This window comes from Rhinolophus hipposideros (assembly GCF_964194185.1).
Source record: "Rhinolophus hipposideros genome assembly, chromosome: 21".
Taxonomy (NCBI): domain Eukaryota; kingdom Metazoa; phylum Chordata; class Mammalia; order Chiroptera; family Rhinolophidae; genus Rhinolophus; species Rhinolophus hipposideros.
The window spans coordinates 3,786,377-3,930,555 of NC_138067.1; the positions used below are offsets into that span (position 1 = coordinate 3,786,377).

Genomic DNA, 144,179 nt, shown 5'->3' on the forward strand with positions numbered 1-144,179 from the left:
CCAGCCCCCTCCCCCAGACAGGTGGACGCTGCCCCTGCCGCAGGGCCGCAGCTCTGGGCAGCCGAGGCGGCCTGCTCCTCCCAGGCCTTGAGCTGGGCACCAGAGCATGTGGCGCCAACTCTGGGACACTCCTGGTTCTAATCCACCCAGGATCTTCAGGTGCCAATTCTCTGCCTTGGGGGAAACAACTTCAGGGCTTTGGATGTGGCTGGCAGGCGAGTGCCCAGCTGTAAGGGCCCACGCGGCAGGCACCTGTCCCCCGAGCCGGCCAGTCTCTAGTCCTTCCCTTGCCTCGGACCCTCCAGAGGGGAGCTGAGGGTGCTGGGGAAGAAGACAGTCTTGCAGGACAAGGTGGCCGCGGAATTTCAGAGCCCCGTTTGTGAGTGTTTAGCTCCCTGAAATCTAAAAACCTCTTCCTTCTTGGGCGGGTGGAGGAAAGGAGACTGCTGGGTGGGTGGGCAGCAGGGCTGAGAGAGGCCTGAACTGGACCCTCTGCTGCCCCCAGGACCTGCCACTAACCTCTCAGTGAGGGCTGCTCTTAGCGCTGCGCTGTGCACACTTTCCAGGCCTGCGCCACCCCTCCCACCCCTGTGAGGAGTGAGACGGTTATGTTAGGCCCATTTTTATAATGGAGGAAACTCAGGGTCAGAAAGGTGGTTTGCCATCTGCCCAGAGCCAGGGCCCAAAGCTGGTACGAACAGAGCTTGGCCTCCATGCAGGTTTTCCAATCGTTCCACGAGAACCCAAAGCATCGAGCCGTTGACAAGCTGGTTCCTGTAAGAGAAGTCATACTGTGGGTGTGTTCGTTTTAAATTTTTTCATGGAGTCATGTATGTACTCATTCATTCATCACCAATATTTATTAAGTACTTGCTGTGAGCTCAGCTCTTGGCTGAAGTTTGGGGGGATTCAAAGGTGAGGCAGCCCTCGGGGCTCCATGGCACAGCCCCCCAACACCAGCCCCAACCCCAAGAGAGAGAGCCCTGCGGCACTGCCTAGACCTGTGGCCTCAAAGGGAAGCTGGGCATAGCCAGGCTCACTTCAATGCACCCCTCTTTTCTCCGAGATCCTGGCTCTTTCAGCCCTACCTGTCTTTATATAACAACAACGAAAAAAACTTTAAATAAGCTTTTATTTTGGAATAATTTTTTAATTACAGAAAGTTGCAAAATAGTATATAGAGTTCTGATGTATCCTTCCTTGATATTTCGGTCTTAACTAACCTTGTCACGTTGGTCACAACCAGTCAGTCCGCGTTGATGCAGTGTTATTCAGCGGCCTACAGACTTTACTCAGATGTCGCCAGGTTTCTCCAGATGTCCTTTTTCTGTCCTGCTGTCTACCCCGGGGTAATGTGGTCTGCACCAGTCTTTATTGCTTGTTTTCCAAACCTTGACAGTTTTGAAGAGTCCTGGTTCGGCATTTTGTAGCATGGCTGTCAATTTGGGTTTGTAAGCTGTTTTCTCGTGATTAGACTACATTACATCAGTTTGGAGGGAAGAACAGCACAGATGCAAAGTGCCCCCAATTACATCACGTCAGGGGTACATGTTAGGGACTGAGTGCTTGTGTCCCCCATATTCATGTATTAAAGCGCTCACCCCACAGTGTGACGGAGGTGAGGCCTTTGGAAGGTAATTAGGTTCAGACGATAGGATCAGTGGCCCTATAAGGTTAGATGCCAGCGAGCTTGCTTCCTCTCTCTCTCTTTGTCTTCTGAGAACAGCAAGCTGGCGGTCGTCTGCAAGAGGGCTCTTACCTAGAACCGAATCCTCCCATCACCTTGGTCTTGGACTTCCAGCCCCCAAAACTGTGAGAAATAAATGTCTGTTGTTTAAGCCACAGTCAAGTATTTTGTTACAGCAGCTGAACTAAGACAGTACATGATGACACGAGACTTGTTACCGTGATGCAAACTTTGATTACATCAGGTAACCTCTGTCCGAGTTCCACTACAAAGTTCCTGTTTTCCCTTTCTGTGCCACACGCTCTGGAAGTGGGTCTCTAAGAACAGCCCACATTCGTGGAGAATTAAGCTGACCGCCTGGAGGGACCAGTATCTACTTAGGTAATTTGAAATTCTGTATAGAAGACTTGTCCCTCACACAGATTTTTACGTTTTTTTTCATTAAACCGGCATTTCTACTTGTTCTCAGTGCAAGAGTTGGTTTAATAGAAGCTAGTTTTTGTTGTGGCTGGAAACAGAAGTGTGCTGCGTTTACTTTTCAGAACTAGGTATGTTTAGAGAAAGTTATTAACAGTGATTATCTCTGGCACTTGTGGCAAATACATGGCTGTGTGTACGTGGGAGTCTCCCTTTCTGCAGTCTGATGTCATCTGCATATTTTATAATAAGCATGGATTTTATTTTACAATTGGTCAAATCAGTGATCCTTTATCTATTTTGTAAAAATAACAAAACCAAACGGGGGACTTTGTCTTCTCTCCAATAACCTATGACTTCCTCTCAGTGAAGGGAAAAACTGAGTTCACTGTCTGAACCACTGAGCCCCGAACCAGAACTTTTCCTATAAAATACGCTGTTTGGATGTTTGGGGCACTCTTGGGGCAGCACGCATGATGCCAAAATACCAGGGTCTGGAGTTCAAATTCTGAACCCACCTCTTACTGGCTTGTGACCTTGAACAATACATATCTCTCTGTGTCTCTGTTTTCTTGTGGGAAAACGGAGGTAACCATGATATTTACCTCTGGGGTTGCTGTGAGCAATAATGAAACAACGAATATGTGACACTTGCTCCATTTGGGTTAACTATGGTGGTTACTAGGGGCCACGTGTAGGCTCAGAGGGGTCAGCCTTGAGCTCAGCCCTTCGGGACCCTTCTCCTTACTGTATCTCCTGCTTATTGTCATGGGTCTTTCAGATCTAAGGATATCTATCATTTCGGTTGCTAAACAATAGTAACGATTCTGCATATCAGCTAAGCATTGTAAAATATGTAAGTAAAATGATGGAGGCAGGAACAGGTCCAGGCCCAGAAGGCTTGCTTTTCACTCTTTGTTCTATAACAGTGTTTTTTTCTGTTTTTCATCAAATAGACAAGTCAGCCAGCAGTCTTGTCTCCCTATGACGTCTCACAGCCTGGAGTCGGTCTGACTCCCCATGAGCCTGGAGCCAAGCCCAGCCCCTGGAGGGGGTGAGCCTGTGGCGACTGAGGGAGCTGATGTGTCTGAAATCAGCAGGTGGGGGGGGGCAGATGATGACCCACATGCATGGGAGCGCCGGGCGTCAGGGGACCGACCCGATACCACATTTGCTGTGGAAAAGCACCACACACCCTTTGTGACGTTCCCTGCCTTAGTTCACTGGGAGCTCATTCTGTTCCAACTGTGGACACCAATCCTGTGTTGTTTGGACGTGATAGATGTTCCAGCTCCAATAAGGACCTCAGTGACTGCGAATAAATGAAATGTGTTTGTGTTTCCAAGTCGTGGGTTGAAATTTTATAATTTTCTGTTTCCCCAGCAGTGTCTCATTAGCACAGAGCACCTGCTTCTTTGTTTGCTGGATTCTGGGCCCAGGCTTTCGTCAAAATGAACAAGATTTCAGGCCACAAAAGGAAAGGAAAACTGACTGTTGGGAGTCAAGAAACCTGGGTCTCTCCCTGCCTGTGATGACTACAGGCCTTGTACTAGGACTTCTGTGTGCATGACCTCGTGCCCCCCTCCCCCAAATCGGCGGAGATCACCGTTAGTTTGTCAGTCCTTGGCTTGGCTGCTCAGTGATTGGATCCAGCCTTAGTACGTACCCAATTGGTGTCCCCTCCTGAAGGCATGAGTTTGCTTTTCCTCTTAAGACTTTACAGAAAGTAAACACAGCAATCGTCAGTATCTGTCCCTTAAATATGAGATTTTAAACCAAAAGATTGCTTGTTGCATGTAAACTCTGTGCTGCCAACAGAATGGGTCCCGCCCGAGTCTCACTTGGCCCCATCGCTCTTCTCGTCCCCGCCCCGCCCCTCCCCTCCCCTCCCTTCTCTCTCCGTATCCAGGTTTCCCTGGTGGGTGAGCTGCTTTTACTCACTTCGGACACCAGATGGGTGGTGTCTTCTCCAATGCCGCTGCTCCAGTTGTGTGTCCTACAGTTCAGTTCAATTCTGACACTACCTACCCGGAGGGAGCCTCAGGTCCCACAAGTTAAGGGCTCAGTCCCACAAGACTGTCCCCACTTCAGATGCCAGTTGCAAGCCCCAGGTTGTCACTGGTACTTAGGACCAACTGACTACAAATTCGGGTTTGATGATTCACTAGACCAGTGACAGACCAGGAAAGCACTTCACTTATGGTCCCCAGTTTGTCATAAAGGGTTTCACTCACAAACAGCCAGCTGGGAGAGATGCCTAGGGCGAGGTATGGGGTGGGGGTATCACCCTCTTGGCACTTTGATGTGTCTACCAACCGGGAAGCTCTAAGAACTTGATCCTTTAGCGTTTTTACGGAGGCTTCATTACACAGGCACGATTGATTAAATCACTGGCCATGGCGGGCTGACTCCATCTCCAGCCCCTCACCCCTTTCCAGAGGCCTGGGGTGAGGCCATGCCCACACCCCCACCTACTGTCATCTCACTAGCACACAAAAGGTGCTCATCACTCGATTTTCCAAGGGTTTTAGGGAGCTGTGTACCAGACACCAGGGACAAAGGCCAAATAGTTACTATTGTTATATAACAGCTGGTTTCCTCCCGTCAGCCAGAAAGGGTGGCAGAGGCTGAGGCTCTGACCGAGATGAGCCTCGGGTCCTTGATCCTATCTGCTGCCTTATGCTTCTTTACTTGCCTCCGTCTTCTAGTTTCTCCAAAAAGCCCCCTGGCTACGTATTGGTCAGTCCAAGTCTGAGAGTAATTTCTCCCGTAACTGCAGCGAGCATGAAGTGCACGGCAGTCAAGTTTGGCGGAATCCGACGGCAGGAAGAATCTATGACTACAGCTTGGCTTCTACAACTTGGGGTGAAACCAAAAGTTGGCACAAGGAGTAGGTGATTAAAATAAAAGTTTCAAGTAGAAGCCACAAGTGGACAGGGGAACAACACATCTCTGTCCTTCGTCTTTAGTGAAAATATTCCCCCAATTTTCTTTAGATTAAGAGCAAGACCCCCTTCCTCATGATAAAGGCCGTGGACATGCCATCCTGGGTGCTTACGCTGGCAGACAGCAAGCCTGCATATACATTAAGAGTTTAAACCAGTCCTTGCAGACTGTCTTGAGCACCGTTTGTTAACCACACTAATTGCTTAACTACAGTCCAATCAAAAACTACTCAGGACTGGGAGAAGCTTCAGAACTTCTGAATGTCTAATCAAACAACTTGCACAAAAGCCTCATAGGGTGCTGGAGATGCAATGGTTGTGTCCCCCCCCCACAAAGCTTCTATGTTGAAACTAGTCCCCATGTGATGGCGTTTGGGAGGTGGTTAGGTCGTGAGAGCAGAGCCCATGAATGGGATTGGTGGCCTTAACAAAGGGACCCCAGACAGCTCCTTTGCCCCTTCGTCGTGTGAGAACACAGAGACACCATCCATGAACCAGGAAGGGGGCCTCACCAGACGCTTAATCCACCAACACCCGGATCTCAGATGTCCAGCTTCCAGAACTGTGAGAAATACATTTCTGGTGCTTAGAAGCCTCCCAGTCTATGGTATTTCTGTGAAAGCAGCGCAAGCAGACTAAGTGTCACACTAATGTATTTCACCCTGTGGACTAACTCGGAATAACTGTATGGAATAACTCGATTTTCTCATTAACCCTAAACGGTAGGCCCTTGTATTACCACCATTTGACAGTTGAGGAAACTAAAGCCCAGAGGTGTTAAGTGACTTGCCTGAGATCACACAGCTAGATTGTGAAGGAGTTGATCTCGCCCAGGTAGCCACGGACAGGTGAAGACAGATTGTCCCTGGTGAACTGAGCACACGGGAATCGAGGCAAAGCCTGGGCACGTCTGCCACCACGTCCCCAGGCCTCAACCTCGGGACCGCGGGGCCAAGATGCGGCAGCTGGTGTGCAACTAGTCCCGGGGTCCCACTGACTCTGTGTTGGCCAAGCAGGGGCGTTGCTCTCCAATGAGCCCCCTGCCAGAGCTGTGGCATTGCTTGGACTCCAAGGCTGGGGGAATCACTTTGGGTTGGAGGTCTGGAGGGTTTTTAAGCTACTAGATGTACACACCCAGGTAACACGATTACGGGATTGGCCGGTTTCCCTCAGGCTCATCCCCTCTGTCCTTCCTAACGTTCGCACACCGCAAGGTTGGCCATTGCCAGCACTCTTGCTGGGTCCTTATCATTTTTACCATTTTTATACATTTCAGCTGGTTTGCAACTAGCCACTCAGAAGCCACAGTGTTTCACACAGCAACCCCCTTTGGACGTGGCCGTGGGAATCAAAACCATTCACACAAAGTGCTAGGAAAGTCCGTGGTTTTGAGAACTAAAGCCGCACCGAAGCCTTCTGCTGTCCTCCATGTCTGCGATTTTCATGTTCCAGGACATTGGCCAAGCGCGTTGTCAAAAATCAGCCAAACAGCACGAAGGTTGTAGACAGCATGAAGTTGTTTACCTTTCCTTCTTTGGGGCTTCACCACTGGCTTATTCTTTTTGTTTCATTTTGTTTGTTTTAGAACAAGTAGCAGGTTGTGAGAAAACAAAGTAGCAGGTCCCAATGCAACTCTTATCTTGAAGATACCAGATCTAGGCTACTTGGGTGACAAATAAAATAGTATCTTTTTCAGAACTGAAAACAAGTGTTCAAACAAAGCTGGTACAGCAATGTTCACAGCAGCACTACTCATTCTGCCAAAGGTGGAGACAACTCCACATGTCCATCAACAGACGGGTAAACCAAGTCTGCTGCACACATATGATGGAATATTATTCAGCCTTAAAAAGAAACGAAATGCTGTTACAAAATGGACGAACCTTGAAAACATTATGCTAAGTTAAAAAAAGGCCACGTACTGTGTGATCCCATGAATATGAAATATCCAGAATTGGGGGAGGGGAGAAGAGGAAGCGAAGAGGAAGCGACTTCATTTGCATCCGGTTTCCTTTTGGGGTGATGAAAGTGTTCTAGAAGCATGTGGTGGTGATGATTGTACAACACTGTGAATGTACCCAATGTCACTAATAGTAAAATTTATGTTGTGTGTATTTTGCCACAATTAAAAAAAAACAAAAACAAAAAACACCTTTCCTCGAAAGTGAAAGAAAAAAATCTTTTTCAGAGATTTTTGGGTACTACTAGCTCAACTTAACATTTACGTTAAATTCCCCCCAAAAGGAAATGAGCCAATTGAGATGTTGGTCACACAGGTGCATGCATGTGTCAAAATTCCTTGAACTATTTAACACCTGTGCATTTCCCTGTATGTAAGTTTTACGTTAATTAAAATGAGACACTAGAAAACAACAGAAAATACAAGTACACTACATAACGCGGAGAGAACCTGTTCAGCAGCCCGGAGGTGGCAGCCTCGCTGATGTCACAGCGGTGGGGAGCCTGCTTCCTGGTCACAGGGAGTCTGAGCACAGTCTCACCAAGGTTCTTTGGCTGTAGAACGGTCACCGACAAACGTCCCCTGCACACAAACGCATTTACAACGTTACATGGTTAGCCAGCCCACGGCTATCCGCTTTGCTATGTTCCTACAGCACCACTGCCTGCTACAGAAAATCATGTTCTTATAGCTGACAAACGCATCGATGGATATTTTTCTCACATTTAAAATAAACGCATCCTGTAAAAAGACGGTTCTCAGATACAAAGATTTCACAGCACTCACCAAATAGTTAGTGAACGTAGGGTGCATAGGATTATAACACGAGCACTCAATACTATTCCCTACTGTGTTCCCCACTTCACATGAATGAGATTCCTCTGTTGTTTTCTCATCGTTAACAAAGATTGTGAAAGCTTCCAGTTCCCAGGCCACATGGTCAGTTTTAGTGCTTATCTCCTCCTTGCTCATCCTTTTATACCATAGAAATGGGGTTAGATGGGGTTTCATAACGGAGAAAAAGTGAGGAGTGTCCTAACTCAAAAGTAAATTCCGCTTTGAGAGCTTTTCAACAAGAATAAGAAAGGAGCGTGTCACACAGCTTGAAGCTGTCACGTCCATCCAGGTCTCAGTTCTAAGCCAGCGGGAGCAACACACATGCTTGTTAAACGCGGGGGTCTGCAGACACCGGAGCAGAAGCCTACACTCCCAGGGGGTGACCTGTGCTCCTGGGAAGGGCACTTTCCCCTGGCAAATGGCTATAAAAGACTGTACTTCCAGACTTTTTGTGTTTTAAGATTTTATTGGGGAAGGGGAGCAAGACTTTATTGGGGAACAGTGTGTTGTTGTTTTTTCCCCAGGACCCATCAGCTCCAAGTCAAGTCGTTGTCCTTTCAATCTTAGTTGTGGAGGGCGCAGCTCAGCTCGAAGTCCAGTTGCCGTTTTCAATCTAGTTGCGGAGGGCACAGCCCACCATCCCATGTGGGAGTTGAACAGGAAACCGAGTTGTTGCGAGCTCGCGCTCTAACCACCTGAGCCCTCCAGACGCCCAGGAGCTCCGCTGCCCCTCATTGTCTTCAGTCTAGTTGTGGAGGGCGCAGCTCGCTGGCCGTGTGGGAATCGAACCGGCAGCCCTGTTGCCCAGAGCTCACGCTCTAACCACCTGAGTCACCCGGCCGCCCTGTAATTTAACCAACTGATGAATCCACAGTCCCAGCTTCTCACAAGATGCAACTCAGACTTAGAGGAAAACAATTTAGACCTGTTTTCATGAGCTGCCCTCTGATTTCAGCACCTGGTTGAGTGTCTAATGTCTAAGAGTAAACACACAGGAAGTGGGAAGCTGCATGTCTCCCCCGGCCCCCCACCCGGGTCTCCTGTGATTTCCACCAGATTCATTAGCAGAATCGAAAACAAAGAGATTTACAAGTGTATTTGGTCTCTCTTGGCTATTCTGGTGGTCGCTCAACCCAGAAGACATCCTTCTTTATGTCCTGCTGTTTTGCACAAACTACGCATTGAGAAGGAACAAACGTCTGGCTTCTGACTCCACCCAAGACTCCTTTGAAATCCATCTTTGCACTTGTAGTTCCTCAGGCCCTTCTCAGGCAGGGTCTTCTCTCCTTCGACCCACTTTGCCACATTTTCTCTCTACTTTCCTAAAGCGTGCCGACCCTCCTGTGCCCTCACCACCCTCACCCACCCAAGGGGGTGTTTCAAGGCTCCCGTGTCACAGGGGTGGACAGAAGTTGGATGCTGCCCAAAGCCATCGGCGCCTGATGTCCCACCTGGAGCCAGAAAGCTGACCTTCCTTCCCGGGACCTCATGTCAGTGACCTCACTGGAGTCTGAGTTCCTGCCTCAGTGTTGTTTTCACGAAGCCCCACAGCCAATGGGCCCAAATGGGAGGATTCTGGTTCGTTTGTGTTATTAACCCATTCCATGTTGCTCGTGAGCACTGCCGTCTTGAGTCTGGAAGGCCTGCCTGAGCCAAAGGAACAATGATGGTGGAACTTCAGATGCCGTGGTTGAGGGTCAGGAGGAATTCAGCTCCCACGAAACACCCCACCCCCCCAATGAGGAAGCGGGCACCCCCGACCTGGGGGCTGGGTGGCAGGATGGCTGTCCTGTTAGGCTTCATAACATTTGTGGGAAAGGGAGTCTCTTTGCAGGGGTTCCAACAAAGGTCTCAGAACTGAATCCCATTGGTCTGCTTTGAATCATGTGCTCAAACCCGTAGCAATCACGGTGGCCACTGAGAGCGTTCTGATTGGCCCTGCCCGGGTCACATGCCCGCCCTGGATTACATGGACTGATTGTGGGTGAGGGAACACAGGGTTGTACTTCTCAAAATAAGGGGGACGGACATGAGAGACAAGAACAATGGCTTTTATAGATGGCTACTTAAAAAAAAGGGTGAAGACAAACACCGAGAACATAAGTCACTCCCAACCCTAGACATCAGTCTCTCCAGTCCATTTTGTAACTTGCTCTTTTTCACTTATTTATGGAGCATTTAGTACATTCAGTGCTCTAAGCTCAGCGAGGAGGGCTGCACAGGAACAGCGGATGAAAAAGCAAGCACATTGGAAAGGCTCTTGATGCAAATGACCACCTCGCCCCAGGAATCCTTCATCTGTGTACCCTGCTCACGGGGCCTCAAGCCCTGCTTCCCAGCCGTGCTCCAGCCCAGCCCAGCCTGAAACTGTCCCCCCACAGAAGAGATGCCTTCCTAGGAAGGCATTTCCAGGAGCCTTCAACTGCCAACCCTCATCTCTGAGGCTGCACAATTCAAGGGGGGAAAGGTGGCCCTCGCCTTTGCCCCCTAAGGTGTTGGCTGCCTGGTTTACAGCAGGACCTTTCCTGGGTCACTTGCGGTTCAATCCCAGGACCTGGGAGTCGGGCAGCAGCCGTGCAGTGGAGGAAATCCTGTCGTTCGATGTCAGGCAGCCCTGAGTCTCATTCCCACTTAAGTATGTGGCTTTGGGCAACAAATTAACCTCACCAGCCCCCCCAGTTGGTTTGAAGATTAATTTTTAAAAATGCACATACTTCAAATACCCCTCAGGGGGTCGGGTTTCAACGAGGCACCCAGTAAACATAATGTCACATTATCATTAATAAATAGTATTTATTCACAGTGGAGAGCAGTAAGACCAGGGGCCTGCTTAGCTGGCTGACCTTCGCCAAGTGCCTGCGTCTCTCTGGACAATGTGCTCTGAGAGCCTGGGATTTCCAAGCGAAGGCATGGTGGAAATCCGATGCCGGAGAGTGGCACGGTGTGCACGCGTGCCCGTGTGTGCGTGTGTGTGCGTGTTTGGAGGAGAGTAGGGGTGGGTATATGTGTATCCCTTTGCACCAGTCGGAGCTCTTCCCCTTGAACCCCAAAACCCACACAAGCAGAGAGTCTTGCAGCTTCCGGCCACCGTGTCCTCATGGCATCCCTTCCGTGTTTGGCAAACCTAGAGCTAAGCACGGAGACCAGTCTGCAGGGAACAAAGGTTAGGTTGGCAGCGCATGCTGGCCACTCCCTCTCCTTCCTCAGGCTTCTTGGCCGGCCGGGTGGGCGTGGGAGTGTCCTCAGCACCTCCATCTCGTGGAAAAGGGAATGGCAGGCTCAGGCCACACCGTGCACCCTCAGTCTGCCCCAGCTCAACTGGATCCAGCTGTTGCCCAGGAATCGGATATTAACAAACGTGGTCCTGGGGCAGCTGGCCCTTCCTACTGCAGGAAACCTCAGGCCCCAAGCCTGAGTCTTCAGCCGGATGCAGGTCTGGGAGGAGCCCCAGGACGATGGGGTCCCGGTGGTGGCTGAAGAGCAGTTTGGGGGTAGAGGGAAGGACGCTGCTAGTCTTGGAGGTTAGAAAGTACAGGAGTGGGGAGTATGCTTTCAAAGATTTCTCCAGTGACAGCATGGAGGACGGTTGGCCTGGCTCTGGGAGCACAGCAGGGCTGAGCAAAGCCCACCCCAGGACGGGAGGAGCCTGAGCCCTCTCCAGGAAGAGGGAAAAGGGCTAATGGGGAGGGAGCTGGTGAAGAGCCAGAGGAGCCCAGGTGGACTTCCTTCAGAGCTCTTGTGACTCTGGAATTATCTGAAGGTATTTATTGTTGGCCTCTCTCTCCCCCATGGACGGTAAGCCCCATGAAGCCAACAACGCTGTGCCTTCTGGTACTCTTCATCGCTATGTCCCCAACACGTCAGGAGTTTTGAATGGGTGAATGAATGACAGGGGCTGTATTCATTTTCTAGGGCTAACTGAGGCTCCCAGGCCACCTGGTGTCCAACGACGGGCAATCATGGAGTTCCTTTTGGTCCCTGTCCTCCCGCTGAGGTCTGGCTGGGAGGACCAGCTACACATGAGCAACCCTGCAGGGAGCCAAGGGACAGGGCGCCAGCCCAGTGGGGTCACCAAGTCTGGGGAAGGCTGTGCCCACATGGACCGTCCCTGTAGAATGCCGCCTGGCTGGCTGCTTGCAAAGTGCCCCTCAGGTTGTACCAGTACCAGCCCCGTCCTGGGGACACCTGGGCTCTGGTTCAGGATATGTCAGTAAGACGGGCTGGGCCTCTGTGGGCCAAGGCACCTCTGCTCTTTGAGACTCAGTTTCTTCCTTTGTATGAGTGAGAACAGTGATTACAAGTCAATGTGGGTGGATGGGGTCGGAGAGGAAGCCTAGAACTGAGTCAGGACAGGTCTGGGATCAAATCTCCATTTTTTTGACTTCTCAGCCTTGTGACTGGGCAAGTCACTTAACCTCAGTAAGCCAGTTTGTCATCTGTGAAATGGGCATGATGTCAGCCCCTCCAGGGCCTTTAACAATAGCACTTACCTTAATGCTTGTCACTGGAGCAACTTTCCTAGTGATTCATTTTGTTATTAATAACAGTCCTTTGTAAGCTCTGAAGGGCTGCAGACATGCTCGTCATCACTGTTAATAGTCAACTAAAGGCTTTGAACTTGAGTCACTTAGGAAGGAAGCCTGGGGGTGGGCATTCCCCTACGAGGCCCCCAGTCTGGCCTGGGAAGTTAGCTGGGTACCAGGAGGGCCTATGGGAGCCAAATTCCCTTACGGGAAGGCCAGGTCTTGCTTTTTCCCCCACATACTAGATGCCACCCATTCCAGAGGGGCCCACCCTCCACACCATAATCTAATAGTTTAATCATGAGAAAAACATGAAACAAAAGACAAATCTCAATTGAAGGACATTGTGTAACTTACGTGACCAGTTATTCTTGAAATTGTCAAGGTCTTCACAAACCAGGGAAGTCTGAGAAACCGTCACAACCAGGAGGAGCATAAGCAGACACTATGACTCCATGTAATGTGGTGTCCTGGGTGGGATCCTGGAACAGAAAAAGGACATTAGGTAAAAATGAAGGAAATCTAAGTAAAGCATAGACTTCAGTTAGTTACACTGTGTCGATATTGGGTCATTAGTTGTAACAAATGTATCATGCCATACATACTGAAGTTGTTAACAACAACATCCCCTGCTTGAGGACTATTTGTATCCCCCCCATTCATATGTTGCTAACCCTTACCCCCAATGTGATGGCCACAGGTGGTGGGGCCTCTGGGAGGTGATGAGGTCCGAGGGTGGAGCCCTCGCAAAGGGGATTAGTGCCCTTCCAAGAAGAGCCGCAAAGCTGTTTCCACTTTCTTCTCTCCGCCAGTGACAGTGACGACACAAGGAGAAGAGGCTGTCTGCAAACCACGAAGAGGCCCTCCCCCGATATTGCATCTGCCGGCAGCTCCATCTCGGGCTTCCAGCCTCCAGAGCTGTGAGAAAGAAACGTCTGTTGCTTAAACCCCCAGTCCAAGGTATTTTTGTTATGGCAGCTCAAACAGACTCAGACGGGCAGACGGGGGCACTGGGAACTCTGCGCCATCTTTGCAAATTTTCTGCAAATCTAACTCTATTCTATTTAAAATAAAAAGTTCACTTTTTAAAATGCGTTTTCAAAAGAATAAGAAGCTTTTCCTTACAATGGTAAATGTCCTGGGTGTGTGGGGGGACAGTTTAGATGTTTTTTTATTTTCTTCTTTATTCATTTGGTATTTAAATCATTTTTGGTATTTATTATACTAAAATTTTACATTTTAAAGAAGTAAAGGAAGGGCAGGAGGTAGCAAGGGAAGCAGAGATGGGGTGAGAGAAAGGAAAGGAGGAAGGAAGGAAGGAAAGAAGGAAAGAAAGAAAGAAGGAAGGAACATGAAAATGAAAAGAAGGAAAGAAAGTCCAAGCATATTAGGCAAGCAAAACCCAACCAGGTCAGTCTAGGGGTGGGATGCAGGGAGAAGTGGGCCCCTTCTTGTTAAATGTTCTCAGAGGTGCCTCATGCTGCCCCACCCCCACCGGGGTTCTTCTCCAAGCCCAGTGCAGGTTTGCCGAGGACCGGCTGATGGGCCTTAGCTCCAGCATCTCAGTCCCCACTACAGCTCCACCTGGGGCGTCCACCTCACCTTACCTGGGAAAGCTGCCCCCCTGGCCAGTGGATGACTCAGGGGTGTTGAGAGGACCAAAACATTCCATCGCCCTGGCCCGGGGCTTTTCAAGTTTCCCCAAATCCCTCTCCGAGCCAGTGACTCACCTCCAACCCCCACCACTCAAGAGAGGCAGCTCAGAGCTGTGTCACCTACTGGTGTGGGGGAGGGACGTCTGGCATCTGCGGTTCAGACAAGCCAGGCTTGAACCCCCACCCTGCTCTGGAGGGTGCAAAGTCCTCCTCGAGGCTTGGGCAGACTCCTCACTTTCTCACAGCTGCTTGTGGCCTTGGCTCTTCTGTGTCTGCTGTCCCTTCTGCGCCTTGGGGACTCCGGGAGAAGTTCAGCTCTGTCAGTTTCTATTAAAAATAATAAAAAGCCCTTCTCAGCCTGGGTTCACGAAGGCGGGCTTGTCTGATGCCTTATGAGAAAGGGTGGCACAGTGGGCTGCGCCCCAAGCCCTTAAAATAATCAAGGGCCCTCTGGGGGCCTCTTTGCGCCCTGCACCACCCCCTTCCAGAGCCCCCACGTCTTCTCCCTCACCTTGCTGGCCAGGGGGCTCTCCCAGGTCTCTGTTCTCGCATATACCACCCAAGCCCCTGGAAATGCACGGCAGACAGCCCAGCCGTGGGTTACTGGCCACCTCCGATTGCGGCAGCTGTGTTTTCTTGAAACGCGCATGTTGAAATGAGCCATATGGAGTGACCAGTGCACGTGTCATAGGTGTATAACATATATTATGAACCTGGGTGATGAATTTACACCAACTGAACACACCCATGTGCCTGGCACCCTGACCAGCACGCAGAAGCCCCGCTGCTCACCTCTTTCCCCAAGGAGGGCTGCGGCGGCCCCGCTCTTCCAGCCAGGGGGGTCACAGGGCCAGGGCTCAGGGTCTGACCTGTGTCCTCATAGTGGTTTTGTAGCTGTAGACCTCTATTCCATCATGTGACTACGTCACGGTTGTCCTTTCTGCTCTTGGTGGCCATTTGGGTTGTTTCTGCTTTGGGGCTGTTGGTGGTGATGGTGTGTCTTTCGGTGACCTCGTGCGTGGATTTCTACCGGGAGTGGAGCAGCTGGGTAGGAGGGCAGGTGGTGCTGTTTCTAGTTTCCCAAAGCTAACAGCCTGCACTCCTGCCATCCGTTATGGCAGCGAGTTCCGGCTGCTCCAAGCCCTCACCGGCACTTGATATTTTTTTCTGTCAGTTTAGCCTTTCTGTTGGATATAGCTGCGCTGTGTTCTTAAATTTCTTTCTTTTTAATACCTTGTGACCACAGACATTTCATCCACCCCCAACCCACTGCCTCTGCCAAGCCTTTATCTGTTCTCTGTATCTATGAGTCTGGTGTGTTTTTTCAGATTCCACCTACAAGTAAGATCACAGTCTTTGTCCTTCTCTGTCTGACTTATCTGGCTGAGCATAACGCCCTCAAGGTTTACGCCCGGTTTCCTCCTCTTTCTCGGACAAGTAACATTGCTCTGCATAGACTAGTGTACACCACACTATCCATTGTCCAGCGGTGGGCGCTGTGTTGTTCCCGTGCCTTGGTTATTGTGAATAATGCTGATACCTGCGCTTTTCAAGAGCAAACACACATTTTGGTTCAACAGCATAGTCACAGGTGAGCTCTTATCATGAGTGGGCACCGTGCCATTCACTTTCCATGTTACTGTAAACACCGCTTTTGGGAGCAAGAGTGAAGCCCGTGGTGGCCGGTGTGGCCTGGCCCTGCCTCACCTCACAGCACGCTGCCCCAGCTCTGCCCACGGCCCCCCTGGGCCTCTTCCATTGTCCCTCCTGCCACAGGGTGCTTCCTTACCTGGAACTGTCCTCACCTCCCCACCTCCCGGGAAATCCTCTCACCCTCAGACTGCTGGTTTGTGTGGTTTCCTCGGGAACCTTCCATGCCCCTGATGAGGTCACGTCTCTGTGTTGCCCATCCTCTGGCACACGTAACTTTTCACTTCTGCACATGTGTTCGGTGTCTTACTTCCCCCAGCCTGGAAGCTTTGCGAGGGAGGGGACTGCATCTGGCTTTGCTCTCCATTTTATCACATAAATTACTCTCCTATCAACTAGGATTGGGTGAAGCACTAAGTGACAGGAAACTCAAAATAATGGCGACACAAAGAAAAGCACATTTATTTTGTCTCATGAAAACCACGCCCAGAGATAAGGGGTCCAGTGGCTTACCCCATGGTTTGCACGGGGCCCCAGGACGATCGGGAACCTAGGCTTCTGCCACCCTCTCCCCTGGACTTCAGTGTCATGTCTGTGATGGCTGCTCCAGCTGTCACTGCCAAACCCCAGCCAGCAGGGAGGCGGCCGTGCGGGTCATGCTTCTTCCTTGCGGGGCTGCTTCCCAGAAGTTGCACGAACCACGTCCACTTATCTTTCTGCCTCCCCACTACGTGTACCAGGCAGATGGGGAGTTGTCATTTATTCCGGTGACTGTGTTTCCCGCTAAAAGTTGGGGTTCTGTTTCCGAGAAGGGGAGAATAACTAGCAGTGCCTGCCATAGCCCTCACTGAGTATTTCTTGAATGGAGAAATGATCTCATTTAATACAACAGTCCTCTGAGGTAGGCGTTATTATCCCCATTTCACAGATGAGGACACTGAGGCTTGGAGAGGTTTAGGCAACCTGCGCAAGACAGTAAATGGGTGGACCTGGAGCAGTGGGACATCAGGCCCCAAGCTCAGGTCGTCTGCTGGCTTCCTGAACATTGTCGTAGCTGCTCTGGGTCTGTTTCCCATCTGTACACTGCGCCTGTGGGCCCTTGCAGCTCTGACCATCTGCGTTCCCACAACAAATCTGAGGTCCTGCACTGGGAAGAGCCGGAACCTTCTGGTTCCCAGCCTGGGGCACCCCGAGGGTATGCGGGAAGTTAAAGGCTAGCTCCCTGCGGGCCTGGCCCCTCTGCTGCCCCTGAGGGTCCCGGCCGCCTGGGGAGAACCTGCTCCTGACATCAGGCTCCCAGGATGTCCTGCTTACAAGGAGTTCCCAGCAGCCCGCTGTCCAGGATCCCAACCTCCCCGCCAGGGCAGGGCCCCTGCCCAGAGGCTGTGCATGAGTCAGGAGCCGCTGGGGACACCGACCCGTCCCTAGGTGTGTGGTCCCACCAGCTCCTCCTAGCAGGGCCCGCCTGCCTCCGTCTGCCTTGCACACGAGCACAGGCAGAGCACTCCCTGCCGTACCAACACGTCTGCCTCCACAGGAGACACACGCCTTTGCGTAACCCACAAGGAATCTGGCCTCCGGGTGCAAAACTGTCTTGACGACAGTCTCCCCAGAACCAGTGAGTTCCTAGACAGGGCGGTCCCGTCACTGCTGCCACATCACGTGACATGGGGTCCTACACGTCGAAACCCCTCTGCTGGGGGAAGGACTCAACTCACCTCCCATCATCCACTTAGCCACTCGCCAAGTGTATGCGCCACATTGTGCTATGTGTAGGGAATACATCATAGTGATGAGGAAAGTAAGTCCTCGTGGCCTAGGAGGGAAGATGGTCATTATATAACCACCTCAATGAATATTTGATTACAGCGGGGACCCCACCCAGTTCTACGCACTCGTTTTCGCCACAGAGATTGACTGAAGGCTTTCTATGTGTCAGGCTCTGTTCCATGACAGCGTATCAGAAAATCCCAAACAAGGCCAGGGGTCAGGTTGCCAGAGCTATTCTGGAGAATGGGAACTAACAAGGCAGGTTAGGAGGGAGCCCAGGTTGGGTGGGTGGGCGGCAAGAGTGCTGTGTACTGCACGGGTACAGGGGCTGGGACTCAGCAGGTGTCCAAGGGGAGCCGTGGGCCAAAGCATGGAGGGGAGAGTGGACCGGGGGGTGGTGCCAATTCCCTGTGCCATCTGCTAGTCCGTTTCCACTGGTCAAACGTAACCCCCCAGCACATCCTCTTCACTTCCTGCCTTTGGGGCCCCAGAGAGTCACCTGCATGGGCCTGTCCATGAGTGGAGAGGGGCTGCTGGGAAGTGGGCATTACAAGGCTGAGGATGGGACTTCAGCCCCAGCTGTCCCCCCCTCATTAGCTTAGCGTCTTACCTCCTGGGGTCACATCAGAGCAGCAGCGACTCTGGCACACGGAGGCTGGCCGGGACTGGGACCGGTGGGTCTGGCCTCTGAGCAGGGCTAACACTACAACTTCAGAGGGCGGTTATGTCGGTCAAACTGGTGTGCAGTTTCCCACAGTGCTGGGCACGTAGTAGGCGCTCAAACACGAGAGCGGTACCAGCTCCCAGAGCTGATGGGCTGGGAGCGTGTGGGAGCTGCTCCTGGGAGGACTCCTGGACGAGGGGGCTTGGAACTGACGCCTGCAGAAGGACTCTCACCTCCGTGGGTCTCACGGCAGCCAGGCCAGGCCAGCAGCAGGTTGGAGACTCATTTGTCTCACGTACGGGGACACTGACACCCAGAGAGGGTGAGGGCCCAGCCTGAGGGATCCCCAGCAGAGCTGGGATAGAACTGGGCTGTTCTTGACCTAAGAGGAGACGGGCTTGTGGGTGGCAGGGGTGGGGACTTCCTCCCTCTACCCCTAGGACAGGCCCCCCGAGAGCATGGGCCTGGAAGCGGGAGTTCCTGCTCTGCATAGCTGGATGCCGATGCCAAGCGCAGGCAGTCAGGCAGCCCAGCACCCTCCCTGCAGAGGACGAGGGAAGTCAGGCCAGCTGGACAGCCATTCTTTAAATGTTCCCACTAAAAAATAAAATGAAACCGTGTTTTTTTGCTGCTTACTTTTCACTGGTCCACCAACTGGGCACGTGATTCTGAAAAGGTCATACAATTTTTAAAGAAAAGGAGAAAGTGCTCTTTTCCTTGGAAAGCTGTGGTCTTCTATACATTTGCTCTGCTAGGCGGTTAAACACTGGGGGACGTGGGGACTTGGGGCTTCTGAAAATGCCCAGGCCTGCTCCTCGGCCCCTGATAACTGGGCCTTCCTGCTGTGTCTCCGTGCTGTTCAGGGGCTGTCTGCCAGGGCACCGTCCTGAAAGCCCATTAGAAGGCAAGGCTGTGGTCCGTGCGGGGAGGAGGGGCCACAAGGAGGGCGCTGGGTGCCTGTGTCACAGTGTGCTGGCTTTGGGAACGTCCAGAGGCCTGCCTGTTTATGACTTGCATACTCTTCTATATGTCAACTATACTTCAAGATGTCAAAGAAAGGAAAAAGGAACTAATTCACCTTGATTATTGCAGGGCTGACAAGCATTTCCTTGTAAAACAGGGGTGATCACGTGTATGATGGGGAAACCGAGGCTCAGGGGAAGGCTCCAAGCCCGAGTAAGACTCGAGTAGAGGCTATACATTAAGTCAGGAGTAAGAGTGACTCTCTTTCCCCTAAAAAAACCCAGCTTACCTTTTCCCCAAAGAAGAACAAATGCATTTTTCTGACACCAGGAAAGGCCCTGGAACTGTGGTCCCAGGTGGCAAGAAGGATCCAGGCCTGGGTGCGGGAAGGTCTGAGGTGGTCAGTCACCAGTGCAGCGGCCAGCTCTGGGTGGACGAGGGCCTCTCCGCAACAGCCATCCTGGCGCCTTCTTGGAGCCAGGGTTCTGGGAGGGATGGAGAGGGGTAGCAGGTGACGCCGGCAGGCACTGCCCACTGTCCCCACCTCCCAGCACTGCCATCTGCCTGTGGTGCTCAGGCTGACCTTCAATTCCAAGGGCCTGGCCTGGGGGAGAAGCCGGGAGCTGCTAGACAACTGGAACCCACTCCCAGGGGAGTGACACCCATCTCTGCTGGGAATGCGACCTGGGCCTCACCTCAAGGCGGATGGCTGTGGGAACGCACGACAGCAGGCCTCTGTGCTCTGCGCTCGCCCTGCCCTTCTCAACAAGTGCTGAGCCCCTGGGCCCCCTGGCCACTTTGTGCTGTATGGGGCAGTGACTGGGGTCTGCAATGACCAGTTTGGTGCAAAGAAGCTTGCACGCTCAGTGGGGGCCAGCCACTCCCCTCCCGTCCTTCTCATTCAGAAATTCCTCAGCTGCAGTGAGACCTAACTTTTGCCAGGAAGTGAGGACACACAGCTGGGCTGGGGGTGGGGGCAATAACTAGGCCAGCTCAGCAGGGGCAAGGAGCTGGAGGGGCCCCTCTGGATGCCCCTCAGGGCTCCCACATCCTGCCTCTGCCTCCTTGGACTTGAGAAACACCTCAGTTCAGTGGGGGTCCTGGGGAAGGGCCCTTACTGGAACTAGGTGCACTCTAGCGGGGCACTGGCCAGCCTGGGAGACCGGAAGGTGGTCTCAGGACAGTGCAGGACACTCCACGGGGCCAGGACCATTCCTTAGATTCATCCTGGTTACCAGACCTCGTTATAGGGTGTTAGTTCTCAACCTGAGGGCACATTGGGGTCACCAGAGAGTTAGAGAAATTCTGGGGTGTGGTCAGGGGATGGGTATTTTAAAAGCTGGTTGTCTGGGTGACTAAGGCACAGTCAGGTTTGGTCACCACAAGCTCTAGGGCCAGCAGCACCACTTCCATTCGCAGAGAGGCTGAGTAGCTTTCTCAAGGTCGCACAGCACTAGGTACCAGGGCAGGGCCCATGCCCTCATGGCCAGGGCTGGGTTAGAAAAGGGGCCACTCTGGCTGTCCCTTGCCCCCAGCACTGCCCCCTGCACACAGTAGCTGCTGAAGGACAGCTGGTGAACAGGGAGATGGAGGACTGCGGAGCTGGAAAGAGGAAGCAAGCCGACTATGTGGGTGGTTGGGCCTCCAGCCCTACCACTTACCAGCAGGGCCTCAGGTTCCTTGTGCACAAAATGCTAGTAAGCGCAGATGCCCCGCCCATCTGCGAGGAGAGGTGTAGCCTGTCCTGCCTTCCTGAAGGGCTGGCAAGGGCAGAAGGACCTGCTGGCCAGGACAGAGACACTGGTTTTGTGAGCAAAACAGCATCTGCAGCTCCTTGGGCCAGCTGCGGCCCTCTCCTTCCTGCAGCCTTTTTTGGTGGCTGAAACCTTAGACTGATCCCGGAGCCAGACAGGCGGGCAGACAAGCACATTCTTTTCAAGGGAGGCCTCCTCCTTCTCCTCGCTCTGGGAGCAGGGAGGGGGGAAGGGCAGGGCCTGCCCAGGCCTGACCCCAGACTGGGTTTCAGGCTGTGGAGCCCAGCATGGCTCCCTGGGGACTTGATGGGGGTGGGAAGGAAAGCCCCCAAGCGGTCTGTGGCTGGGAGTCCTGTGGGAGGAGCTGGGAGGGGGCGGACTCAAGTTGCCCCAAGGCTTTCAGCTCTAGCACTGGCTGTGGCCTGGGCAAATCCCGGCTTGTCCAGCCTCAGTTTCCCCAGTGACTGCCACCAGCCCTGGAACCAGAGGTGTCAGAGGACTGGAACTGGAGCTGTGAAAAGGCTGCTTTCAGTTTTCAGAAATTATCAAAGGTCATTTCACTGATCTGTCTCTACCCAGTGAAGTGGCAGGTAGGGGTGACACACACACACACACACACACACACACACACACACACACACACACACACACACACACAGGCTCACTCCAGACAGAGCTTCTGAGTTGTGGGACAGTCCACTTTCTCTTTTTAAAAATGTGCTCTCGGCATTCTCCCACAGGAACAGGGCTGGACGTGGGCCCCTGGACTGTGCAGGAAGGTGGGAGGTGGGAGGCTTCCTTCTACAGCTTCTCTCTGCAGGGCTGGCTGACACCCTCCACCTGGGTGCGTTCTGCTCACTGGTGGGGGGAGGGGACCGTCTGAGGCACCATTCTGGCTGCCAGGTCACCTGCGGGGGGGGGGGGGGGGGGGAGGGGGGGAGTGTGCCTTGGGGAGGTGGGTGGCATGGCCCTTGAGTCCTGCACACACTGGCAGCCCTGTGCCCCAACCCCTCCCACATGGAGCTGGAGAGCTATGGGGTTCAGTGAGCACTGTTGGCCGGAATCGGCTTTCCCACACATCCTGGGGCCAGGCAGGTTGGCTGGCTTCCTTCTGGTTCCCCCTGGCGATGACACCTGAAGGCTCTCCCTACTGGACTTCCCCAGCCCGGGGACGTCGCAGGCACAAAGGACAGCGTCTAGGATCTGGACGATGAGATCTCTGACCATTGGTCAGGGGAGATGCGGGATGAGCCGCAATGGTGTGAAGTTAGTGTCCACAGGGCTGCAGACCGGGCCGCGTCGGGCACCAATCTAGGTGCTTCCCGGTATGAACACAGCAGGAAGTAAGACCACCCTGCCTGCTTCACAGGTGATGAGCAGGCCTGGTCTCTGCCTGGCTAGGGAACTGAGCTAAGCAATTCACATTGGGGAGTTTTAAAGACAACCTCCAGAGGAAGGGGGGATGCTGGGAAGGAAATGGCCTGCGCGAGGGTGGGCTGGAGCCCTCCCCAGGTGGCAGGAAGGGGTTCTCACACCATCTTCTGACGGGGTGGGGTCAACACTCCCGAAGCTGTTTGCACACAACTTTGGGACCTGTCCACAGATCCGAGGAGCCTCCGCCACTGAATCTGGAAGTCTAAGGACAGTGATAGCGATTTTACCCTCGATTGTAGGGGGTGTAAATGCAACTTGAGCCAGCTTAGCAAAAACGGAAGCGTGCTAGGATGGGGCATCTAGGCATGTGAGGAAGAGCATGGGTGTGACCTGGTCTCCAGACAACAGGAACCTGGAACGCATGCCACCAGGAATATTGCTGTCACACTTCTGCTTCTCTCCTACCATAGACCAGCTTCCCCTGTGGCAGGAAATGGCCTCTAACAGATCTGCGCGTGGGACTGACATTCCTCGCCTCCCACCAGCAGAGAGGAGCAGCTCGGACTGGATCTCACAGGCCTGGCTTGGGACAGATGTCTGCCCCTGGCCAACTAGTGGGTAGAAGTCCAGCCCCTGCTTGGCCCAGCCTGCCAGGCGCCCATCCTTGGGCCAGAAGGTGCGCTGCAGGCTGCAGCCTAGACGGGAAGGGAAAAGGGAGCGAGCCAGGCAGACCCCCGAGGTCGACCCCAGCAGAGCAGCGGCTTGCCAGCTGCCGCAGTCAAGAAGGCACTGTCCTCAGGTCAGTTGAGCAGACGTTTATTGGGCACCTGAGTGCAAGGCACTGGACTAGGTGCCACGAGAAATACAAAGTGAACACATACGGTGCCTGCCCACAAGGAGCTCACAGTCTGGAACGGGAGGTGACACAGTACACGTCAGCCGCAGGGTCACAGAACACGGCGGGGCCAGGGTACAGCGTGGCCCCAGGGCTGGGCCTCTGAAGGGAGGAGCCGTTTGGGAGAAGGGGCGTTTCTAGCAGAGAACACAGAGGCAGGAGCCCACAGGTGACCAAGAACACACGAGTGGCTGCAGGGAGCGTGGGGGTAGGGCTGTACAAGTGGACAGTCAGGGGTGGCCTGGAGGTGACCGCCAAGGATCCCGTGCTCGGGACATCTGAACTCGATGACCTGGCCCAGGGCCACTGAAGACCACTGGGTAAGAAAAGGGGACCAGACGTGTTCCTGGAAGATGGTTCTAGCAGTGCCAGAGTCCAGGATGGAGGGGGCAGCTGAGTGCGCCGACTCGTCAAGGGCTGTTGCCCTCATGGAGGTCACGAGGGATGACCGGTGGGCAAATGGCAAGGAAGGGGCAGGGGTGGACGAGGGGAGCTGCGGCCAGTGGGCGGGAGAAGACAGGAGGAAGATGCAGGCGGGGGTGTGGGGCTGTCCCCGGGCTTCCGGGTGAGCTAGAAACGCAGCCTGAGGGGCAGCGTGGCGGCCCCTCGGGGTGAGTGGTGTCTCAGAACGTGGTCCGGAGCCTGCAGATTCCCAGGCTTTGCTCCAGGGCTACTGAAGCACCATCCCGCAGTGGCGCCCGGCAATCTGCGTTTTTAGTAAGAGCCGCCCTCCCCACCAGGAGGCCCATAGCTGGTCCAAAGTGTGAGAACCCCGTCCAGAAAGGAAGGTGTCAAGGAATGGCCTTGGGGTACCAGGAGGAGAAGGAATGAAGACCATTTAGGAGGGAGATCTCAGCAATCTCAGAAAACAGGGAAAACAGGTCAACGACATGAAACGCCATGCTCACTGGGGATGGACGCTAAGGACCCGGGGTGTCAATGACTAGACGACGTCCACGCTGCAGTGGAGGCCAAATCTGCACCCCAAGGAGTGACGGAAACGAGCAACGAACGGACATGATACTTGGAGGAAATCAGGTGATTTCAGTCTAAAGGATCTGAAATACTCAGGGAATGAGGAGGTAGATAATGAAGAAATGACTGAGCAAACTAGTTAGGAGAGGAGAGGAGCCCTGACCCAGGAAGGAAGGAAGGGAGGGAGGGAGGGAGGGAGGGAGGGAGGGAGGGAGGAAAGAAGGAAAGAAAGAAAGAAGCCCAAGACATGGACTTACTGGTGGAGACGAGCAAGTGGAAGAGATTCCCACAGGAAGGCCCCCCCTTGCAGGCGTGTGGGGAGCAGGCTGGTCTGAGGTGAGGCAGAGGGCCTGTGGGTTGGGAGGTGCTAAGAGCACCACGGAGGGCATGGTTCCCACGCGTGGGCTGTTTGCCACAAGTGCCACAATATGCTAAAGTAAGCAAGACTCCATCCGTCCTCTCACTGATAGCAAAGGCAGCAATAGGCCTGGGTCCACAGTGACACAGCCACGCCACAGGCAAGCCAGCCAGACGACACTGAGCTGTCATCCGGGATGGCGGAGGCCTTCCTGACCAGGTTGCAAACTCAGGCTACCTGACATAACGGCCAAACGAGTCTCCCAGAGGCGGCGGCCTGGGGCCCGGGAAGCCACCGGTATCACATCACCACCTCTTAGTTTTCAAACCTGGACAACCTCCGCAGAAGGAGGGGGGCAGCCGCCTACACAGGGCTGCAGGACACAGAGCGCGTGCGCATGGCAGCCGAGGGGGCTGTGCTGCTGACACTCCCAAGGTGGCTGAGAAATCTGCCCCGAAGGCAGACCCTGGAGGAGCGTTTAGGCAGCACCCACACTGCGCCTAGTGCTAAGCGGAGGCTAAGAACAGGGAATGACGCTCTTTCAATGGCAGGAACATCGAGGTTTTCAATATTAAAGTTAACTAGATGAATTTCAGAAAAACCTGTGAATCATGTTTCATATTATAATTTATCAAGGTGAGTAATGCTTTTCTGTACGCCTCCCACTTAGTCTTCTGCATTCTTCATCCCCACAGAGAAAGAGGACAGGGGCAGGGAGAGATCTCACAAATACGAAGAGGCTCACACACTCCAAAGGTCAAGTAACTTCAAGAGCCTAGAAAGCTCCCAACCCCTGGGCCTCGCCAGGTCCCTGGGCCGAGCCAGCTCTACCTGGCATCAGCGGAGGCTCAGCCCCCTTCCAGGAAGACCTGTGGCTAAGTCTTGGAATAAAGGCACGCCGCCTGGGTCCTTCTCTGAAACAGAAGAGAGCGACTGGATTGGCAAGGCTGCCGGACCTAACCCGGGCCCAGAAGGTCAGTCACGGCGCAGCCCTGGCCCTGGCAAGTCTGCTGTGCTTTTCAGTGTCACCGGTTCTGAGGCCGAGGCACAGGGCTGTGACTGGCGTCACTTCCTGGCCCACCTCAAGTCTTCTACCTCCATGTCCACAGCTGGGTGACTCAGGCAAGCTGCCCGAAAGCGACTGCTGACAACCAGCTGCACGTCAGGATGTATCCTGAAGGACCCAAGAGAAAACACGGTGGAGCAGAAGGCCAGCCACCTGGAGACTCTGGGTTCGTCCCCGGGGGGTGCAGGTACCACCCAGCTCTGCTCACGGCACACAAAGTCCCCTCAGCGCTGGTTTCGGGGGACCGGGAGAGACGGGATCCACAGAGCAGACGGGCTGCCCGTGAGCAGCCTGGGGAGAGAACGGATATAAAATACAAAGCCCTTTGAAGGTCCAGAGAACAGTAAAGATGTTAAGAATTAATTGCCCAGGAAAAGAACTTCACTGACACAGAATTTGGGCAACACTGAAAACACAATACTAAGATATCAATTCGGAAAGGCTCACAGGAAGGGCAGCTTAGGAGGACACTAGAGACAAACGCAGGAAAAATAAATACAGGGCCCTGGGCCCCCACGGAAGCTACTAATGCTAGTTATTGGCTTGGGTCATTTTGAAAATAGAAAACCGTTTTTTGGCAAAGCTGCACGAACTTCACATGGGGCGCCCCCCATGGTTGTGGACACACAACTACCGTAATAATGGGGCTGGGTAAACTCCCCCAACCCCGCTATTATCTTCAGAGGAAGCTGTGCCTCCTAGAGTCAGGTCAGGAAGGAGGTCTCAGCCTGGCGAAGGAGTTGGAGCACTAGACGAGGAGTCTGCTCCCCCGCAGCCACCACACGGCGGGCACTGAGCGCCGGCCCCCCCTTTGTGGGTGGCAGGGGGAGAAGGGTGGTGCTGCATGAGCTCTGAAGTCTTTTCCAGCCCTGCTGGTCTGGAGTCTAACTTTGCCCTGGTCATTGAGGGCTAGGCACAAGGTGCCATCTAGTGGCACCCCTCGTCTACTCTCACTAATGGCTCCAAAGAAAGACCCCACAGGAACAAACCCAAATTCCAGGGGGGAGGGCGGGGGAGGGGGGGGTGCACACTTCATGTTAGTGGGTGTGACATAGTCATCTCAAGAAAATATACTTTAAGAGGTCTTGCTTTCCCTAAGAAAGCAACTCTTTTTTTTTATTTAGAAAGGCTAATTATATCCATTTGTCAATATTTTTAGCTTTAAGGAAAATAGTTTAAAAAACATAAAAATGTAAATACACGTAAGAGTAACTGCTATTAAACAGTTCTGAACAGGCAGAAAAATGTACTTTCCTTTTAGAGAAAATGTTCACTCTGTAATAGCAGCATAATTTATATATAGAAAAAAGCTGGCTTTGAAAACCCAGGTCTTTATACACAAAACACCTGTTTGTTTTATATATACACAACACAGCATCGTCTCCACTGGGAAGTGGGTTTCTTCACATTTTGTCACCCCCGCTGTCACGCGGGCCCTGGCTCGAGTGTGAGCTGCAGCCGAGCTCAGCACCATCAATCCAACACCATGGCGGAGAGCGCGTTCAGGTCTTTCATGTACGGGTGGGCCCCCAGGATCTGGTCGATTTTCAGTCTCTGCTCTGAGTCTGGGAAGATCTTCAGGAGGGCTTCCCTCAGCTCGCTGGTCTCAGCCGACGACCTCTGGGCGGGCATGGGCAGGCTCTGCAGAAGCGGGAAGCGGGGCTGCTGAGGAAGCCAGTGGCCGGGTGGGGGGCCCTGCACCCGGGCTGCAGGCTGGTGGCTGGTGCTGGCTGCCTGGGCGCCAGGGCCTCTGAAGCCGGGCTCAAACATGCCCACGTTGGGCAGAGCGTTGAGGAGGGGCTGCATGTCTCTGTGGACGGAAGCAAGTCCTGGTGAGCGGGGTTACAAGACAGACACAAACCCTGGAGAAGGCCCGCAGCCGACCGCAAGGCTCAAGTCGTTCGGCTTCCGCAGGCAGGAGGTATGGCTGCGGCCCAGGTGGGGATGGCACACACACCACGCCCAGGCTCGGCGGGACTGGGAATGACAGCTCTGCACGAGCCACTCCGCTCCCAGGCCTGCTGGCCGCCAAGAGGATCATCCCCTTCCAGCTGTCTGGCTATGAACCAGGCTCTACCACGGCCACCTGGGCTTTCCAAAGCTATGGATAACAAGGACCTACTCTCTGGAGATTCTGGTGCTGTGCCTCTGAAAAAGGCACCCCTTTGGGCAGACAGACAGCCCCCACTGAAGTCTGGGTGACGTACAGGCACCCACGACCTGTATGCACATGGGTGTGTGAGAGTCTGTGTGTACGGGGTGTCTGTAACCGTTAAAACGCCTCCACTTGACTCTGGCTTGCAGCTGACAAATGGGGCTGGAGGGACACTTCTGCCAACTCCAAAAGCTCAACTAACCTCCAAAGTGAGTCCCTCTGTGAGGGGAGTTCCCACTAACTTCTTAATCAAAGAGTTAACAGCCTTGTTAACCATTAGCTGAGCAGGCAGAACAGACCCTGCGTCCAGGCTGCCCAGGTTGAGGGAGGAGCTGGAGAACTTGCCATCCATCAAATCCGGCCTTAAAGCTAGCCGTAGATTTCAAGTTAAGACGTCTGGAAGAAAAACTGAGATGTACTGACATCCAGCAGGTGATAAAATAGCTGTCATTCTCTGGGGGCAGGCAGAGAAGCAGGACTTCGTCTGTGTAATAAAACCCAAGGGCTCAAAAAGAGAAAGGATTCACAAGCCCAGGGAGCTGGTCTCCTGTGCAGAAGATACCTGTGTGTGAAACCAGCCCCCACGTCCGATTCTGAACCTAGAACCCCCAAAGCATCTCCTTATAAGTGGGAAAGACCTGTTACAAAGTCTTGCTGCCTTAAAAAGCCGGGAGAACCGTGCACTTCCTCTTAGTTCAGATCCCACAGCGACCTAGTGTAAATATCTGCTGGGAAATACACAGAAGTCTAGCCTATTTTAGTTTTTAAAAAGAGAAAAGGATCTGCCAGTCAGTCACACAGAGTACTTTAGTTAACAAAGCCCATTACCTGAGAATTCTGGAAACAAACAACACTAGCAACGTGTCTTAAAAAACAAAACACTCAAATTTCAACAAAGAAAACCTGGTAGTGATTCCTGAACAGTAAATAAATTCACATAAGCACAGACAGCACAGTCAACGCACCACGACTCCGGAAATGAATATAAAAAGATTTCACGCACATGCAGGGATCCTCAGGGGCATTCCTCAGTAAGTGGCTACCAGCAGAAATCTGCTTTCTTTTCAGACCCCCAGAAAAAGTTTGGCTCCCCATCCTCTCTTAGGATGAACACCAAACAGACCACAAACGAAGACTTCGTCTTTTGGGGTGCTTAGTTTCCACATATAACACCAGCACTAAATCTAAGGCTATCTTTAAAAAAAAAAAAAAGCCATTTTTAGGCTTCAGAGATAGCACTAAAGCTCAAAGAACTTAACTGAAACAAACTTGTAAATACAAGATAAGCTGAAAAAGGAAATACCTAAGGAAGACTTCCTTCCGAAGAAATTCTTCCAGTCGAGGTCCACTTCTTCCCAGAGGGTCGTCAGGAACCATAAAAATGTCCCCCACAAAGGTATACTGGAGCAATCTGCAAGAGAATGACGCCCGGTTGGAGAAGCCACGAAGCTCTGATGGCTGCAGAGCTGAGAGGAAGCCTCTCAGAGCAGCCATCCAGTCCCAAAGCCCCCGTCGCCTATAAAATTGTAACACTGCTTAATTGCCTAACGGACAAAAAACACCCCCAAGTTGAACCATGTTCATTTCTCTTTTGGACACAGATAGGGTAGAGTAAGAAACTTTTATCAGTTGTCTGTCACATTTCCTCTCAGGACTTGCAGGCTTTTATCTGGGCTTGAGAAACAGTTCTTCTCTTAACAGGGCTGTTAATATGACTTAAAAAAACCCAGACTTAGAGTCCAATTAGGGCACAACAGGTGCTCAACAAAGATTTACTTTTTGGGTAAGTGTGTCTGACGAGAGATCAATTCTGAGATGTCCTGAATGAAATCAGAGGCCGCAGAGTGAATGACAAGAGGAGTTAGCCGTTAACAGCTGTGGGCCAACCGACAACACAGCACATTCCTGGACGTGCTGTGCTTTGCAACAATGTCGAGGGCCACCAGCCGCCACTGCATCCCTCTTACGCATGACCTTTCAGGATTGTTGCCCCCAAGCAACCAAAGTAGTGAAACCTCTTCCTTACGGCCTGTGTACCCATCCGGCCTGTGTACCCATCCAAGAAATGCCCCTGCTCCACATTTCCCCACCCCACTCCCGATTTGTAGCCAGGGTAAATTCTTTCAAAACAGCTCGTATCTTTCTTCCCCAAATATAATGTATAAAAGCTCCTGTCAAGTCCAGCTGCCTTCGCCATCCAGCCCCGAGGCTGGTGCTAAAACAGCACGCCGCCCCAGGACCTGGTCCTTTTCTGGCTAGCAAACGGCTCAATAAACCCTTTCAGAAAAGCTTTGGGCCTTGACAGTTTTTTGTTTAACATGCCCACTGGCAAACCCACTGAACACAGTCTTTTAAAAAAGGAAAACAATATGATGTATGAAGAAATAAAATCTGAGGTCAGCTGAGTATCATTTATCAAGTCTGGGAAAAATACAAGAAAAAAGTCCAAGAGCTCATGTTTGCTATGCAGACCTCTGCTTCTGCCTCGTTCTGTGGATTCTGAAAGCAATGGGCTGCTGTGCAAACGTGTCTTAAATACATTTAAACCTGCATGTGTAGTAAACAGATAGGTGTCCAATAAATACTGACAATGAGCCCAGGGCACAGATCCAACAGAAACATGTCCGAGGAGATTAATGGCTTGTTAACTATGCCCAAAGGTCAAAGACCAATCCTCAGTTCGGCTTTCAACAGCAGCTTTTTAACAACATATGGGTCAAAATGCATATAGTAATTAACTCTTACCTGAGTATTTACGGCAAAAAACCCACGTTTTCCTAAAACCCTTTAATGATTTAACATCATGTAATTATCAGACAGAGGGCAACTGTGAAACCCCAACAGTGTAAGCAGGTATCTGGTGACACTAGCCACACAGCTGGCCATATGCCCATCTATGTTCTAGATTTCTGGCACATGTGACTCGTCACTGGCACAGACAGACTACTGCTTTTGGGTGCTTGTTAACAAAAAGTTCTAGAAGCCCGTGTTCACTGATCTTAAGGCAGCTAGCACATTCTGAGTATCTTCACAAATAAAAAACTTATAGCACTGAAGGCTAAACTCTTGACTTTGTCATTCTGGATGACATGCAAATAGTTTTCAATATGGATGACTAAACTATGATGTATGATGGTAAATGCTCAAGAAAAGCACCCAAATTAGAAATACCCCCCCCCCCCCGAAATATATATTTGGTCATTCAAATGACCAATACATTATTTCTCACATAGATTTGGTCTTGCCCACAATCCCTGACTCACAGCTCCTAAGACCCCTGGAATTCCCCAATGCAGCGAGTGATTAAAAGTGTCTTGTTATGTTAATGAAGTGATTTTGGGAAGCACCTAAGGATGATGGAACTGGTTGCCAGGAGAACCAACCACATGATTCCAAGGGCCGGAACTTCAATCCCACCCACCCATTTCTGGGAAGGGGAGGGGCTAAAGATTGGATCCATCATCAATGACCAGTGATCTAATCAATCAAGCCTGTGTAACAGAGCCTCCATAAGCCCTGAGAGGATGGGGTTCGCAGAGCTTCTGGGGGTGAACACGGGGGAGAACGGCGCGCCCCTCCCACACACTTGCCTTGTGCATCTCTCCCATCGGACTGTCCCTGAGTTATACCCTTTCACAATAAACCGGTCATCTGTTAATAGTATTAATAACATGTTCTGTGAGCTGCTCTAGCAAATTAACCAAACCCAACGAGGGGGTTGTGGGAACCTCTGATTTACAGCCAGTCAGTCAGAAGTACAGGTAACAGCCTGGACTTGCACTTGGCATTCTGAGTGGAGGGGTCGGTGGAACCTGGTTGGTCAGAAGTACAGGTAAGAGTCGGTGCTGGGGATGGTGTCTGTCTGCATGTGTTTGGGGGGTGAAGGGGTAGGCGGCAGTCTTGCGGGACTAAACCCCTCGCCCATGGAATTTCGGGATAGTGTCAGAACTGAGATGAATTCTTGGACACCCAGCTGGTTTCTAAGAATTGTTTGTTGGTGTTGGGAGGCCCCCACCCCCACATTTGAATTGGATCCAGGAACCCAATTTACCAACAACCTTCGTAGTTCATAGCTGAGTAGAGCAGGGAGGCCCGACGGCGTGCCAAAGTCTCCCTGAGCTTCAGTGCAAGGCCAAGCCAGGCCTTTCCTGCCGCATGGCACAGAGCAGATGGCGCCCTTGCCCCCTGCCGGGAACACGGACCTCTCAGAAGGGACCTGCGGGCACTGCGGCAGCCCACCGCACCCGCTGGCTTGGCTGCTTGGTGTTGGGTCCAGCCACTTACCGAGAGGGGACAACTGTCCTACCGTGTGGGAGCATAGCTTATGAGACTTTGGTTCCCTATACTGCTTTTAGCAGGACAAGGTGAACACAAAACCAACAAAAGCAGAACAAAACCAAACAAAAAACAACAAAAAAACATTTTTGACCAAGGACAAAGAAAATATTACCTTTTTGTAATAATTTCTCTCCAAGAGACTGACTCAGTCACAAATTCTCTGAAGTTATCATTTGTTACAATTATGCCACCAGTTTTGTCCGCTAAGTGTAGCAGAAACCTATGGTGATATAAGAGAAGTTAAAACAGGCAAGCAGGCACTCCTGGCTCACAGAAGCTGTGGTAAGAAAACAAGAGGGTTTTGTCTCCAGAGGAAAATCACCAAAGAATTTAACCAGAATTTAACCAGGGCTGGGAAAGGGCTAAGCCCTTGACAACCAAAGCTTAGTCTGAAATGTTGAATACCTCTGAAATTATCAGTACGATTATAAATAAAGATCTGGTTTTCACACAATCTAATTCTCATTTTTAAAATGATCTCAACCATATTTATACATTTTTCTAGAAAACCTGTATTATCTATCAACAAATAGTGGCAATAGGATAATGCATGCGGACTAGAGCAGAGAATGAGAGATGGATGACATGCCTGTGAAATCACCATTAAGTTTTTTAGCTGTTAAGCTACAGTACTTTGGTTCTAAGATTACCTGCTTGGTACGCTCAGCTCTGCAATTTTTTTATTATCTTATTATTTTATTATTTTTATATTTTTCAAATTTTTATAAAAATTTTGAGTCAGAGGATAAACTGGGAAGCCAGATCTGAACAGACTGAGAAAATGCTTCTAATGTTTGACTTTTTAACTTCATAGGTTCATTTTCTGCTCTGTCTTAAGAGATGTCTAGAAACTGCCATTCTATCTAGCCCAAGTGAGAGAGTCACTCAAATGCAAGTTACGAAAGCTACAAGGTGATATTCACTGCTGGAGGTTATTTATGTTCAAACCCTCTTCATGACATTCGGGAGGAGAATGTGAGTTTTCTCCCTCAGACAAGATGACCACATCTGTCTAAGACAAATATAATGAAACAATAAAATAAGGTAATCACTGGAATTAAAGCTGCAAACAACTGCTTATATTAGCACTACTGAGTATTTAAAGGGGGTTATAAAAACAAGAAGCCTCATTAGTTTCAGAGATCTTAGGAAATCTTAGTGAATATGATTTAGTATTAATGAACATTTCACCAATGACTTCTAACTGGCATGAATTGTAAGTGGTGAGGTTTACTCAGAGGCCCTAAGAAAATGCCTGTGCTATGGTCAGCACATACATCCGTGTCGCTGACAGCCCAGGGAGCCATACGGATTCGGCAGAAGCTTAGGGTGAATGCTTGCACATGCATTTAAATTCTGCTGGGACGAGAACAAAGCTGCAGGGTTATGGGACCTGAAGGTCCAGGAGACCGGCAGTCCACACTGCCTTTCTAGCTGAGAACTCAGGGCCCCCCAGGGTCAGAGCTACCGCAAGAGGTGCCCCTCTCCAGGGCCCTGTCCCCCACGCCCCTGCCCCACCGCTCTGCTCCCTCTGCTTCCCCTCAGTGTGCTGATGAAGGGAAGGTGCTGCTCACGAGAAGGCCCTTTAGACCTTTTGCGGAATCGCCGTCGGCTGTCATCCCAATTCCCCTTTGCCCTGCCAAGCCCCCCTTTCCACCTCTCATCCATCTGACTGTCATTCACTAGCTTGGGTTACAAGCAGAACACTCTTCAATGTGGGGAGCATTCTGGTGGAATAGCGAGGCCACACCACTAGAGGGCTGTCAGGGCCACAGGCAAACAAAGGGTGAGCGCAGGAGAGAAGGACCAGCAGCCACCACTTAGGTTCCTGCAGGTACCAGCAGGCCGCTGCCACTCACTGCACCGCACAAGAGGGGCTGGGAAACCAAGTTAATGACACTGGCCATGCCTGGAGCCCTCTCTTATTCCACCACAGCACCTCCTCACCCCCCAATGACTTCTCTGTGTGCCTTCTCTAGATCGCAAACTCCTTAGGGAGGAAGTGTGTCTGAGTGGCGTGTCCCAGGACTCAGCGGGTACTCAGTAAAGCTTTTAGAAAACAATTTAAGGTGCAGATTGAAGCCTGCTGTCTCATGTGCCTTCTGAGCAACATGGCAACCCCAAAACTGCAGCTTATTCCACACGGTCAGCTGAGAGCATCTCCCATCATGTGGAGGAAATACTTCGGGCCCAGGTGCTATGACCACAGGCTAAATCACTGGCCGAAAATAACCAGGAGGAAGGAGGTAGATGTTTGAAGATCACTCGAGACTGCCAGAGAGACCAGAATATCAAAACTCTCAACCTTCTGAATCGACCAAGTCCAGTAAGAATGAGGGCCCAGACACAGGAACCTGCTGGGTGGAGCAGGTGGTTGGCTCCTCTCCACCCCGCACCCGCCTGAGAAAGGAAAGTGGCCTTTCATACCTGTCGTCATGAGAAGCAATTCTCTCTCCAAAGACCATCCGAGCAGGAGTTAAAGATAATATTCCGAGCTCCTGGAGCTGGGTTAAGAAGTGCTGTTCTGTTCATGGAATAAGTTGAATATATATTCAGAAAAAGGCTATCTTCCCAGATGTTTAAATAAATGAAAGTACCCCCAAATGTTTCACTAGGAGAGCTGTGGGAAAACTGCTTTTTCTACTGACTCAGGAAGACTCAATTTTATTAACTCACTGGGAAGGGGGAAAAATAAATAAAATCAAGACATATACAAAGGCCAGTGAAATATTAAAAACTCACTTTAGCAACTTTTTTGAACATAAGAAAGTTCAACTCATTTGCTTCTTAAATTTACAAACCTACATGTAATGAATCCTACTATCAAGCCCTTTTTCACGGCCACACTGTAAGCAGTAGAGGAAAACGTCCCAGAGAGGGGGTGGGGGTGGGAACAGGGGTAGGAACAGGGAAGAGTGGGCGGAGGCCATCGGAGGGACGGGCTGTGCTGCCCTACTCCCCAGAAAGGCCCGCTGTCCTGCCACCATCCATCTCCCTCTAGTTGGCATCCTACCCAGCCTCTGTTATCTGCACAAATATTTACTGACTTTCATGGGAATGCATCGCAACAGGAGAAAGGGAGGGCCAGAGCCACATTTTAGGAAACCAATAATGGGCAAAAACGAAGCTAAAAGCTCAGGGTCTGAGGTTCCTACCCTTGAACCCACTACCTCGATCCTCACCACTGAATGAAGCTGAAACACCCAAACACAGTGTTTTATTGTCCTAGAAATGCACGTACCTGGGCATACAAGACTCTTCCAGGGACCCTACTGCAAAAATAACTACAAAACGAGGGGATCCAACTCCTTCCTCAAGTACCCTGTTAGGACAAATACGTTCTCCAAAATGAGGGAAGTTTGGATACGCAGGAAACGTGTGGTTTTTACCATTCCCACCTCATCAATGCCTGAGTCTTACTTCCCGTTCAGCGTGTTGGGGAAATCCTGTCCTCCCATCCTCCTTTGTATTTCTAGGTCCTTCAGCTACTCTGTGTGAAGCTGCCTAAAACAGCCCTTTCACTGGCCTTCCTACTATGACCTGAGAAACAAACCTCAAGTTTCTCTGGAACATTTCATGATTCATCGTATGTTCAAGCCTTTTGTGTGTGGCCTGTAGGTCAGCCATGCAGTACCACAGGGTTAACAGAAAGAACTTATATTAAGTTATTAAGCAGACCGTTAAAAAGGCATTCTATTTGAGGGTTCCAAATTTATCAAGTGACCATTTTCAAAAATAATATTTAAAGAGGCAGAAACCCAGCCTAATGGAAAAACAAAAGGTCAAAAGGTTTTTTTAAAAAAGACATTTAATCTACTTTTTAAAAAGTCAAAGAAAGTTTTTGTGATATATAATAAACTCCAATATAACTTTTTATATAAACAGCTGTGTTAACTTTCCATCCTTCCCCTGGGTATTTCTTAGGCCGTAATACTCTGTGCAGCCCATTTTTTACTGGGTGCAACAGACTTACAATTTTGTTTTTAAAGCTGCTGCCACATGGCAGTGTGTGTGGTAATTATAAGCCAACTCATTAAACATCTGATTAGAATCCTGGAAAAATCAGTTGGCCTCACCTGTGACATTAGGATCACGCCGTGTTCTCCATTGTGGGACAAATACAGTAATGTTTCTGTTCCCAAGCTTCCAGAAATACTCCACTGCAATTGCGATTCCACGGCAAGAAAAGAACTTTTTCAGACCATGGCTGTAAGAAATAAGTAAAGCTGATTTCAGTTTCAAGTGTTAAGTTTCACCATGAAAAGGTGAAAAGGTAAAATCCATTCAGAACAAAAACAATTAGATCAAAATTCTCTCTCCTACTTTTTCACATTTGGGGGCATTAGGTTGCAGTTTGCTGCTCTGGGGCCAAGACAGAACCCTGTGTAGAAGATAGGATTCTTAGGAGCACTGGGATTTATGAATCTCCGTGTCTTTTGTTTAGCTGGTTGCATTGTGTGCTATCGTGGTAGGAGGCAGTCCGGGCTTCCCGGTATTACTTGTTTCTTGGACTTTTCATTTTTGGGTTCGTAGATGAGGAGCCTGCTCTAAAGAATCCTGCCTGGTCACTGGCCTCCAAGAGTCTGCCGTGATTTTATGAAGACACTTGTGGCTGAAGCGGAAGTAGCTGCGATCATGACTTCCGTAAGGCGTCCTCACCAGCAGGGCTTCCAAAGACTGTGGGCTGCCTCGGGCTCCAGGAGGCCCCTCCCCTTGCTGGGGACATGCAAAGCACACTCAGTTTGTAGCTTCCAGAAAACAAGTGGAGGGCAAGCCTCAAACAGAAGCACCTGGGGGCATGGCAGCTAACTTGATGAAGGCAGGGGAAAGGAGCCCAACAAGGGGCAGGAGACCATGAGCTGCAGCTTTTTCTGTGAATGGCCAGACAGGCTTTCTAGGCCCGACGGTCTCGGCTGTACCTCAGCTCTGCCAACTGGACATGAATGAGCGTGGCTGGAGTCCGTATTTACAACAACAGGTGGTGCCAGATTTGGTCACTGGTTTACGACCCCTGCTACAGAGAATGAAAAATGACCCCACCCAAAAATCCGATTAACATATTTCAAAAGCAATGAGAAAAAGTATTTAAATTTTATTTTCCAGCAGTTAAGTAAGAATGGAGGTTGAAAAAGTGGTTTTTAAAACTTTGAAATTTTGCAAGTGGTAATCCTTGTCTACCAATGAGTATTAGAAAAGAAAGAAAATCAAAACTCCAAAGCGTGATGCGACGGTTTATGCGATGAATACAGCATCCTCGCCGCTTCAGCGATCACCGATATATTAATGACATTAAAGCCTGTGCCTTCTGTCCACCTTCTCTCCATGCCTCGTGTCTCCACGTCCAAACCACACGGTGGGCACGTCCTTCACTTGGAAGACCTGCAACCTCAGGTACAAAGTCAAGACCGTGTTTCCCTGAAGGTAAGACCTAACCGGAAAACACGCCCCAACATGTTTCAGGAGGACATCCACTGAACATAAGCCCTAATGTGTCTTTTGGAGCAAAAATTAATATATAAGACCTGGTCTTATTTTTGGGGAAACACAGTAGCAGACGCTCCTAAATCCCACGCACCACGAAAGCTCCAGTTAGACTGATCCTAAAATGCAGCCACGGGGCCTGATCCCACTTGGCCCCTCAACAGCACTGTCCTTATGGACAGACCCCTCGTCTGGCATTGAGGTCTCGCCAGGAGGGGTCTGGCGCCGGCGTGTCACCACAATGGGTGTCGCCCAGGTGGTCTCCCAGTGCTCCGAGCCTCTCCTTTACGTGCACTCTCTTACCCTCCCCGCTCCTTCCTCAAATCCCTCCGGACTCAGTGCCAGCCTCTCTTGCCTGCTCTCCAGACACAGGCCCTCCACCAGCCCTCTTCCTTCCCCGTAATTTCTGTCCTGCACTGTGCGCCAGCATCACAGAACTCAGGAGACGAATGCACTTAGATTCCCATGAGATCAACGCCACTGAACACCTGATGAGGCGGCGTGACCTGCCCGGGTGGCACCGTCGGAGGGTGGGTGAGCAGGCATCCGCCCCGGGCCTCCGCACTCCTGGCCAGCGCCCTTCCCGCGACTCCGGTGGCACTGTCCCCAATACACCTACGTTCTCACAGAACAGGACTGGGCTGAAAGCGCAGCGAACGCCTAAGTAGCATGCAGAAGCGGGAGCAGCTCAAGCCCATTCTTCTCCGTGAAGCACAAATAAGCAAGGACTCAGGCAGCACCACACCCCAGAGAACACATGCAAGTAAACACGCCCATTCTTGATGAAGAAACTCAGTAGTGGTTCATCGGAAAGCATCCAAAATATGACAAGAATGTAGCAGTATGACATTTGTTACCCCCCAAAAAAACAAAGAACGAAAAGCTGGCATTAGTTTGTGCAGAGAGGGGTGTCTTTTTTAATCTTTAAAAAGAATAAATGATTCTAATTGCTTAACAGCTAGGACAGGCCTAGAATTAACACGACAACCACAGCCCAAAGAAAATACAATTTATATGTGTCCCTTGGTTCTTAGAAAACCAAGGGGTGCATGTAAGTCCTGGAGAGAATAACACTTGAGAGAATCGCACTAAAAAGGTTTGTAAAGTGCCTCCTTAGCTTATTTAGCGGACACAAATGTGTACTAACTTGCTCCTCTCCTGAAATGCTTCTGGGGGTGGCGACAGTAGGATGTGGTGACCCAGTCCCACTCCACTGGTTCACTGAGGAAAAAGGAGGGAAATGCAAGTCGATGAAATTCTACTGTCCTGGACCCCTCACAAGCTTGGAGGGGAAAACATGAGTTTCTAGAAACACTAGCTCTAAGCTAAATTCCAAAATGTCATCCTCAGTGATACTCTGAAAAATCTCTAGAGTTGTTTTGGGAATAAAAACAGCAGCCCAAAATTCTGATGGAGAACATACAGATTTACCAAGAAAATAAAAGGAATCAAGTGAAGCCAAATTCTTGTCCTCCAAAGAATACAGGGGTCCTGACCCCGTACCCCGACTGCCACATGCTGAGCAGGCAGAAGTGCTTCATCTTACTGTCTCCTGGCCTCTGCACGGGGCGTGTTGACAGGTAAACCCGGAATAACTTGTCTGTTTTCACGCAGAGACAAAGGTGGCTACATACTAGTAACACTGCCCTCGCTTCCGTGAAGGCCAAAGCCCGGGGCTCCCAGCTCCAAATGCAGACTGGATGGATATTGGGCCCCAAGAGGCCAGGTGTACAGGCTCTCCAGGGAGAGTTAAGCTCCCGTTTTCACAGAAGGGCAAACAAGTTATGCATCGTCTGCTTGTTTTCCATATTCTAGCAGGCAGTCAACTAGAAGGAAGAGTGTCCCAAGCAGAGAGGAGATACCTGATAAAAACTGATGGTAGCCCTTTCTGAATTACCCAGGAAGAAGAATTTCCTTCTACAGCTTCCACTTAATAACAATAGCCATGGAACCCTGATATAGAAAGACCAGCACGAAAAATGGCTAACACAAACAGTTCTGGCAAATGAAGGGGCCAGTGGCAACGACATGGAAACTTCTCTGCCCAATAAGTCAGGTGCTCTTATGCTGCAGTTTCAGACTGACAGAGCCCCAGTGTTAGTTATCTGGCCACCACTAGCTGTACACCGCAAACGATTTCCATTTACTCATCACTTGACTCATTCATGGTGACAAAGGGAAAAACCGCGCAGAGATATGTATGATCAGCAGTGCTGTGAGGGTGTTTGGGAATTTCTCACGGTGTATGAACTGCAGACATCGTGCTGGATGGGCAAATAAAGGCTTTACAGAAACCCCGGAGCAGGTGGGCCTGAGCCTCTTCCGGGGGGTTCAAACCAACAGATGCTCTTGTTTAATAAGGACTCAAATGTCCTTTCTAACTACTTCCCCGACTAGTTGGGTGGACTAGCGGGGTGAATGCGTGATGTCTGCTCAGCGGTGCTTATGTAACTCAAGGTTTAGTACTCAATGGAGTCAAAGGCTGATAAGCCCCACCTCAGCCTCCACCTCTGTGGGAAGAGGCAGGGGGTATGCATGACGACTCTGGGAAGAGACAGCAGGGCCCCAAATCTCATTTCTGTGTCATCTTGGGCAAAATTTTTAAGCCACTTCATGTTATGTAAATCACACAATTTTTACCTCACAAAATTGGTGTGAAGTTTATGTTTTAAAAGGTAAAGTACAGTACCTGACATGTAACAGGTAATTCAGCTTTAAGATTCCAAGTACTTTTGGAATTAAAAATATGGCCTCAGTTAAAATTTAACCTAAATTGATCACTGGGCTAGCAACTGCAACCGCAAGCTATCCGTGGGCAGTGAAAAGTCATTTAAAAAATCCTAATGTTTAATATCCTAGTTTTTACTTCATCTAACAAAGTGTTACTGAGTGGCTGCCGGGCCGGCACCCTTGGGGGTAGTTCAGAGAACAGGACAGACAGGATCACTTTCGTCATGGAATTTATAGTCTAAAATTCACATTTCATGCTGAAGCAATTTAGAATTAGTGTTAATTTATTTCCAACTTTAAAAAATTTGAGATGAAATTCACTTAACATAAAATAATCATTTTAAAGAGGACAATTCAGGGGCATTTAGTACACTCCATGTAATTTACATGATATGTGCAACCGCCACTTTCATCTCGTTTTTCATCTCGTTCTGAAACATTTCCGTCACTCCCAAATAAAACCCTGTACCCATTAAGTAGTTTCTCCCCAGAGGAACTTAAGTTTAATTACTGGTATTTTCAAATCAACCTACATCAAATTAAGTCTGTCTTCTTTGCAAAAGTGTTGCTCTCAAACTGAGACATCTGTGCATTCAAAGAAAATTGAAACTCTCCCAAAATAATCAGTTTTCAAAAAAATTAATGTAAGTCAGCTTGTGGTTTCCCTTAGTGCACTGATTCAGAGGTTTTCAAAAAAGATGGTACTGTACCCCAGGGGGTTAGGAAATATGTGGGAGTGCGTGGGGCTGGCACATGACTGGGGGAGGTACTGCGGCCAAAGTGGAAAGGATCAGATATGCAAACGCCCTGGCACGGGCAGACAGACGGGCAGACAGCAGCACCACTCCACATTCCAACACTGGCCCCTCTGAGAACTGCACTAGTTATGCACTTCTTCAAAAAGGTTTGAGAAAAAGTGTCATCATCACCATTCATTCTACGTTAATTTGCATTTCTTATTCTTTGAACACCAATTTGGGAAATTTTTCCACATACAGAAAAATGAAAAGGGATTGATGTTACTCATAACTGCGACCTAAACTTTTATCATCTGTTGGCTCAGGCCATGGCATCACTGAGGAACTGGCCCCGGCCTGGACTGGGGGTGACTGAGGCGGCACTTGACGTTTTTAGTTAGCTAACGCTGCGCAGCTGTGGGCCATTTGCCGGGTTTCCCCCAAACACACCACCAAAACACAAGGGGAACTGACAAGAAACAGTACTGTTCGGACATGAAGGCAAGTGTATTACACATTTTTACTACCCCTCCTCAAACACTAACGTGTGAAATTCTGGCCTTTTTCTTTCTTTTTCTGACAGCAAAGTATAGCATCAATAATTCATTCAAAAAATAAAAATCAATAGAACACTTTTATTTTAAAAACTAGATACTAAAATATTTACAGATGAAATGACATTATCTGAGATTTCCTTCAAAATACTATGGTGAAAGGCAGTGGGTGGCGGTATAAATGAAACAATGTTTAAAATGCCTGAAGGTGGGGGTTTGCTCAATGGTTATAGAGGCCAGCGCTCATAACATCAAGGTCGCCAGTTCGATTGTCACATGGGCAAGTGAGCTGCTCCCTCCACAACTAGATTGAAACGACGACTTGATTTGGAGCTGATGGGTCCTGGAAAAACACACTGTTCCCCAATATTCCCCACCCCAAAAAGCATGAAGGTGAGTGACTGGTACATCATGGAAACCTCAAGTGAATCCAACATGGGATTCATTATATTACCTTCTTGTGTGCTTACCTGAAAATTCTAATAAAAAATTAACAAAACAAAAAAAACCCAAGTATATAAACACATATCTCAATAATGAAACTTATTTTCAATCTCATCTCGTCCTGTAAAATGAAGGCATTAACTGATCTGTTAGAACTCCTGGGAAAGAGACCACATGAACACTTAGCAATTCAGAAAAATATTTCAACTTCTCTCCTTCATTCCATCCATGTTCAGGTGCCCCATTTCTTCAATTGTAATCTTCAAAATCAGTGGAGGGACTGATTGAGAACTGGAGGAGACGTTACCGGCCAGTTGCTGAACCGGCATGATAAAGACGTCCTTTAGGAGAGGGTGAAAGGCAACCACAGATGGCAGCAGTTGAATTCGGCAGGCACAGGCCTGCCCAAGGTCAAACTGCGCGCCCCTGGTGGGGCAGAGACCTGACTCGACCCTCACACTCTTCTGAGCACAAAGCCAAGCTCCTATCAGAGGTATTAAATCAGAATCCTAACAGGGTTCTAGACAAGTTAAACAGAAACGATCACCTAACTGTTTTGACTAAAAACAAGCATAGAGACTCTTAGTAAGCTCAGAGGCCCATAAAGGAGCGCAAACTGCCGCGGCTCTTTAGCAAACAAACCGCTCTCACGCGGTCAACAGAAGTACCACACAAGTACAGCACACCTAGCGTGTTTCCCCGAACACGAGCCTTCGCGTGATGTTTCAGGATGACAGCCCCTGAACACCAGCCCTACTACGTCTTTGGAGCAAAACTTAATCTAAGACTCAGTCTTATTTTGGGGGAAACACGGTACTGTCACTGCACACTCCTGGCTACACACCGGGCCTATGAGAGCGTAACAACAGGAAGGAAAAGCCCTTTTTTGCCTTAAGCTCCATCCTCGTATTCAGAACCCAGTGGTGTTCGTGGGGTTAGGAACCTAATGATTTCAGTCTCCACACTGCTTGTCACTGTAAAAGGACACACTTTCTGTCGTCTCTTGCCGTCAGGAGTACAGGTTGAGCAAGGTGGGGCAAAGTCTGCAATTCTAGAAGACCGAGAAACACAACTTTTCCAACCAGCCGTCCCCGCAGCCCACCCCAGTTTAGGCTACGGACCAACTAGAGAGACACACACAGGCTCGTCCCTGTAAAGGCATGGATGACAGTTCCGCCATGGCTCAGAGGCCTGGGGACACGGCGAACACTGCAGGGGGACTTACGTAATGGCAACATTGCTCCCATCGATGACGATGTGTTTCAAATCCGTTCTTCCTGGCTCATTCTTTAGCTCCAGTTTGTAGGGAACTTTCAGAGTATCTCGAAACCTCTGAACCCCTGTAACTGACGAGTCAATGTGATCAGAGGCTCCTGCCAACCGTGTGTCAGGGACCGGAGGTAACAGCTGGGCCAGTGGCATCGGTGCCTGAGGAAGGGGTGGACAATTTGGCTTAGACTGCGGAGAGCTACAACATCCCAAACGGTTTTCACAGGCAGATTTCCTATTATTTGGAAGCAAGGGTTCTCCTTGCTGCTGCAAACCATTTTCAGGAAAAACTGGAATTCTGGGCTGGTGACTTGAAGCTCCTCTTGAAACAAAACTGACAACTTCTTTGGGACTTGAAGGGGCAACAGAGGGGGCAAGGCCGTCAGTTTCAAGGTCTATGTTACCCAGGTAGCTCGGATTTGAACTCCAGATCTCCTGTTTCTCTTCTACTGGCACTGTCCTGAAAGCACTGATTTTGCAATTTGAGGTACATGGTTTTGATTCTCCTTTGAATGGCAACTGAGAAAATTTTTCAACCATATTTTGTTGTGTGTGCGTTTGTGTTTTCTTTGGAGTGGAATCCATCGTAAGCTCATTTATGCTGCTACAAACACCTTTATTTTTGGTTTTGCTGGTCTCTGGATACACAGTACCAGGTAAAAATTCTCTGTCTTCTTGGAATCTCTTGTTTTCTTTTTCAATCTCCTCCAAGAGCAATAATGGTTCAGTGGATGGCCCATACTCCCTAATGACCTTTTCAACAATTTCTTGGGAATAGCCCATGGTTTTAAAAAAGTTTACAAGCATGTTGTATTCCATTTCCTCAGTAGTGTCTTTTACATCTGGACTTAAATTGTCAGGATCAGCAGAAGAATCGGATAGGTCAATGATCATGCTTCCAGGCAATGCCTTGCCATCATGCAAAAGCTCTCCCTCCTGAACATTTTCCAAAGAAAACTGTTTCTTAGTATGCCTTTCCTCTGAGTCAGAAAATCGCCTTTTGTGACAAACTCTGCCTCTGCAAAGTGCCTCTTCATCTGGGTTTAGGCCATTTATTGGAACAAAAAGTACATCTTGTGAACTAGAAAAGACTGTGTCCATTTGTTTTGTAAGCTCAGAAACAGGAGTCCCAGCGTTATTTCTTGCATCTTCCTGCAAAACAATTTCATCTCTGGACACAGTCAGCCCTGCGGCAGCATTCTGGGTAAACTCTGTTCGTTTAGAATCTCTGATTTCAATAACATCCTCATCTCCGGTTTCAAACAGATTCCCCTCGCCTAGTGTGAGTGTCAAAAGTTCTTTTTTCAAGGAAGTGGGCAGAATCAACAAGTCCATTGTATAATTGTCTGCACGGGCTTCCACAAACTGTTTAAATTCCCTTTTCACCTCTGATTCCTTCTGACTGTTGGGCAGGTTCTCGTTATTCTCAAAGAGCTTTACAAACTGTTGGATGTGACTCCTAGCCATGACCACGGCTTCGGCACTCCCTCTGATGCCCAGGAGACCAGTGTCCAGAACACAGAGATCGGCAGAGGTGTCCTGAATCAAGCTCTTCAGAAACAGGCTCTGCGCCCCAACAAAGATGCAGTGCATGGCTTTGGGGTAGCATTCTCTTTCTTCTAGTTCAGGTTCACAGATTCCTTTAATATATTCCTGTAAGGCAAAGACAAGAAATTAGATCAGTCTACAAAATCTCTTTACAACACGTATTATGTTACACACGTAATTACAAATGTCAAGCTATACAAAAATCAAAAACATGCTAGTAACTTTGGGGGGTAAGGCCATGATCTACATAAAGGATTTAAAGTAACAGATACAAATTGCTTAGTTGTTTTTAGAGGAATTGAAAAGTTGCAGCTAAGTCTAAAAGGCAACAATTTGTAACATTTTCAATACCATAGTGTGGGGGGGTTGCCCAGCTGCGCAGTGGGGATTGACAAAGCTGGATTTAATTATGCCTATAAAGAGCAGTTTTGCTAGCTACCAGTCATTTGTTACTATTATGACATAACGAAAAGATAAGATAATCAGGTCAAACAATGCACTCCAGAACAAACCTTGACTTTGGCTTCGCTATCATTGCCCTTTGTTTCCAGAGAAAATAAACTGATCTCTTGAAGGCATTAAAATAAAATAAAAACAACAAAAAAACCCCACAAGATCCATTTAACAAATGATTCTTTCCCAGCCAGCTGGAATAATGTATATCCTATAAAACTTGAAAAGTCTGTTTTCTAACACCAGACTATTGAAATGTGTACAGGAGCGCTGGCCAGTACTGCCACTCTGAGGTATAATGCTAGGGTTTCTGGTGAAGTCAAGTATTAGAGGCCTGAATGAGGCAAGAAAGGGACCTGGGTTCTTTAGCAATTAGGTTGCTGCTAGAGGCACAAAGTGGGAATCAAGCAAACGTGCACGCACGACAGGAACGTGGAACATACTTTGTTAATAACCTGGGCAATCGCCAGCTCCCAGGCCCAAGTCCCAGCCATACAACTGGTGACCTGGCTCAAGTTACCTAACCCCTCTAACTCCAGTTTCTTCAACTGTGAGAGAGGAAGTAGAGCAGTCTTAGGTATCCGAGGGAATTCAACGAGACAACAAATGCAGTTCTGACAAGTGTCTTGCACATACAAGTGCTTGCTAAAAACTAACAACTGTTACTTAAATCATTGGTGAAAATTTTCTGGACTGGAAATTTGTGAGAAATGAGCCTGATCTATACTTTAAATTACAATGCTACCCAACACGGTGTTATTTAAAAGTTCAACCTGTGCAGCACTGGTTACTCAATGAAGCTTTGCAAAGCTGCACCTGCTACTATATACACTTGTTACTAAAATGGCCACACATCTTCAGTTAGAATTGAAATACAAATGTGCACACATTCCATTTACACCTTTACAGGTACAAAATCCCTATGAATGGACGAAACACCAGGAACAGGAAATGTCAGAGGCAAAGCTCAGCCTGAAGGTATGATGTTCCCTCACGCTGTGTTGCTTCCTTGTTTTTAGGTAAACCTGGAACGTCTGTGTGTGGACTTGGTGGTCAAGATAACTCGTAGTGGAGAGAGGAGCCCTGCTTAGTACCAGAGCAGCCTGCTAGTCTGCAACATGGTAAGTGCATGAAACAAAGCACAGTAACCACCATTCTTTTACCCTGGACATGCAGGGGTTAAATACTGATGTCAGCATTCCCGCAAATCTCCAAACAGACAACATTTTGCTACCACCTGTTCTGTTGGCACTGTCCTGAAAGCACAGTAGCGTACACGCTGCATTTAGGTTGTGGTTTGAAGTTGGTTTTGTTTTTTTTAAACATTTACTTTGAGGCAATTCTAGGTTCACAGGAAGTTGCAAAGGTTCTGTGTACCTCGTCTCCGTTTCCTCCAATCATTACATCTTACATAATTACAGTACGTTATCAAAACCAGGACACTGTCTACATTGATACAGTTGTGTGTGGCTGGTTCTATGCATTTTACACATGTATACATGTTCATGAAAATACCACTTCAATCAAGAAACACAATTATTCCATCATCAAAGGTTTCCTACTTGTTACCGTACTTCCACCTACCATCTCTACCCGCCCCCCAGCAACACGTTTTCGTCACTACAGTTTTATGACTTCAAGAATGTTATAGATTTTTTTTCCAAAAAGGAAAATCTCAGGGTGGGAAAAAATAGCAGGACACTGGCTGAAAAGACGGTCAAGAGAAGATGCTACGTCCGTTAGGGAGAGGTGTAAAAGCAAGGAACAGAAACAGCAGTGGAGAGAAGATGATTGATGGGCTGAAGGACGTGTGGACAGAAAGGCATCAGAGCCAAACCTGAAACTGGACGACTCACTCCAAAGAGAAAATGGTGGCATAAAGTATGAGTTCACTTTATCTTCTATCAAGAGAAAAGAAACCATAAATCAACCCCCTCCCCCACCAGCTTGCAGTTCTTCCTACCGGGGTACTGTTAACACACTCCACTGGGAACAGACACAGGGAGTAGGGTACTTCAAAAGAAACGAGAAAGTTACTGAGTTCCCTTCAAGATGAGAAATGCCCAGTAATACTCTGGATAAAAACAGTTAACTAGCTAGATGGGAGGGGGGTGGGGATAAGGGGGCAGGTGATGGGGTCTAGAAAAGCCAGTAACCAAAAGATGGCCACGGGGTTTGGAAATTAATTAGGGGAATGTAATCAATAATGTTGTAAAGATTTTGTAGGGTGTCCGATGGACACTTGTCCCATTAGGGAGACGACCTCAGGGATGGTGTAGATGCCTGATCACTGCACTGTACACCTGAAGCTGAACAATAATGAATGCCAACTACAAGTTTGTGTGTGTGTGTGTGTGTGTGTGTGTGTGTGTGTGTGTGTGTGTACTTACAAGAAGCGGAGTACAGCATTAGGAATAGAGACAGTGGAAATGTAATGGCTGTGTGCGATGTCAGAGGGGTAGTGAATGGGGGAGGGGGTCCACACAGTGTGAGGGATATAAATGATAAACGTCTAAGTATTGCTTTGTCTTGTGCACCTGAAACTAATAAAAAAAGAAAAAAAAACCATTTAACTAAATTAAAATTAAAACACATTTCGCAATATAAGAGTAAATCAGGTTGTCTTCTAAATGTAGTACTTAAGTCAAAGACATAAAAACAATGTTATATAAACAGATTATACAGTACATGACTTTCAAGACTGGCTTTTTTTATTCAGCATACCGCTCTTGGAATCCATCTGTGCGCTGCACGTATCAATAGCACTGGGTACTATTCCATGATACAGATGAACTAGTTTTTCAACCATCTATCTACTGAGGGATATTATGGTGGTTCCTGGTTGGGGCTATTATTTATGTGGATGTAAAGTTTTCGTTTCCCTGGGATAAATGCCCATGAATGCAACTGGTGGTTTGAATGGTAAGGGTACGTTTGATTTTTCAAGGAACTAATGATATTCCAGAATGGCTACATCACTTTAATTCCCACGGGCAATCTTTGAGAAATCCAGTTTCTCCGCATCCTTGCCAGCATTCCATTTTGCCACTACAGGAGCACCACCTTATTCACGGCCAATTGTCATGGCTCCGCGACACAGGATCACCCAAAGCAGATGACCCTCCTTCTGATGTATTGTCACAAGGTCAACAGGAGCCTAACGATACATGACACTGCCTACGTCATTCACCTCACTTCCCCTTATCACGTAGGCACTGTGTTCTCTCACATCACAAGGGTGAGATACTGAGATTACATTTACATAACTGTTATTACAGTGTATTGTTGCAATCCTCCCATTTTATTGTTGTTTATCTTTTACTGTGCCTAATTTATAAATTTATCGTACACGTGCATGTACGTAGGACATTGAGAACTTCCTGCCTAGACAGGATCTGGTCCTCTCAGCAGCCCCAGGCACCCACTGGGGGTCCTGGAATATATCCCCCATGGTTAAGGGGGAACCACTGTATTTTTAGCTTTAGCTGTTCTAATAAGTGTGGTGTATCTCAAAATGGTCTTAGTTTACATTTCCCTAATGGCAAATGACGTTGAACACCTTTGCATATGTTATTTACCATCTATATTCCCTCTTCAGTGAAACATTTGCATATTTTTGGGGTCCACTTTCTAACTGGCTTGTTTTTACTGCTGAGTTACAAATCTCAACAGTAAATATTCTAGATATGACTTACTTATAACTTGTCAGATACGTGGCTTGCGAATATTTTCTCCTAGTCCATAGTTTGTCTTTTATCCTTTTAACAGGGTCTTCTCGACAGAAAAAGTTTTTAATTTTAAGGAAGGCTATTAGTTTATTGGCCATTTTCTTCATCATAGCTTAGGTCCAAAGGATGTCTCCTATGTTATCTTCTCAAAGCTTTACATTTAAATGTATGGCCCATTTTGAGTTGATTTCTGTATAAGATGTAAGGTGTAGGCCAGGATTCATATATTTGCTTATGGATATATAGTTGCTCTAGCACTATTTCTTGAAAATACTACCTTTTCTCTCTTGAACTGCTTTTGCATCTTTGCCAAAAATCAGTTGGCCATACTCATGTGGGACTATTTCTGGGTTTCCTATTCTGTTCACTGACTTTCGTTATCTCTCCCTTCACCAGTACCACGTGGTCTTGACTACTGTAATCATACAATGTCTGGAAATTGAATAGTGATTGCTCACTTTATTCTGCTTTTCCAAATTGCTTTTAGCTAGTTTAGTTCCTTTGCTTTTCCATATAAATTTTAATGTAATCTTGTTGAGCAACTGTGTTCAACTTGTACGTTGATTTAAGGATGAATGACATCTGCTAAATGAACATGGTATATCTCTCGATTTCTCTAGATCTTGTCTTCCTTTCATCAGTTTTACAGTTTTGAGCATCCATTCCTGTACACGTTAGATTTACACCAAGTGCTTCATTTTTGGAGTGACTGAACATGGCACTGTATTCTAATTTTGGTTTCTATGTTCATTGCTAATAAATAGAAATACACTTTTTTCTTTTCCTTTTTTTTAATTTTTTTTTTTTGGTATATTGATCATGTATCTTGTGACCTTGCTGAACCTATTCCTAGTTCTAGAATTTTTTTCTTGTAGATTCCTTGGGATTTTCTATGCAGATAATTATGTCATCTACATTTTTTTCCCTGATCTATATGTCTTTTATTTTATTTTCTTGCCTCACTTACTAGCTAGAACTTTCAACACTATTGATGAGCAGTGGTGAGAGCTGACATGCTTTGCCCTGTTCACAATCTAAGGGGAAAAGCATTCAGTCTTATGCCATTATATATATTAGATTTTTAAAAAAATAAATGTTCCTTATCATGTTGAGGATATTGTCTTATATTACTTTTCTAGTAACATGAACATGAATGGCTACTGAAACTTGTGAAATACTTTACTGTATCAATTGATACAAATCCTGTGATTTTACTTCTGCAGCCTGTTCATATAGGTTACTCTGATTTGTGAATATTGAACCAGCCTTGTATTCCTGGAATAATCACCACTTGGTCATGATGTATACTTGTACATGTTATAAATTTCCCTTTCAGTGGTGCGTTAGCTACATCCCACACATTTTGATGTATTTTCATTCAGTTCAATGTATTTTTAAATTTTCTCTTGAAATTATTCAATATTCAAAAGTGTGTTGTTTAGTTCCCAAGTATTTGGAGATTTTCTTATCTGTTACTGATTTCTCGTTTGATTCCTTTAGGTCAGAGAACACACTCTACGGTTTCAGTTCTTTTAAGTTTGTTTTATGGCCCCCAAATATGGTCTACTTTGATATATGTTCTGTGTGCACTTGAAAAGAATGTACATTCTGCTCTTGTCAGGTGAACTGTTCTATAAATATCTATTACAATCAGGTTGGTTAATGGTGTTGTTGAGTTTTATATCTTTGCTGATTTTCTGTCTAGTGGGTCTATCAATTCTTGAGAGAAAAATGCTGACATCTCCAACTGTAATTGTGGATTTGCCAACTTCTCCTTTCAACTGTTCCAGTTTTTGCTTCATGTAACTTGCAGCTCTATTGTTAGAATATGCACATTTAGCATTATGTCTTCTTGGTAAATTAACCTTATCTTTGTGTAATGATCCTCTTTGCTCTGAAGGCTACTTCATCTGACAGTAATATTGCTATGCTACTCCAGTTTTCTTTTAATTAATGTTTTTACAGTATGTTTTTTCCTCCTTTTAATTTTAACTTACTTGTATCGTTATATACAAAATGAGTTTCTTGAAGACACCATATAGTATGGTTACATTTTTTCTGACAATGTCTTTTAATTGGTGCTTAGACTATTTATTTTTAATGAAATTATTGGTAAGTTTGGAGTTAAGTCTACCATTTTATTTGTTTTCTGCTTGTTCCCTATTTTTAATTCCTTTTTCCCCATCCAACCCTCTTGTGCATTATACAAACATTTTCTAGTATGATTTTTATTGCATTTTTTACTCTTTATACACTTTTAAAAGTGGTCATGCTATCAACTACAATGTACATACTTTCACAGTCCACTCAAATTCAATATTCTGTCATTCCAAGAGGAATGTAAACGGTACCACCTGTGCGCCTCATGTTTTTTATTTTCCATATCTTATATTTTGAGATTGTGGGAAGCGTTTCAGGCCTGGGGAGAGACCTGCCCTCCCAGGGCTCTCGGACAGCCTGCTAGGAGCATGCCTTTCCTATACAGGTTGCCTGATGCAGGGCTGTGCCCCAAGCCATCTCACCTGAACTCACACACCAAGCCAATAGTTCCCCTGCCCTGTATCAAGCCAGGGCCGGGTAACAGACAACTAAGGACAGCACTGATGCCCCAGAGCCCACAGGAATTATCCAAACTAGCAGATCCTAAATGGTTTACCCTGCCTTGCCTTGCCTTTCTCCTTGCTCCTTCTTCTGCCTCCTGACCAAAACTTGATGGTTCGCCTGTGTCCCTGCGTGGCGAGGCATGCCCCCTTCTCTTGGGAAATGCAAGTAATCAAAATCTTCTTTCAATCGCACTGACATCTCCATGCCACCACTCACCACCTCCACAACTTAAAATCCCGTGGGTACAAATTTGAGAACTCTACCATCATACAGGTTCCTTTACTCTTGGTCTCTTTCCTCCCTTTTATGTTAGTGATCTCATACATTACACGTGCATACATTTGAAATCCCACCAACAATGTTATAAATTTTGCTTATAACCATGAACTCATTTTCTATATGAAGAACGTCTCTTAGCAATTCTTTTGAAGCAGGCAATAATTTCTCTTTAGATTTTCTTCAGCTGGACTGCTGTATCATGCTTTACTTCACTTTCATTCTTGAAGGATAATTTCCCTGGATAGAGAATTCTCGGTTAACAGTTCTTTTATTGGGCCACTTTTCAGCCTCCGTGGTTTCTGATGAGAAATCTGTACTCATTCTAACTGTTGTTCCCCTAGATGCTTTCAGGATTTTTAATTTGTCTTCAGTTTTCAGCAGTGTGGTTATGACGCATCTGGGTGTGGAATTCTTTGAGTTTATTCTGTGTGTGTTCACTGAGCTTCTTGAATCATGATACTTACACCTTCTGACAAATTTGGGAAGTCTTCAGCCATTATTTTTCACCACACTTGCTCCTCTACTCCCCTGTTCAGATTAGATGGCTTCTAGTATTCTATCCTCAAGTTCAAGGACTCCTTTCTGTGTCATCATCAACCCTTTAAAATTGAGCCCATCTAGTGAGTTTTTATTTAGGTTATTGTGTTTTTAAGTTCTAACCTTTCCATTTGGTTCTTCTTTATATCTTCTATTTCTCTGCCGCAGCTTTCTATTTTTCTATTAGTTTAAGAGTACTTGTGATTGACTGCCTGCTGTGGAATTTTTATAATAGATGCTTTAAAGTCTTTGTTAGCTAATTCACCATTTGTGTCATCTTGGTATTGGTGTCTGCTGTCTTTTGTATAAGAGTTGATAGTTTCCTGATTCTTCATATGCCATGTATTTTGTATTATATCTATTTTTTAATGTTATGAGGCTCTGGGTCTTGTTTAAACCCTATAAGGAATGTTGACACTTAGATTCAGGCTACAAGGTGCAACCAGCTGATTGGAGGAAAAGGGCTCTAAAAGCATTCTCCCAGTAAAGGAGGCTCAATGAATAACTGACACAAAGGAACATTTGTAAAATATTAGGAGTGTGTTTAAAGCAAATTTCACAACTACATGAAAACAGGGCAGATAAAAATTCCAGGAAAAATTAAAAGCTGTACGAGAAAGAGAACATAATGCAAAATAATATTTGGCTTTGCAGTGAGTAGTATTTACATAAGTCACAATTATGTTAACCCTGTTCCTTGCTTTAACTAAAAAGAATATATTAGTCTTCATCCATTCAGCCCACTATAACAAACACCAGACTGGGTGACTTATAAACAACGGAAACTTATTTCTCAGTTTTGGAGGCTGAAGTCCAAGATGAGGGTGCAGTGTGCTCAGGTGAGGGCACGTTTCTAGGCTGCAGACTCCTGCGTCCTGACTCGGTGAAAGAGGGAAAGCAGGTCTTTCGGCCTCGTGACCTCATCGCCTCCTAACGCCATCACACTGGGAGTTAGAATTTCAACATAGGAATTTTGAGGGGACACAAATATTCAGACCATAGCAACTGGGAAAACGGGGGTAGATTCCATTCATTTATCTTGCAGTGAATAATGCTTAAATTTGATAAGAAATAGTAGTAGTATTTATAATTATTTAGGTAACCATCAGAACAAACAGTTAAAAACAGTAAAAACTAGTTGCCTCTAGGAAGTTGTGGGGTAGAAGCAAGGAACTATTAGAAAACCTCAGAGGTACTTGATTTTTTATTTTAACTACATGCATATATTATTTTCATGTACTCCCTACTTCATAGCTTTAATAAAAAATTAAAAAGTAGATGCATAACATGGTGTGAAGCTGTATCAACGATAGCGGGGGCCCTAATTTTAAGTTTTGCTTGATTCTTGTTTGAGATAAGGAATCAGCGGTTATGAAATATTGTGAGTGATTCGCCTTTGAAACAAACATTTTCTATTATTTGTTACTTCTCTGATTAGTTTAATGGAAGAATATTCTATAAGAGCTGCCCCCAAACGATTATATCTGTAACTAATTAACTATATGATTTAGGATGTTCCCAATCCTGTACAACCAGGAGAAAATGTAAAATTAAACTAGATGCTGAGACAGATAACTGCAAAAATTAGTGAACAACCCTGATTTCAGTGTTTTAAAATACTTTATTTTTAAAAACAGTTTTAGGTTTCATGGCAAAATTAAGCAGAAGGTATAGAGATTTCCCACATGCAATTTTAAAGTGATAATCACAGAAGTCCCTATGCTTTTATCAACAGTAGTCAATTTTACACATTTGAACCTACAGAAAATACATAACTCTAAAATTGTCCATCTGATGTGTTATTTGCAAAGAAATCAATTTACTTTTCAGAGCTTATACAAGCCTTTCACAGCAAGTGATATTCTCTGAGATACATGCAGATACTATTTAATTATTATCTTTCAGAGAAAGAATCCAGTTCAGGCTGGATCCTCAGAGAAGCGTACAGCTCAGGACAGCACCTGCCTCTGAGTGTCACCGCTAGGAAGACCGGCAGAGAAGCGCCCAATACAAGCAAACACTCACTGCTCCTCAAATAACTAAAACTATTACTGCAGGAGTCACTGCAGAGTTTTGAGGAAGTTATGCTAATAGCACACAAAACTGTGTGCGTGTACGCATGCACCCCCAAAAGAAATAGATAATTATCCCTTGAGAATCAGACTCAATTTTTTGTTAATTTACTCTTCAGAATTACTAAGTAGCAACAATTGATTTTTATACCTCCATTCAGAAGTGAACAACCAAGTATACAGGTATACAGTATAAATTACCTTCGAGGAGTCGTTTGGCCATCAGTTGCACTGATAAGAAAGATTCTGTGGCTTCAAATAGCTATCATTTGCATTTGGCTGTATCTGCTACCTGAACATTGGAATGTTAGTCAAAAACCATCTACCTATCCTGTAATATTCATATTGTTACTTTACTCAGGCTTTTAAGAAAAAAAGGGAGGGGACATATACTAGATACAATAACTTCCCTTTCATATGGCAAAATGAATTTCTATCAGTCTACCTTCTAAAACCTCAGCTCTTCTCAACTCATAACATTTCACAAATCCAGAGAGAGCACAGCGAAAACCAGAAAGGGTCCAAGTGGTCATCCCAGACTCTGCAGGACTGACTTGGGGAAAGGATTGTAAGCAACACCGTTCACGATCTACTACCTCTTATTATGAGAACACTTGAGGGGCTTTGCCAGCTTGTCTCCCAGGTCACATGTGGTTTGAAGCAGCTGATTGAAAGTGTAGAAGGAAAAGCATAGGGTGTTACCTGCAAAGCACCCAACAGCAGATGACAACTGACAGCACAGGTTCAGAAACAAACTTAAGGAAGACATAAAGGTTAAAAACCACCGCAACTCGCGATCAGCTGTCCTGAGTGCAGCTCTAGCACACGCTGGCAGCTGCCAGGAGCATAACTGTCCCCTGGCACACTCTAACAGAAGACACTCAGGTCGCGCATACATCAGTGAGCAAGGAGAAAGCCCCAGGCAGGAGCTCTCAGTACCGCCCGGAGAGATCACTCCAGTGGCTCACACCAGTCTTTCTCAGCTGCAGCCACACACTGCAGTTCTCTACAGAAGATCTCGTCTAGTTAGGAGACTCTTCATAAATGGTGCTCTATGTTATCTCTGAGAAAAGAAAGTAAGAGGGTTGCCTGGTGCTTGCTTTTATGATTTCCAGACACTGCCACAGGACTCCTACAGAATATGTAGAAATTAGAAGCACCACATAAGCCTTAGAAAAATCAAACTTTTAAAAAAGTCTACAAATCGATAACAGGTACATTTTAGGTTTCTAGCTGGCCGTCTATATTAATAACACTGCTATACATTTAATAAGAACCAGATCAGCCATTTTTCCAATGCACTTCTAACGTTTGCTTTCTTTTCCATCTTTCTTCTCAGTCTCATTTCTGAAATGCCTACCAAGTTCTTCCCAGGAGGAGTGTGTCCTAAGTGCCCCACAGGAAGGACCTCCCGGCCCGCTCACTGAGTGCTTCTGGAGATAGGATCAGGGGCCACGCTCAGTACCTCCCCAACTCCATCTCTATCACATATCTGAAATTCTACAGTTTCCACAGCGACCAGCACTCCTGGATGTTGATTCTTTACGTTTACCCAAACACTGTCCGCAGGTCTGCAACTTCATTCCTGCCTCTCCTCTCACTCTTAATAAAAGACGGGATTTTATCAGAGTCCAGAGGCCAACATATGTGAATCTCTCCGACTGCCTCTGTTTTCACCTACAAATTCTACCTTTCCGGAATTCCTTCTTCCTTCTGTTTCAAAGCCATACGGCCCTTTCCCAGGCCTTGATTCACCACTGCCTTTTTACCCATCCTGTCCCTGTGTTCACGAACCTGCGTGGGCTCCCCGATCCCTTCAGCCCCACCGCCTGTGCGTGGGGCTACTCCATCTTTTCATCGTCACTTTCTGAAAAGGCAGCCCAAACTCCATTTATTTCACTGTCGACCCCCTGAAGTCTGTATTCTGCCCCCATTCAACATGAAACCACTTTCCTGAATGACAGCGAATGCCAAGCCGAGGCCCCTCCCCTGTCCTCTCCTAGCCGAGCTAGACACCCCTGACCAGCTTCTCTCCTCTCCACACTGAGCGACCCTAGTCGTCTACTACTTCCCATCTTTCTGACCACTCCCCAAGTCCTTTGCTGCCCTTTCCTACTGCACCTTAAATGTAGATTTCCCCAAGGTTCTGTGCTGGACCTGCCCCTCAATTATACTCCCACACTCTTCAAACTCCCACCCGAATTTTCACTTCTCTAGTCTTTCGTACTGGTAGGTTGCAGAGCCCGGGCACTTCTACAAGAGCCTCAAATTTTTAACGGTCCGGACCAGAGCTCACAGCTCTTCTTCACTCCACCTTCAGTCTAAGTTCCTTTCAATGAGACAGTCACCTCGATTCAAAGCTTTCTTTCCTTCTCTTCGTAGTGCAATCCTTCACACTTCACACAAATCTTGTTGCATGTAAACAATGGAACCAACTCTAAACCTTTCTGCTGCCAGTCTTGTGAGTGCCACCTTACTCCCTTGTATCAGTATTAAAGTCTGAAAGCACACCCGTTTATTTCACTTCCTGCCTAGAACTTTGCAGAGCTGCTCACTGCGAGGACCACACTCCAAGTCCTCGTCTGTGGTGTGGACTTCAGCAGGCTTATTTTTGCTGCCTAAGTTAACCTTTCCTTCCTTCCACTCTTATCCAAAAACGCATTCCAAGAATGGGGAAGGCTTCGTGGTGGGGGAGACATGTTGATCTGTTTTCTACACACAACAGTTATCTTATTATTTAAACAACAGTACTTAATACAACTTTACTAGACAGCGTGGGGACTGGCCTTAGTCACTTAACGGTGGTTCTCAAGCAGGGGTGATTGGGTCTTCTTTCTTCTTGGGGGTACTGGCAACGTCAGGAGACACTTCTGGTTGTCATGACAGAGGGGGTGTTCCCAGCACCTCTGGGTAGGGACCGTGGCTTCTGCTATGAGTACAGCCCCCACAACAAAGTATCCTCTGACCAAAATGTCAGCGGTGCCACTGTGGGGACACCCTGAACCAATCAATAAATGCCTAACAAATCCACATCAAAACAGGAATTAGAAGGCTGGGAACACTGGCTGTATTCCAGTCAAGTATCAATGGTGTGGATAACACTTTAAGAGAGAAAGTGGCCCAAATGACCAAAAAAGGATGTGTGTTCTATTTTAATAATCTGCATATAATTAAGAAAAATGAACAACTACTTCTAAGTGAGGCAAAAGGATGGCCTTTGATTGTAATGGAGCATCTCTTTGGCCCACCCAAAGATGAAATCTCTGGGAAATTAACCTTTGTTAATTATGTATAACCATTCACTATTGCGTACGGCCTGGACTGTGATGTTACATGTTAAAATGCAGATTTTTGTCCACCAAAGATGCCAATTATGTCTGGTAGAAAAGATACTCCCAAAGGTTATGATTTCACTGTTCTGTACGATATTAGCCAATTTGTACCTAATCAAGCAATTTTATACCACCACTCTTTTTTTCAGTGCTGATAAAAACTCATCCTCAAAGTCTGCTGGCATTTTCTAGAAACATGGTGATGCCGCTCCCTTCTTTCCTGACGGAAACAGACCCAATGACTGGAACCGAGGTAGTTACTTTGTGACCAAGAGAACTGGAGACCTTCACCCTGACAGCTCCTAACCACCACTCAACTTTGGATTGTTTATATTTACACTTTTTACTAAGTGAAAGGAAACGAAACTGCCAGGCTTCTGTTCCGGTAGGTAAATCCATTCCCTAACTGATAGAGATGCAGTGTCTGCATTAGCCTACCTACTATAACAAAGTAGTAACTTCATTATCTTAATTTTTAAAAACGTCAAGGTTGATAATGAAATATATTGTGAACTAAATGTGTAGGTTCAAAAACGGATAAGGATCCCAGGTGACTGGCAGACAGTTTCAATCAGAAGATGCCATAACCACAACTGACTTTCATGCAGAAAACTCAGATTTAAATTCACACAAGCTCTTATTCATCAGCTAATATGATTAATTCCATCAGCACTAAGGCGGAACAAAACCTCGAAAGTTGAAAGGAACCTCTTACAATAACAATTAAAATTGATTCAGTTTCTTTAAACAAAAGGATTTTCCTGCTGTTTCCATGACATAACTTAATTTTGAAAGAACAGTTCTTTAATTACTATAAGGAGTCCCCCCCCACACCGTAATTGTTTTTGAAACATAAGACCACTAACTATACAATTACATTAATTTAGTAAAAAGCCAACGCGGAACAAGCTATCGTAGATTTAATTAACACCCCGAAACACTAGCTGTACAGAGAGGGAAGAGGAAACGAGTCATGAGCAATCGCTTTACCCCGCTCCCGATACTCAGTGTGAGTATCCCTTATTTCAACATTCTGGTAGAACTCCAAAATATGAACCATAAAAAGAAACGGAACAAATCACTGTTTCTTAAGATGATTTTCACAATGGTAATGAGTTAAAAAATATCATTCTAGGAAATGCAAAAAGGCCACCAACCTCCTTTCTGGTAAAATCCAAACAAAAACTCTGCGCTCCAACTCAGTATTACATCTACGAATTATTTCCTCCATGACCAAGTAAGTCCACTGTTCAAGAGTTCATGACACCACGTACCCAGTTCTTCTAACACAAAAGGAATCGAAACAACACAGCGTTTCACTTTAACCTTCTGCAGTCAATGCAGTAACAGGCCAATTCTACCAAAACTGCATGTCTTTATCCTTATCCTTCTCTTCCTCTAAAACACAGAAGTCAAAACTCAAAGTTGGATCAAGGACAATCACCCTCTCTTCCCCTCTTTTTCTTTTCCTCACAAATTAAACGTGTACTGGACGGTAGTTCCCTTGGCGCAGCTTATCCGGTAACTGAAACATCACTGTTTAAGGCTGACCAGTCCTCCAAGCTCCTCCCCGTAGAAGTTCTCCAGACTGGTGCTCTGGGTAGGTCACTGGCTTTGCGTCATGGCCACCAACTGAGCAGCAGTTGTGGTTAGCAAATTCAGCACCCTTCAGTTCATGAAAAAACACTACAAGCAGCCAGCCAGGCCATTTACCTCCAATTCCCTGGGAGGGAGCTGGGTGACCTCAGTACAGGACTTCCAGATGGCTCACACTTCCATCTCCTTACCTCCTTACCTCTTTAAGACGAAAGGAATACTTCCACGTCACGCAGGACCACTGAGGCACCACCCCTTGGCCCTCAGAATCTACTTCCACGTCACGCAGGACCACTGAGGCACCACCCCTTGGCCCTCAGAATCGTCTCCAGAATCGCCCACATCCAAGATTCTGATTTCTGAAGTTCCTCTCCAGCTCCAACGCCAGCCTCCTCCAGGACTGACTGAACTTGTCCCGTCTGCGTGATTCCCCGAGTCTCGGAGGCACGCAGTTCATTATGTGCCTTCTGCCTCTTCGGCGGCCTCCTCTCCAGCACAAGCAGAAGGTAAGTTTCGTGTATTTTTGGACTGTCTTAACCCAGGTAAGATCGCCCATTCAGGACACCCCCTGGTTCCCTTCTGTCTTGCTCACTGGCACCTTAGGTTCCTTCAGTTCTCACATTGGTTTCACCAAAGCCCAGGGTGGGGGAAATCATCACCTACTGAGAATTTCTGGATCAAGTCACTATAAATTCATGCCATCTAACATTTCCTGGCCCTTCCATCAGTTCGTCCTTTTTCGTTCTTTTCCAAAGCAGCTCCTCTGCACCTGTCCTAACACAGCCCGTCTTCACCCCTCCTCGCTCGGCGTGACTGGCATCCTACTTTACTGAGACAGCACTACAGGCCATTAGGCCTTCAACTGCCCTCTTCTCCAAATAGAAAACAAAACAAAACAAACAAAACACATATCTTCACTCATCTGGTCTCCTACTATCTAAAGTAGAGGTTCTAAAAAGGCAATCCAAAAGCAAAATCTGCCCACTGAGATTTTTCTTTAGTATCCATGGTTTTTGTTTTTTTTATAGAACATGTATACTTTAAAAAGAACATATTAGGAAGGGGGTTTATCACTTTGTGAGAGGTGTAACTATTACATTGTTTTATACACCTGAAACTAAAAAAAAAAAAAAGGAAAGCAAACAGGAAAAAAAAAGAATAATGTGAAACTTTTATTAAGACATAATTCACAGCACGCATGGTTTTTAAAACATAAATGAATTGCCTCTTAAGAAAAAAGAGATTGCACACTGTGAAATCCAGACTCCTGGCTTCTCTCGGACCATGAGATGAGACATTACTGGCGTGTACCGTGTACCTGGCTACACTAAGCATGGGCATGTGCCTTCTCCCATAGGGCGCCAGAACCTTATTTCACCAGTTCCTTCCCACCAACTACCACTTCCCTCCGCTGGTCTCCCCACCTGGTCCCCGGGAGCATGTGAATTTGCAGCTCATGGATCTAAAGGAAGAGTTCCAACTCTTCTCACTGCCCAGGGCTGAGCTCTCTTCAGCCTCATTGCTCCCCACCACTACCTGACTCTCAAGATCCCAGCCAGCCCTGCAGTTGCCGCCAGGTCTCTGAGGAGGAGGCACCATCTAGTCAGCGCCTCCACTTCCCTCTGAAATTCAATCCACAACCTCCTCTGGCTTCAGGTCGGCCACCACTGGCGCCAGCCCCTCCCACTGGCCCTTCTGGACAATGCTCTTCGGGTTTCCCTAACTTCCAGACACTGCCTCTCTGGTCCTTGTAGTAATGTCACTTTGCTATGAAAGTTCCTAAATACCCCTAACTTACCGTGTTTCCCCGAAAATAAGACCTAGCCAGACCATCAGCTCTAATGCTTCTTTTGGAGCAAAAATTAATATATGACCTGGTCTTATTTTAATACAAAACCGGGTCTTGTGTCTTAAATATTAAGTCCGGGTTTTACGTAATATAAGACCCGGTCTTATTTTAATACAACATAAGACTGGGTCTTATACTAATTTTTGCTCCAAAAGACGCGTTAGAGCGGATGGTCCGGCTAGGTCTTATTTCCGGGACAACACGGCACATCATTACAAACCAGCAATGGCCCACACTGAGTACCCAGACTACGAGGTTTAAACACTGACAATGGGGCATTTCTTAGAAACGTACACTGACAGCATCACTTCTGTCTCAGTCCTGTCAGGACTCTCCACTGTCTGCTTGGAAAACCCATGCTCTTCAGCAGGCTCCACATGCCCATTTCCTCCCATCTCCCCCACTGGAGGAATCTGTGACAAAACGGCACTATTTCATATCGCTGTGATTTTGCACTTGCGCTTCCGTCCCTGTGGAAAGCTCAGTCCTCTGTTAGCACGCAGGTGGGCAGAACGCTTTCTGTCCTGTTACTGTGACACCTTGCCCATACTTCAACTGCTACATGTATTACACAGTACTGTTTGTTTCCAAGTTTGTCTCCCCACCCGGCAGGTGGGTTCCTTGAGGTCAAGACACAAGTTACTGTACACCTTGGCACCTAAATTTTCTTTAAATGTTTGCTAACTGGCGCCACCAACCAAAAGTATACAACATATCTACCATACTTTCTGATACCAGGCTAAAACCTTTCTCCCAATTCCTACATCCAAACCCCAGTGAAAACCCTGCCGCCCCACCCATCTCTAGCTCTAATTTAGAACAAGGAGCCTTCCATGGTTGGGTCTTCCTGCCTCCAAACACAGTTACAGACAAATTCTCCCCTCTCCAAATCCCCACTGACTCCCTACTGAACAAGGCGCAATGGCCTTGGCCTGGCATTTGGGTCCCGCGAGGCTTCATCTCAAGACACTCCCCCTTCTGGCTTCCAGGCCTTTGCTGACAACCACCTCAGAATGGGAATCTTCCTGGTTCTTCAAAGCCCCGCTCAAGGGCTGCTTCCTCCAATAAATTTCCCTCTTGACAAAAGTGGTAGCTCTTCAAGAGTGTCTTTTTATTATACAATCTCTTGGGACATCAGCCCTTTCCACCAGGAGCCCATCTCACCTCTCTCTAGCCAATGGAGCCCTAACAACTAACCTCCACATTCTCCTCTACTCTAGCACTAGCTGAAAGGTAGTGAACTAACATTTTAAAAGCAGGAAAATAAAGTAAACCACTCGATGGGACCCAGAACAGTTGCTCACAGGTTATTTTAATCAGCGTCAACCAGTTACACAATTCTTCACCCTAAATCTTCCTTCCTCCAAACCCTCTTCCTTCCACAGCTTAACTTAAAATATTGGCGATGTTGAAGTTTGCTTTCCTGTTGTTAATTTTTAAAATCATGTTAATGTTGTTCTCTTCCTCCAAAGAATGTAAAAGAAAATCCAAAATGAATTAACAAAACAGGATAAAGCCCTTGAGTGTGGCATTCAACCCTTACCTGTGAGTCTCAAGGAAAACAAGAAAAAAGGATTTCTTACATGGGAGGGTTGGATTATGAGTAACACACATAACAAAGATAACCGGGCAGGTGACACATACTTCCAAGATTCTGTAAGACACACCTTTTCCAATTAGTTTATGCTAAACTGTGTGGCAGGGACAGGCAAGAAAACTGGAGTTGGGAGGGGCTGGCAAGACTAGGCAGGGATCTTATGTTCAGCAAAAGAAGCACTTTTCACCGTTTGGGGTGAGTTTTGAATAAAGCTGAACTGGGAGCAGGCAGAGTGCACAGGAAGTGAAACCAGTCAGACTCCAGGGGAGGTTTACACTGAGAGCAGATAAAGCAGAGCACTGGGAAAGTAAGGTGGGGCTGGATTTGTAAATTTTGTAAATCAGGTGAGGAGCTCAGAGTGAATGAGATAAAGAGGAACCCCCAGTAGGAGAATGACCTTTTGTGAGAGGATTAGTCTGATGCAGGTCGTACCAGGAGGAAGGAAGGGGAATGTGGAGAAGTCAGCCGAGTAAGGGAGGGACTCACACCAAGAATGAGGTCTTACCTGCAGCAAAGGTACTGGAGAGGAGAGGAGAGGAGAGGAACGAATGCAGGTGAGACTTTTGCAAGGAACAGGACTTAGTCAAGTGGGGGAGGGAGGTAATTGTGAAGCTGCGAAGAACAGGAGGGGACTAGAAAGAAGTTAGACAAATGGCCTAACAAATTAAGAACAGGAAGGCCCAGTTGGTTCATCACCTACCATGTTTTAAGTGAAGCTGCGGAGAGGAATCATACGGTTCAGTGTCCCAGCTCCTCTAAACACGGTAAAAGCGAGCACCCAGGCTTTTTCATCTAAGACACTCAGGCGTTACAGCTAATTAGCTTCTTCCAGGGCGCCGGGAAATTTCGGAAGCAGGACGCCACGGAGAAAAAGGATCCCTCCCGCTTCCCGCAGAGGCCCGTCATCTGGGCGGTGGGCCCCAGAAGGGCCGCGGAAACAGAGTCTCGAGGTCCGGATCCCGGCTGCGCACGTACCCGACGGGGAAACCCGGAGACCCGGGGTCCTCCGGGGGCGGGGGACGGGCGCGCACCGTGGGGCTGGTCTGGGGCGGGGAGGCCGGGGAGGGGCTGCAGGCCCCCGGGGTGGAGGGCTCCACGGCTGACCCAGACCGAAGGCGAGTCGGCGCACCTGCCCGCGAGGTTCAGTTTCCCCAGCTGCTAATTCTGAGAGAGAGAGACCGGGCGGAGGGTGAAGGCCCCGCGGGACGCGCCCCGGGGCTGCCGCGGACGACCCTCCGCAGGCCGCGCGACGTCCCCACCGGCCAGCGCACGCCCGCTGTGCGCACGTCGCACGGGAAGCGACGCCACCGGAGCTGTTAGGGGACCTCCCTGCCCGAGTGTTTTGCCAGCGGGTTTTGTCCGCCTGTCGCGGGGACGGAAATCCCCGCAGCCCCAGACGCGCGGCAGCGGGACCGGACCGGACGGGCCGGGACGGGGCCGCGGAGGGAGGGAGGCAGCGGAGGCCCCCGGCCGCCGGCTCCGCGCTCCCACCCCCATCGCGTCCTCGGGAACCGGGGACAGCGCGGCGCCCGGACCGCCCCGCCAGCCCAGGTCACGCGGCTCGCGAGCGCGCGGGCCGGGCGCGGACTCACCTTGGCGCTGTGCACCGCCTCCTGCGCCCCGCGGAGCTGCAGCCAGATGCGCGCGGGCAGCGGCTGCTCGGCCCCGAGCGCGCCCAGCACCGCCAGGCTCACGCCGAACAGGCCCTCGATGCGGCCGCGGCTCCGCTCCAGCAGCGCCGCCTTCTCGGCGGGCGCCGTGAACTCGTCCAGCACCGCCCGGGCCGCCATGGCGGGCGCGGCCTCCCGCGGCGGCGCCGGGGGCCGGCGGCGGCGGCGCCCCCTCAGCGTGCGGCCGCGAGCCCGAGTCCGTCCGGCGGCGTCGGCCCTGCGGGCCGCCTCGCCCCGCCCGCGCCCCGCCGCCCGCCCGCCGCCCACCGCAGGGCGCGCTACACCATCCCGCCCGGCCGCCGCGGCCCGGCCACTGCGGGCGGACAGCCCCGCCGCCCCTTCACCGCCGTCGCCGCGGGCCGAGCCGCGTCACCGCGCACGCGCGCCTCCGCCGCCGTCACTGAGGCGCGCCGCCCCCAGGGGAGGGGTCAGGGCACGGGCGACGGGAGGTGACGTCACTCGCCCTCGCCATGTTTGTTGAGGGCAAAGCGATGGCAGGGGAGAGGGGCTCGGGCGGCCTTCTTTGGTGAGGGCGCGACGCTTCCGAAAGACCTGTTGTTGGGTCGTCAATTTCTGCATTTACGGATGGGGCAGTTGAGGCACGGAGCCAGAAGGCGGAATGACCCAGTGTCACACAAGGGACTTGGCGTCACTGCCAAAATCTGGAAGGCCGAACTAGGGCTCTAGAGATAGTTATCCAGCTTCTCATCCACTGATGGGCAGATGGTCCCTCCCTCCCTCACGCCCTCTCTCCTTCTTTCTCTTTCCCCCTACCCAGCTCCCTCTCCCTTTCCTCTTTCCTTTCCCTTGTTGTTTTTTTCCCCCACTAAAAATGGTAATTTAAAGGACAAAAAATGGGAATAATGAGTATTGAGAACGTGATTTGTTCCAGGAAGGGAGAAGGGGGATGTGTCGTAGGACAGGTACAAAAACTGGAGAATTAGGGGCTCATCCGTGATGTCACTGTAGGACTTGGGCAGATGGACCCTAACTCCTCCCAGGTCTGTTTTCCCTTCTGCGAAACCAGGGGTTGCGCTCAGGTATCTCTAACGTTCTTTTGAGTCCATGAAAACAGATTGTGGAAGATGAAGTGTTGGTTTCCTTTCTCTGGGCCAAATGTGGATATAGTAGACAGTTAGGGACCGTCAGAATATTACTTAACTTCTCTGTGTTTTAATTATTCATCTGTAAAATGTGGTTAGCAATCGTACTTCCTAGTGTTGTGATACTTAACACAGTGCTGACAAATAGAGTGAAGAAACAAAATGGAGTCACTCTAGTCAAGCTGCTAAATTACGAAAATCAAGTAGGTTGACACATGAGGAAACAATTCTATTCTTGGTTTAACTAGCCTGGGAACTTAAACTTTCAAACTTTCCAGTCCTGCTTCAATGCTGGTGTCGTGCAGGGTGTCAGGCGGGGTCTCTGGTCCGGCTCCCCACATAAGAACGCAGGACATGGTGAGGCCAAACAGGAACACCCACGGAGCCATAGATGGGGGAGTCATACCACTATGTTCTCCCTGGCGGCATCTGCCTCTCACAATCCGCGCTTGCTAGCTCAGCCACCACCTTCTTGCTAGCCCCCATTCTTTCTGCTAGCGTAGCCACAGCAGTTATATTAGTGGCCAATGGCTCACTGGTTACAGCTGACGGCCAACTAGCCACAGCTGGTGGCCATCCGATCACAGTTGATGGCCATTTACTACCTGAGCCGGCACCTTTCTATGTGAGGCCGAGAGCCTGGAAACTGTACTCCTGGCTTTGTCCACACTCTCCACCCCTACAGGGTCTCGCCTCACAATCTACACGACAAGCATCTTCCGAGAGGGGCCCTGTGCGAGGAGCCTGGAGGTGAATGCAATATCCTAGACACAACCAGGCTCTCTGGACACAGCCAGGGTTTCTCAGGGCACCATCTCAGACCAACCCAGAGGCTAAAATGCAGGACTGATTCTTCTCAAGAATGTACTTTTTACTGTAAGAACCCCAGCTTTTCTTTCTCATTGGGAACACTCTGGGTATTACCTAGTTGTATTTCTGGTTTGCAAACCCTCAGACCTTTGAATAAATCTCTATAACTTAGTTCTAGCTGAAGACTCCTGATTCATTTATGCTCAGTCAACAGTACCTGGATACGTTAAGTGATCACTAAATATTAGCTATTCTTATTGCTAGATGAGCAGTACATTGAAAGCTCCATTTTCACGGAAAAGCTTTGTGTGGATTATGTAACTATACTGAACCCGTGGGCCTAGGAGCCCTCTCCATTTGTTTGATTCCCCTGCGAGGAGAAAGACATAATCTAAAGAGACTGCAGTTGAAAACGCCAAGGGGGGATCATTTTAGTAAGAGGGATTACCCAAGGTAAAGCTCTCAGGGATCCTGGCTGCTGGGGTTTTCCGTAAGACTCAGAAACTCAGGCAGGTGTGGTCCCCTGGCGCCCCACCCAGAGATGACTCAGCAAAAGGACCAGAACCACCAGTAGGCTCCTAGAGCGACAACTTCCTGCTCCCCTGGGCTTTTCCCTGGGTGTCCACACAACCAGCAGCGTTCCTCCTTCAGGTAGATGACCTGTGATTGGCTGGGGCGGATGAAGTGGAGACATGACCTTGCTGAAAACATTGCACCCAGAGCTGGAGTCAATACAACATGTTATTTCCTGTCTTCTAGATGCACTCACCTTAAATGGAGTTGCTAGTGTTCAGAGATTGGACAGGGCTTCCCCAGGGCAGTTCCTGTTTGCTCCTAGTCACTTCCCTGATGGTGGTTCTTAATTGCTTCATTGTAAGGGGTGAGTAAAGGCTGCCTCAAAAGGCACGCATCAGCTCCTTCCCCTCCCACCCATCCCCCCAAAAAAAACCCACCCTAAAACAATACAAGTGGTACCTACAGGCAGCCAGAAAGAAAGCTGGGCCATTGTTCTGTATGCCAAGTCACTGGGTTGGTGTATCATCAGAGATAACAGCTTTGGGGTTTTTTCCTCTGCTTAGAAGACTTGCCAGTTTATATCTGGTCAGCATTTCCCTTTAGGAAACTCTCAAGGTTTCCTGAGTATAGGGAACAAGGAGAGGGAGGGAGACAGAGAAATCCCCTTGTAAGAAACTCCCTCGCTTCATGCACTTTCTCAACCGCAACTTCCCGTGGTGGACCAGCCTCACAGAGCTGGCTAGCCTTACCAGACCAGGGCACTCGGTGCCAGGGAAGACATGTTCCAGACACATTACCTCTTCTTTAATCTCCATAAGAACCTCCCTCCCCCACCATGTTGAGGGAATCACTGATTTCCCTTTCTCATATTTTTGTGGGGGGAGGGTAGAGTCCTGCTTTGTTCCCAGTCCGAGGAACAGACTAGGAATCCACCCTCAGGGCCAAGCACAGAGGAACACATCCAGCTTCCATCACCTCTCACTCACTACCCGGGGCAGGAGGAAGGCTCTCTGACCCAGCTGACTGGAGACTTTCCCAAAAGGCTCAGTGCTGGCTTGGACCACCCTGCCCCCAGAAAGGGTGTGTTCTTCTCTGCTGTCTGTGGTTACCTGCTGTGTCAGTCGCTGGGAGAAGCATTTTCACCTCAGCCACATCCTTCAGTCCAGCTTCCTCAGTGATAAAGCTGACATTTTGATCTTTACCTGTCTGCTGCCTGCTTTTATTTCTCGGTTCTGAAAGCAGGAGGGGGCGGAAAGAGTGTTTACCTGGCCTCCTAACACTCCAACAGTGGTTGCTATTATTATCATTCCTATTTTAAAGATGAGGAAATAGAAGCATAGAGAGGTTCTGGAACGTTCCACAGAGCTGGTAAGTGAAGCGGTAGAAATAGGCACTTGAACTCAGGCAGTCTGACTCTGTGCTGGGCGCTTTTGCGTGCTATGCCATAATGACAACAAGTTTTTATATGTAACCAGCCTCCTTTTCTGTCCTTGCGCAGAAGTTACCAGGAGGAGATAACCTGTTCTCGTGACCAACCCCGCAATGCTTGGACCCTACTTGCCTTAGGGTGCTGTCAAGAGCACAGACTTGCACATGCAATATTGCTTAGTACACGCAACCAATCTGATAGGCAGCGTCAAAGTGCCCCCAGCCCGCAGTCTGTAGAATGGTGTGTCTTCCTGGGTTCTTTGTTTTGGATGGAAATGACATGTAGGGCTCTGGAGTAAGAAACAGGAACAGAGTGGTGCTTCAGCCACATCCGAGTTTGAATGCACTTGCAAACTGTTCAGTTTTTCTTCTCTCCCTCGTCCCTAGTCCTCACCAGCTCATTGTCTCTCCCTTTCATAACTGCGAGGTCTCCCCCACATTCTTTCTGGCCTCTTGCTAAATTTCAGGAGCAACAATTGCTATAAGGTTGGGAGAAATTATTTATATTATCAAGGCTGCAGCCAGAGTAATCTCAAATTGCAAGTCTCATCCATCAATCTCTTGCTTAAGAGCCTCCAAGAGCTTCTCCTTATGCTCAGAATAAAATTCAAACTCCGTACCTTGGATTGAAGCCCTTGCAAGATCTGTCTACCACTTACTCTACCTCTACTTCTCTCTCCACCGGACCTAGCTCATACTGCCTCAGGGTGCTTGCACATGCTGTTCCCTCTCCCGCTTTTCAATTAGTTAACATCCATCAGATCCCAGTTCAAGAGCCACTTGTTCATGAATTCATTCATTGGCCTCTGAGGAGTCAAATCCCCATGTCACAGGCTCGTGGGGCACCGTTGCCCCTCACTCACAGCACTAGGGCCAGTTTTATGTGCTTATGTGATATGATTGATTCATGTCCATCTCCAGATGTCCTCAGACCGTCAGCTCCATGGGGGGCAGCGACCTGAGGCTGCTCTGAGTTTGAAGTATTCTGGGAATGGAAAGCAGGCCAGCATGCAGCCTTTCGTGGCTGGAGTGTGCTGAGGCAGGGGGAGCCCACAGTAGGATGAGCCAGTCGTAGATATGTTTTATCTCAAGTGCAGTGGGAAACTTTCCCGGGTTTTTAAGCAGCAAGTGCACCATTTAATTTGTGCTCCAAGATCCAGGACTTCCAAGACCAATTCTTAAGAAGACTGTTAGCTTCTACTTCCTTCCCCTTGGAACACTTACTTGTGGAACAGTCTTACTTGGAATCTATTAATAGTTACCATGCCAAGACGAAGCCCAAACTACTATATGAAGGAGAGCCACGGCCCCCCACACCCCCAGCTGACAGCCCCAGATGAGCTCCCAGCTACTGGCCCCAACCAAATACCAGCCATGAGCAGGGAGCCATTTTAGACTTTCCAGCCAGTCCAGCATTCTGGCTGACAGCCTGTGAAGCAAAAGAACCATCTGGTCAGCCCACAGACTCATGAGAAATAGTAAATTGTTAATTTAAGCTACTGAGTTTTGGGTGATTTGTTATGCAGCAATAGAGAAACACATCTAAATTTATAACCAATTGACAGACGAACATAGGAGCCAGACAGATATTTAAATTTATAACTGATAATGTTGAATGGAGGATGTGGCTAGTTAATGCTTTACTCAAGAACTAAATGGTGCCAACAGCTGTATGCCCTCAGGCTTTCTCTTGTCTCACCCTCTGGGGCAGGTGGGGAGGCCCCTTTCTGTGGACACAGAGCAGACAAACATGCTCTCTACAGATAGGCTGGCTCCCCAAGAGCTGAACATGCTCACTGTCTTCTCCCAAACTCATCAATCAGACAGCTCCATCTTCTCACAGAGAAGGAGTGATAGGTAGGGGGAGACAGGCCAAGAGAGGTGGTCTGGCTGGTTTCCCTCCACATGGAAATATGAAGAATGGAGAAAAAGAGTGTCCCAACAGTGACGAGGATTCTGAAATAGAGAAAGTGTGATTCTGCTGCTTTAGACAGGCTAGACAGGGAAGTCCTCTCTGAGGAGCTGGCGTTTGAGCAGGGGTCTGAGTGGAGTCAGGGAGCTGTGAGGATATCTGGAGAAGAGCTTCTAAGCAGAGAGGGTGGTTAGTGTGTTTGCAGAAAAGCAAGGAGACCCACATGCCTGGAGATGGCTGAGCAAGGAGAGGAGGAGAAGGGATTGAGGTTGAGAGGAGGCAGTGGCCAGAGCATGGGATCTTGTGAACCTGGGAAGGACAGACTTCATTTTACATTTGATGGGAAGTTATTAGAAGGTCATTAATGTTCCTTGATAAATAGATTCTCCAAATCACAGAGCTGCAAGGGCTTCACCGTCTTGGTGGTCGAGTTTCCTGTTCGTGGGAAGTACATGAGCCAGGGTGGAGGGGCTGTAGGGTTCATATACATGGGCGAGGCCACCAAGCTGGGCACGAGATTCCAGGTGTTCAGCTGTGTGTACTGCAATCAGGTCAAACACCTGTCTGGGTAGATGCTTTCAGAACAAAATGGCGAAACAAAAGTCGTCTGCTTTGAGGGACCTCTGCTTTGAGCCAGTAGAATTCCAGACAACAAACTTCACCTCAGTGCCTGTGACAGGCAGGGCGTTCTATAGACCCTGGAAGAGTGGGAGGGAAGGGCAGCGATGATGAGGGTGGTCTCTGCTTCTCTTTCTGGAAGAGGAGGAGAAGTAAGGTAATGTCTCCATAATAAAAGGTAGAATGCTGTCACCACCACAAGGGACAGCAGTCAAGTCAAGTACCGAGGGGCAGCCAGGAGATGCAGAGACAGTGGATGAGGAAGAGGATTGGATGGAACTGCTGTGGCATGGAAGACCTGCTATATAAAATGTGTCTACGAGTATATTCTACATGTTGCTTTTCTAAATATTCCTTGCATGCTTAACCCTGTACAAGGAACGGGGCTATGCACCCAGCACCTGGAAATTATTGATTCAATGACTATACAAACAATCCTGATTAGCCGCCACAAACACCTCCAGGAAGGAGCTATCACACCCATTTTACAGTCAAGGAAACTGAAACTTAGGCATGTTAATTAACTTGCCTGAAGTGCCCACCACTAGGAAGGGACAGACCCGGAACGGCCCAGACTGGACCCGGTGTACAATGTCTCCAATCTCTCTGTCCCCTTTTTCTCGGTCCATTTTCAGGCTCTCCTTCCTCTTTCTATCCCATAATGTTAGTATCCATCACGGCCCTCCTGTTTCCTGTCACAGCCTCTCTAAACAACTCCTCTATTTACCCATTTTCAGTTCTCAGGTTTAGCCAGTGGTTTTTAAGCTGGGTTCTGTAGATGAAATTACATGCCAATTTCGTGTGGATGTGCAAACATGCCAATTTGTGGGGAAGACTTCTCTGCAGAACCAGCAGGATGGAGGATACCTGATTCTCCTGGAACTCTGCTGTACCCAGACATTTACCAGGCCAACTCAGTGTGAAACCGCAGTTCCCTACAACTTTGATTAAGTTTAATTGTAAATCCTAGTTCTAGAAATCGTCTTTCTTTCTTTCTTTCTTTCTTTTTTTCTTTCTTTCTTTCTTTCTTTCTTTCTTTCTTTTTAAATTTATTGGGGTGACAATTGTTAATTAAATTACATAATTTCAGGTGTACAATTCTGTGTTACATCATCTATAAATCCCATTGTGTGTTCACCACCCAGAGTCAGTTCTCCTTCCATCACCATATATTTGATCCCCCTTACCCTCATCTCCCTCGCCCCACCCCCCTTACCCGCTGGTAATCACTGAACTGTTGTCTGTGAAATCGTCTCTTTCTATATCTATCTATCTATTGATCTGTCTACCGATCTATTCATCTATCAGTCTAGATCTACATCTAAATCCACACCCCCCCCTCAGAGACCTAGCCTTTCCCCCCGGATAATCAGCAACCCAAGGGAGCAGAAGACGACAGCAGCCCGGACCTGACTAATGATCATAGTGTCAGGACCTTTGGAGGCTAAAGAGGAGGCCAGTGGCTTCATTACACAAGACCTCGGTGAGCCGGTTCTTAAAGAGGTCTGTCCACTCTGGGTTAGAATAACAGGGTAAGAATCATGGGACAAGTCACTCCCCCTCTCTCAGTCTTGGTTTCCTCATCTATAAAATCAAGAGGAAGGAGTCAACAGGGCCTTTGGTAGGGCTAGCTCCACGCCCTTCTCCAGCCTGCCACTAGGGGCTGTGAGGGGAGCAGCCGCCCCCCCCCCCCCCCCCCCCCCCCCCCCGCAAACTCTGTCGTCCAGGGCCTGCGTGGGGTTCATGACTGGATGCCCAGGTTGTCTGCTCCACTTCTCCAGAGAATGACCAAGAGAAACCCTATCTCTCTTGATCATGTAACATCTTGCCCTAAGTTAGGTTTCAGCTCCCGAGTCCTAAGGGGGGATGACCCTCTGGCTACTTTCCCACGAGACCAGACAGAAGGACATTGGAAAAGACCTCAGAATTGCTCAAGACCTGAAGAGATGATTCATTACCCTCACCTCACCTCTGACCAATCAGCTCCCAGCATGACCCTGAACCCCTAACACACAGTGTCTTGTGATTTTACCCATAGAATCTGCAACCTACCTGCATGCCATAGGGGGGTCAGGGTTTTTAGAGCATAAGCTCTGTCTCCATATTGGCCAATTCAATATTAAACTTTTCTTTTCTTTCTTTCTGTACTGCAAACTCTTGCATGTGCATTTCTTTGGGCCAGTGCGTGCAGGCAGGCAGATTCAAAGAAAAAACATTGGGGTTCCGGTAACAAGTGACCTTCCTAGGACCAAAAATTGGGTTTTCTGGACTTAAACATCTCTAGGACAAGAGGGCATAAGTGACCTTTCCACATTCCAGGACTTCAGGATGTAGACGGTGAGGAAGGTCTTTCTCCTACTTGACCACAAACTCTTGGTTGTTCTATAGAGAAGTGGAGGAGACAACCCGGGCATCCAGTCATGAACCCCATGCAGGCCCTGGATGACATAGTTTGTGGGGGGGAGGGGGGGCGGCTGCTCCCCTCACAGCCCCCAGTGGCAGGCTGGAGAAGGGCGTGGAGCTAGCCCTACCATAGGCTCCGTTGAATCCTTCCTCTTGATTTTATAGATGAGGAAACGAAAACTGAGAGAGGGGGAGTGACTTGTCCCATGATTCTTACCCTGTTATTCTAACCCAGAGTGGACAGACCTCTTTAAGAACCGGCTCACCGAGGCCTTGTGTAATGAAGCCACTTGGCCTCCTCTTTCTTCATCCCCATGTCATCCTCTGCTGTCCTGGCCCATGCCTTACCCATGTAGGCTGCCTGCAGAGCAGGCAATAAGCTGGGGCAGAGGCAAGAAGACCTCCCCAGCAAGGGTGTGGGAGAGACCAGTGTTCAGCTGCAGGGGCCAGCTGGCTGGGTCCTCTAAGCACCTCCTTAATCTGTGAAGCTATCAGGCTTTCCTTAAGAGCTCCAGGGTGGGGCAGGCTCACAGGAAGCGAGGTCTCCACCCTTCCCCTTCAGCTTCCAGGGTAAAAAAATAACTTGCAGTTTCCAGAAGTATGAGTGTTCTGCTGCAAGGATATGGAATATCAGAGTTCCCTTTGTTGTACAATAGGGTAAAGTGTAGCTGCCTCTCTCTCTGGCTCCCAGCTCCCTTCTCTCTCATCACCACCTCTTGTCTCATCTTCTGAATTTCTGGAAGAGGATATAGCAGAATCCCAGTTTTTCCTAAAGCGTGGAAAACACATCACTGATGGTGGGGCAGATGATTTTCATTGGGAAAGAGCCAGGCTTAAGAAATCGTAATTGTTATATATTTATTTTTACAGTCCTGTTTTAGACCGAAAAAACACAAAAAACAAAAAACAGGGCTTCCAGTTATTGTAATAAAAAAATGTTTCCCTTATAATCATATTTAACTTGAAAAAGTGTTAAAAACCAAAATTGAACTGGGTAAATTTTAAGATCTAATTGGCTATATTAAGCGGTTCATGAATGGGGCAGCACCCCATCTATCGTGTTTCCCCGGAAATAAGACCTGGCCGGACAATCAGCTCTAATGCGTCTTTTGGAGCAAAAATTAGTGTAAGACCGTTTTACACTAATTATTGCTCCAAAAGACGCATTAGGGCTGATCTTCCCGTTAGGCCTTGTTTTGGGGGAAACACGGTAGCAACTAGAGGGTTATGCAAAACGGAAGGTTTTTTTATAGGCAGAAAGGTGGGGCAAGAAGGTATTAGCAAAAGAAAAGAAAGGATTATTTCAGGCGAGCTCATTTTAGATTTTGGGGAAGGGAATGGCAGGCATTTTATTTCGGAGCTTACCTCACCAGTGCTAATCAGGAAGTTTCAGATTGTCTCAGGGTTGCACTGTAGGAAAGGCTGAAGTTGCAATTACGCCTTGGTCTGTTGTCCTGGGGGCAAATGACTCCATTTTGGGCCTTTTCCTTCCTCCCTCCCTCCCTCCCTCCCTCCCCTTTTTCTTTCTTCCCTTCTTGTCTTCCTTTTGAACAAAAGCGAGTCGATTTTAAGAAAAACATTAGCCGAAGAATGCCTCGGGTGGTGTGCAGCTACGGCCAGAATCACCCAGAAAGATGCGAAGGACTCGGGTGTGAGAAATACTCACCCTGGTGCTGGCCTGCCCCGTCCACTGTCCCTTAAGCAGGGATGCGCTAACCGCCGCAAATCTTTTGGAAGAGCCACGTGTGTGGGTCTGAGGGCTGGCTCTAGACAGGCCAAAGAAGGAGCAGAACAGAAGTCAGGCCGCTTGCCTTCTCCGTGGGTGCCCGGAGGAGTGTCCCCCTTTCTGCGGTGGGGAGGTGCCGGCCCTTCCTGGGGACACACACTCATTCCCCCACGGCCCTGCCCGCCTTGGCGCTTCGACCAGGCCACAGGGTGTACCGGGAAACGATTTCGGGGTTCACACGCACACTCGCTCCCTTATCAAGAATTTATCACGTCCCTGTGCGCCCCCGACCCTTCTGCTCCCTCTAGGAAACTCTCAGGTCCCCGCAGGCTGGCTCCGCGTCCCCCAGCGGAGCCCGGGGTGCCCCCTGCTGCCCCCTGCTGCCCCTGCGGCGCCAGCGCAGCCTCCCGCCTCCGCGCCGCGGGCCCTGCATCGGGAGGGAGGGCGCAATCCCGGGGCAGTCCCGGACGCAGATCCTCGGCGAGCAGGCGGCGAGGCCGAATGGGGGTGCGAAGTAAAGGGGTCTGTGCGATTGGCGGCAAAGCCTCCCACGGATAGGGGACCTCAGAGGGAACCGAAGAAAGCGGGCAAACAGCAACCGCCGCTTTCCGCCGTGCTTTCCGCTGACACAGGCGCCCAGCGGGTGCCTCCAGGCGACCTGGGGTCTCCACGCATTCCTGGGTGTGGAGAGGCAGCCGGGGAGCTGCATCGGGGGCTCAGTCAGTGCAGGAGGACAGCTGAATTGGGACACTGCACTCTCTTTGTGCTGCTTTAAGTGGAAGAAGGTGCAGGAAGGGCACCCCCCCTGTCCTCCCACACGTGGGGACATAGCTCCCCAAGGCTCTCTTCCTCAGCTGTCTCAGTGACGAGGCTGGAAGTCCTCGGCGTCCGAATGACAGACAGCGATCTGCACGTCAGTGCCTGGGGCCGGCCTCCCGCGCCCCAACTCTGCCCCCTGGAGGAACTGTGACCAAATAGCTCCAAGTCCCTTAGGTCTTGCCGCTGGAGGCCAGGAGGTGCGCGGTCCTGCAGCGCGGGACCCCTCTACCTTAGTCCTTCTCTAGCTTTGTCTCCCTGAATTAAAGGGGGGGGTGCGCTAAGATAGGAGTGCTCAGGTTCCACCCTAGTAGATTATGCTGCAGTGCGTCTGGGGTGGGGCCCTGGACGTGTATACTTTTCACAGGCACCCCCAGTGATTCTGGTCCAGCAAAGGTTACAAACCACTGCGCTGGCTTAAAAGGCGCTCCTTTGTCCAGCGTCCTCAGGGTGCCATGAACACATTATCGTCACTGTCAACTGGGAACTTTGGGCTCGGTACTTTGGGGGCACCGTTTTTCTGTGCATTTGAAAGAGGGGGGGCTAAGGCTTAGAGAAGTTATATGACTTGCCCAAGACCAATAAATGGCGGGGACAGGATTTGAATTCAGCTCATTCTGATTTCAAAGCACATGTTCTTTTTCTTTCTAACTCTTTCCAATACAATGGTTCTCTTTAGTCCTATGATTTGGGCATAATGGTTTTTAAATTATTATTATTTAAAAGATTTTTATTAAAATGTAGCTAATACAGACTATTATATTAGCTTCAGGGGTACACCACAGTTGGTCAACATTTATAGACCTAAAGAAGTGACCACCATGATAAGTCCGGCAACCATCTGACACCGCACCGTGGTGTCGCAGTATTATTGACTACATTCCCCACGCTGTACGTCTAAGCATCATGACTGATTCGGGTTATACCTGGAAATTTGGACCTCTTATTCCCCCTCACCTTTCCGCCCCTTTTAAAATTTTTCAATTATAGTTGACATTCACTATTATTTTATATTAATTTCAGGTGTACAGCATAGTGGTTAGACATTTATATAATTTAAGAAGAGATCCCCCTGATACGTCTAGTACCCACCTGGCACTATACATAGTTATTACCATATCATTGACTATATTCCTTATGCGTTACTTTACATCCCCATGACTACTCTGTAACTACCAATTTGTACTTCTTAATCCCTTCACTTTTTTCACTCACCCCCAACGCCCTTCCCATTTGGCAACCATCAGTATGTTCTCTGTATCTATGAGTTTGTTTGTTTATTTTGTTCTTTAGATTCCGCATATAAGCAAAATCACATTGCATCTGTCTTTCTCTGTCTGACGCTTTACTCAGCACAATACCCTCCAGGTCCATCCATGCCTCCACAGATGGCAAGAACCCATTCCCTTCTCAGGTCAAACAGTATTCCATTGTATATATGTACTATCTCCTCTGTATTTATTTATTCTTTATTTATTGGGGTGACATTTGTTAGTAAAATTACATAGATTTCAGGTGTACAATTCTGTATTACATGTACTGCCTCCTCTTTATCCATTCTTCCATCAACAGATACCCAGGCTGCCTTCACATCTTGGCCACTGTAAACAATGCTGTAATGAACATATGAATGCACATGTCTCCTCAAAGTAGCATTTGGGTTTCTTCAGATAAATACCCAGAAGTAGGATTCCTGGGTCCTTCTTTGTCTCTTGTTATTGCCTTTGTTTTAAAGTCTATTTTGTCTAGTGTAAGTATTGCTATCCCAGCTTTTTTTGTTGTTTTCATTTCCATTTTCATGAAATACATTTTCCCCATCCCTTTACTTTCAGTCTGTGTGTGTCTTTCAATCTGAAGTGATTCTCTTGTAGGCAACATATGTGAGGGTTTTGTTTTCTTATCCATTCGTCCCTTCTGTCTCTTTTGAGTGGAGCGTTTAATCCATTGACATTGAAAGTAATTGTTGATAGATATGTAGCTATTGCCATTTTATTATTCATAATTTTGATTTTTTTTTTCATCTTAAAGAAGTCTCTCTCGCATTCCTTATAATACTGGTTTGGTGGTGATGAACTCCTTTAGCTTTTTCTTGTCTGGGAAGCTCTTTATCTGTCCTTTGATACTGTTATAAATGATAGCCTTGCTGGGTAGAGTAATCTTGGTTGTAGGTCCTTGCTTTCCATCATGTTGACTATTTTGTGCCAATCCCTTCTGGCCTGCAAAGCTTTTGTTGAGAATCAGCTGACAATCTTATGGGACCTCCCTTATAAGTTACTAGTTGTTTTTCTCTTGCTGCTTTTAGAATTCTCTCTTTGTCTTTAACCTTTGCTATTTTAATTACAATGTGTGTTGGTGTGTTTGGGTTCATCTTGTTTGGGACCCTCTGCAGTTCCTGGGCGTTTATGTCTATTTCCTTCATGAGGTCAGCAAAGTTTTCAGTCATTATTTCTTCAAATAGATTCTCAATCCCTTCCTTGCTCTCTCTCTTCTCCTTCTTGTACTGCTATGATGCAAATATTGTTATGCCTGATGTCCCAAAGGTCTCTTAAACTCTCCTCAATTTTTAAAATCCTTTTTTGTTTTTTTGTTCCGGTTGGGTTTTTCTGCTACCTTGTCTTCCAAATCACTGATTTGATCCTCTACTTCATCTAGTCTGCTGGTGATTTCTTCTAGTGCATTCTTCATTTCAGTTATTGTAGTCTTCACTTCTGACTGGGTCATTTTTATAGTTTCTATGTCCTTTTTGATGCTTGCTTTCTCTCTGTTGAAGTTCTCACTAAGTTCCTTCAGCATCCTTATAACCATTGTTTTTGAATTCTGTCTCTGGTAGATTGTTTCCCTCAATTTCGTTTCATTCTTTTTCTGGAGTTTTCTCCTATTCTTTCATTTGGGACGTGTTTGTTTCCTCATGTTGGCTGCCTTCTGTTTGTTTCTGTGCATGAGACACATCTGCTATGTCTCCCAGTCTTGGCCAGGTGGCCTTATGTGGTAGGTGCTGCTTATGGGCTAATTGGGTGGTGCTCTGCTGTGGTCCGATGCCAACCTCCACGTATGTTGGTTCTGAGGCCTCTTGGGAGGGGCTCTGGTACAGGCCCAGGTTAGTCACTGCCTGTGACTGGCCGAGGGGTACCTGGTAGCAACTACAAAATGATCTGGAGTTGGTCGCTGCTTGTGCTGGACCTTGAGGTGCATGGGAGAGGTCACTCTGCGAACACACCGAAGATATGTAGTGGTACCAGGCCTGGGGTAGCTCTACAAAAAGCCAGGTCACTCTGAGGTCTACTGCCACCTGCTGGCTTCTGTAAGGTTCAGTGGCTGATAAAGCCTCCAGCTGTATGCAAGTTGGGTGGGGCGGGGTCCCAGTGAATCAGCAGGGCGGAGCAGCGGAGCTCACCAGGAGAAGCAGATTCAAATTTGGTCATAAGCATAGGGGGTGGGCTCAACACATGAAAGATGGCGTGGGCTGCTGGCTGTAAGGGAAAATGGAGACTGTCCCTCCAATCCTCACCCCAAAGTTACACAACTCAGTCTCTCCTCATATGTCTCTGATGCCCCCAAAGTCACTGTTCCTCCACCGGAGCCCAAGGTGAGTGCCTGCGAGCGAGCGAGTCTGTGCGCGGGCCATTTAAAATGACGTCTGGGTTTCCTGCAGCCTTTTGTCTCACCCAGATGTTCAGAAACCCCAGTTTTTCACAGCCAGATAATGTAGAGGCTCCTCTTCCAGGCACCAGTGCTCCAGGCTGGGGAGGCTGGTGTGGGGCTGGGGTCCCTTGCTCCTCTGTGAGGAACCTCTGTGGCCGAGGTATCCCGCTCGATTTTCATCTGCCACACAGAGGTTTGGGGCGGGCTTGTTCCTCATCTCTGCCCCTCCCACCAGGCTTGACGTGGTTTCTTCTTTATATCTTTAGTTACAAAACTTCTGTTGAGCTAGACTTCAGAAGGTTCTCCAGGCTGATTTTTCTGTAATTTAGTTGTAATTTTAATGTGTTCAAGGAATGAGGCTGGCACAGTGTTTACTCCACCTCTTGAATCTCCCCTAAAGTTGTTTTTTTCATAAGTAATACAGATATGTGGTTAAAATTTTTTAAAAGTATTAAAATGTATTCAGTACCATTGTGCAACATTGTGAATACACTTAACACTACCAAACTGTACACTTGAAAATTGAAAATGGTAAAGATAGTGAATTCAGTGGAAGGATTCTTCCTTGCCCGTGTCTCCCCTGGCTGCCTAGTGACCTCTCACCATGGTAACCGTTGATATTAGTTTTATATGGATCTTTCACTTTTTAAAAATACCCACAGGGGGCCAGCCCCATGGCTCAGGTAGTTGGAGCTATTTGTTCCTAACACCAAGGTCGCTGGTTCGATTCCCACATGGGACAGTGAGCTGCGCCCTCTACAGCTAAGATTGTGTACAACGGCTCTCCCTGGAGCTGGGCTGCCTTGTGCTGCTGGAGGTTGGTGTGAGCTGCCTTGGCCTGCCACGGTCTACTGTGTGCTGCCATGAGCAGCTGGTGGCCAGCATGAGTGGCTGGCAGCCCTTTGAGAGCTGCCATGAGCTGCTGTGAGCAGTCTACCCATGACCAGCAACCAACTACCTTAGCTGGGGGGAGTGCAAGGCTCATAATACCAGCATGGGCCAGGGAGCTGTGTCCTACACAACTAGACTGAGAAACAACTGTTTGAACAGGAGTGGGGAGGGAAGGCCGTAGAAGGGGAGAAAAAAAAGTACCCACAACTAAATACAACTGCATACTCTCCTCCACCCCCTCCCTGGCGCTTTTTGCACAAAGAGAGCAAAGTATCCATATCAGTCTGCATCTGGTTATTGTGATGGAATGTTATGTCCTGGAACTCTAGCTATATCAGATTACAGAGAGCTCCTCATTCCTTTGAAAAATTTACTTTATTTATTTAAATTAAAATTTATTTGTATTGATGTAAAATTGACATGTAACATTATATTACTTTCAGATGTACAACATAATGATTCAATGTTGGTATACCTTGTGACATGACCCCCACAATAAGTCTAGTAACATCTGTCACCATTCATAGTTACAGAATTTGTTTTCATTTTTTTCTTATGATGAGGGTTTTAAGATCTACTCTTTTAGCAACTTTCAAACATTCAGTACGTTATTATTAACTGTAGTCACCATGACATACACTACATCCTCGTCATTTATTTATTTTATAGCTAGAAGTTTGTATCTTTTGTGCCCCTTCACCCATTTTGTCCACCCTCCACCCCCCACCTCTGGCAACCACCAGTCTGTTCTCCGAATCTGTGAGCTTGGTTTTGATTTGTTTGTTTTCTTTTTAGATTCCACATATAAGTGAAATCATATGGTGTTTGTCTTCCTCTATCTGACTTACTTCACTTAGCATAATACCCTCTAGTTCCATCCATGTTGTGCAGATAGCAAGATTTCATTTTTTTTAATGGCTGAGTAATATTCCATTGCATATACCATGTTTTCCGGAAAATAAGCTCTGGCTGGACAATCAGCTCTAATCAATTAGAGCTGATTGTTCGGCCAGGTCTTATTTTCGGGGAAACACAGTATGTACCATGTTTTCTTTATCCATCCATCCATCAATGGACGCTTAGGTTGTTTCCATGTCTTGGCTGTTGTAAGTAATGCTGGACCTCATTCCTTTTTTAAGCTGCTTTAGTAGCTCATTGTACCGAGACCCTAATTTCTTCCAGAACTCCCCTCCTGATGGGAGGTACGATAGTACCCAGTCTCTTGAAGACACATAGTTAACTATCCAAAGGAGCTGGCTTAATTTACCCAGTTTCAACTGCAACTGCAAAGTAAAATGTGTCATTTAGACTCACCCTTGAAAATGGACAGGCTCCCATTGGAGACTTTGTCTCAGTAAGTCCCATGATTTTTGTGTTTTTTCCCCCTTCAACCTTGAAATGGATCCCAGTGCTCTATGAAGGAGTGGCAGGTGTTGATACAATTTATGATGGAGACCTTAACCTGGACATCATGGGGTCCTCTCACACTCTATGTCATCTCCTGAGCCCTGCAGGAAGAAATCTATGTTTATAACAGAGCTGTGTTTGCGTAGCCCTCCCCTGAGCTTCCTCTTCCCCACTATAAAGTGTTTCCTCCATCTTTGGTTCAATGTGCACACATGGCTCGTGTCAGATTGCAGTCCTTCCCTTTCCCAAATGAATCCTTTTCAGTGATGGAATGCCTCCTTGATTTTGTTTTACAGCCAGGCGTGTGCATTTAGTGGCTTTGTGGCACAAATCACGTGTCTTGAACATCCTGCAGTCACCCACGTTGTGGCCAGCTCACACTGTGAGAGGCTTTTGGAACAGAGAGTCCTGCCGGTGCTCAGCCTCGCCTCACGCCCTCGCTGGGCTCATTGCGTGGGATGGTGGTAGAGTCACTCAGGTTTTAAACTTTTTGGGGGGGATGCACACAGATGAGTTAACAGAAGTGGCATGCCGGGGTGCGGGGGGCTGCCTCTTGCTGTACTGCATGGCGGTGGTCACGCCCATGGGGGCTCTGATGGCCCTTCCATTAGCACTTTCTCCCATTCTCCCTCGTTAAACTGTAAGCCCTGTAAAGCCCAAAGTGGCGACTCATTTGTCCCCCCCCCCCATTCTCACAGCTTTGAAGTACGACCTGGGCACAAGCAATGCCTGAGCACCTAGCACGTCCCAGGTGCCAGCTAAGTACCTTCCTCAATTACCTCGCTTAATGCTTGTGCCAACTCCTGAAAGTAGGTGCTATTGTTATCCCCAGTTTTGAGATGAAGAAAATGAAGCAGAGAGGTCGAGCAAGCCATCAAAGTCACACAGCTCCTAGGTGGCGGAGCTGAGATGGCGAATCCAGGAGTCTGGCTCCAGAATCTACCCTGTTCACCGCTGTGCCGTGCTGCTTCAGTGGCCTGTCTTCTCTGTCCTGGGAAGTTAGGGAGGAAGGCTGGATTGTGTGTACTTTAACTCAACACAAAACAATTACATTCAACTGAGCAAAAGTGTGATGGCAGTCCTGGCTCTGCTACTAATGAGCTGTTAGGCCCTTGGGACAGGTACTTCATGTTTTTGTTTCTCATCCATAAAACAGGGACTAGTTCTGACTGCTTCGGACTGTTGTGAGGGCTACGGGAAGTAGTACCCACAGGGCCTTCCACACAGTAAGCGCTCAGACGGCGTGTGCTGCTTCCATTCGCCAGCCAGCGGGCCAGGTCCTTTAGGCCCTGGTACTCAAAGCATGGTGCATGGACCAGCAGCCTGGGGACCACTGGAGAGCTTGTTAGAAATGCAGAATCCCAGGCCCTGCCTCAGACCAGCTGAATCAGAATCTGCATTTTATCGAGGTCCCCAGGTGATTTGCATGTGCACTGAAGTCCGAGGGACCCCTGCTTTAACAGCAGTGTCTTCCCATCACCTTCTCCATCAGGCTCCCGGGCCTAACCCCTCAGCCCCCACCATGGTGTGTGAGGGTGGGGCTGGACAACTCAAGTTTACCAGCTCCTTCTTCAGAAGCCGGGGGACCAGCCAGACTTGGCGATTTAGATGTTAAGAGGCAGCGGAGATGGATGAATGAAGCAGTTTCTGCACTTTTTATGTAACCAGGAGGATGATTTTTTGGCTGGAGCACCCAGACTTTGTCATCTTTTCCTGGGTCCACCTTCCATCCTTGCCCAACTTGGCATTTTGAAAAATGAAGTTTAAGTGACTCCGGAAGGAAGCGTGGCCAGAAACAAGAGTGCCACCCTGTGGCAAGAGCCTGGCATTACCGTCCAGAACACAGCTGGTAAAGAAGGGTAGAATGAATGACTTCTGTGTGCGACAACAGGACAGTAAGAGCTACGTCTTACTGCGCCTTTATTATCTGCCAGGTGCTGTGCTGAGCCCACCTCATGGGTTAGTTTATTTACAACTCACAACAAGAGTATGAAGTAGGTACTATTGTTACCCCCATACTGCACAGCTGGAGGGGCAGAGACGGAGAGAGACGAAACCAGGGTCCCCTGCGTAGAAGGCTGGAGCTGGGAGGGAACTCAGCACAGCCTGGCTCCAGAGCCCATGTTTCTACCAGTTTTGATATATTTTCTCTGTAGCAAAAGAAGCAGCCCTTTCTGGTGTACACCCCTAAAATTTAGAGTATTTTTTAGACCTGTGCTATTTTATTTACTGGAGCCAGGCAATGAATGCTGGGCCAGGAGTCAGAAACCTGGATTCTGGGGTAAGCTCTCCTTTCTCCTACTCGGGGTATCACAGACAAGACATTTCACGAATTTTTCTGAGTTCATAAGAGAGGGAATAATACCATTTAAGCTATTTACCTCATAACATCTTTGCAAGGATCCAAGGAAGACCCCGGGAAACACAACATAGGATTTAAAATTGCATGGTAGTGGGGGAAGGTGAGGTAGTATCTGATTTTCTCAGAGAATAACAGGTTAAAAATGTGTGATTTTCCCCAATACCTCCAACCAACCGCATCCATCAGGACAGACATGATTATGCTGGGTTCACAATAATCCCTAACATCTCAGCAGCTTAAGAGAATACAGGGTCTTTCTCATCAGCCAAGCCTACCAGGGCTCTGCTCGTCAGAGTCACTCAGGGGCCCTGGCTGATGGACTCCATGACTTTCTGTGACCCTGCAGGCAGCAACAAAGCCTGGAGGCCCTTTAGCTTCGGACCAGTAGTGACATTTCATGGGCCAAAGCAGGTGACATGGCCGTGCATGAGCTCATGTGGGTAGAGAGGTGCGACCCCACCATATGTTCAGAAGACAGCTGAACATTTGTGACCCAGTGATTCTCTTCCTTTCTTTTTGTCTTCTTTCTTTCTGCCTTTCTTCCCTTCTTATTTATTGAGTGTGTGTAGGTGCTGTTTCTCACACTGGGATTATGGGAGGAGACAAAAATTCTGTCCTCAAGGCACACATGGCCTCATGGTGAAGTCAGAAAGCTGAGAGGGATAAGCATGTGGTGCTTTGTGAGCACAGAGAAGAGGCAGCTCATTCAGCCTGAGAAGCAGTTAGGGAAAGCTTCCTGGAGGAGGTGGTACACAAGTCCTCAGGGATAAGCCAGAACAAGCCTGGCAACAGAGGCAGCAGAGAGCATTTGCAGCAAAAAGGACAGAAGCTATAAAGATGTGCAGGGGAGCTTTTGGCCAACAGTGAGAAGTTCTGAAGGTCTGGAATATGTTGGAGGTGGATGAGAAGATAAGGGGGGCATGGTAGGAGTTGGGGCCAGATTGCATAGGCTTGTGGACCATTTTAGAATTTGCACTTTAGTGTGAGGGCAGTGCGTTGATGGAAAGGTTTTAAACAGGGCACTGACACAGGAGGTCCTCTGTCTAGGGTGGATGAGAGGGTGAAGGGCTAGGAGCAGAGATAGTTAGAATGCTGTTGTAAAACCTAGAGGAAGATGGTGGAGCCTCCAGTCTGACTGGAGGAGACAGAGGATGCACAGATTTGAGTGGTGATATGCAGGGGCACTCCACACAGCTTGGTTTAAATCAAAAGTCGGGGGAGCGCCAAACCTTTAAAAATGTCTACATTTCAAATTGCAAGGAACTGATGTTGTTCATTTATTCATTCATTCATGGTATTTGTTCATGTCTATTACTGGTCTGTTCTGGGGGCTTGGGCTACACAGTGAAAAAAAATCACAGACAATTTCCTGCCCTTGTGAGGCTCCTAGTCTAATGGGAGAGCAGGCAATATATAATAAGCATATACATTATATGGTGCATTAAAAATTAAATGCCATGAGGGAACGGGCAGGGAAAAGGTGATCAGGGGTGTCGGGAGGGAGAGCAACCAGTGTTTCAAATAGAATGGTTAGAAAAGAGCTCGTTGAGAGGTGACATCTGAGAAGAGGCTTGCAGGGGACTGAACAGACGGAGGAGGAAAGGTGGCTGTGCCCGCCAGTTCTTAGTGGGACATTTTCCTTCAAGTCGCCTTCTTAGAAGCCCAAAACATATTTCCATAATCATCTCGTCCATCAGGACTAGGATACATGGCCATCTCTGAGTCCAAGGAAGGCAGGGAGATGTAGGAGCGGGCCTGGAGGTCCAGCTTGGCATCTGCTGCCCTGGAAAGTGACATGTGAGCTGGGCTTTGACAGATGAACAGGACTATTTTGGTCAGTAGAGATGGTGAAGGGTGTTCTAGACAGAGGAAATAGGATGTAGAGGCAAAGAGACGTGAAAGAAAATGTGAGCTAGATGGCGGGATTGGAAGGAAGGGTGTGTGTGTCGTGTGTATCAGTGTGTATGTGTAAGGGTGAAGAGATGGCAGGACACAGGTCACAAGCTCAAAGGCTTCTAGAGTCCAGGCAGGTAACATGACGGAATGAAGCCACCTGAAGCTAAGACAGTAGGGAGTGCTGGGGACTGTGGCCTTCCGGTACTCGTGCTTCCCATGTGAAGGGACAGCTCTGATTTTGCTTGAGTCGTATGAGAATACAGGACCAAGGGAGTTAGATATTCTCATATCTTCTGAACAGCCAGAAATCTACAGTGTGGATTTTTATGTAAAATCTTCTGATTTTAACTACACAAGCATTTCAAGCACAGCTGAAGGAATATATCTGTAGATTGGAGATGGCCCACAGATAGCTGGTTTCTGTGGGGTGATAGACTGGACTTCATCTCACTGTTATTTACTGTAATCAAGGCAAATGAAAGGCCTCCAATCGGCCCTCCTGCTGACACAGTTCTTTTGGGCTTTAGGTTGGAATTTGCAGGGATACTATCTTAAGGAAACATAACATTTCCTAATATTTGCCTTTACCATCCCTGCTCTGGCTGACATCCTTCCTCCTTTGGTCCCCTGAGCATCCCTGCCCCAACGACCCCACTGCCCGTGTAACTTTCTCCTTCTAATGGCTCCTGCTTCTGCATAACTCCAGCTCACTTATAGCCCCTGCTGCTTCAGGGCACTCCTCCTCTGTGTACCCTTAGGACTTATACTCTGGCCACCCAATATTCCAGATCAAATTTCAGATGGACAGAATCTGACAGGCTCTATTGTCTCCATTTCCTCATTTTTAGTAGAGCTTTTCCCTGCAGGACACCTCATGGGTCAGTGTCCACCCCGGTCCAATCACCTGGGCCAGGGGCCGGGGCTGTGGCTTCATTGGACTCTGTGTTGGATCACTCGCTCTTGGGAAACCCAGCCACCATGTTGTGAGGACACTCAAGCAGCCCTGTGGAGAGGCCCATGTGATAAGGAACTGAGGCCTCCTGCCCAAAGCCAGCACCAACTTTCCCGCCATAAGGGGGCACCATCTTGGAAGCAGATGCCCTGCTCCACACTCAAGCCTTCAGTTGGTTTATCCCCAGTTGACGTCTTGACTGCAGCTTCATAAGAGACCTTGCTGCTCCTGAACTTGTGATTCGCAGAAAGTGTGAGAAGTCATGAGTTTATTGCTGTTTTAGGCCACTAAGTTTTATAGGAATGTGTTGTTAACTAATACTGAGTAAGTCTTGAGGAAAACAGGCCTACCCATGCAAGATGGCAGGTGAAATGATTACAAGGTCATTGACAAGGGTAGGTGCTGCTCCTTTCTATGAGAAAGAGGCTCAAAAAACCCCAAGGCTTTAGGGTCCTTGGCTTCATCAGGATCCATCCAAATATCCCCATTTTAAGTTCAGGGTCCCATTCCTTCCCAATCAATGCCTTAACTTTTACACACAAGACTTGGTGAATCTGAGAATTAAACTTAAATTGTAATGGTGCAACACACCCAATTAAGCTTTGGGTGTGTTTTTTTTTGTTGTTGAAGTGGGACCTGCAGTTGCAAGAAATAAGAATTTCTTTTAGGGCTGTCATTGAAGCTCTCTGGTTCTCTGATCATGACTTGAGCTGAGCATTTAAAGCCCTGAATCTGTCATTTTCTTTTTTAATCTCTTCAGCACAGTTAGAAGCAACCATCCCACTATACGGTCATTGGAGTGATTGTCACTCCTCTAACAGTCAAGTGCCACAGCCACTTGGTCCCCAAGGCAATTGCTTCAGCAGACACTTCATCACAATCACAGATGATCATTTGATTAATTATGATGTCACTGCCCGCTATAGGTTACTAGCCTGTTTCCCCGAAAGTAAGACCTGGTCTCATACCATATTTCCCTGAAAATAAGACTGGACCTTATATTAATCTTTGCTCCAAAAGATGCATTAGGGCATATTTTCAGGGGATGTCTTATTTTTTCATGTACAACAATCTACATTTATTCAAATACAGTCATGTCATCTTCTGGAATATCATCATAACATATTAAATGCATCCGTCTGGCTGACGATCTTAAGTGGGGCTTATTTTCGGGGTACGTTTTATTTTCAGGGAAATATGGTATCACTCACATCCTGATTCTCCAGGACCTCAGCAGTGCATTCAAGTCCAAGGACGTGACCAAACGAATCCCAGAATCTCATCCATGCGGACCAGTTTCCTAGGATCATTCCAAGTATCAAACATTGGATCAGTCAGAGTCAAGGTAGTGAAAAAAAAAAATCTCACTAGCTCTCTCTACATTAAATGATCTGGTTTAAAGGGACTTAAAAGGCAAAAAGGGAACACCGAGGTATCAAAAGTTTGTAACTTTAGAAGGCAGAGATTACTGTTGGGGCTTGAGAAACAAAGGCAAGAACGTGGGGCTGTTGGAACCTAGATTCTGGGAGGAGGGGCCCTATGGAGGCAGGACTCCAACCCTGAGAAGGGTGTGTTGCCAGCTGGTGCTGGTACATCTGCTGGAGGCGGAGGATGCAGTCAGGTGATTTCTGGGTGTGCTGGAAAATGGGACCAACTGTTGCTGCTGGGGTGATGTCAGCAGGAAGCAGCAAAACAGGGAGAAGCAAGCCCTTCCTCCCTCCTCCAGCTGTTCCGTCTCCCTTCAGTGTCATGCAGCAGGCAGCGCCTAGCAGGACCCCAGCTGGAAAAGCAGAAATTCGCCCGCTGGAGCAGGGCTCTCAGATGCCGTGGCCTCCAGGAGCTGGTGTTCAGGTGTGTTGCGCAGGGGACCCTGCTCGCTGCGCCATTTGTCGTGCAGGGCGTCCGGCGCCGTCTCATCCCCGCTCCCCACATAAGAACGCAGGACACGGTAAGGCCAAACAGGAACACCCATGAAGCCATAAGTAGGGGAGTCAAACCAATATATTCTCGCTGGCGGCTGGGCTGGAGACACAGGAAGCAGGATCTACATAATCTGCCTAACAGCAGTCCGCGCTTGCCAGCCACCATCTTCTTGCTAGCCCCCATTCTTTCTGCTAGCGTAGCCACAGCCGTTATATTAGTGGACAATGGCTTACGGGTTACAGCTGACGGCCAACTAGCCACAGCTGCTGGCCATCTGATCACAGTTGATGGCCATTTACTACCCGAGCCAGCACCTTTCTATTGTGAGGCCGAGAGCCTGGAAACTGTTTTTTGGGGCTTTGTCCCCACAAGGTGATTCAGCTCTTGTCCTAGAGTCTCAGCCACACACCACAGACCAGACTGTAGAAGCTTAGCGTTGCTGCTGAGCACAGGAGCTGAATCACCTGAATACCAGCTCCCAGAGGCCATGGCATCAGAGAGCCCTGCTCGGGTTGCTGCAGGAGAGCCCCACGACAAAGGGAATCTGGCTTAAGGCTAGGGGTCCCCTGAACATGGCCTCAACAAACCCAAGGACAGGAGTGTGGCCGCGACTCCATACTCCTCGGATTCCTTCCTGTCTCCTCCAGTGACCTCCACCTTCCTTCTGCTGGCAGCACTGGCTTGCAGACGTGAGGTCTGCTAAGGGGGGACCCCTTGGTGGTGGCTACCTCTGCACACACTCCACGCACAGCTCACCCCAATTAGGGATCTGAAGTGTGCACCGCATGGGAACAGTTTTGCGCCTTTAAGCAGCATTACCAGGCTTCCTTTCTGTCTCTAGCACTTAAACTACCTTTCCTTGTTAGCACGGTCTTCGGTCTTCGGGAGGAAGAGAAGGGGACAGTCGCTAATTAGTGGAACTGGGTGGCGCCTCGTACCTCCAAACCTTTCCCAAATAGCTCCCCGCCGCCCCCTTTGAGGAAGCCGGAGCTTGCTGCTAGCAGATTTTCTCTTTTGAGTAACCATCAAAAAACATTTGTGAATAACTGTGATTGCCTTAAAATGGGGGAAAGAAGCACATTTTCCAATTACACCCTGGGTGATTGCTCTGGCTTGTTTAATTAATGGAGTGTGCATCTGTTTGCTGAGGCCCTTTTGAATGCATTTTCTGGAGTTCCTTAATTAGTTACAAAAAGCTGCAGGTGTACTGGCAGGGGAGAACACTAGAGCTGGGATGTCTTCCAGAAGAGAGAATCTTTTTTAATGTAAATATTTAGTCGTATGATGATGAGGTTCATTTTAAAGTCCTCTTCCCGATTTGGTCTGTGCACCGTGATGTTGGAAGATATATTTGGGCTCCATTTGGATTGTTGACAAAATAAATTGAAATGGAAGAGACCAATTTTCATTATGACAGACACTTATATGCAGTTAGACCATTACCAGGACGACAAGTTATTCGCGTGCTGTCACTACGAGACTGCTGCCTGGTTTTTCAGGCAAAAATGCTTGCAAGGGGAGATGAGATGTTGCATACTAATTCTGTGGATTGAATTGCAATGTTACATACGTGTTATATAGAGGAAAGCACTGGGGGAGGGGGCCGTGAGAAGGGCTTTCATCCTTCTAGTAAGTGAGATTGTCTCAGCAACATGGACGTGTTGGAAAGGTTTATCCTCCTGCAAACATGTTACTGTTTATGAAAAACTCGGGCTGTTATCACTGACCGCAATAGTTACCACTTCTGGATCTGAGAGATGATGTCACCGTTTGAAAGCATCCAAGGCTGAGTTTAAAGAGTCCCGGATGATAGAATGTGTGGGTGTTGGAGAGTGCACCCCGATCAACTATAGCAGTAATTGCCAAACTATGGCCCCTGGGCCAAATTCGGCCCACTGTTTTTTAAATAAAGCTTTATTGGACATATCCACTCCCATTTGTTTACATTTGTGGCTGCTTTCCCCACACTGAGAACGTTGGGTAGTTGCAACTGTATGGCCTGCATAACCAAAAATATTTACCATCTGGCTTTTTATAGAAAAGGTTTGCTGACCCCTGAATGATGGGGACACTGATCGCCTGTAGAAAGCTCAGGGAGAGGGGCTACAGCTTCTGTAGGTCTTTCTCGCCTCCATTTCCCAACCTCTAAGTTGTGGCTAAAGCATCCTATCCTCTCCTCTGTGTCTCTTAGTGCTGGGGGAGACATACGGTTGAAAAATTTCCCAATGAATTTTTGCATTTCCTCACTAAGAAACACATACCCAGGAATGGAGAAAACGGAAGTTAAGTTTTCGTTCTTGCCTCAGTGCTCTCTGTCCTGAGAACCAAGACTAAAACAAGCCAGTCACTGAAGTAGAGTATTACTTGGATTGGCTCCTTCTGCTTCCCACTAACTGCTCCTCTCCCACGTCGTATGTGGCATTTGTTCGACAAAGACGTTTTGCTTCTAGGAGCCACATGCACACATGTGACTGTCCCAACAGCAGTTCCTGCTTCCCTTGTGCCTCTCCTGTCCCACCGTCACGGTCCTCATTGTTTTGGTCTGGTAACCACGAGTGGAGGTGTCGCTGTGCCGCAGATCTTAATTTTTTTAATGTTCAAAATGGCTCACAACATTGTTCTGAAGATTTCATAAATCAGGGTTTTGTTTGTGGGCCAGGATTAAAATTTGAAGGCAAAATTGATTTTCACCAGGCATCTGTGAGCGTTTGGGTACAGCCTGGTGAGCAGAACAATGCCCCTCGTGTGTTTAACTCCAGCGCATCCTGGCGCCCACATAAATAATGCAGCTAAGCAGCTGAGACAGGGGCTCCCAGAGGCAGCTACTACCTAGCTAGGTGACCTTCAGCCACTCACCTGCCTCCTCTAGGTTTCATCTGCCAAATGAAGGATGCTCTCTGACATCCCTGTCTGTCTAAAAAATTCAATACGTGGAGACCAATTCCTATTACTTGGGTGGTGGAGCAATAGTCTCATCTAACACATTCTTTCCCTTCTAATTCCGTACATCCCATTCAGTCTGGCCTTTGCCACGGGCCCTGAGGTGACAAAGCAAGGTGGGATAAGCTGGCACGAGGGGGGTGTGGTCACGGATCGGCTGGGTAGACAACAGATGTGCCAAGAACAGAAACTGAGTCCTGTAAATGTGCGCAGAAAAGTGATGAGGGAGGGTGACGGGGTGCTGGAGGATTGACAGGGAGCCTGGGGAACAGGGCCCAAGGGAGGCCGATAGGTGAGAGACAGCCAGTGGTGTGTTCCGGAAGAGAGTGCTCCACCTGAAGCCCCACTCAGCCCCACCGCTATGCATTTGTGTGGGTTAGAAAAGGGCTTGCTTGGCCTTGAGCGCAAGGAGGATCAGCTTGATACCCAGTGTGGATAGATCCAGCCCCTCCTCACGGTTTTACCCAGGCACCCCACCGGGGCAGTAAGTGGAAGGGCTGCCCCCACTGCCCATCCCCCGTCGCGGTCTCCACTCCACACTTGTGTCTTTGATGACCCCCACTTAGCCTGCCTTTTCCTGTGACTGCTTTTCGAGTTCTGAGCGAGAGCAGTGGATTGGCTCACTTTGAGGCAGGTCCAGATTCCAGCCATGGGGAAGGGGAAATATGTATCCCGTTTGGCTAACGTGATGGGATTTTGGGGGCCCTGCCTTTCTGTGGTTTGCGTGCCCCTCACGTTAGAGAATTTCCATGCCTGGTAGCCAAACAAAAGACAACTGTACAAGCTCAAACTGTCGAGTACAAACACACAGGTTGTTCACTGCAGAAGCCTCGGGGGCGCCATTCCCCTGGAGGTGACCATGAGTGGTGCCACCAGGTGCAATGCACAGCAGCTGTCACGGCACTCTCATCAACACCAGTTCCACGATCACCTCCTCCCGTCAGCGTGCTGGGAATGCGGACCCAGCAGCCCCCAGCTCTGTGTCTTCACAGACCCTCACATCCAATTCAGAGAGACACAAACCTGAGCACATCGAATGAGCAAGGATTTGATTGCTGGGTCCTCCATGTGACCTGGGTTACAAGTGTGCCCGTCGTTGTTCAAATGTTTTCACAAAAACACAACGACAAATGGATCATTTGCCCGTTTTCGGAGAGTTTCACTGAGGTGATTTGTTTTAGAACTTTCCAAAATGCTTTCTCTTCTGTTCAAAGGAATTTGCTCTGGAGACACCATAGGGATATTACGAAGGAAGTTAATATTTAAACTTGTGGTATACACGGTCGTATTTAATGTTCAATTTTGGATGCCAAAAAAGGGAGAGAGATTTTTAGTGATTTTTACCAACCAAGGTGCCTTCAACAGTTGTTAAGGGTTTGAAAATAGAGTTTAAAAGGAGATGTTCTTTCCTCCAACTCTCCTAGAAAAATCTTACACTTTGCTCTCCTTGGTTGAATGGTTGATGTTCATTTTCCTGAGTTTTATAACAGAAAATTCTCCTTCCGTTATTTTATCCAGAAGCCTATATTTTGACATGAAGCCAAGAAGCATTTCCACTTCTTACATTTTAGTTTCCTCACTTCTCAAAAAAAAAAAAAAAAGTAGTTCAATTAAATATCATCTGAGGGCTCCTTCGAGGCAGAGACCTTTGGAAATTGCTCTCACCCTTTAACATTTAGAAAAGCATATTTATAGAAGCAGAATGTCTTTGCAGTATGTGCTTGCTGTTCAGAGAGGGAAAAACTCCCTGGACTCTCCTCTGAAGAATGAAGCAATTCCATTCCAAGGCTGGCAGTTAGGAGTCATGGGGTGGCTGCCCAGATAGAGCCGTGAGTGGCTCGGGCTCATCACACCAGATTCATGTTTAGGTTTTAAATGAACTACAAGGAGAGTGTCTACTTCTGTTTCCACTGGATTAGGGAAGCATCAGGATGGAGATTTGGGTGGGTGGTGGGGTGGGGATCAATGAAATCACAAAAAACGTCCTCCATGCTAAAGGAGGATGGGTGGAGGACCCCATCCCTCTTCTCCTTCACCTAACTGACTAACTTACCTAACATTCACCTAACTAACATTGATCCATTGATCCAGCAGTGCATCTGAACATCCTAGCATTTATTCAATACATATTTATTGAGCACTTACTGTGTATCAAATGCCAGACACAAGGACAGAGAAACATAGAATGCCAGAGAAACAGATTCAGGAGCGGAAGAGGGTTAAAAACAAATAAGGGAAGGCAGAAAGGGAGTGGGGACTCCCTGTGAGGTAGGTGGGTCGCAAGAGGAAGTAGGCCAAGTCTACTTTTACATTAGCTTTTTAAGCTTTTTCAGATTCACCCTCCAATTACTGGCACGTGGATTCTCTACTGTGTAGAATTTCCATGGCCAAGTGCATTCTCATTGGAGTGATAAGCATATTAACATTTTCTACGTGTGCTGTAATGTGAAAAAGGCAGGGAAGTCACTATTGGACCGACGCCAGCATTGGTCTGACTTTAGTTCTTACTTCAAGAAGCAGCTCAGCCCTGGCTTACCTGACATCGCCTCGCAAATCCTCTTTGGATTTCAACATTCCTCTGAGTGGAAAGTCTTAACCCTGAGAGCTTGGATGATGAGTCAGTCACGATGGATTAGGTTATGCTGCATAAAAACAACCCCCAAATCTCAGGTTTTATTTTTTTACTATGGTACGTGGCACTTGTGGATTGGGAGCTGGGGAGCCCACTGCTCATTGTGGAAAAAGAACTCTAGAAGGTCTCGCCCCTGTGATTAAATGCTCTGACTTCTTAAAAAGCATTGCCTGCAACTGTTCCCATGGTCTCACCCAACTACGAAGTGTCCAGAAGGCATAATCCCAGTGTGTGCCCAGACAGGAGAGAGGAAGAACTATTTGGATCGTGTATGTTCCTCTCAGTGCCTATGACGAAACTCATCATGGTGGGATCTGCAACTGGGGTTTGAGAAGAGGGGCCGACCCCCCACCGTCCGCTCCAGCCTTGTCAGGCGACCGAGTTGGAGGCAGGAGAGGCCCATCCGTGTCCATAAGGAGCCGGCTTCACACCCAGAGATAAAGCAGTTCCTCTCGTTCAGTCTCTGTTTTGAAAATACAAACGGAGCTCTAATCGTATATGAGAAAACCCAGCCCTCTTGCTCCGGGTGGGTCTCAGCAGGAAAACAAGGTCCTGTGGGAATCTGCCGGATCCGCTCTGCTGTGCCCAAGGCAGGCTGGCTGTTCCAGTTCCCACCAGTCGGGGTCACCCTTTCCCTTTTGTAATTCTTTGGAGACTAAAGCTGGTACCTCCACAGGCCTAACTATATCTTCCCCTTTTTGTTTATGGCATTAATCCTGAGGTTAGGGTTGGCCTGTGGCGAGCAATAATACATTTAACCTTTGGCTCTGTGGACTAAGATGTAATTGATCATTCATGCTCTCCTTTCCAAGAACTACGAGCCTCAGCTCCATCTCAGATAAATGGAGACAGGTGGACCCTCAATTTTAGTGATGTGTTGAAGAGAGCAAAGCACAGATCTGACTGACTTATTTTATGAACTCCACTATCCTGCTTATCTTTATTTCAAAGCAAAAAAAAGAGCGTTTTTTCCCCCCACTAAGTGATTTGTTATTTAACATTTTACACCCATCGTCAGATCCTGGGGAGGGTAATTTCCCTTAGAATGCACGTTAGTGTCTCGTTGGTAAATACATTTCAGGCATTTCTGTGTTGGGCATAAAATAAAGATGAACGCTGAATTCTAAACCAACTGGTAGGCTTGCCTTAGAGGTTCTGCCCGGGGCACGCCATGCCCTTCCTTTGATTATAATCCCGTCGTCTGGATTGTGAAGCGATTATCCGATGTGTTTTCATGAAGGACCACTTCCGGTGAACTGACAGTAGCCGTGACTGTTCATTGAAAGCCCACTATGTGTCAGGGGCACCAGTAGCTCCTGGCATCTTCTTTTCTGCAGGCTTCACAATGCTGAAGGGTTGGGGATCACTAGGTTTGATTCCGATACCTGAAGAACAGGCATCAGCAGATTGCATAGACAAAGAAAGTGAGGCAAAGAGGGAAGAAGCAGAGAAAGACAAGATGGAAGAACTAATAAGGGGGTACACCAAGACTCGAGCCTGATTTCGGGGGCTCAGAAGGCCCCTGGTCTCACCACAATACCACCTTCAGCTCTGAATACTTGCATGACTGTCTTGCTTTTCAGTCCTTCTCCTTCTCCTTCTCCTTCTCCTTCTCCTTCTCCTTCTCCTTCTCCTTCTCCTTCTCCTTCTCCTTCTCCTTCTCCTTCTCCTTCTCCTTCTCCTTCTCCTTCTCTTTCTTCTTCTCCTTCTCCTTCTTCTTCTTCTTTTGGTTTGTTTTTCTCATTTTCCAGTTTGAGGCTCTAGACATACGAACTTTACAATTCTCTAATGTGTGCCTGGACTTTAATTTGGTCCGAGACTTAAGGAACATCTCTGGAGTAGTCTAGTTAGGAGCTTGTTCTTTGTAAGCGGGAAACAATTTTTATTCTAAATGGATGCAGCAGCCAGTTGAATTCCACCGGGCTTTGGGTTCTTCTGTTCATGGGGCATTCTCCCCTCACATTTGCACAATAAAAATGGCTGTTGAAAGAGAACGTTGGTCTAGTAGGGTCTGGGTAAGTAAAGGGGCCCCGAGTGAGGAAATCTGCCCTGTGAATGATGGGCCTGCATTGAGCTACTGGTGGGTCCCCAGCTAGTGCTCTTGATTGGGACACCCTGATTCTGAAGAGTCTGGGAGCAAGTCCTACAGGTTTAATGACTGCCTGGGGCTTTCTGATGGACATCTCTAGAGTCTCAGGAGGACCCTGGTCTCTGGCCAGGCAGATGCCATTCCATTAACTTGCTTTTCTGAGTAGTGGGGACAGCGGGTCAAAGGACTCCCCTCCTTCCATGGTCAGTGCTTTCCCCATCTCAGAGAACAGCCAGCCCAGCTATCCTCCCTCTGACGCCACTTGTAGGAGCAGACATCTAGGTTTTTGTATCCAACTATATGCCCTTGGATGGATACAAGATGCCACCTCTTCCATCCTCCTGCCCCTGGCATGAGGAGGTCCTAGGCAGAGCTTCTCTGTGTGTTGTGAAACTCCAGGATGTAAGATTCCACAATCCTCCGTAATACCATTTGATTATTTAAATTTATTAAATATTTGTCTTTTCTTATGGATAATTTGAATAGTGCATGCTGTAATGTCAACCCATTTCCTATTTCTCCTTCCTTGGTAAAAATCTAAAGAAGCTCACTGATGCTCCTTAGGGCATGGCTCTACCTATTGCTTTAATAACAATGGAACGTGAAGGTATTCTGCCCAGCCCTTTACCTACATTATCTCATTTACTCCTCACACCAATCTGTGAATCAGGCACCACTAGTCTGCGTAGTTTACAGGTAAGGAAGCGGAGGTACGCAGTGTAATAACCTGCCAGGCACTGCGTTAAAGTGTTTCTCAGTTGGCAGTGCTCGTCACAATGTCTGGAGAGTCTGGTTTTCACGTGGAGTTGCGGGTGGGAGGTGGTTGCCACTGGCCTCTAGTGGGTGGAGACCAGGGAGGCAGCGAAACCTCCTACAAGGTACAGGACAGCAGCCCACTCCCATCCCTAACAAAGAATTATCCAGCTTAAATGCCGAGAGTGCTCAGGTTGCGAAACCCGGCAGGACACAGGGATCTGCCTTCATCCCCACAACAGCCCTGAGGAGAAAGGTGAGGCTCACAGGGGTGATGTCACCCACTCAAGGTCACACCACTCGTGAGTGGCAGGACTGGGCTTTGCAGCTACGTGTGTGTAGCTCCGAAGCCGGTACTCTTAGCCACACGGCTGGACGGCCCCAAAGGACTTGGTCCACAGCGTGTCGGCGATGGAGAAGAGGCGCTGGCTTGGGCAGGCGGATTTGGAACACTGTTCCCCACAGGTGGACGTCACATGGAAGGGCTGTGATTTGGGGCCTCGCGTGGGAGCACAGTGGGACGCCTGGAGGGACTCAGTCCTGGCTGACATCAAGGGGAGGGCACGTGGGCCCCAAGTCCTTCTGGCGGGAGGAGGCTGTCCTCTGAGGAAGGTCGGGTGGATGTTGGTTGTGAGTTCGTGATTCATGCATCTGTTCAGTGCTGACTGCACATGAGCTGTGCTTGGTGCGGCTGATATAACGGCAAAGGAAACAGCTGTTTCCTGTCCTCATGAAACGTACGTTCAAGTGGGTGGATGGGCAGTTTGTCAACCAACCCACATAGAGTAAGCAGACTGTGATGAGCACCTTGAAGAAAATAAATAGGGAGCTGTGACGAAGGATCACGGGGTGGAGGACATTCCACATAGGGTGTCAGGAGGTCTCCCTGCCATGGGACCATGTGAGCTATGTGAAGGCTGGGAAGGACCCGCGGCAAAATCATTTCCGGCGCAGGGAAGAGCGAGGATGAGGATCACGTGTGGGAGGAAGCCAGCATGTCCTAGCAAGGACCGAGGAGAACGTACAGAGCCATGCAGAGTGCAGTCTGTGACATGGCCGGACTGTGACCCGGCAAGGAGCTGGCACCAGAGTGCACAGTAATGCACTATTTCCTTCACTGAGAAAGTCTTGCTATGGAAAACAATGTCAGTGGAACTAAGCAGCACGCTTAGCGACAGAGCTGATCACCGTTCTTGCCCAGGCTCCTCATCTCATCACAGACTATTTCGGTTTTGTGGGTGGTAGTTGGTCCGGGGACCACACGCAGAGTAGTCCTGAAGGGGGAGATGCTGCTGATGTTTCAGCCATGTTCCCCGTCCTAGCCAGGGAGGCACGGGTGGCTTCCTGCGTCCTCCTGCCTAAGAGTGTTCTCTGCCAGATGGGCACCCTGTCGGGGGGCTGGAACTTATGTCCCCAGGACGCTGCTCAACAGTGAGGGATGGGACGTGGTGGATAAGCTCCCTAGCTTCCTCACTCTGTGCGGAGACAACTGAGGCATGTCCACAAGGAGGGTCCCCAGCAGAGCTGAGCCCCAATTGTCCACAGAGGTGATCCACTTATTAATGTGCTCTGTTACACTTCCCCACTCCCTCGCAATGCTTCCTGGGATCATCTCAAATGATCTATTTGGAGGTCTGCTCTGGGAGAACCCCGACAGAGAGTGGCTGGACGGCAATGCACAGAGGGCTCATGGTATCGGTGACCGTCCGAGAGCTGGGCAGGGCCAGGTCACACGGGACTCGTGGACCATAGGACGGCTGTTATAGGAGCCAGTTTATAATTTACAAAGCTCCTCTGGTTGTGCTTTGTGGATAGGAGTGAGTGGGAATGGCAGCAGAAGCGGAGGACCGGTGCGGGAGCTGTTTGCCGCCGTCCGGGGGAGAGCTGGTGGTAGAGCTGGAGGCACGTGCATAGATCTGAAATATGTTCTGGCGGATAAACCAGTAGGGCCTGATGGTGGATGGACTGTGGGGGGCAGAGAAAGGGAAGAGTCAAGGGTGACGCCTTGATTCCTTGGTTCCCAGTGTGGATTGAGGGAGCCGGGGTCTCCAGGCACAAAAGGCACCCGGGAAGTCAGTGGTTAGGAAGGCTTCTGTGCTTTGAGAGTCTGCCCTGCTTCATTAAGCCACAGGGCTGATCCAGGAACCCACTGCACGCAGGGAATGCATATGAGCTGTAGGTATCTGTGTAGAGTCTCAGAAGATGAGAAGATGAAAACCACCCTTACAGCCACAAGGAGAAGCCATTCCCTCCACCAAACACAAGGGCATTAAACTTAACAGACTGAGAAATGAAGTGTAAGACCAGCCCAGTGACTGTGACAGCTGCTGACGATCTCACCGGAAGGACGCCCTGAGTGAAATGGAAGCCTCGGGAGAGGTAGAAAGGGGACCTGGGACCAAAGTCCAAGTGCCAATGGCCAGGAGCGCCACCCCACTGTCCTCAAGCTACAGACGGCTGTCTGAAATGCGCACATACATTTCCCAAGATCTGGCTTCCCGGACAGGGAGCAGAGACCTGGATCATGTTTTCCCCCATGTGACCGGTCCTGGGCGGGACATCTGGAACAAAACACAAATGAAAGATGCCCACATTTCAACACACAGACTGAGACGTACGTGCCCCACATGAGGGATCCTTTAGGAAGCAGGCTCCTTGGAAGAGCCCGGGGTCATTTCACAGCCAGAGGTGCCCACAGCCAGCACGGCTACCTCCAAGGGCAGTGAGCACCTTGCCCCCGATGGGTGGGTGTTGGGCAGCATGGGGAGAGGGGTGCTGATAGGGAATGTGTGATCCAGTCCTGCAATTGGAGCTGCCCTTTATTCCCAGTGGGTGACACAAGGCAACAAACCAGTTTCCATATATCCCGTGGCACCTGGGTTTAACCACAATTATGATCTCTGGATTTATACCTTTCTTTGTTCACCAGATCGATGTCCGGTTATCTGTCATCTATCTATCTAGCTATCCATACCTATGTGTCTATGTATCTACGTATCTATGTATTTGTCTACCTAGCATCGATCTTATCTGTCTTTTGAATGATGTTTGACTCTTACGAAAACCAAAACCCATTTTCACCATAAATGAGCATCGTCCGACGCAGTGATAGAGATAGGAACACATGCTCTAGAGTTAGACCGATGAAGTTCCAAACCCCTTACTCGCCGTGCAGCCTTGGGCAACTTGTTGGCTACTCTGTACTTCGTTTCTCAGTCTGTAGATGGGGTGACACCTCAGAGACAGTCTTGAGGGTTCATAGCACCCATGCACTTAAGGTCTTGGAGCCGCCCCTGGTCTGTGCTCAGGTCGTGGTACACATTGGCGGTTATGGTATTTGTCTGCCCGGGGTCTGAAGGTTCCTTGAGGAGTAGCTCAGTGCAGCCTGAGCCAGGGCAGTGTCCCCACTGTGAAATAATTCATTCATTCACTCATTCATTCATTCGTTCACTTCTCCTCTATTTCCCAACCCCCTGACGGGTGCTACCTTCTAAGAAAACTGCTAGGGTGCTAGTAGGAGTTCCTGCCTTGAAGAGTTCACATGTAGGCAAGGAATCGGTCAAGAGAATGGCAGGAAGAGATGAATCATGCGACACGTGACTGTGCCACGCACCAGCTGTGTGTGATGTTGGGCAAGTTACTTGACCTTTTCTTTTCTTTCTTTCTTTTTTTTAAGATTTTATTGGGGAAGAGGAACAAGACTTCATTGGGGAACAGTGTGTACTTCCAGGACTATTTTCCAAGTCAAGTTGTTGTCCTTTCAGTCTTAGTTGTGAAGGATGCCGTTCAGCTTCAAGTTGTTGATCTTTCAGTCTTAGTTGTAGAGGGCGCAGCTCAGCTCTAGGTCCAGTTTCCGTTGCTAGTTGAAGGGGGCACAGCCCACCATCCCTTGGAGGAGTTGAATCAGCAACTTTGTGATTGAGAGCCCGCGCTCCAACCTACTGAGTCATCCGGGAGCTCAGCGACAGCTCAGCTCAAGGTGCCGTGTTCAATCTTAGTTGCAGGGGGCACTGCCCACCATCCCTTGCGGGACTTGAGAAATTGAACTGGCAACCTTGTGGTTGAGGGCCCACTGGCCCATGTGGGAATCGAACCAGCAGCCTTCGGAGTTAGGAGCATGGGGCTCTAACCGCCTGAGCCACCCGGCCGGCCCCTTGACCTTTTCTTATATCACGTTTCCTTATCTGCAGAACAGGGTCATTGACACACCTACCTCAGGGGGTGGTCATGAGGACTTACTGGGCTAATTCCTGTAAAAGTGCTTAGAGGACTGGGGCAGTGTTATGGATGGCGTGAGGGCTGTGCTGCTGTCTCGATGGGGTTCCCCAGAAGCAGACTCTGAGATGAGCACTTGAGTCCAAGAGATTTGTGAAGGAAGTGCTCCCAGGAGGAACTGGTCAGAGATGAGGGAGGGAGGTCCAGGAAGGAGAAGCCACTGAGCAAGTGTGCAGTTTTAGACAAAGTCCTGTGGAGGACGTCTTTAGCCTGATCTCATAGGCAAACCCTGGAGTGTAAATTATACCTCAAAGGCATTTTGACCACAGGGAGAAGTGAGCTCCCAGGAACTCACAGACCTCTTCCGAGCACGCAAAACATCTTCATAGCCCAAGGGCAGGCCTCCAAAGAGGAGATGCCAGGGTGGGCCATTCAAGGCTGAAACCTACAAAGTGTGGAGAGGTGTGCAGACACAGCACGGTGGGTGTCAGGGGCTCTGAACACAGAGCCCACCATGCCAGGCTTAGCTAAGGAGCACAAGCGTGGATCTGAACAGCAAGGGCGTTTGCTGGAAGCCAGTCAGTGACTCAGAAAATCCTGTGCTGAAATTGCTGAATTGGCAGACTTGAGATGTCAGTTTGATCCCAGCACTGGGACAATTCCTTGGGCAATAATAATAATAATACTAATAATAATAAGTAATAACTGTAGCTACTAATATTTATTGAGTACCTGCTGCAGGGGCCTGAATTGTTCTCTCTACCCCTGTTCCCCTCCGCCCCAATTCACATGCTGAAGCCCAGCCCTCAATGTGACTGTATCTGGAGACAGGGTCTTTGGAGGTAATCAAGGTTAACTAAAGTATAAGGGAGAGTCCTGAATTCAACAGGACAAATATCCTTATAGAAGAGACACCAGAGGGCGATATTACACCCCCCGTGCCCAGCCAAGGGAGGACGCAGCAAGCCAGGAGGAGAGCTCTCACCAGGAATCGAACCCTGCTTGAACCTCGGTCTTGGTCTTTCCAGCCTCCGGGACTGTGAGGAACACGTTTCTGTGTGTGAGCCACCCCGTCTGTGGTGGCCCCAGCTGACTAAGACCCACGCTGTGCCAGGCCCTGTTCAAATCACCACATGCCGGGAGGCAGATTCTATTAATAGCCCCATTTTACAGATTAGAAATATAGTAATAGTAGCTACCATTTGTGAGCACTTATATTCCTGGCACTATGCTTAGCACTTTACATTTATTTTCTAACTGAACCCTCTGAACACACCTAGAAGGTATTATTAATTATTATTATTCTTGTTTTACAGAAGAGGGCAGTGAGGTTTACACAATTAGGGGACTTGTTGAAGGCCACAGCCGGAAGTGGCAGAGCTACGTCTCGTATCCAAGATGTTTCAAATCCCTGGACGACAGGTTGCACATCCGATCAGGGGTGTGGCCACTCTGATTTCAGAGCCATTGCACTAGTCTGACTCTCCAAGGTTTCTGCTCACCTCTAAAAGGACGGTCCTTCTCTCCTTCCTTTCCTCTCAGGGGACTCACGACAGTGCCATAATTGAGAAGGGTTACAGCCAGTGATTTAGAGTCATCTTTCCAGGCTACACGCAGACCCCTCTAAAACCTCCGTGGGAAGGGCGTCATTATATCTGTCCTCTGCGCCGACAGAATCTCAAGGAGAAAACCTCTTCCTCACTTGCTCTTCCTCCCTGTCTCTCTCTTTAAAGAAGAAAAGAATTTCCTCTTCAGTGGTCAAACCAGATGAGCTTGTTAAGCCCTGAATAGCAGATTATTAAAGCAGCCCATAGTCGGCCTTCCAGCTCACGATCTAATTAGCTGGAAGGGGCCCCTCAGAGGCTGCACCAGAGAAATCTTCTAAGGCCTGGAATGTCATCTAATGAGAGAAGAGAGAACCGTGGAAGGAGAGGGAAAAGCTCGTGTTTGTGTGTCTGTGGGAGGGAGGAGAGACCCTGGCTCCTGTGTTTTCCTCAATAATCACTTCCACAGGTACCTCCAGCCAGAAAACTAAAAAAATGGAATCACACGGTTCTCTGCTAACACGGCCTGGGCAGTTGTCACGCTGGAGCCTGGTGGAGAGGACGCCTCCTAGGGTTTTCCAGAGAGAGAAAGATTGGTTTTTCTTCAGAGCCACTGCAAGCCCCAGGTAGCCAGCCTCTTCTGATCACCTTACTAGACCAGTGAGGAAGCGAGAGGCTAAAAATAGCCTGTGGTTGTATGAAGGAGGCCCCCCGCATTCCAAGAGTCCGAGTGACTACGTGACCCTGTGAGAGGGGGTGGGGCGGTCAGTCCAGTGTTCTCTGCTGTCACTGCTCTGCGCTCCGAGAACAGCAGGAAACAGCCTGTCCTGGAGAGCTTTACCACTGGGCCACTCAGTTCATTCACTCAACACACATTAACCGAGCATCTGCTATGAGGCAGGCACTGCACTGGGCATTGAGACATGAACTCGAACAAGGCCTTCCATGTGGAGCCGGAGACAGACAACACAGCAGAAAAATGCACAAGATCATTGCAGAACGTGAGAAGTGTGCTGTGTGAGGAAACAGAGCAGGGTTTTGTGTGACACACTGTGTAATGGAGTTGGTGGGGTGCTACCACAGACTCTCTCTTCGTAGCGGAGGTGCTTATTCAGCGACTCTGGGCTCTATGGGCTTAGACTCCTGGTTCCTAGGAGGAGCGCTGCCCACGCGGCCACAGCGTGAGTCCCATATTTTTACACCGTAAGCTGTGGCTGCCACCTGGTCACGTGAGGCCCCTAGTAATTGACGGGTCACCATTAGGAGCAGGCTGCTATTGATCGGTGGGGGCAGGGAACGATATATTTGTCATCTAGGGGATCCATGGAAGCATTTCTTGCCCAATTTTGTCAGTGAATGGGTAAATGCAGCAGCCATGGCCTGAGAAGGACATGGTGACAGTGGCTCAGACCCCTTACCAGGTAAGCCATGAAGACCAGCATGCTTATTTTCATGGCGGGGGGGATCCAGAATGGGTAGGAGAGAAGTGTGACCATGAGGGCAGCTGCAGGTTGGGGGCTGGGTTCATCCCACTAATCCTCGCGTGAGTTTGCCCAGAAAAAGAACCCAAACAATCCCAGAGGAGCTGTTCACAGAACTGAGCGAGTGAAGAAACAAGATCTGAGCAACACAAGGGGCGGAATGTAGCCGATGCTATGAGGTGCCACCACCTATTTCCTTTAGGGGACAGGCACTCATTTCCTCCCTTGCTGGGAGTGTTGGTGGCTGACAGCTCTCAGCCGAATCATTCTCTGGAAACTTCCCTCCACGAGAGAGCTGCTTTCCCCACGTTCACGTCTCTTTCACAAGGGTAGCCTTCATCCAATGACCCCCTTGGCTCAGGTTAGGGCAGCTGTGAAGGGCCACCCACTCCAGGGCTCTCAGTGGAATCCATTGAGAGCTTTGTTGTGAATATATCACAGCTTAACTTCTCTCTCTGCTCAGTCCCATTTTCTTCACCCCCTGCCCCGCAAGTGCTGGTCCCAAGAGCAGCTCCTCTAGACTTTCTGCAAAGAGGTCTCCAATTCAGAGTCTGTCTCCCGGAGAATCCAACCCAAGAGGGTGAGTGATTGTTGGAAGGACAGTTAATAGATACGGTGTTGCCAGAGAAGACCTCTCTGAAGGGTAATGTTTGAGCTGAGACCTGAATGATGAGAGGTTTAAGAATATCCTTAGGGAAAGTATCTCAGGAATAGGGGATAATTAGTACAAAGTCTGTGAGATGGGAAAAATGTCGGTGTATTAAAGGAACAGAAAGAAGGCCTGTGGGGCACAAGGGTGGTGATGGAGAAGAAAAACAGAAGAAAAAGAGGAGGGTAGGGTCAGGTCTTGCAGGGCCCTATAGGCTGCAAAGAGGAGTTTGGGTTTTATTGTAAGGGTGATGAGAAGTCATTGGAGGGGGTCAAGCAGAGGAATGAAAGGATCCAATTTACATTTTAAAAAGATCATTCTGACTACCTGTGAATTCAATTTCATCAGGAAGACAAGACTAACTGACACGGAAAATTAGAGAATCACCTCAAAGCAATATAATTCTGTGTCTATAAAGGGCATGCATCAGGCTCTTTGACATGAGTGTGTCTCCTAATCATTAAATACTCATTCAAGAATAATAATAGTGAGCCACTGTCATATGCCAGACACTGTACTAGGCTCTGGGATCCATCAAATAAACAAGATAGATAACATCCTGACCCTCATGTAGCTTGCATTCATAGTGGGAAAACTTTATAAAGGGCTCAACTGGGTGCAAAGATCTTAAGCAAGTCATTGGGAACTATATAGAAGGGAAAAACTTCATGGAGATGGGACTTAGGTTAGGTGGGGAAAGGATTAGGGAGCCCCCATGAAGGAGAAGGGACTGTAAGAACAATACTAGGGCAGCAGTGGTGGGCATAGTAACAGTCCCGACAGTTACCATCTATTGAGTACTTCCTATGTGCCAGGCGGCATGTTAATACTTTAGCGTCTCTGATAAGGTGTAATCTTCAGGGACGCCGTGTAGAAAGCAAGCATTGTTTTTCTCTCATCTTCAAGATGGTGAAACTGAGCCTCATTGAAATGTCTTGTTCAAGGTCACATACTTAGTTAGAAAGAAGTGAATCTGGATTTAATTCCATGTCTGTCTCATTCTAAAACCAAGGCCTATGCCTTCAGGGCATCCTGATTGATCAGAAGTGGCCCTTTGGCTATTGAACTGTGTCTACCACCCTTTCCTAGGACAAGTTTGGTGGCAAGTCTTGCTTGTTTGTTGTTGTGTGGACATAGCTCTTGGTTCAATCTTCATTTCTCTGCCTATGACTTTTTCTCACCACCTGTCCCGTTTCTCATTTGGCAGAGACTGCTAAATGGTCACCAATATTGGTTTTATCCTCTTTGTGGTCCATGGTTTAAGATATTTCCTAGGATTCCTTACAGTTATATGTGATCATGTGACTGCATTCTGGCCAATGGAGCGTGAGTGGAAGCAGTGTGTGGCACTTCCAGGTCTCTCTTCCCCCCACTCACACTGTTCACTTATTTCCTTTGTAGTTGTCTTAGAAGTCATCATTTGAAGATGTCAGAGCCACTCTTAGCCTGTGTCTTTGAATAACCGTGAGGAGAAGAGCCCACTTCCTGACCTGGACCTACCTTGGATGGTTACATGGACGGTGATGTTTATTTATCAGAAATAAAATAGACTGCCTATTTCTATTTTATCTAGTAAAATAAAATTCTATTGAATCATTACATGATTGGGTCTATTTGTTACTGCAGCTAGGCTCACACTAACTCATATGCCTCTTTTTTGTCATGGCACCTGAGGATGGAAATCTCCTTTCAAAGATCATTCAAGCCTTTGTTCAAGATTGCTGGTGGAGCTGATGGTAATTTGGATCATTCTAATGAAAATGAGCCAAGCCAAGGAATCCACGATACAAATCAAAGAGTGAGTGAATGAAAATTACATTTGTTCTAGTTGCAGTGGCAATATGATAGCGGGAGGCAGGGAATGAAAGAAGGGAGAATAAAGACAGAGAAAGAAGAGAGCTGGGAGGAAGAAAGAGAAGAGGAAGTAGGAGTATGAGAGAGAAGATAAGGAAGAAAGGAGAGAGAATAAACAGGAGAGAGGAAACCAGAGAGGATGCAGAGAAGGCAAAGAGTAGATAAGAAAGCCTGAGGGTGCAAAATTAAAATCACATCACTCCTAAAGGTCCAAGCAGGTAAGACTCATGTAGCATGACTTCCTCAGGAGCTCATCATACCCAACCTGTGATATTAAAAGGTGCTTCTTTCATGGTCTGGGACTGGTATATCTGGTCCACTACCTGTCACCCTCTCACACCTGCAAATATTCTGAATAGATACAGCACTGTGCTTAGCAGCATTAGGTTCTGTGTCAAACCTGAGATTAGCTGCCAGTCAAGCTCTTAAGGAAATAGTGTTTCTGCCTGGCAGGTAAAAACGAGAGGGCTAAGGTTACATCAACAGGAGACAGCCTTAGCTTCAGTAACTTTATATTTAGATTGTAGTGGCTGGGAGTTAATTAGGTGTGGTGGCTCTTCGACTGTCCACCTCCCCATCTTTTCTTTCCCCTGAGTAATTAGTTTGAAAATGGGTTCTAAAGAAAATCAGACGATTCTCAGGATTGGTAATGGGGTAGCCAGGTGATGAGGAGAAAAGCCCTTTTGAAGCACTTTGGCTGGTACAGGCCTTTTAGAAGTCAGGCGTTTGTCAGGACCATGGACAGCTGCAAGCTTCCCTTGTAGCAGGGCCACGGAGGAGGCCATTAGGTGGTGTTAATAACAGGAGGCCTAGAGACCCCTGGATAGCTGGCTCCTACCGCCTGCCTCTTTATTTAATTATGCAATAATCAGCAACCTTTACATTTTAATTAGGGAGTCCCTGTAATGAAGCCATCCTGCTTTTACCGGGTCAGCCCTGCTCATTCTCTCGCCACTCCGGAAGGGTCTTCAGCACTAATTGGCTGTTTGGTACCTCCATCCTGACAGTATGAGGTAGGTACTTGCTTTCCTTCTAATGCATTCTCAGGTCTCTTTGCCCTCCTCCTCTTTGATTTGCCTAATTAGTGCTAATAATTTAAAAGATGCATGGCCCTCTTTTGATCCTGCTGTCGATGGCAGACAGGACAATTCCATTAGCAGATATTAAATAGCGTTAATATGTGGTGACACACGGTTGGAGCTGGCTTGCACACGGTTCCAACTTGGGACCCCAGGGCTGCCTTACACACACACACACACACACACACACACACACACACACACACACACACCATCCACTTTATTCCTGTAGAAAAGTCATTCTAGGCAGCAGCAGTGTAAAGTGCTGCGTCTTAATAACTATTTGAGGTCTCTTTATTGTGGGCTGGCATTGAAACCACATGATTTATTCCACATTTCAGGATTTTAATGATTAATTCATGAATGTATCTGCAAGAATGCCAAGGTCTCCCAAATAATGAAAGCCTTTTTTTCCCCCTAAAGTTGTTTGTTTTCATTTCAAATCAAAGCAGTCTGTCTTGAGCATTCATTTCTCTCCTTCTTCATTCCTTTCACCCTGAAAAGAAAAAAAAGGAGCTCATTTCATTGGGGTCTTGATAACATTTTGACAAGTAATTGAATTCATTTACATTTATCAAAATAAACAGAGAAGTCTTCCATCTTCTGTCTGTGTAGGTGACACAGACCCGTCTTTCACCTCCATCAGGCATCAATAAGCTCGAGGTTATGTGCAGTGATTCAACCTGTGTGTTCCCAGATATTCTGAAATTTTTGTTGAAGTGTAAAGGGGTGTTAGGCTGAAGGATTCCAGATGAGCTTCTAGCAGGACCATCCCAAATTCCTGGGAAGGCAGACATTGTCTTAATAACTCTCAGTTGGGTCTGGGCTCATAACCCATAAACCATCTTTCACTCATTTAAAGGCAGTAGGATTCCATGGTTCAGAATACTGGTTCTGGAATTGGATTGATTAGGTTCTAACCCTAGCTTCATCACTTTCCCACAAAGTATGTGACTTTAGGCAAGATCCGTAGAATAGTAGTAGCTACATCACAGAGCTGTTACGAGGATTCCATGAGACAATGCATGCAAACTCCTTCACCCTGCACCTGGCACATAATAAGAGTTTCCAAATGTGGGCTGATGATGATGATGACGATGACCATGACAGTTATGATGACGCTGGTGCTTGAATAGCATGAGGCGCTTTTATTGAGCCGCTGTGTTCTGTGCAAGAGGGGATGGCGATTCTATTGATGCAAAATCCAGATAAAGCCTGATGCTTTGGAGCCCTGAAGTTAACTTTATTTTTTAAAACTTTCTGCCATTAAGACTTTTTCTGAGAGACTACCTCGTTTTTAAGGAGTTGTTATGTTTTCCTAACATAGTCCCATTATCTTAATGCTATTGTTTTATGGACTTAGACAGAGCAAAATAGTCTGGAAATATGCTATAAGACTAGGCAATTAGAACAAAGTGACTGATTTTTTTTAAATTAAAGTTTATTGGGGTGACAATTGTTAGTAAAGTTACATAGATTTCAGGTGTACAATTCTGTATTACATCATCTGTAAATCCCATTGTGTGTCCACCACCCAGAGTCAGTTCTCCTTCCATCACCATATATTTGATCCCCCTTACCCTCATCTCCCTCCCCCCACCCCCTTACCCGCTGGTAACCACTAAACTATTGTCTGTGTCTATGAGTTTTTGTTTCTCATTTGTTTGTCTTGTTCTTTTATTGTTTTTGGTTTATATACCACATATCAGTGAAATCATAGGGTTCTCTGCTTTTTCTGTCTGACTTATTTCGCTTAGCGTTATAATCTCAAGATCCATCCATGTTGTCACAAATGGTCCTATTTGATCTTTTCTAACCGCTGAATAGTATTCCATTGTACGAAGTGACTGATTTTGATGAGGAGCTAGGACTGCTCTGTCACTGCATCCCGGTCCAAAGCAAACTGACCCCTTCGGAAGTGGGCCTCTACACAGGGTCTAAGTGGGTGGGTGAGGGGGTCACAGTAAAGAGTGGCATTCACGATCCCTAGCATTACCAACAATGTTCTCTTTGTGCCCCTATTAATAATTTTAGTCAATAAACTATTTTTTTAGAGCAGTTTTAAGTTCACTGCAAAATTGAGTGTATGAGTATATATATATATACTAGAGTGACCATGGGATCTGTAGTAATGTCCCCTTGTTCATTTCTGATATTAGTTAAGTTGTAGCATCTCTAGTTCTTAATTAGTTAGCCTGGCTAGAGGCTTATCAATTTTATTGATCTTTCTAAAGAACCAGCTTTTGGTTTTGCTGATTTTCTCTATTGATTTCTTGTTTTTAATTGTATTGGTTTCTGCTCTAATTTTTTTTTTTCTGATTACTTTGGATTTAATTTGCTCTTATTTTTCTAGTGTTCTAAGGTGGAAACTTATATTATTGGTTTCAGATCTTTCTTTTCTAATATATGCATTCAATGCTATCAAATTTCCTCTAAGCACTGTTTTCTATGTATATTGCAAATGTTGATGTTTTATTTTCATTTTCATTCAGTTCAAAATGTTTAAAATTTCTCTTGAGATTTTTCTTTTATCCATGTGTCATTTAGAAATGTTTTGTTCAATGTTGTAAAATTTATTTACTTATTTGAAAAAGTAACATACAGCAAAGTTCAAGTGGTACAAAAAAGGGGAAAGTAGTGAAAAGTCAGTTTCTTTTCCATTTTGATCTACCAGTTCCCTTATTCTTGCCAGGAGGTGGCCCCTATTATCTGGTTCTTATGTATCCTTTCAGAGATATAAAATACAACACAAGATACAAAGAGCATGCTCTTTCCATCCATTTTTTCTTTCAAAAATGGTGGCACATTCTTTACTTTGCCCCTTGCACTAAATAATAAAGCTTGAGAACATTCCACATCATTACATTTAGTTTCAACCATTTCCCCATTGATGGACATTTAGGTTGTTTCTGGTCTTTTCCCATTGCAACGTGGTCTTGAAACAGGCTAAGCAAGAGATTCATTGGTTTCTTTTTTCCGAGAGACATAATGATTGGAATTTGTAGATCACTGTTTTTATTCCCTTCCCCCAGCATTCATTCCCTCTACTTTTTATAACAGAACCCTGGTTTTTCTTTGGAGAACTACCCCTTACTCACTTTCTGGCCATGAGATTTGGTTGGAGCTGATTTCAAGGATGGGCATGTGACAGAATCCCAACCAATCAGAAGCACTGAAACCCCTGGTCACTGTGACTGGTTGAGAATGGCGCATGTGACCAAGTTCAGGCCAAAGACCTGAGACTTGCTGGAACTGCGGGGACAGAGGTACCCTCTTCCCACTCAGGATATGGGATCAGTGGGTAGGCTGGAAGGAAAGAGGCATTGAAAACAGGAAGACAAGTTCTGAGGAGATAGAAGCTTGCTCTGGAGTGGTGGCTGCAGAACTGGCAAAGGAGAAATCAACAAAGAATTTATTTCAGAGAAGAAATAACAGGACTTTGAGACATTCTGCAGTGAATGCAAGAAGTATGTGTAAGAGGCTGTGCACACCCCTGAGGGTCTTGAGGAATGAAGCCACTTGACTGAACATTGACATTGAGAGGTGAGGCTTGCTGGGCAAGTGTACTCGCCATTTGCCTGTCCTTCTCCTGTTCTGCTATGTGTCACAGGGAGCGACATTTCCCAGTCTCCTTTGACCTCTGGTCCAGGGAGACACGGATGGGAAATTGGAGAGTGGGAGGAGAGGAGAAACCAGAGAGTTTTCCTCCTCCTGTCTCTGTTTCTAGCTGCATGTCTTGCAGTCTTCATTTCATCCCTGACTCCAGTGCAGCCAGACAGCGTCTGTGTTTATGGACTTAGCTCTAAGAAGGCAGCTCCTGTTGTGTCTGTAGGCCCTTCTGGACAATTCCGCTTTCTAGGCTCTGGTAACACCACCGGCCTCCTGCTGTGCCTCTGGGTTGCCTCAGTGTCCCCTGTTTGACTTCTCAGCTATTCCATCACCTAAGTGACCAATTCTTCTTATTAAATTCTCTCTGTTTGAAATACCTAGAGTGATTTCTGTTTTGCCGGATGAATCCTAACTGACAGAGTGAAGACGTGAAAGGAGGGGGAGGAGATTGTGAAACATGGGTTGGTACACAGATGAGAGGGTCTGCATAGAAACACAGGTATGGCACTTAGTCCTAAGAAGGACGATGCTCAAGGACAATAAGTTTGGAGGGAGAAGAGGACAGGACAGGACCTGGGGACGTTCCTAGATAATTCATGGAGGATAAAGAGGCATCAACCGAGGTGGCTTAGAAATGCTAGCTTCCAGGCATATAGGAGAACCATCCAAATGTAGTCTCACTGGAACCAGGGAAGAATTTTAAGGAGTTGTGTGTGTCCGTGTGTGTGTGTGTGTGTGTGTGTGTGTGTGTGTAGTTAGAAGAATTAATTGATTGATACGTAGAGGTCAAAAAGAATGAGGGCAGTCTGATTCCAGATTAGGTGGACTTAACCTTACTGCTATATCACTTAAAGCAGGAAGTTAAGAAGGGAGAAATGTAGAGAAATTGGAAATTGGAGGTTGATATTGGGAGGAAGACTAATATCTTTGCTATGGGATAACTACATTCATTACTAAAAATGGAATATTTTATTTTACCTATTTGGAAGTATGGGACTTGGCTCATGGTATTGCCAAATCTACTTAATCCTGAGCCATTCTGGCTTTGAAAAAACATGGAGAGGTCTTCATGACCTCTGGTTCATTGTCTGTTACAGAAAACTAAGTCTAGAGATTGACACCAAAGGAAAGCCACCATCAGTCGTAGGCCCATGGACTTTCAGAGTGGGAAAGGGGCGTTTTATAGAAGGTCAAGCTGAAGCCTCAGAGTGAGTCAAGTATTTGCTAATTCATGGGCTGCATTACAGAAAAGCCGTTTTAAACACTTGATACAATGTCATGCAACCAGCACATCTCTGTCTCTTGACTCTTTGAGAGATGGGATTGGTCTTGTCTATACAGGACAATGCAAAGCCCAGTATTGTTGAGTGAATTCAATAAATGTTGAGTGAATTCATACACAAATGCTGAGGAATAGACGATGAGTCTGACAGCTCACAGACTCCAAAGTCAGAGGATTCCAGGGAAGGACATCTCACAGAGAAAAAAGTTTCCTCAGTTGAGACCTTGTATACAACTGAGTACAGATTGACTGACAAGCCACAGCGTCCATTGTGGGAGCAAACGGTGATTGTTGGAGACTGAGGTTGAATGAGGAATCAGAGAGGTTTTGGGTACAAGAAACAGAAACCCCAACTCTCTTGGCTTTAAACAATAAGGACGTCTATTGACTCACAGAACGGGAAGATGGGCTTCATAGTTAATCAAATTCTGTAGTTCTGTCGGCATTTCCCTGCAGTCCTCTGGCTCTGTCTCCTCCATGGAGCGACTTCCTACTCCGGTCGGTATGGAGAGGCAGCAGCAGTTTCCTTCAGATCTACTCAGAATGACACCGAAGCACAAGAGAGGGAACTTCTAGAAGCTATTCCGGAAGATGGAGGAGGAGCTTTTTCAGCTCTTGCCCTTGCTGCCCAAACAGCAGCCAAAGGGATCCTGTGAAAACATCAGTCAAACCATGACATGCTTCTTCTGCTCAAAACCCTCCTGTGTTTCCTGTCTCATTCTGTGTAAAAGCTGGAGTCCCACAGGGTCTGCCCAGCACCCCCTCTTTGCTCTTGGTCCCTTTGTCCACTCTACCCCAGACACCCTGACGTCCTCGCTGCTCCTTAAACAGGCTAAGCCGCTTCCCACCTCAGGACCTTTTGCCTAGAGCGCTCTCCCTGCAGGCTTCCTTACAACTACTCCTTCACCTCCTTCAAGGGGCCTTTCCCAGGACCCTATTGAAAATGCAGGCCCTGCACTCCCCCTCTCCTCTTCCTGGCTTTACTTCCCCTCGTTTCATTGACCACAACCAAGTATTTTATAAATATTAGGATTTATTTTGTTTATTGTCTGTTTCTCATCACAAAGGCAGTGATTTAAAAAAAACACAACTCACGAGTTCTGTATTCCCTGCAGTTCTAGTAGTGTCTGGAACATAGGTGCGCAATATTTGTTGAATAAATAAGCAAAGTTTTCTGTCAAACTTCTTTTCTTTCATTGGCTCAAATTTGGTTGCATGACCATTCCTCAGCCAATCACTGCAAGAGGTTTGGGATTCTTTCAAAGCAATCAGGCTCACCCCTGGAGCTGGAGGGGGGGTTATTTCCTGGGAAGCCCTTGGCTGCATGCACAGCTGGATAGGGCAGAATCAGGGTTAGGCAGAATCTGTTAGGAAGGAAAAGAGGGGAATGGGTGATGGTTGGGCATCCGACAATGTCACCACAGATGGCACTCTTTCTGGAGACCTCAATGCTGACTCCCATGCATGATCTGCCTCCCCGTAGAGAGCTTTCTATGGACAAACAGGATAGCAAAGACCTCCCTCAGGAATGTATGGCTGCTGAGAAGACATGGGGAGTGGATCCTGGGGGGGAGAAGAAAAGTTACTTTAGAGAAGCAATGAAATGTAAACACCGTTGACAAGCAACAGTACAATCTGCAAAATGAGAAAGTCACATACCAAGCAGGCCCTGATTGCAAGATCTGAGGTGCTAATAGCTATGTCAACCGCAAACAGCACTTTTCTTGAATGACAGTCTAATTTTCCCGTTAGAGCAGAGAGCCCTGCTAAGAAATGGGAGCTCCTCAGCATGGCTCCGTGTGCTAAGGTTGGGGAGATGCCCGTTTCTGTCTGGAAGCAGCACAAGGTCTGTGTGAGGCTCCCTGGTATGTGTGGCCCTGAGGCTGCCCGACGGACCCCCGTCCAAGCTGGGGCTCATTGTGACAGCTCCAGCATCACTGGCACCTGATGTCTGGAAGAACATCTCACTTTTGCTCGGTAGTGGCCATATAGAGAGAGGATCTAAAACAAAGCTCAGCTCCAGGCAGGAATGGCCTCATTCAGTACTTGAGAAGGTACAGGCATGTTCCTCCTTTGATTTGGTAGGTGATTCAACACCTGCTGTGGGGTAGGCACGATTCTAGGCACTGAGGATCCACACTTGCCTCTGTACAAAAGCAGCCAGGGTAGCCTATTAAAAAAGCAAATCCAACCTATCACTCCCCTGCTTCTAGCTCACCACATTGGAATAACCCCCAGAGTCCACGCATGGCTCCCATCCGCCTCGCTGACCTGGGTGAGTCCTGTGTGTGGGCCTTCTTCCTGCTTCTCTCTTGCTCCAAGCTTCTTCCTGCTGCGGTCTCCCACCCTGATGGTCATTTCTGTAGCATTCTTCCTGTACATCTACTCAGGGCCGACTTCTCATTATTCAGAACTGGCTCAATACTAAGCTCTTGAAAATGCCTTCCTTCACTGTCTTAATGGTGCACCCATTCTCCGCTGGCATTACCCATTTCTAACAACAGGTGGCACAGTCACTGGTTCATTCTAACAATTGCTGGACGGGTACAGCTGAGACAGCTGAATCTGTGCCTCCCGGCTGAATGCCACCCTGATCATGTGCCTCTTCCCTTGTCCCTGTATCAGACACTTATATTTCCTTCATAGTATTTCCCTACTGTCTTACTTTTAATGGCATGCCTCCATCCAGTGAAGCAGGAGTTTGTCTGTTTTGTCTCTTGTGCATCTCAGGTATCAGCAGTGCCTAGTTCAGAGTCTGGCATAAAACAAGCTCTCCATAAATATTTGAGGAACAAAGGACCCAAACAGCTCAGCCCTTAGCAGCTTGCTTACATTCTAGGTGACGGGGTTCGAGGTGGCAGAGTTTCAGAGCTGTGTGCGTGCACCACTGAATCGCCTTAGCATTCCAAATTCTGGAATCAGAAGTGCTTTAAAATGGGAAGGGCTTTAAATTAGGGGGCACAATGATTACGTCACTGTGGGTGCCCAGGAGGGGCAGATCAGCACCTGTTCTGGGGAGACGCACTTGGGGCAATGGCCAGAGGATACAGCCACTGAGTGCTGTGGCCCCATCAGTGCGCCCCTGACGCATGGTGGCACTCACTATCTGCAGTGTTGGCCGTTTTGTAGAACCTGGTACAAAGTGGCACGAATATGGTTCTCCACAGGTCAAACGCCTCATTCAATGATCGTACCTAGACTGTCTCCCAGGTGAAATCAGCCTCACCATGTGGACGAGGACACTGACAGTCAGAGAGATGAAACGACTTGCTCAAGCTCACAGGGCAAGGCTGACGCCTGGTGTCTCCACTGTGCCCAAATGTGAGCTTCTTGACAGCAGACGTCTGTGTCTCCTGCCTTCTCTCTCCCAGGGTGTCCTGCCCCTGCAGCTGTTGTGCGGTGGCCTAGGGCAGATGTTTCTCCTCACAGAGTCAGTAAAGGGAATGGGCAGAGCCACACAACCTTCTGTCAAGACAGTGGCTCTGCCAGGCTCTCTCCAAGTGACTCGGGGCAGATCTCACCCCCTCACATGCCTCTGCCTTCTCATCTCTAAAATGAAGGCCTTAAGCATCTTTTCAGCTTTGATACAGGATTTTGCGATGCCAAAAATAAGATTGTATTATTGCGAATTGAAAACTAATGATCTTTTACGCTCCATGTGTAACTTTCTCCTTCTCAGGCTACGTGTTATGTCGTGTCAGCGTCTCCTCATGTATCAGACATTTGGAATAAGTACGCAAGTTGTGGCTGCAATTTTCATTTGATGGCAATAACTGATTTACACAAGGTGTTTTGAAAACGTGTCACTTGTGTGTCCGCACCTGCCAACAGTCTGCTCTTTCATAATGACTTTCTGGCGAGGTCAGAGGAAATGCCCACATTTACGTAAACAACCAGCAGGCAGGGAGGAATGTTGGTCCCTGTGTTCAGACGCGAAGACCTCTGGCTGGGCGGGTCAACATTATGGGCACTTTTCTGACAGGAGCTCTCACACTCTGGGGGCAGGGCAGAGCTGTTCAGAAGCCTTCCTGTGCACCAGGTGAGGGGCCGCTATCGATGAGCTTGCCAAGTATCAGCTCACTGGAGGACCGGTTCACTGAGTGTCCAATTGGCTGATTGATCATTTGGATAAAAATTTAAAGGCAGATATTTGAAGGGCAGGGACAGAGTGCGAGGCAGGGGTGGGTACCTAGAAAAAAATCCTAATTTGGTGAAATTTTCTTACTGTTTATTAGTCTTTTGGAAAATTGGTTGTTTTGCCTGTTAGCTTTGACTAACTGATTGTTGGCAAATTGGTCTGTTTCTGACGAGTGAGTCCAGTCCCTGGAGGTCTGAAACTTTGACCTTTTGGAGCTGCTCATGCAGATTTGGAGCCCGCCTCCTCCATCCCTCTGCAGCCAGGAAGAACACACCTGAGCCAGCTCAACGTCCAGAGAAGAGACAGGGATAGGTAGTAAGACAGGTTGTACGTGATGGGTCTAATCCTTGCCTTACACATCCTGAGTGAAAAGGATTCTGAGGGATCTTTGTCCTTAATTCTGGCAGAAATTCAGTGGTCTCTGAAGCAGAGCCAAGCAGACACAAGCTTTTGGAAAACTTGATCCTCTTGCAAGCCTCCTAAGTCAGCTCTCAAATACCACTGCTCCTGTGTTATGCTGCTGGGATTTTTATAAAACTGCCCGTACAAGTGCAATCATGACCAAAGCACCCAGAGGCTGTGAAAGACAGGGAAGCGAGGATGTTTTTTCATAAAGCATCTGCTGACCCAGCCTCTCTTGGACATTCCAAGGTCTGGTTAAGCAACTTGTCATGGTTGGCTGCCCACGAGGACGAAGGCTGGCTGAGAAGAGGCTGGGATTTGGCCCCTTGTTCAAAATCCTCCCAAAGTTTATTCACCTGACTAGGATTTCTTCTTGAGCCTTGCCTGGCCTGTGTAGCTTATCCTTACTGTAGACTGGCCCGGGCAGCCTACAGCTCAGGTTTGCAATGCCCAACTATTTATTGCTATACCCCAGGGCAGGCCCAGTGCCAGACTTGGGGGAGAGGCTCAATAAACGTAGACTCGATGGCAGCTAGAAAGGTATGCAGTTGTCAAGGTGCTACCTTTCCTCCTCCCACTACTGGCTGCTTTGTCACAATTGAGGACTTTCTTAGGTTACAGGGTGTAGGGAATGATGAAGGGGGGTTTCTTATTCCGATAATGGGACATATTTCCTGGTGGTAGCACTATCCATCATGTCCATCATTTTCTCAGCCAGGAATGCCCTCTCTGTCTTATCTGTTAGCTTGTCTGAACTTCTCCTTCTCCAATACCCAGCTCAAATGTCACTTTCTCAGTAAAGCCTGCCCAGTTCCAATAGGCTCAGAAGACTTGGAATTGTAGCTGTGCGTATCGGTGTCCCCATGATATTGTAAAACCTTCAGAGACAGTCATTTCATCTTTATTCTTGTCTATTCATTCACTTGTTTAGGGGCAGCATCAAATAATGTTGAAAAGCACAAACTATGTCTTCACAGCCCGAACTTATTGGTTACATAATCTACAGTGAGTGACTTACTTTCTTTAAACCCTATGTTTCCTACATGTAAAAACGAATATAGTGGTGGCATTCACCTCCTAGGGTTGTTGAAGGAATTCGCTGCACATATCATTTATGGAGCACTTATTATATAGCAAGCATTATGCCGACGGTAGTATTATGATTATCCATTTATTCAACAAATATTCATTGCTCCGTATTGGGTGTCTGCTACTGTCCTATGTGCCACCTCCAGGATCTAGCAAGATGTTTGGTACAGAGTTAGGGCTTAGTAAATGTGTACTGAATGAATCAAGATTTAACGAGTCATGGACTTAGTTTCTAAATCTGTGTGCTAGTCAGGTAGGCTGGATTATGCTGTGTAACATGTGTAACAACCCCCCCCCCCCCACACACACCCCAAATCTCAGGAACTTCATTAAAAAATATTATTTCTATTCTATGTTCAGTGAGAGCTGGCTGGATGTTCTGCTCATCAGGGGTCAGAGAGCCAGGCTGACCACAGTGTATCTCAATAGATGCTTCCATGATTTCTGCAGCACTAGCTCTTAAAGTTTCCACTTGAAAGTGGCACACATCATCCCTGCTCACATTTTATTGGCCAGAGCAAGTCACATGGCCCTGCATAACTTTAAAGGGGTGAGTGATCTGCAATTGATATCTTGTGCTCGAAAGCAGGAGGACAAGAATATCTGTGAATATCCCTCATGACTATCATAGGCTGGAAGCCGACGGTAGTTTTCTGACTAATACATAGCCATTTTTGGCTTACAAAGAACCCCCACTTCAAGGTCAGACTCAGCAGCTACCCCCAGGCTTTTGGTTTGGAATTAAATGTTCAGACTAGGCCTTTTTTTCTCTTCTTACTTCCCTGCTCAATTATATTTTAAGCAGATGGGTGATCCTGTCAGCCTTAAGAAAACAACAGAAAGAAACAAATTTATGTACAACATCCCACATTCTAATTAAATTTCTCTGCCACCCCAAGGTTCGAGCTTGGATGCTGATTTGCACTTAAAAAAATCAAACCAGAAGCCCAAATTCAAGAAAACTTGCAAAGTGCTTTCACGTTGTTCTCCACAGCTGACATGTAAATGAAAGGGATGCTTTCATTTCTTCCCACGACAAACACCTTTGTTTTTGTTGCTTGATGGCTTGGAACGGGATTCCGTTTAAGGATGATTGAAAGCAGCTTCTAAATGCAGACCCAGTGAAGCAGGCCAAAGGGAAGTTTTACATGGAGGGTTAAGTGGGACAGATCTTAGTCAAGCACTTATGTGTCTCTGAAGAACCTTGGCAATGACTCTGGGCTTAGCCTGAGTTTCCAAAAAAATCTATCAGCTACAGACCCTTCCCCTCAAATCAAGTGAGGGCATATTTGTTGTTCATTCCTGGGTAACAAAGACCTCGAAACCTTAGCAGTTTATATCAACAAACATTTACTATTTCACACAGCTTCTGAGGGCCAGGAATCGGGGAGCTGTTTGTTTGGGTGGTTCTGGCTCAGGGTTTCTCATGAGAGGTCAAGCTGTGGCTGCAGTCATCTGAATGGTGCCCTGGGGCTGCAGAGTCCCTTTCCACGCTCATGCACATGCTTGTTGGATGGCCTCAGTTTCTTGACACGTGCTCCTCTTCATAGAGCCATTCACGATGTGGCTGCTGGGATCCCCAAGTAATCAGATGATAGATAGATAGTAGATAGACAGACCAAGGTAGGTGGCGTAGTCTTTTATGTCCTATTCTTGGAAATGACAGGTATCACTTCTGCCAAATTCTATTGATCACACAGACCGACTCTGATACAGTTTGGGAAGAGAATACATACACGTAGAATGTGACTATCAGGAGGTGGGGATCATTGGGGGTAATTTTGGAGGCTCATTACCACATGCTGGACACACACACACACACACACACACACACACACACACACACACACACACGTTTTAAAATCAGTCAACAAGAGAACAAACTTTATCTACTATGGCCAAGCCCTGGGCTAGCTGATTTGCAAAGGTTAGCTCAGGCTTTACAATAACCCCACAAAGTAGATGCTGTAATAATCCCCATTTTACAGGTGAAAAAACTGAATTACAAAGAGGTTAAGTAGCTAAATGCTGTCTGGGTGGGAAGTGGCAGAGCCACGAAATCTGTCACATGCAAAACACTTCCTGAAGCCGTGTGACTACCGAGTAGGGCAAGGATGGCATCGTGTGATCTGAAGAGGGACCTTTGAAGTGAGCCCGACCTGGACTCAACTCCAGAGGCTGCTACTTACCAATCGTGTGACCTTGAGCATGTTACTTGACCTCTCTCAACCTCTATGTCCTCATCTGCAAGGTGGGAATGGAATTAATAGTGTCCACTGTGTGAGGCTGTGTGGAGATCAGGTTGGGTAACTGACGCACACTGCCCGTGCTAGCCATGGGGGGGGGGTGCTCAGTAAGTGCTGGGGGCTATGCTGGGAGCCCCAGGCTGTGCGAACGACTGTGCTCGAATTCCTTCTCCTCACTCGACCTCAGTTTTCCTCTCTGAAAAATGAAGGCACTAGATGATACGTACCAGGTCACTTCCAATTCATAGTCCATGACATTTTAATTTATTTTTATATGTAAATTTTATGATTTTTATTAGAAATATAGCTAACATACAACATTATATTAGTTTCAGGGGTACACCATAGTTGGTCAACATTTATATACCTAAAGAAGTGACCACCATGATAAGTCCAGCAACCATCTGACTCCGTACCCACTATCACCATATTATTGACTATATTCCCCATGCTGTACTTTATATCCCCATGACTTGTTTGTGTTATACCTGGAAATTTGGGCCTCTTACTCCCCTTCACCTTTTCCCACCTTTAAAAATTTTCTATTACAGCTGACATTCAATATTATTTTATATTAATTTCAGGTGTACAGCATAGTGGTTAGACATTTGTATAATTTAAGAAGTGATCCCCCAGACTAGTCTAGTTTTTCACTTGGCACTATACATAGTTATTACCATATTGTTGACTATATTCCCTAAGCTGTACTTTACATCCCCATGACTATTCTGTAACTACTAATTTGTACTTAATCCCTGCACCTTTTTCACCCTGCCTCCAACTCCCTCCCATCTATCACCCCAATAAATCTAGTACCAATATGAGTGTCTCCTGTGTGGATTGTGTGTGTCCTCCTGTTGTAGTTGAACCTTGATTGCTATTGACATGTTAGTGGGTGGGATTGACCCTCAGGCTGACTGGCTGTGGGGTTTGGCCACGTCCACAGCTTACAGGCTGCTGAGTGGGAGGCTTACCCCTTTGAGTGGGATTTTCCCCATTGGGCTCTGGTGCCTTTTGAGACCACTTTTTGTGTGTACCATTTGTGGGGCTAATTGGGTGGTGCTCTGCTGAGGTCTGAAGCCAACCTCCAAGTATGTTGGTTCTGGGGCCTCTTGGGAGGAGCTCTGGTACAGGCCCAGGTTACCCACTGCCTGTGACTGGCTGGGGACTACCTGGTAGGAGCTACAAACAATCCATAGTTGTTTGCTGCCTGTGGTAAACCTGGAGGTATGTAGGAGAGGCCACCCGTGAGAACCGAAGACATCTGCCACCAGTACCAGGCCTGGGGTCCCTCCACAAAAAGCCACCTGCTGGCTCCCTTATGGTTCAGCCACGGATAGAGCCTTGTGCAGTATGTGAGTTGGGTGAAGCAGGGTCTCAGGGAGTCACTAGAGTGGGAAGAGCTGTGGTCACCAGGTTAATGGACTTGGTTTGGTGTCAATGCTGAGCCTGGAGCTACTCAGCAAAAGTCTCAGAGCACACCAAGGCCAGTCACCACCTGCCTGGGGGGCCTGCTGGACTCTGGTAGTTTTCCAGAAAGAGTGCAATGTGGTTGATCATGTTAAAGTGCCTCCAGGGGGAAGTTGGGTGGAGTGGGGAGCTCACCAGGCCAATCAGATTCAGATTTGGCCATAAGCGTAGGGGGCGGGCTCAACACAAGAAAGATGGCACCCGCCTGTCGGCTGCAGAGGAGGAGGGCCTCGCACAGGGGAAATGGCGGCTGTCCTCCAGCCCTCCTGGGAAGCCACACACCTCAGTCCACCTGCCGTGTGCCTCCAATGCCTGCCGAGTCACCATCCTTCCGCTGGAGCCCAAGGTGAGTGCTTGCGCGCGAGGGAGTCTGCGTGAACCGTTTAAGAGGACGTCTGGGTTTCCCACCATCTTCCATCCCACCCCAGTGGTCGGAATCCCACTGCGTGTCACAGCCCATGTTGTGGGGGCTCCTCTTCCCAGCACCACTACTCCAGGCTGGGGAGCCTGGTGTGTGGAGCTGGGGGGAACCTCTGCGGCCAGGGTAGCCCTCCTGTTTCTCAACTGCCACATGGAAGTTTGGGGCCAGCTCGTTTCGCGTCTCTACCCTTCCTACTAGTCTTGATGTGGCTTCTTTATATCCTTTGTTATAAAACTTCTGTTCAGCTAGACTTCAGATGGTTCTCCAGGTTGATTATTTTATAATTTAGTGATTTTAATGTGTTCACGGAAGGAAGCAGGCACAGTGTTTATCTACTCTGCCATCTTGGATCTCTCCCAGGACTATTTTTTTTTTTTACATAACATTTATCAGAATCTTGGCGTCATACTGAAAAGTTGAGATTTCCTTGATTTTCACTGGAATTTAAGGAAAGTGGGTTGTAGCTCTCTCTTTCACGTTCTATAAGTGTCTAGCGGAGGCGTTGGGGTCTAGGGAAAGCATTCTGGGCAGAGGATGCTGGGCTCAACCCACAACTTGGGCTCTCACTGGCTGTGTGACTTCAGGGAAAGTTGTTAACCTCTCTGTCCTTGTGCTTTCTCATTGTTTTGGATGAGGAAAATAACTGCTTTGGTTCTTCAGAGGGGTGCCTGATGGTCAAATGAATTTGAGACACACAATGCAAATGAAGCAGATTCTTAGAGGAAGCTCCTCAGGAGGCACTGACTCCAAGAGGCTTTTGATGGTGGTTCCTCGTGCCCTTCCCTCCCTAATAAATGTTCTTGGGCCTTCAAGCACACAGGGGCAGGAGGGCCATGCCAGATAACCTCTAGAGAAAAATAGCTGTTTGAAAATTCTGAGGACCTTTTCACACACCTTTTCCTAATGGATGTCTCAGAGGAAGAGGTATGGAGGTGTCTGAGGCAGTGACAAAACAACGTTACATTGTCTTTAACCTCTGGGGGCAGAATGCCAGCTGTCATAGATGGACTGAATTTTGTCTGCTCGGTGAAAAGCAGAAACCTGGGCCAAGGACAAGAGGAAGAAGGGGAGGGAAGAAAGGTGGTGTGTGTGTGTGTGTGTGTGCGTGTGTGTGTACACATACGCGCTTTCCCTCCCCTGTGTCCATCCCTCCAGGTTGGGCAGTTCGGAACCGGCTCTTCCATCAGGCACATTGACCTCTAATCCTGCAGATGGCTTTTCTCACCAGTGAGTGTGGGTTGTCTCTGCTTCTCCAGCTACCCCGTCAGCATTTGTTACCAGCATCAGCGCTGTGGGTGTAGAATTATGAGCCCTCATGGATGAGAGAAGCCCGATGCAGCCCCTCTGTACCCTGCCCTAATAGGAAGTCTGGTCCCTGTTCCTACGTAGAGACTGTGCTCCCAGCCCCTCTGCCCACCCCAAGTCCCAGAGTGTGATGGACCAGCAGCTTCAGCTACAGCGGAGTGCTTCTCTCCCACTTCTGATCTTTTTCTAGGGAGATGCTGTGGGGACAGAGCCAGGCATGCAGTTTCCAGGCTCTTGGCCTCACGTGGAAAGGTGCTGGCTCGGGTAGTAAATGGCCATCAGCTGTGATCGGATGGCCATCAGCTGTGGCTAGTTGGCCGTCAGCTGTAACCAGTGAGTCATTGGCCACTAATACAACTGCCGTGGCTACGCTAGCAGAAAGTGGGGGCTAGCAAGAGCGGATTGCAGTTAGCAAGTGGGGTTGGTTGGCAGAGAGAAGTGGACTGCAGGTGCGGATTCTGTGCCTCCTGCTTCCTGTGTCTCCAGCCCAGCCACCAGCGAGAATATATTGGTTTGATTCCCCTACCTATGGCTCCGTGGGTGTTCCTTTTTGGTCTCACCATGTCCTGTGTTCTTATGTGGGGAGCGGGAGCTGAGACCCCGCATGAGTCCCTGCATGACAGATGCTTACTTTGTTTTGAGTGACTCTCTGACGTACACATGTACCGTGTTTTCCCGAAAATAAGACTGGGTCTTATATTTATTTTTGCTCCATTAGGGCTTATTTTCAGAGGATGTCTTTTTTTTCATGTACAACAATCTGTATTTAAATACAGTCATGTCATCTTCTGGAACGTCGTCATAACGTACTAAATGCGTCCGTCTGGCTGACAATCTTAACTGGGGCTTATTTTCAGCGTAGGTCTTCTTTTCGGGGAAACATGGTATATTTTTAAATACTTTCCCTGTCATACTTTCACATTTCTCTATTTGGTTCAGAGGATGATTTGATGAGTCAAACGGGGCACTCTCTTAACTGGATATACAATTTCGTGTCATTTTGAAAATCCTCTGTTTTTTTTATTGAAAGTTTTGCTGAGATAATTGTAGCTCCCCAAGCAGTTGTGAGAAATAACGCACAGAAATCCTGTGTACCCCTAAGCCAGTTTCTCCCAATGATAAGCTTTTTGCAAAACTATAAGACAATATCACAACCAGGATCTTGACTCTCTCACAGTTTTTAAGAGGATTTAAAAAAAAAACTTTCTCTCAGGGAGGTTGGAGGGACAGGCTGCATGCTTCTGCCCTTGGCTGGCTCTGTCCTTATGGCCCTGGGGTCAGTAGACTCGTGGAGTCTGCCCTGGTGCTGCAGATCCTTGGGTGGCCTCCCTAGGACGGGGGTGGGTGGGAGGGGCGGGAGATGAGAAAGTCTCCAAGGTATCTTCTGTTTCTACCTTTTATGGTTTTACACATAGCTCATGGCAGCCCCTGGAGCCAGCCTACCCTGGTCTTTCTTTCTTTTTTTTTTTTTTTTAGCTAAATTTTAGGTCACTTGGAATCTGCAGAATCCCAGAGTTGAAAGTCTCTGTTTCTGTTATCTCCCCAGGATCCATACTGCATTTCCTCATTGGACTGTCCCGCCACCCACCTTGTCCCCTGCGATTTCATGGGACACACCCCTTTCTGGTCGAGGGCTGGGGATATGATTGTCTTACTAGGTCTAATGAGATCTTTCCATTCATGGGTTGGTTTCGGTTTGGGGGCCTGACCTCCGCCAGCCACTGAGACGCCATCCAAGACCCTTTGTTAAAATGGTAGGGGATGCTGAGGGCTTAGGATGTGGACCTGGTGCTTCAGGCTGTCACCTTGCCACCTCGATGAAGAGCTTGCTCAGAACTGAGTCAAAACAGGGGAAAGTGGGGCTGGCAGGTGAAAAGAGAGCGAGAGAGGTGGAGAAACCGAGTCCCAGCAATGTTGGCTGATCTGCTGAAGGTCATATTGCTATTCCCAGTGGCCTTTAAATAAATAGAGCCTCACTGACCCATTAAATTCAGGTGAGTAATGTTATTTCTAGGCAACGATGCTGTACCGACTTCGTGCATTTGGTTCTGTGGGGGGGTCAGAAGGAAGGACGGCTAGGTTAGAGGAAAAGAGGGGGCACCCACCTGAGGCTTGGACGTCCCTGTGGACTGCAGGGATTGCAGGGTCTTTCACTCTTTGCCGATCTCGAAGGAGTTGACAGACATGACCTCATTTGTTTTCTGCTGTAATCGTGAAGTCACCTTGATGCAGAAGTGTTTCTCTCATCCTGTTAGGAAACCAAGTTATGGCCAGAGCTGGGCTTCCTCCCACCTCCTCCCACGGCCCATTAAAATGTACATGAGCTCAACTGACACCATCAAGTTCTGTTTGGTGGCCCTGTCTCCTCTTCAAGCCTAGAACAGAGTGACTCACAGGTCTCATCCCTGAGCCGTTTGTCAGGGAGCAGTGTCTTAACGGGAGGGAGACGCTAATGTGCTGACTCCTGCACTGGCTGGGTCTCATTAGCACCGAGCCTCCTGGAGCTCACTCAGCTCAAGCTGGGCAGACTCCACGGCCAGTGGGTTCTTTCACCTCCTGCTCCCCACTCTGGGGCCTCTGGAAAATCTTGCCCCTCACTGAGGTGGGAATGGTCACCTTAGGGCAGAGGGTTTCCCCTGGAGAAGCTTAAATCCATCCATTGTCTGTCCTCCATTCCATCATTTATTTAAATAGGTAAAGTGAGCCGAAACTGAACAACTGAAACAGGTTCCTCATCTGCAAACTAAGCATATCAAGGACTTCTACCATAGAGAGCTGTTGTGATCATTAAATGAATTAGTATGTGCAAGTGCCTAGCAGTACTGGCTCATAGTAAGTGCCACCTATGTGGTAGCTGTTACTAACATGTCCTGCATTTCTATCCCCAACCACCCAGTTCCCTTCCCATTACAGATTCCAGAGGTCATCCACATGCATAGACATGAGTATCATCCGTCCCCTCACTCCCAACTGCCAGCCAGGGTTGGCGACCCCAGAGCCTGGGGAATGTCAGGGAATTAGAGGGTAGAGCCACTAAGATAAGAAGGAAGTGACGATGTTTCTGAAAGTGCGTAAGCTGAGAGGACTGCCTGGAGGAGGGGCTCTGTGAGTTAAATATGCTCAATATGGCTGTCAAAATAACAGTAACAGTAATGGTAACAGATAGAGTTGTGGGACACTGGTTGGGGCTTATCTTGTCACCTCAGAACTCTGGTTAGAGCCCCAAGCCCAGGACAGTCGGCCCTAAAAACTTCTACAGCCCAGGAAAGCAGCAGAGGAGCCAGCAGACTCATTCCCCAGACCTACTAGGAAGTACAACTGTGTGTGCCACCTTCACGGTTATGCTCTCCTCCCTCATGTGAAGGGATAGATCTGAGGAATTTGTAGACTCACGAGTTGTCAGGCCGGGGGTGGGGGTGTGACGTGTCATTGTCTCCTCCCTCTTCAGAGGTCTGGAAGAACTGAACAGACCTTTGGCCCTGATGGGAAGAGCCCTGGGACACTTATAAGGAGACTCCCAAACTAGGAAGAGGGTCAAAAGCCCTAATCGGAGCCTCTAAATTAGGAAACCAACTCTGAGTGAAAGAAACAATTCATTTGGGGGAATTGTTGACTCTTAGTGAGAAATATTTTGAATAACCCAAGATGCTATTATTCATATAATGCTCCTCACCCTTCTTTCGACATGTATTAGGTTCTAAGAATTTTGAGCAAGAGGTTGGTACATTGGTCAGAGCTCTGTCAGCTGAGAGCATAAGATGTCACAAGTGTTCCTTTCATTGGAAAATTTACCTGGAACCCTATAGCAAAGGGGCTACTGGAACACGTAGCTTCCAGCCTTAGAAGTGAGTGATAATGGTACCAATGGGCCTATGGACAGGCCGGCTCAGGAAGGCAGGCTTTTCGGGCGCCCATCTTTTCCTATTTATTCCCTGATGTCTTTCACAGAAGAATTGTGTAAGAACCTGGCTCTCAGTTCCAAGGAACCTGAAATAGTGCAAACCAAACTCAGGTCCACAAGCGTAGCTGTGCCTTGAAAACCCTGGATGTGACGTTAACTAGATTTATGCAGGGGGTTGGCCCTGGATGCTTGGCTTAAGTAAAGGGGCATGAGTGAAAGCCACCCATCTCCACCCGGCCCAATGGCCAGCGTCACGTGGCTTGGCTGGGTTCCTTCATGGAGGGGCTTGCTGAGAACTCAGAGTTGCTTTCTGGCCCCATTAATACGGACCCCCCCCCCCACATGAGGTGATGGGTGGTGCTCAGCTGAGCCTGGTCTCTTCTGAGTCAGGTGGGTGACGAGTTCATGCTGGATTCTGGCAGTTACCATGAGGGGTGTCACTGAACTGACTTTTCTCTGCTTTGGATAACACAGAAATACATGTTAATGACCCAGGCAGTCTTGCTGCCAGGTAGATCTGCGATCAGAAATGCTGAGAACTTAAGACTTGAAAATAGCTTGAAAGAACCTTTAATGTGTGTCTACAGAGGAAGTGCAGGTTTATCTCCGGCGTCAGTTCTCATTCTTTGACCAGCTAATTTTAAGTGTCTGCATCTTGAAAGAAGTCATGGTGACATTTTGGGACTCCTAGTGAATGTTTAGAATAGTTACTGAATACAAAGGCAACTTCTGGCTTATTAGAAGGATTTTTCAGGGCAGAATAAAACAACAAAACTAACGGTCTTCGTCTGAGTTCCCCAGAAATCAGAGCCTGGGACACAGGCTTGCCTGTTAAGGCAGCCTACTTGGGAATGTGATCCTAGGACGAATAAGGCAGGGAGTGAGCAGGAGGAGGGGCAGCCCACGCAAGGATGGATAACTGAGTCGGCTCACACAGTGGGCAGCTGGTGCTTGATTCTGCTAGGAGATTCTGGGGAGGCTTATGGAACACACCTGAGGACCAAAGGGGCAGGTAGCCATCCGTTGGCCTCAGGTGCCCACTGATGAAAGAGGGTCCCATGGGGATTAGCTCCCTGGCATTTCCGGGTCACGACTGTTACGCAGAGTGGGTTCGAGTGGTGCCCAAGCAGGAATTGAGATGTGCTGGAGGTGCGATGATGACGTGGTCGCACCTGCACAGGGATGATCACAGCATAGGTGGAAGCAGTCTACACAGCAGGGATGGAGGCAGAGGTGGGGTGAGGAGGTCTGAAGAGGGGCACGAGAGGTGCCCCAAACAGTGAGCACAGATGGACTCTTCTGGATCTCAGGGGCAGGGATGGTCCAGGTAGAAGGGGTAGAACAATGACACGATAAAGCCCTTCCTCCTCACCCGTCCCCAAACATCCGTACTTTCCCTCATACAAAAATACCTTAGGTCTGTAAAAGTATTTATCCGAACTTTTAAACTACAGTTACTTCTGAGAAAGTTGTATGTTCAAATTTAAATCCATACTGCGCTACCTATGATAGGCAAAACTTATGTGTGATGGTTAACTTTATGTGCGTGCTTGGCTGGGCCACAGGGTGGCCAGATATTTGTTTAAACATTATTTCTGGTGTGTGGTGAGGGTGTTTCTGGCTGAGAGTAGCACTTGAATCGGTAGACTGAGTAAAGCCAATGACCATCCTCAGTGTGGGTGGGTCCCCTCCAATCCCTTGGAGGCTTGAGTAAAACAAAAAGGTGGAGTGAGAGGGAATGAGCTCTCTCTGCCTGCTTGTCTTTAAACTGACACCTTGGATTTCTTCTGTCTGCGGACTCAGACACCCTGGAACCTACATCCTCGGCTCTCCTGGGCCCCAGCTTGCTGACTGCACATCTTGGGACTTGTCAGCCTCCGTAAGCTCATGGGCCAGTTCCTTATATTAAACCTCTTTGTTTATATTTCTATATGTCCCTCTGAGTATATAACAGTAAGATCTATAGATATAAATCTTGTTATGTACTATAGATATATATCTTATTGGCTACCTATGTATCTATATCTATCATCTGCCTACCACCTCCTATTGGTTCTGTTTCTCTGGAGAACCCTAATACAATATGTATTTTCCCCCAAATCATGTGTCACAGGGAAGGACAATGTGACACAAGCGTCCTGGGAGTCTGATACAGTTGTGAGCCAAATTTTCCAAACCTTACATTTGTTCCATTTTCAGCCTTGCTTTGCTGGGTGCCTGTAACCTTGGGAGAAGCTGTCCTGTACTCCCCCACCCTCAAGGGTGGCTTACCCCCCAGTCATTCTTCTCCCTTGGCTTTTGCTGAGAGGAGCCTGATATGAGGAGAGAACTCAGCAAATATTTAAGTAAATATTTATGGCATGACACGAATGAATACAGAGTTAAAAATAGAACATTTTCTTATTTGACGCCTGGACTGGACTCACAACTAAACAAACCCGCATAGATTTTTGCATAGATTAAAGCCACCTTCCCGACCTCCCCAGATGAGTTCAGCTACAGCTCCTCTGTTTTTTTTTCCAGACCACTGTGTATATTCAGTGGCTCTAGTCCGCATTCTGGGTTTTAATTGTTTAAAGCTTGCTAGAGTATGAGCTCTTGGAGGGCACCGACCATTTCTTGTTCATCTTTCTGTTGTCAGCACTGAACAAAATCTCTGGTACTAAGATATTTGGAATTAAATAGAATCTGACTTTAGCCTGTATAAATCCTGACAGCTTCAACAAAGGAATTAAAGTGAAGAAAACCACCTGTAGAATAAGATGACTAAGCACACCTCCCAGCTGAGTGACCTTGGACAAGATGCTGAATTTCTCTGTGCCTCAGTTTATCTAAGTGAAAAATGAGAGGCCGAACAGGGTTAGGGGGTACGAGCTGTGCATGGTGCCCCCTGCCTCCTGTGCCCTGGCTGACATTTCTAATGGATCGTGACTCTTTCCCACGGAGCCCACACGTGGCTTGTTAATCTAGTACTATGGGCAGTCTCTGCTAGTTGAGCAGAATGATCTTTGAGAACATACGTCAAATTATCTCGCTCCCTCCCTGCTTAAAATCTTCCAAAGAGCTGAGTCCAGCCTGCTGGCAAACTGAGATTATTAGAGAAACCTCCAGCTATATGTATCCTCAGATACTCTAGCTAAACTGTAATGGCAAAGACAAAATGCATGGTTGATCTTGTAGGAAAGAAAGGAAAAGCACCAGTTGCCAGAACACAAATGAGACAGTAAAGAGGGAAAAGCCTGTGAGCACATGGCATGGCTGCTCAGGGAGGAGGAGGGTGAGGGAGGGGTTCAATGTGTTATTAGGTCCAATAATAACATTTTTAGTCAAATTCCGAGATAGGAGATGCAGTCTTGGGTCTGAGTGAGGCAGAGGGTTGGAATGAAAAGCCACATGACCCAGGATGCTGGAAGGGTTGATCTGTAGTGATAAGATTCTCTGGGAAAAATTCCACCTGTCAATGTGGAGAGACAAGGAAGCATGTCTGTACTTTGGCTGTGGGTGCAATCATTACTCTTGAGATATTAAAATCTCCATTTTGTGCTTTATCCAAATTTAGGATCAAAATCTATTCTTTCCATGTTCTCCACAAAACCCAAACTGAAAAATTAATATATAACTGATTCTAAGACAATGCTACTCTTGGGTAACTGGCAGAAGCAAACTCAAAACTCCTGTGGAGGAAAACTTCCATTTCCCATGCCACAGTTGTTCCCCAGGGAGAGTGAGCCTAAGATGAATCTACAATTCACAATTACAAAACACACGAGGAAACGAAACAACATTCATCAGAGAAGGTTAAACAAGATTGAATAATTTAATATTTGTAAGCATCTGAGACATAGTAAGTTCTATATAAATGTTTAAATAGATAAATAAATGGATACGTAAATACGTAATTAAATAACAAAATAGCAAAGTAAGGATTAAACCACCAAGAACTTGGTTAACAGAGAAATCTATAAAATATTTTAAAGTAGGTATACTTAAAACTATTAAAGATATAAAAGTTAACTCACGGGATATGGAGTACAGCATAGGGAATAGAGTCAATGGAACTGTAACAGCTAGAGATGAGGTCAGAGGGGTAGGAGATTGGGGGAGGGGTTATCACTTTGTGAGGGGTGTAAATGTCTATTACATTGTGTTGTGCACCTGAAACTAATAAAAAAAAAGTAACTCACACACATAGGCACAAAAAATTTATAAGAATGTTCATAGACATATTATGTATTATTGCAAAAATTAGAACTCAACCTAAACATTCATCAATGGTAAAACTTGTGTACTTTCACATAATAAATGAATGCGTGAATGAAATATATCAGTAAAATGAACCAATTGCAATGAAGTTTATTTAGTTAAATCTCACCCATTAATGTTGAGCAAAAAAAAAAGGGCAAATTTTAGAAGGATATGTACACTGTGATTTTATGTATAGTTTAAACCACGTATAATAACACTGTATATTGTTTGGATGTAAACATAGACAATAAAAATACAAAACATATGTATATGTGATAACTTTCTCTAAAGTCAAGATAGTGGCTCACAGTGGCCCATGTGGAGATCGAACCGGCAACCTTGGTGTTATCTGCACCACGCTCGAACCAACTGAGCTAATCGGCCACCCCCATAGTGTCGATTTCTTAAGCTAAATGGTAAAAACTTAGTGTTTGTTAAATTATTTTTGTACAATTTTAAAACATAAGGTTATTCATCATCATTATAATTACAAAAGAAAAATATTGAATAATTGATATTTACTTATCCAGAAAAGAAACTACAGAGAACACAGAGTAACCTCAATAAAGTAATGGAAATAAATGGTAGAGACAAGAGCAAAAATTCATTAAATAGAACACAAAGAAACAATAAAAGAGAATGAAATAAAACTAAAAGCCAGGCTATTGAGAAGCTTAATGAAACAGACAAACCTCTGGTAAATTTGATCAAGATAAAAAATAGAGAACACACATCAAACACATTAGGACTGAAAGAGGAGACGTAATTACTGATTCAGTGAGATGAACAAAGTCCTAAGAGACCACTATGCTCAACTTTATGACAAAGCCTTCGGAAAACTTATACACAAAAAGGACCTCTTTTTTAGAAACTGACTCAAGAGAAAAGAAAACATCTGAATAGACTTATAACCCTTAAAAAAACTGAAATAATAGTATAAAATCTATTTTCAAAATTCTCTAGATTAATTGGATTTACAGGTGAGTTTTGTCAAACTTTAAGGGACACATGATTTCAATTTTGTATAAATTGCCCCACATAATAGTAAGGATGAGAAGCTCTCTAACTTCTGTTAGAATCTTGAGATACCTTGAGGTAAAAAAAAAAAGGAAATAATAGATTGATAGCAACTGTAAACATAACTGCAAAAATTCTAAATAAATTAATAGTAAAATAATTTGAATCAAAATGAATAGGTTAAAAATTATGACTAAGTAGGCTTTGTTTCAGGAATATAAGATTTTACATTAAAAATCATTTAGTTTATCACATTAACATAGTAAAGACAAAAATCTCACGATCACCTAAATAGATGGAGAAAAAGCATTTAATAAAAATTCATCACTCACTTATAAGTTCAGAGCAAACTAGGAATATAAGAAAACATTCTGAACCCAATAGTGTATTCTAAAAGATTATAGCAAACATCATAATCAATGGTAAATATCTTAGAAACATCATTATTTAGTTCAGGGATAACATTTTATTAAAGGGATTAGTCACATAATTAAATAAGAACAAATAAAAATATGAGGAATTAAAAGGAAGTAACACAATTCTTATAATTCAAATTATACAATTATCTACATAGGAAATCCAAGAGTATCTAGAATAAAATCGTTAACACCAATAAGAAAATTCAGCAAGTTTGCTAGATCAAGATAAATATACAAAAATCAATTATATTTCTAGGTACTCACAACAATTAGAAAATGTAGATTTTAAAAAAGATGTCGTTTTGACAATTGCGTATAGTTGTGTAACAACCACCATTATTCCCCAAATTTCCCTTTAATTCTTTTAGTCCCTTACTCTCACCCCCACCTGTAACAGCACTGATATGATTTATGTCTCAATAGTGTTTTTTTTTCTTCCCTAGAAGTTCAAGTAAATGGAATTATACAGGTTGTAGTCTTTGCTATCTGATTTTTTCATTTTGTCCATGTTTTTGCATGTATTAACAGTTTGTTACTTTTTACTCCTGGGTAGTATTCCATTGCATGGATGCTCATTGGATTTTGATCCAATTACCAGTGGATGGTCATTTAGTTGTGGTTGTTATGAATAAAGCTGCTATAAAGATATGTGTACAAGTCTTTGTGTGAACATGTCTTGATTTTTCTTGAGTAAATACTTAGGAGTGGGGATTGCTGGGTCACATGGAATGTATATGTTTAACTCTATAAGAAACAGGCGAACTGTTTTGCAGTGACTGTCCCATCTCCCACCAGCACTGTGAGGGTTCCAGCTGCTCCTCGTCCTTGCCTACACTTTGTGCTGTCAGTTCTTCTTTTAGCCACTCTCATGAGTGTGTAGTTCTAGCTCATGGTGGTTTTAATTCGCATTCTCCTAGTGACTAGTGATAGCGCACATCTTTTCATATGCTTATTTGCTATTTATATATCTTCGTTATTGAAGTGTCTGTTCAAACTCTCATTTTATAAGACTTCTATTATTGATTTATAAGTGTTTATTCTTTTTATATCCTGGATAGAAATCTTAGTTTAGAAAACGTTTTGCAAATATTTCCTCCTTGTATGTGGCTTGTCTTTCCATTTTCTTATCTGTGTCTTTTGAAGAGCAGATATTTTAATTTTGATAAAGTTCATTTCTTCAAATCAGTTATAGATGACTGTAGTATATCTATGGACTCTTTGTCTGGCTCAAGATCACAAAGATTTTCTTCTAGAAATTTGAAAGGTTTAGGTTTTATATTTGGATCTATGATTCATTTCAGGTTATTCAAATATGGTGCAGGTCTGGATTGAGTTCATGTTTTTGTTTTGGGATTATTCTAGCACTGTTTGCTAGAAGATGATTTGTCTTTATTGGATTATCTTGGTGTGTTTGTCAATTAACCCTATAATGAGGGCCTATTTTGGACTCTCTGTTCTGTCCTAGTGATCTGTATTTCTATCCTAACTCCAGTGCCGCACTGTCCTGATCCTGGGGAGTCTTCATGGTAGCTTCCTGGTAAGTCTTAAACAGGTAGTGTGAGTCTCCCAACTCTGTCCTTCTTTTTCAAGATTGTTTTGGTCATTTTAGATGCTTTGCTTTTGCGTGTAAATTTTAGAATTTCTACAGAAATACCACTTGGGATTTTAATTGGGATTGTACTGAACCTGTAGATCAGTTTGAGGAGAACTGACACCTTAACCATAATTTCACAATTGAATCTTCCTATCCATGAGCATGTTTTCATTTATTTAGTTCTTGTTTGATTTTTCTTCATCAAGCTGATAAGTTTGGGGAGGTTTGTTATACAGAAGTAAATAACCACAAATATAAGCTTTGTGTACTATTTTATATAGAGAGGTTAGATCAGGGTCTGGAATATTTTCTGGTATACCGTTAATGCGCAGTGAATATTCTTTGACTGGATAAGGAGCTGGAACATAAGAGAAAACACATTAGCTGTTCTGAATTCTCATTTCTTTCATTCAAAATTATTGAATAAAAGAAATGAGTATAAAAGGCTTTTTGAGTATTTGGCACAGTTGGCACTCAGTAAGTATTAATTAAGTTAAAGGAAGAGAAAGGGTAGAAAAATAATTGCGTATTGGCTAGGTGGTCCTGTATTTTCCAAAGTGAAGAATGAAAGATTACTAAGCATTCTGAGAGAAGATAAATGGTAAAGTTTGTGTTAATAAAATACATTGATTCCCAATTGGATAAACTAGATATTTGCACATATCTCTTTGTTAATATTTGGGGAGCATTTGTCATTAGGTAGATGTCTACACTTCAGAGCAAAGCAATTGTTCTCTTGTGGTCCAACAGCAGGCAGCCCTGTGAACCTTCTGTGAGAAATGACCATCCCAGTGGGTCAGGATCCGTCTTGTAGGAACCACTTTCCATAGCACTCCTATTCCGCCTGTGTGGCCCTCCCATAATGCTCCACCAGAACATTCCAGAAAGTCCAGTTGGAACAGTGCAGCTCAGCAACAATGAGGTGAGCAGAGAGAGCACAGAGTCTGAAGTTATGCAGACTTACATCTGACTCCTGGCTCCACTGCTTACTGTACTGTGACCCTGGACAAGGTACTTATTAGCTCTGCCTTTCAACTCCTTTGTTTGTAAAGTGGGGAAAATGAGAACTAGCTGCAGGAATGCTTTAAGACTTAAAGGAAATAATATATGAAAAATGCTTGGAACACAGTAGCCACTCAATGAATAATGATTATCAGTCTATAAAATGCTGGCTAGAACATTCTATGAAATCCGTGCTTAGAGGTCAATGCTCTGTCGAGTGAGGAGTGTTTATCTCATTAGGGTTTCCTGGACTGTTGATAAACACCTGGTTAAATTATGTCCCCTGAAAATAAACCTTGGTTCAAGCGAGATGCCTGAAAACAAGAACAACAAGCAACTATTCGCCCCAGAAAGCGGCACATGGACCCCCCACCCCCCCAAAAAATGTCCCAATCAACAGCAGCAGCTGGGCCTGTAGACTCAACACTCAGCAACTTTTCTTTAGTGAGGTCCATAAACGAAGTTTACTCCCCGCTTAAATTTGAGTGCCTTTGTTTCTCTGCAGTGCTGTCTGGCACGTTTTACTTCATTCTTGGAAGCATTGTTATTAAATGCCAGAGATGGGTAGGCGCTATGAGTGTGCCACCTACATGCCACTTTTGTCACTTTGCTGGGGAAGCTGAGCTGTAGGTGCTTCCTTCTTTGGAGGTCAGAGGCTGGTGAGGGGGTGGCGGGGGGGGGGCAGGTCTGGTGATGGATTAGTGAGCTCTTTCTGAACGAATCTTCTCCACTCAAAGGGAGAAATGGAAGCTGGCACATGTCAGAGTGTTTTCTGAATCACGCTTAGCAGTCCTGGGAGTAGATGTACAAAGAGACATATGTTCTCAGTATTTGACTAAACACAGACAGGCATTAAAATATGGTATGCTCCCAAGCTGTTTATAGCTATTGAATTTTAAATAACTGACACTCTTGGGCATCTAGTCAAAGAAGAATCCAAGCTCTCAATACCATCGTCTTCCTCCTGTAACACAGGCAGAAAGAGACCCGTGCTAAATGCTTGTGGGAGGAGTAGGGGAGGGACGTGGAGAGGGGAAGGCAGGGGGGAGGGATGGACGATGAGAAAGAGTAAAGAAACAAAGAGAAAGGGATGAATCATTAAATTGCACAGTAGAAACTCTCTATAGCATCTGGTCCCTTTAAAAGAAAATGTTACAATCACACCCAAACCCACCGCTCGTGTATACTGTGCTTCTCTAGAACCAATCTAGACCCTCCTCTTGCCAGATCCATATTCCTCAGCTTCCTTTCGTGGGGTCTCAGCCCAAAGTTTGCCTCTGTCCTTTGTCTTTCGTTGTCTTAGAGGCTTATGCTTTGGAAACTCCGCTGGGACTTGGTGGCTGGTCTCCTGGCCTCACACGTGCCTGACCGGGTCCTGTCCCAGGTTGGCTCCTCCGCAGGGGCGCTCCCTGGCGTGGCGTTGCCCACAGCCTCGTGGGTGATGCTGCAGGAAACATTAGCTGGACTCCACTGAGGGGTCCACTGGCTCTGCTGCTGTGAACAGGTCCTGTTTCCATGAGAGAAACCTCCTGAGAGAGGGGCCGTAATGTTGTGATTTATAATAAGAAACATGTATTTGGTCTTCGCCCCTCTTTCTGGCACGGGGTTCATAAAACGCTTGGCATTTCCTAAGTGATGAAAGTCATCAATATGTCTTTTGTTATGTTGATGAGGTGACTTTTGGACGGTGCCTAAGGATGGGGCCTGGTTGCTAGTGGAGACGGCCTGTAATTCCAGGGCCGGAACCTCAGACCTCCAGGGAGAGGGTTGGGGCTGGAGCCTGAGTTTTCCCCCCAGTGGCCGATGCTTTAATCAGTTGTGCCTATGGAATAAAGCCTCCATAGAAATCCAAAAGGATGGCTTTGGAGAGCTTCCACATTGCTGAACACGTAGACATTTGGGGAGAAGGCGCAGTCTGAGAGCATGGAAACTCTGCACCTCTCCCCTCTTGCCCTTTGCAGCTCTTCCATCTGGCTGTTTCTGAGTCGTATCCTTTTACACTAAACCAGTCATCTAGTGAGCACAGTGTTTCTCTGCATTCTGTGAGCTGCTCTGGCAAATCAATCAAACCCAAGGTGGGAGGCGTGGGAACCTCTGATTTACAGCCAGTCGCTCAGAAGTACAGGTAACAACGTGTGCTTGCAATTTGTGTCTGAAGTAGAGTGTGGTCCTGTGAGACTGAGCTCTTATCCTGTGGAATCTGATGCCATCTCTGGGTAGATAGTGTCAGAGTTGAGTTGAATTCTGGGACACCCAGCTGGTGTCTGGAGAATTGGTGGCGCTGTGGGGAAAACCCTCCCATCCTCAACACGTTGGAATTGGGTGCAGAACCCACAACAGGGGCAATCAGAAAGACCAACTCAGCGGCCCTCGGTAGGTGCTTCCATGGAAAGGAAGCATGACAGAATACTGCAAAAAACAAAACGATCCCATGAACTCCACCCCCGACCCCAGACTGCAAACCCTACTACCTTGCAGTCTTTACTTCTCTCCCATTGGAAACACATTTGCTTTTTGTTTAAGGAATGACCCTGATTAGTTTTGTCTCTTTCAAAATGATGAATGATGCACTGGCTAAGAATAAACTAGTCCTTTACTAGTACCGGTTATGCACTCTTGATAGTTCAGAATTGAGGCTGAACACCGACAGCGTGAACTGTGCCCCCACCAAGCCCCCTCCCTAGCCCTGCAGACAACACTTTTCCTCCTCTCTGTCTGGGAGCAAACCACCCACTGGCACTGCCCACTAACGCCATGAGTCCATTGGTCAATAGCCACAGCTGAGCACCCACTGAGGGTTGAATCCAGGGTAAGGTCCTGAGCCAGAGAGGACGGAAAAGGTCCTTCAAAGAGCCGTCCACGCAGCCCTGGGGTCTGGGGAGGGAAGTGGCCCTCTGCACCCCTCTCTCCTTGTGCTACCGCCTCTCTTTTGGGCAACTGCTCTCCTTCCCTTCCTCCTGCCTCCAACCAAGAGGTGCTGCTGGGGCTGCTGGTTACAGGTCCCCTGCCCAGGTGTGCCGAGCAGAGGTTTTGAATTGGAAGCACCAGGAGAGAACCGTGTTCTTTCTGGTAGCCAAGTTGGGAGATGTGAGCTGGAGCTAACCACAGCCTTTGTTCTCGTCAGGTAGAGAAGGCCACGTGGGGAAATGAGGTAGAGGGATCCGAGGCAGACATTGAGCCCATGTTAATCAATTACAACATGATGATGAGATAATGCAGAAGCCGCTTGTGTTGGTGTCCTCTTGCTGCTGTAACAAATTAAGATGACTTAGTGGCTTAAAGCAGCACACAGTTTTCATGTCACAGTTTTGAAAGCTACACCTCTTCGTCTTTCAAGTCACTCCCACCTCTGCTTCTCTCGTCACATCTTTTCTCTCTGCAGTTCCTGCCTCCCACTTATAAGGACACTTGTGACTACATTGGGCACGCCTAGATAGTCTCCCCATCTCCAGGTCATCTCCCCATGGATAGTCTTCCCATCTCAAGGTCACCTCAAGGTTGCCAGGATAATCTCCGCATCTCCATGTCATCTCAAGGTTGATTAGCAACCTTAATTCCATCTACAACCTTATTTCCCTCTTGTCACGTAACCGACATATTCACAGGTTCTGGGGATTAGGACACGGGCCATTATTTTGTCTCTCACGGCGGTAGGCAGAAATAGCGATAGAACCCGAGGTAATACTCTTCAGGTTGCAGAGGTAAAGGGGTGGGGGGTGTGCAGGTGGAAATGGGCTCCACCAAATAGGGCTGCCACAGCCGAAGGCCTCCTCCTATTCACAGGTGAACTCATGCTTCAACCCATCACAGTTTCCCCTACATGCACACATTCTAAATAATGTGCTGGCTTTTGTCACTCAGTTCCCCAGGTTGTGGAATTGTTCACATTTATACTCATTTCAAAGATCAGAACAATTTCTTTGTCTTATTTTCTTGTACCCCAAAACATCATGATTCCTCCATCTACTGAGCAGGTCTGCAGCCAGGCCTGAAATTCCCTTGTGACCCTGAGATAACCCTGGGCCTGCTGCTTGCTTATAATGGCCTTAGTTATACAGGCTGCATCGTCCCCCAAACAGTGGGTATTCTGCCTGTGGTAAGCAGAACAGTGTTTAAGCCAAACTGGACCCTGCAAAACTAAGGTTGAGCGTGTCTTTCCTTCTGTTCCCGTGCTAACATTATACCATCAGCCCCCCGCTGGTTTGTTCCTTATGGGTTCATCTTGCTCCAGAAATGGTTTTCAAATTCTTCTGTGTTCTAATTCTTTGCGCACAAATTCCGTGTACGAGAAGAGCCCTTCCTGACACTGTTAAGGTTTTCCCATCCTTTAGTACTTATTTGTTCTTGGTTACACGTTCTTCCTCTTACACTGTGTGCATGTCCCTCTTACAGTTTTTCCTTCTTCTTTTTGCCCCCTGAGTGTCTCGATGAATTGAGGGAGCAGGAAGCAGCTTATCTCAGCTCTCCCTGGCTCACCCCCATGGGCAAGGAAGCACTCAACACGAAGCATTAAAAAGAACGTAGGGACCCACTGATTGGGCACAGAGGGCCTTAATTCACACAGTAACTGGCATCCTTTGAATGCTAATGCCAGACACTGTGTTCATTGCTTTATTTGTATTATTCTAAACTGTTGATTACAATAAGCAGTGTTCACCTCATTCTATAGACAAAGAAACTAAGGCGCAAAGGGGTTAAATAATTTGCCTGATGTCACCAAGTTTGAAAGTGACATGGTTGAGATTCAAACTTAGGTAGTCTCCCATGTGCTTAACTGCTCACCTCCCCAATGAAACAGAAGGTCACACATCCTACTCTTAGTAGGACCCCTGAGTCCAGATGCTCTTCCTGGGTGGGGGTGGCTGAGTTGGAGATGCTTGCAGAATTAGTGATTCTCCTTGGTCTGTGGCTTGCCTTGAGTTGAGTCCCTGCTAAGGGTGCTTGTTTTGGGGAAAGGCGAGAGGTCGATTGGGTCTTACGAGGGTGTCTTACAGGATTTCCCTCATCCGGCACAAACGACCGGCCCTTCACTGCCCCTCTCTACCACCTGAGGTGGGAGCTTGGTACTCATGTACTTTAAAGACCCACTCATCAGAAGTGAGGCCTGAAGAATTATTGACTTTACATTTTCATCTTGCTTAGGGAGACAGAATTCATTAACATCTGTATTGGTTTCCTAGGGCTGGGGGGCTTAAAACAACTGCACTTCACCCTCTCCTTAGCCTGGAAGCCAGAAGTCCAAGATGAAAGTGTCAGCAGGCCTGGTTCCTTCTACAGCTTCTGAGGGGGCGTCTCTTCCATGCCCCTCTCCTCACTTCCTGTGCTTTCTGGCAATCCTTGGTGTCCCTTGGCTCATAGACACACCATGCCAATCTCTGCCACCATTGTCACATGACGTTCCTTCTACATCTCTTCACATGGCCGTCTTATAAGGACACTGATCATTGGATGAGGGCCCACTGTAACCCAGTAGGATCTCATCCTAACAGCTGACATCTGTGAAGACCATATTTCCCAATAAGGCCACTACAGGAAAAACTCTTTCTCTACTCACAATATCCTGGACACCAAATGTGTGGGATTTCCACACCCAGCAATTTTCCAGGTCTCCTTGGACATGAACTGAGTGTCCTACAATTTAATCCACTCTGACACTAACTTCTTGGGGTTAGTGTAGACCTTATAGGTTAAGGGTTCAGTTACCCAAGACAGCCCCCCACTTCAGAAGCCAATGTAAGTCTGGGCCTCTCATACTTCTGACTAATCAGCTGTAAATTTGGGATTCCCTCACCCCCCTCTTCGGGCTCATTAATTTGCAAGAATGGCACTCAGAACAGAGGAAAACACTTAATTTACCACTGCCAGTTTATTTTAAAGGCTATGTCTCAGGAACAGCCAAATGGAAGCGATTCATAGGGCAAAGTATGGGGAAGGCACGGAGCTTCCATGCCCTCTCCAGGTGTACCCCCTCCTAGCACCACGATATGTTCACCCACAGGAAGTTCCCCACACCCTTGGGTAGGGTTTTTACAGAGGTTCTATTACATAGGCCTGATAGATTAAGTCACTGGCTATTGGCGTGAGCTCTCCAGCCCCTCTCCCCTCCCTGGAGTCAGGGGACAGGGCTCAAAGTCCCTCTAATCATGGGGTGCTTCCTCTGGCAGCCCCTTAATAACAATGGTTACTCGTGTTTTCCTGCTACCCTCCGTGACTCTGTGGAAGTAAAGCTTCTCTGTTTCCAGGGTAAGATAATCACCACTAACTGTAAAAATCCTGAACGTTCCTCTTAACAGTTGAGTGTGTAAGTCGTTCCCCTGCACAGTTTCCCTAGCTTCTGGTGCTGCACCTTCTCTGCTTTGTTGGGATTGTTTGTCAGGAGACAGTCACAGTGAAAAAAAATCATTTTATAACATTTGCAGTCTATCACACCCCTGCCCACGGACCTTCATTCTCCTGCTCCCTCTTTCCCTACTGACTTCCTGGAGTCCAGTGCAGATACGTGAGGAGATGTGTGACTCTTCTCTTGAGTTGTCCCTATTGCCACACGATTTGGCCCTTTCTCCCAAGATTCTATTATTTCTGCATCACTAACTAGCACTGGTTGCCAGTGGCTCTTTCAGCAGGTTGGGGCCAAGGGGGGGCGGTTTCTGGGAACAGATGTGGACCCTTGGAAGGCAGCTAGCCTGAGGTCATCTTAAAAGAAGTCTGTCCAGGGCCTTCCTGGAAGGGGTCAGGGACCCTAGCAGACGGGCGGTGTGTGAGTTTCTTATGACTGCTGAAACAAATCGCCACAAACTTAGTGGACTGACACAGTTCAGATTTATGCTCTTACAGTTCCGGAGGTCTGAAGTGGAAAATGGGCCCACAGGACTGTCCCTTCTAGTGGCTCCGGGGGAGAATCCATTTCCTGGTTTTGTTTCCAGCACTAGAGCCACTGGCATTCCTTGGCTCCTGGGCCCATTCCTGCACCTTCCAAGCCCCTCTGACCTCTGCTTTGTCCTCACCCATTCTCTCTGACGGTGACGCTGCTGACTCCCTGTCTTACGGACTTTTGTGATAACACTGGGTCCACTCTGATAATCCAGGGAAACCTCTCCATTTCAAATCCTTAGTCACAGCTGCAAAGTACTTGCATGTCAGGTTACATGTTCACGGGGAGAATCAGGATGTGGACGTCTTAGGGCGCCGACAGTCAGCCTCTTACAGGGGGACAGTTGGCACCTAGTCTGGGGTTGAGCTTTCCTTGGCCATCTGGAGGAGAAGCATTGCCTATACCACAAGAGGGATCCATAGAAGTACCCCAAAAAGAAAGGGTGGCAGAGGGGTGAGCACTAACTGGTAACTGCTTTGGTCATTCTGAGGGCACCAGACCCAGGTGACAATTAGACACATAAAGACCTAGTAAGATACAAAAAGTGCCTCTCTTTCTTAGTCTCCTCCCCCCTGCCCCTGGACACATTTCTGGGAGCGCCCAAAATGTCATCTGGCAAGTAGCGGAAGAGGTGTACTAGATGGTGGGTTTAATTATGGAAACAAAATGATCTTGTGATTGGAAAAGCCCAGGAAACTATGGGGCCGCTTGAGACTTGATCTTGAGTTAGAAAACAATAGATCATGGAGAGATCCTGGCGTGACAGGGCGATTCAATGAGGTGGTTTTCTGCTTATGCCCCCAACCCCTTGTCTGTATGTAGCTGTAATTCCATCACTGACGCAGCAGCCACTGGAAGGCAAGAAGGGGCTCCCTCACCCTCCTCCCTCCAGGCCCACGCTAGGCCCCCGACGTACGGTCAGGAACCAGACGCATTGGGAAGTATGACCCCAGTCCATTGACAAGTTTCCCACTTCCCTCTCCTGTGATGCCAAGATGTCCAGTTCCATGAGAAGTGTATGCCGTCAGAAGACAAGGGAAGGGAGGCAGACATTCGCCCAC

General features: G+C 47.4%; 1 protein-coding gene and 2 long non-coding RNA genes across 3 annotated transcripts; 1 reads left to right on the forward strand and 2 right to left on the reverse strand.

Annotated features, from left to right (window-relative positions):
• Nucleotides 1-22,994: 22,994 nt before the first annotated feature.
• Nucleotides 22,995-64,681, reverse strand: N4BP1 (NEDD4 binding protein 1). The gene is made up of 7 exons (XM_081031648.1): nucleotides 64,389-64,681; nucleotides 43,158-44,854; nucleotides 36,063-36,193; nucleotides 34,414-34,510; nucleotides 32,099-32,206; nucleotides 28,952-29,059; nucleotides 22,995-27,303 (listed from the first exon to the last, which is right to left on the reverse strand). Exons 1-7 carry the CDS (start codon nucleotides 64,584-64,586, stop codon nucleotides 26,967-26,969), a joined length of 2,676 nt encoding a protein of 891 aa, XP_080887774.1. The 5' UTR covers nucleotides 64,587-64,681; the 3' UTR covers nucleotides 22,995-26,966.
• Nucleotides 64,682-69,432: 4,751 nt separating this feature from the next.
• Nucleotides 69,433-75,339, reverse strand: LOC308489604. The gene is made up of 3 exons (XR_013992111.1): nucleotides 74,923-75,339; nucleotides 74,622-74,710; nucleotides 69,433-70,988 (listed from the first exon to the last, which is right to left on the reverse strand). It is a non-coding gene; the product is annotated as an uncharacterized lncRNA (long non-coding RNA).
• Nucleotides 75,340-106,575: 31,236 nt separating this feature from the next.
• LOC308489989 lies at nucleotides 106,576-112,087 on the forward strand. The gene is made up of 3 exons (XR_013992146.1): nucleotides 106,576-106,972; nucleotides 107,922-108,041; nucleotides 111,168-112,087. It is a non-coding gene; the product is annotated as an uncharacterized lncRNA (long non-coding RNA).
• Nucleotides 112,088-144,179: the final 32,092 nt, after the last annotated feature.

Bases quoted from the DNA above. Each gene is read 5' to 3' on its own strand.
- N4BP1 (XM_081031648.1), bottom strand. From the start codon at position 64,586: ATGGCGGCCCGGGCGGTGCTGGACGAGTTCACGGCGCCCGCCGAGAAG. The intron at 44,855-64,388 runs GTGAGTCCGCGC...TTTGCCTTACAG, and splicing joins AGGCGGTGCACAGCGCCAAG to GAATATATTAAAGGAATCTG. The intron at 34,511-36,062 runs GTGAGGCCAACT...TTCCATGAACAG, and splicing joins GCGTGATCCTAATGTCACAG to AACAGCACTTCTTAACCCAG.